Source organism: Salmo salar, chromosome 02 (assembly GCF_965601325.2).
Source record: "Salmo salar chromosome 02, fSalSal1, whole genome shotgun sequence".
Lineage (NCBI taxonomy): Eukaryota > Metazoa > Chordata > Actinopteri > Salmoniformes > Salmonidae > Salmo > Salmo salar.
The window spans coordinates 64171266-64279718 of NC_138292.1; the positions used below are offsets into that span (position 1 = coordinate 64171266).

The following is a 108453-nucleotide window of genomic DNA, read 5'->3' on the forward strand; positions in this document are numbered from 1 at the left end:
GGTCTCTAACATCCACCAGCTCCGTTATGTCGTCATGGAGGAGTGGAAGAGGACTCCAGTGGCAACCTATGAAGCTCTGGTGAACTCCATGCCCAAGAGGGTTAAGGCAGTGCTGGAAAATGATGGTGGCCACACAAAATATTATATATATATATTTCTTCAGTGTTGTCACATGAAAAGATATACTCAAATATTTACAAAAATGTGAGGGGTGTACTCACTTTTGTGAGATACTGTATATATTGAACTACTGTTGACATTGGTCTCGTCCAATAAAACCACAGGTTTTAGTTTCCGTTGCAGAACGTTTTGCTACGTTGTGCCCTACTGAACATAACTATGATTTATTTGTCACAGTTCCTGTTTGTGCTGGTAAACAGGGTGAAGTCCAATGAAAAATCTCTGAGCTACTTCAGCCTGATGTCACGTGACCTTTGCCGCGTGGGCATTTACGACGGCGTGTCAGACATGAAATGGCTCATGCCCGAGGGAGAGATCTCCACTCACTTATAAGAGGCGATCTCAAGGTTTGAGGTGAAAACAAACCTGAGTTCAAATAGTATTGGTTTTCTTTGAGGGTTGATTGAGCCTGCCTGGAGTGACAAACTCAATTAAGAGCAGCTAAAAAAGTATTTCAAAGAAACAAATTCTATTTGAACACATGTCTATGGAGCAGTATACGTTTAAGTGGCTTTGATAATATATAGAAAGCAGCAGTAAATTATACTGAGTTGCCTCTTTATAATGTCTCTATATTGCTTCTCAAATATTTTTTTCTTAATTTTAGGAGGTGAAGCAGGCAGTACTACCTGATCCTAAAACTGAGTTGTAAAACAAACAAATAAATGAATGTAAATAATAATTGTGTCTGTTTTGGAGTCAGTATTGATTTCTACCTGAATCGTATGTAGGCTATGTGTGTGCTCTGGTGGGCATGGTGTGTCTATATGTGAGGTCAAGTCTGCCATCGCGAGTTGACAACAGCTCAGTGGCTACTCACCACTGAAATTTTGGATCTGATGGTTACAATCACAACTGACTGACCTCAGTAGACTAATAGGGCCTGGAGGGTCTAACAGAAAGAAGAATTGGAATCTGTCTTCAGAAAAAAATAACAGTTGAGGATTTCAAATATAATCACAAAGAAACAACAAATACAATAGAATATGATGCAGTATATTACAATACAATACATATTTGTGTATTTTCATGCAAATGCTACATTTAAGCGCAGACCTGTGTTCAAAAACATTTGTATTTCAGGATCTTGTAATACACAGCCCCCCCCCCCAAAAAAAACAACGTATTTTTGTATTTGAATGCTTATTTGTAAAAACCAAATAGTCGGACAAATTGTATTATTTGACAGTATTTTCAAATACTTTGCAGTGGAGTGTATTTGAGTGTGTGAATTTGAGTTTTTCAAACACTTTCCAAGTGTATTTCCAAATACATAAAAGCATTTAACTACTTATCTTTTCAAATAAAAGATCAGAATACTTACTTTGAATGTATGTGAAATTAATTGAAATATTTTAAATAGTATTTGAACCCAGGTCTGATTTAAGTGACATACATTTGTGTTCCAGTTACAGTAGGCCAGCCTATAGCAGTGGAAGAGGGGAGTGAGTGCAGATTTCTAGACATTAAGGGCTGTATAATAAAGTAAAGAAGGATTGGAGCACTTGGGGTGAATATAAAAGAACAGATTGTCTGCCTGCTGTGCTTAAACAAACAGGAGAAGAAAAGGAGATGGGAATTTTCAAGGCACAGACTTGGAATCAAGTATAATTATCAGGGATGGAGTGCAAAGTGGAAACATCAGTCGGAATAGGGAAAACACTATTTGGCAGATTTAAGGGGGCTGGAGATATATGCATAGCTATCTAAACAGTTGCATTCCAGTTTATGTGTTTGTGGATGTGTACTACAATCAAAGTTGAGACAACATTGGAAAAAAATGCTTCCACAAAGGAGGGTAGACGGTCAGAGGATGATGAGATGGGTTGTTGTTTTGTGTTTTATTTCATCCACATGAGGGAGACATTTTATGGAGATAGTGGGCTGATCACTATTGTCAAGTCGGTGACAATTGTTGGTCACCGCCTTTCAAAGTGTGTTGCGTTCTGGGAATAAAACATTTCCGACGTGAGTATATATGTGGACTGCATGAACTTTACAAAAATCTCTGCTCTTCACCAACTTCATCCTGCAGCCGTCACCTGTCACGTGGAGGCTCCGTCGTGTGGTGGCTAATTTCTGCATTACTAAATGAGGAGAGTTACAAACTTCACACACCAGTCAGAGTTATACTTAAAACTACATCTTTAATAATTAAGATGCTTTTGCAAAAGCACTTGACTTTCAATGATGCGCTATCTCTAATGAACCATTGAAAAGTGACTACACAGAAGTACAAAGATCTTTCATAGCCAAGATACAGCCCTCTCAACGTACATGACGAACCACAGATACATAGAATGGGTCACAAGGTTAAGTTTTGTATGAAAGATATCTATAAAACATAGCAGACAGCAACTGCTGTGTCAACAGTGTTCATTGTATAGACCATTGTCTGGTCCTCCTACCCCAAACTGGAACCATCTCTCCCTGGTACGATATAGAACAGAACCATTAGCTCATCCAATGGCATAAATCAATTGACAACTCTAGATACTCTCATCTCGAATAAACCCCCTCTTGACTCTACTCCTGGACAAGCTCACTGAGGGGAGTGAGCCTCTAGGTCATACACTATCCCAAGATAAGTGCAACATCAGAGAGGACATACAATGGTCCAGACACTGCCATACACCTTCCCCCAATGCCAAAGGAGGGAGTGACTTGCGCACAGACATTGTGGAGACAAGTAATTGGTTCCCCATTAATCACGCCATCCCTCCACATGGTTTAACAGATGCATTCACATATGACAAGTATCTCACATGAGCATATTATGCAAATAAAACATCTTAATTATCTATGTTACCCAACTAATTCTGATTCATCCGCCATTAGTGTTTTTGATTGACCCATGCAAACAAAAACATGACTGAAACAGGAACCAATTTGCTGCAGTTAATGTGTAGCCTACAGTGCATAAATGAATGATGTGATTGAGGCTCTCTCTCATTTATTGATTGTATAATGTACACACAAATTATTTCAGTTTGTGAGTGGGTGTTGGAGACATGTTTTTTTGACATTATAAAGGAAACCTTTTATAAACAATGGCAACACTGCCATGGTGATCTGAGCCTTGCTGTTGGAAAATAACATTAGTATCCGAATTTCGGGTTGTGGCAGATGCACCTCTCCTGACTTTACTTCTTGACTTTGGTCTACAGTCAGTTGCTTTAGCATTACCATTCAAATGAGCCCTACTATATGTTTGTGTCTGAAAAATTAAAGACTCAAATCATCAAAAGCATATGTGTGTGGTGTGTTTGCATAATGTGAGTGTTTAATTGGCGTCTGTCTGAATTCAGAATTTGTCCAAGATGATGCGCTATGTACACCTGAAACTTGTTAACCATCTACTCTTGCTATGCTGAATGAAACACACTGTTTAAAAGAAGGCATGTGTAAAATAATGGTGCCTAACTGCTCATTTAGCCTCTAAACTTCAAATGAACCAAGTGAATTTTGTACAAGCAATAATTTAAACCCGATCAATGAAGTGCCAAGACAAAATGTGTTTCCTACTTGAGAGCAGGGTTGTCAAACTCATTCCATGGAGGGCCTAGTGTCTGTAGGTTTTAGTTTTTTCCTTTCAATTAAGACCTAGACAACTACTGTAGGTGAGGGGAGTAATTAGTGGCTCTAATTCAGCAATCAAGTACAAGGAAGGAGCGAAAACCCACAGACACTCGGCCCTCCGTGTAATGAGTTTGAAGCGTGCTTTAGAGTAAGGGCTGTCACACCTGTCAGGAACTCAATTAGAGGATCAACCACACCTGAGTACATTTCTGAATTCCAAATCAACCCCTAGCCCCTACACCTACCACTTAGTCACTTATGGGCATTTGAAACGATCAGATAGGTTATAGCAATATGGTAATTGCTTCACTTTGCCTTCTGATAGGCTGGATGCAATTGTGGCCATATTGCTTATACCTATTCAATCATTTCTGATTCACAGGAGTGTTTAGGCCAGGGTGTAGGATTTAGGGGTCAATTTGGAATTAGGAATCAAATGTAGTTCATGGGTTTACAGCTGTCCTTAATTAGCCAATGACATTAGAAGGGTCTGGGGATTTGTTTAAAAGGAGCAACCAAAAGCCTGCCAGATACAGCAAAAGGGTTATTATGCTAGGGCTTATACTGACCATTAGTTCTGATTACTGGGGAGGTTTTGAAGTGCAAAAGTGGACATGATGATTGGAATCGCTTTCAGGTAGGTTTTTAAAAGTATTGATCTAGTTTGTTTCCCTTGTCCTTCAGGTGTTACAGGTAACTATGTTTATAACAGACTTTCTTTTTTTTTTAAAGAGTTTCTTGGCTTTGTTGCCTGCTAATTGGAGGGATAACCTGTTCTACATCAAGTGAGTTTCTACACATTAATTTCAAATAACAGTTGCGGTTCCAGTAACTTCAAAGGCTGGCATTATACTTTACTTTTTCTAACCTAGGTGATGGGTATCCTGCACTAGGGTCTGATGCAGCATGGCTCTATGCAGGCTCACTTGGGTCTAAAGGATATGGTAATTACAGCTCTCCAACAGCTCAAATGCAAGCGCAGCTGACCGAAGGGCAACAGAAACATCCGGCTGCCATCCTGCAAAAACAACTGGTCCCCATGCCCCAGGCACCTCAGAAAACGTGGTATCCAGCTCAAATGCCCCAGAAGCAACCAGCTACTGAACTTCAGCATCAGAAGGAACAGGCCTCCATACCCCAGCTACCTCAGCAAGTGTGGTATCCAGTTCAAATTCCCCAGCAGCAAAAGCAACCAGCTACTGGTCCTCAGCAGCAGAAGGAACTGACCACCATGCCCCAGAAGCAACTGGCTCCAATGCCTATACCGCAGAAACAACCAACAGCTATGCCACAGCAAGCATGGTATCCAGCCCCAATGCCGCAGAAGCAACCGGCCGCCATGCCCCAGCAAGTGTGGCATCCAGCTCAAATGCTGCTGAAGCAACTGACTGCCATGCCCCAGCAAGTGTGGTATCCAGCTCAAATGCCCCAGAAGCAATCGACCGCCTTGGCCCAGGAAGTGTGGACTCCAGCTCAATGTACCCAGCAGCAGAAGCAACCGGCTGCTGAAACTCGGCAGAAAATTGAACCGACTGCCATGCCCCAGCCACCTCAGCAAGTGATGCATCCAGCTAAATTTCCCCAGGAGCAGAAGCAACCAGCCCCAATGCCTTTACCGCAGAAGGAACTGACCGCCATACCCCAGCAACCTCAGCAAGTGTGGCATCTGGCGCAGAAGCAACCGGCCCCTATGCCCCAGCAGCCTCACGACGTGTGGTATCCAGCTAAAATGGTCCAGAAGCAACAAGTCGCTGCACTGACCGCCATGCCGCAGGCACATCAGCAAGTGTGGCATCCAGCTCAATTTCCCCAGCAGCAAAAGCAACCAGCTACTGAACTTCAGCAGCAGAAGGAACCGGCCGCCGTAACTCAGCAAGTGTTGCATCCAGCTCAAATGCTGCTGAAGCAACTGACTGCCATGCCCCAGCAAGTGTGGTATCCAGCTCAAAAGCCCCAGAATCAACCAGTCCCTATGCGTCAACCGCAGAAGGAACTGACCGCCATTCCACCACAACTGTGGCAATCGGCTCAAATGCCCCAGCAGCATAAGCAACCGGCTGCCACGCTTCAGCAAGTGTGGCAAGCGGCCCCCATGCCCCAGCAGCCTCATGATGTGTGGTATCCAGCTAAAATGGTCCAGAAGCAACAAGCCTATGCAACTCGGCGGCAGAAGGAAATGACCGCCATGCCTCAGCAAGAGTGGCATCCAGCTCAAATGCCCCAGAAGCAATCACCCACTGAACCTCGGCAGCAGAAGCAATCGACCACCTTGGCCCAGGAAGTGTGGACTCCAGCTAAATTTCCCCAGAAGCAACCAGCCCCAATGCCTTTACCGCAGAAGGAACTGACCGCCATACCCCAGCAACCTCAGCAAGTGTGGTATTCAGCTCAAATGCCTCAGCAGCAACCGACGGCTGAGCCTCAGCAGCAACCGACGGCTGAGCCTCAGCAGCAACCGACGGCTGAGCCTCAGCAGCAACCGACGGCTGAGCCTCAGCAGCAACCGACGGCTGAGCCTCAGCAGCAACCGACGGCTGAGCCTCAGCAGCAACCGACGGCTGAGCCTCAGCAGCAACCGACGGCTGAGCCTCAGCAGCAACCGACGGCTGAGCCTCAGCAGCAACCGACGGCTGAGCCTCAGCAGCAGAAGCAACAGGCCACTATACCCCAGCAAGTTAGGTATCCAGCTCAAATGCCCCAGAAGCATCTGGCCTCCATGCCTCTGCCGCAGAAGCAACCGACCGCCGTGCCCCAGCAAGGGTGGCATCCAGCTCAAATGCTGCAGACACAACTGACCGCCATGCCCCTGCAAGCATGGTATCCAGCTCAAAAGCCCCAGCTGCAGAAGCAATTAGCCGCTGAACCTCAGCAGCAAATTGAACTGACCGCAATGCCCCAGCCACCTCAGCAAGTGTGGCATCCAGATCAATTTCCCCAGCAGCAAAAGCAACCAGCTACTGAACCTCAGCAGCAGAAGGAACCGGCCGCCGTAACTCAGCAAGTGTTGCATCCAGCTCAAATGCTGCTGAAGCAACTGACTGCCATGCCCCAGCAAGTGTGGTATCCAGCTCAAAAGCCCCAGAATCAACCAGTCCCTATGCGTCAACCGCAGAAGGAACTGACCGCCATTCCACCACAACTGTGGCAATCGGCTCAAATGCCCCAGCAGCATAAGCAACCGGCTGCCACGCTTCAGCAAGTGTGGCAAGCGGCCCCCATGCCCCAGCAGCCTCATGATGTGTGGTATCCAGCTAAAATGGTCCAGAAGCAACAAGCCTCTGCAACTCGGCGGCAGAAGGAAATGACCGCCATGCCTCAGCAAGAGTGGCATCCAGCTCAAATGCCCCAGAAGCAATCACCCACTGAACCTCGGCAGCAGAAGCAATCGACCACCTTGGCCCAGGAAGTGTGGACTCCAGCTAAATTTCCCCAGAAGCAACCAGCCCCAATGCCTTTACCGCAGAAGGAACTGACCGCCATACCCCAGCAACCTCAGCAAGTGTGGTATTCAGCTCAAATGCCTCAGCAGCAACCGACTGCTGAGCCTCAGCAGCAACCGACTGCTGAGCCTCAGCAGCAACCGACTGCTGAGCCTCAGCAGCAGAAGCAACAGGCCACTATACCCCAGCAAGTTAGGTATCCAGCTCAAATGCCCCAGAAGCATCTGGCCTCCATGCCTCTGCCGCAGAAGCAACCGACCGCCGTGCCCCAGCAAGGGTGGCATCCAGCTCAAATGCTGCAGACACAACTGACCTCCATGCCCGAGCTAACGTGGTATCGAGCTCAAATGCTCCAGCAGCAGAAACAACTGGCCACCATGCTGCAGAATCAACCAGCCCCAATGCATCTGCCGCAGAAGCAACCGGCCACCATGCCGCCGCAAGTGTTGCATCCAGCTCAAATGCTGCAGAAGCAACATACTGCCATGCCCCAGCAAGCATGGTATCCAGCTCAAAAGCCCCAGCTGCAGAAGCAATCGGCCGCTGAACCTCAGCAGCAAATTGAACTGACCGCAATGCCCCAGCCACCTCAGCAAGTGTGGCATCCAGATCAATTTCCCCCGGAGCAGAAGCAACCAGCCCCTATGCATCTACCGCAGAAGGAACTGACCGCCATACCCCAACTGTGGCAAACAACTCAAATTCCCCAGCAGCATAAGCAACCGGCTGCCATGCTTCAGCAAGTGTGGCATCTGGCGCAGAAGCAACCGGCCCCTATGCCCCAGCAGCCTCACGACGTGTGGTATCCAGCTAAAATGGTCCAGAAGCAACAAGTCGCTGCACTGACCGCCATGCCGCAGGCACATCAGAAAGTGTGGCATCCAGTTCAAATGCCTCAGCAGCAGAAGCAACCAGCTACTGAACCTCAGCAGCAAATTGAACTGACCGCCATGCTTCAGACACATCAGCAAGTGTGGCATCCAGCTCAATTTCCCCAGCAGCAGAAGCAACCGGCCTCCATGCCTCTTCCGCAGGAGAAACCGACCGCCATACCCAAGCAAGTGTGGTATCCAGCTCAAATGTCCCAGCAGCAACTGGCCTCCATGCCTCTACCGCAGAAGCAACTGACCCCCGTGCCTCAGCAATTATGGCATGTAGCTCAAATGCCCCAGAAGCAACTTGCCCCAATGTCTCAGCAGAAGCACTACGAAAGCACTGAAGATGGTGTCTCTGGTAGCTCTCAGGCCAGCATTGTTGAACAGTTGGGTGTCATCCCAATCTATTCCTACAGTTCCAAATCGCACTACGAGAAGGGCAGAACTGTCTTCTCCCAAACCCGCTACACTCCTAGGGAGGCTATGCCTGTTGACAGTGGAAATGCTCCCAAGGACAGTTATGTTGGCATTGGTGCACCAAGCATACATCCACCACTAGTGAAGGATTCTGCAAGGTAATGGTTAACTTTAACCTCTTAACTTTGCTCTGACTTTGAAGTTCTGTGTACTAACCATGTGTTTATCAACAGGGAAATGTAACGGAGTCATCCTCTAGAAGCTCTAATGGTGAGAATTGTTTTTGACATTGGTTACTTAACATTCTGTGTTGCTGACACTGTTTGCATTTCTTTCTGCTTTTGTTTCGACCAGGAAGCTGCTGGTGCTCAAGCGTGATGGACTCAATAAACAATTTTATTTTCAAAAATGTTTTGTCTCTTTGAAATAATGATTCTTGTGTCCATTGCTTGCTAAATGAGAAAAGGTGGTGTGCAGTCTGTAGTAAAAATGACTGCTGTTAAGTTAATTCTTTGCTTTTCTAATCTTTTCACCTTTGCTACTGGTTGTTCAAAATAATAGCTTGGGTCTACATAAGAACATTTGTCAAGGGGTGACTTTTCAGACATTCCTCATGTTCATACTTCAGCTGTAGGCATGCATTGGTGAGTAAGCTAATGTATAGGGAATTGTTTTTAGATGGCTCATTTGGCATTAGAATTGAGTGACCTTTTAGTTTTAAACTTGCATTTGGCCTTATACTATAGCCCATATGGCAAAGTCAAATCAGTTTAGGTGTCTGTCCCATATCTAGGTGATGGCTCAAATGTTATTTTGGACACTTCAACCCCAGACTACTTCATTTAATTTGACACAATCTCAATGTGTCTGCAGCCTTTATGCACAACACATTTCTACCGGACCACTGAGGTTGCACCTGCAACAGCCCCTGGCATTAAAAGGTGCACTTGATTTAAGCTCACCCAGTGCAGTGGATAGTTAGATTTCCCTCTATAAAACCATCGGATGGGTCCATGATGTGCAAACCCTCCAGCACACCAGCTGAATGAAGTATAGCGCACCTAATCTCAATTGGGCCAATGGAAGTGAAGTTCAGTGGCTGGCAGGGTCTAGGATTCCTTTATAAGGTGCAGCAACAAAGATGAGCAGCTACAATTAGGAAGATCTCCTTAATGCTTCTGGCTACCATTAGTTTTTCATATTGAGGTGTGGATTTGAAAAAGGGCTGTGACTTTTGAACTACTTGAGGTGAGTTGTATAGCTCTAGTTTGTTTCCCTTTTTGTTCCAGGTTTTACAGGTAGCTGTTAACTGACAAGGATACATTTTTATTATTCCTTGGATTTGTTGCCTGTTAATTGGAGGGATAACCTGCTATGCTCCAGCTAAAGGTGTTTGTGCTACACAAAGTAATTCAGTTAAAATAACACTTTGTATAGTGCCAATAACTTTAATAAATGATGGCATTTTACTATGCAGAAATGTCTTGGCTCCTAGGTAATTATTGATATAAAGACACCAGCTCCTATTCTAAAGCAACAAAAGGGACCAGCTCCTATGCCCCAGCAAGAAGGCCTCCCGAGTGGTGGAGGAACTGCATCGCAGCGCTAGAGGCGTCGCTACAGACCCGGGTTTGTTCAGTGCTGTATCACAAATGGCTGTGATCGGGAGTCCCATAGGGCAGCGCACAATTCGCCCAGCGTCGTCTGGGTTAGGGGAGGGTTTGGCCGGTGGACTTCACAAGTAGGCGGTCACTGTAAATAAGAATTTGTTTTTAACTGACTTGCCTAGCTAAACAAAATAAACTGTCTTGTGTCCCAGCAACAAAAGGAACCGTCTCCCATGCCGCCTCGGCAGAAGCAACCAGCGACAATGTCTCAGCAAGTGTGGCGGCTAGCGCAAATATCTTCGGTGAAGCAACCGGCTGCTGTGCCTCAGCAGCAGAAGCAACCAACTGCCATGCCACAGAATCCTTAGCAAGTGTGGCATCCAGCCCAAATTCACCCAGCAGCAGAAGCAACCGGCCCCCATTCCTCAGCAAGTGTGGCATCCCGCTCCAATGCCGCAGAAGCAACCGACTGCCATGCCTCGGCACCAGAAGCCTCAGCAAGTGTGGCATCCAGCTCTGATGCAAAAGCAGCCGGACGCTGATCCTAAGCAACCTCAACAAGTGTGGTATAAAGCTCCAATTTCCCCAGCAACTGTGGCATCTGGCTCAAATGCCGCAGCAGCAGAATCAACCGCCCCCCAATCCCCAACAAGTGTGGCATCCAGCTCCAGCAGCAGAAGCAACCGACTGCCGTGCCCCAACAAGTGTGACATCTGGTTTAAATGCCCCAGCAAAAAAAAGCAACCGGCCACTGAGCCTCGGCGGCAGACGCAACCGACCGCCATGCCTTAGCAAGTGTGGCGTCCAGCTTGAATGCAGCAGAAACAACCGACTGCCATGCCTCAGCAGCAGAAGCAAGTGTGGCATCCAGCCCAAATTCCCAAGCAGCAGAATCAACCGGCCCCTATGCCCCAGCAAGTGCGGCATCCAGCTCCGATGCAAAAGCAGCTGGACGCTGATCCTAAGCAGCCTCCGCTAGTGTGGTATCCAGCTCCAATGCCCCAGCAGCAGAAGCAACTGACTGCCATGCCTCAGCAAGTCTGCCATCCAGCCCAAATGCCCCAGAAGCAACTGGCCCCATGTCTCAGCAGAAACACTACGAAAGTACTAAAGATGGTGGTTCTGGTAGCTCTCAGGCCAGCATCGTTGAAAAGTCCCAATCCGTTCCTACAGTTCCTGTTGACTGATTATGCCTGTTGACAGTTGAAATGCTCCCAATGACAGTGATGTTGGCATATTTGAACCAAGCACATACCCGCCACTAGTAAAGGATCCTACAAGGTAACGTACAACTTTAATCTGATCTTAACTTTGCTTTCTGTATTTGAAGTCCTTTTTACTAACCATGTATGTGCCAACAGGAAAATCTAATGGTGGAGTCATCCTTTAGAAGCTGATGGTAAGACTTTTAATGTCAAATTGATTAAATAAGATTCTGTTGCTGACACTGTTTTAATTTCTTTCAGGTTTTAGTCATGCTTTTGTTTTGACCAGGAAGTTGCCGGTACTCTTGCATGATTGAATAAATACAAATGTGTCATTGAAATACTGAGGGTTCTCCTGTGCCCACTGTGCTTGCTGATTTCAAACATATGATGTGGGTTGCCAGTGCAGGTTGTAGTAAAAGGGAATGTGGCTCAGTTTTGAAATATCTGGTGTTTACATTTGCTACTGGTTGTTCAAATTCAAATATTGGTTCTACGTTAGTGTTAAGTGGCGAAATGTCAGACCTTCCTCATGGTCCTATTTTGTGTATGTTGACACCCCTTCAAATTACTGGATTCGGGCTATTTTGGCCTCATCAGCGTATAAAATTGAGCACATAGCCTTGCATGCAGCCTTACTGAAGAGCTCAGTGACTTTCAACGTGGCACAGTCACAGGATGACACTTTTCCAAGTCAGTTTGTCAAATGCTAACCCGGTCAAATAAGTCCTGTTGATGTGACAGGCCACACAAACTCTCAGAACAGTGCTGTAGCGCGTAATCGTCTGTCCTCGGTTACAACACTTGGTGTAAAGCTCGCTGCCATTGGACTCTAGCGCAATGGAAGTGAGTTCTCTGGAGAGACTGATCCCTCCCCCCATCGGGCAGGAAGAATCTGTGTTTTGCGGAAGCCAGGAGAACGCTAACTGCCCGACTGCATAGTGCCAACTAAAGTTTGTTGGAGGAATAATGGTCTGGGGCTGTTTTTGATGGTTTGGGCTAGACCGCTTAGTTCCAGTGAAGGGAAATCTCTAACATTCTAGACAATTCTGTGATTCCAACTGTGGCAACAGTTTGGGGGGAAGGCCCTTTGCTGTTTCAGCATGACAATGCCCCTGTGCACAACGCAAGGTCCATACAGAAACGGTTTGAGATTGGTGTGGAAGAATTTCACGGGCCTGCAAATTGCCTTGACCTCAACCCTATCGAACACCTTTGGGATGAATTGGAACGCCGACTGCGAGCCAGGCCTAATCAATCAACATCAGTTTCTGACCTCATTAATGCTGTTGCGGCTAAATGGAAGGAAGTTCCCGCAGCAATGTTCAAACATCTAGTGGAACGCCTTTCCAGAAGAGTGGAGGCTTTTATAGCTGAAATTGGGGGGAGCAAACTCTATATTAATGCCCATGATTTTGAAATGATATGTTCAACAAGCTGCTGTCCACAAAATTTTGGTCATGTAGTGCACTTTAGATGTCATTATGTAGGCATGCATTGTACACGGTGTTGACAATCCAGACGTATTCTTCAACCGCAGTCTGAGCCTTAGGGAGAGTACTAAGCTAACATAAGGAATTGTTTTAAACGTTCATACCATGATCAATTAGCTGTATACATTTTTGGGACACTTTAGGTATCAACATTTTATCACAATGTTTTGATAAAATATAGAATTTTGCCTTTGCTGCCCACAGAAACACATTGAATAACACCTTTCTATAAATGGCAAAGTTTTGAAGTCTGTCCAATATCTAGGTGATGGCACATATTTAACCCTTTATGTGTGTTGACACAACTACCTCCATACTTCCATTAGTTTGTATGGGTTACGTTCAGATGAGTCTGTGAAAGTTGTTGGGGTCGTAGAGCAAAACGGAACCATATTCGTGAGTCTCCCCTTTCCATAGTGGTCATAATAGTTTGTAGGCCAAACCGTTCAGATGCCACAGATGCTTTCGTGAGAAGATGGATTTCTGTTATGTCACATGGTCTGACAAACTCCGCTGTAGCTCAGGTGCACCAGATGCGGAAGGGCGACATGGGCAGGCGGATAAAGTGGATTAAGATGCAGCCCATGCAAAAACCTGATATGTTTAGCTTAAATTTATCGATTTCTTTGTTACCTATACTGATTCACATGAGCGTCAATAGATTTTTAACCTATAGCTCATTCCTCCTGCAAGTCCATTTATCGTACCACAGGGTCTTAAAAAATGGATTCAGCGTACTTGAACTTTACAATGCCTGGAACGGTTTAACCTATCAATTAACAAAGATATTCTTGAACAGACTAGAATGTCAACAAAGCCTCCTTCACTCATGCTGCCAAACATGCCCTCATAAAACTGACTATCCTACCGATCCTTGACTTCGGTGATGTCATTTACAAAATAGCCTCCAACACTCTACTCAGCAAATTGGATGCAGTCTATCACAGTGCCATCCGTTTTGTCACCAAAGCCCCATATACTACCCACCACTGTGACCTGTGTGCTCTCATTGGCTGGTCCTCGCTACATATTCGTCGCCAAACCCACTGGCTCCAGGTCATCTATAAGTCTTTGCTAGGTATAGCTCCGCCTTGTCTCAACTCACTGGTCACCATAGCAACACCCACCCTTAGCACGCGCTCCAGCAGGTATATTTCACTGGTCATCCCTAAAGCTAACACCTCCTTTGGCCACCTTTCCTTCCAGTTCTCTGCTGCCAATGACTGGAACGAATTGCAAAAATCACTGAAGTTGGAGACTTATATCTCCCTCACTAACTTTAAGCGTCAGCTGTCAGAGCAGCTTACCGATCGCTCCAGCTGTACACAGCCCATCTGTAAATAGCCCATCCAACCAACTACCTACCTCATCCCCATATTTGTTTTTGTTTTTCTGCTCTTTTGCACACAAGTATTTCTACTTGCACATTCTCAACTGCACATATATCACTCCAGTGTAAATTGCTAAATTGTAATTACTTTGCCACTATTGGCCTATTTATTGCCTTACCTCCTTACTTCATTTGCATACACTGTATACAGATTTTTCTATTGTTTTATTGACTGTACGTTTGTTTATCCCATATGTATCTCTGTGTGGTTGTTTTTGTCGCACTGCTTTGCTTTATCTTGGCCAGGTCGCAGTTGTAAATGAGAACTTGTTCTCAACTGGCCTAACTGGTTAAATAAAGGTGAAATTAAAAAAATAAGAACAAGTACATTTTTCTAAACCAAGTATTGTTGGTGAAATCATCTAACTACATAGTATGAGAACTCAGACCTTAAATGTATCCATTTAAGTTCCAATGATGAAGCCGGCAAGGCACTAGGAGGGAAGCTTAGCTAGGATACATGGAACTCATTCACAAACATTGACACAAATGAACACATGTGCCTGCTGTAGTCGACTGCCTGTTTGGCCAAATACTCATGACACGGGATGAAATTGTATACGCATTCAATGCTCTGCTTTTATGTAAAAAAATGTAATTCTGTGTTGTTGGACAATCTCTTGTCTACCATGCAGTAGCACTCAAATTTGGACACCCCTACTCATTCAAGAGTTTTCTTTATTTTTACTATTTTCTACATTGTAGAATAATGGTGAAGACATCAGAACTATGAAATAACACATATGTGACCCTATTCAGGGAACTAGGCGTATGTCGCAAGTCACGACTTCACAGGAGAGCCGTTTGAACGTAAAAATCTAAATGCGTTTTTTGGCAGAAATTCTTTCTTGAACATGTGAACTTTCATGTGCCTTAATAACAAACATGTATGCCATCTGTAAATACCAATACAATTGTTAAATTACGAGCCTTGCTGGTTAAGCCACAGTAAAAGTAAGCAAACTTCTCACTAGCCATGATTGTTTGAGATAATGAGTGGGCTGGACATGCCGAGAGAGGAGTTCGGATTGGTCTGCCATATTGAAGTCGTCTGTCTATTTGAGTTCGTCAGTCTGTGTTGGTAATCCTGTCGAACGCTGCTTTTTAAAAAATGTTTTGTATAGTGGAGCTGCATAAGTGTTTCTCTCCGTTTTCTGGAGGATCAAGATTTGAAATCAGTGTAATTAGAGTATGATAGCTAAAGAGATGGAGAAAACACCTGTCTCCGGATAACATCTTCAAACCGTGCAACCGTGGTATGGCATTCCTGACAGGGAGACCGTCCATGATGCATGTTTATAGTCTAGCATTAGCTAGCTACATTTTCAGATATGACACATTTCTAATTTTGACAAAGTGGTTTCATTTCAAGCTAAAGTGTACAGTTAGCTGGCTGGTTCCCTAGCTGACGTTATTATTTGTTTCCCAGAGCCATTTGCTTTTCTAGTTAGAGCCTAATGTTAGCTAGCTAACATTGGACCTGGTTGGTTAGCTCCCAGCACTGTGGCATTGTTACCACTTTGTTCATTGTTGTTTATCTAGCTAACGTTAGCTGGCTAGCTCGTTAGCTAACGTTACGTGACGTGTGTACAACACCCGTTGAATATGGCCGATGTCAGTAAACGTCTGCAAGAAAGCATCATGAAATTGTTTCCAGCAGAATTGGTTAGGCTGTTTTCATGTTATCCAGAGGTAAACAAATCATCGTGAACGATGCTGAATGGGTGTAGACAAAGAAGAGCTCTAAACTACATACCAAAACATTCAAAAGTGATTTTCTCAAAAGTGAGATTAAAAGTTCATCAACTGTCATGATATACACCATTTTGAAGCTCTGAGTCTCTACTTTTAGCAGATGTAAAAAAAAAACACAATTTCACATTTTACTACATAAGATCGAATCCAGGTGGTGAGTCACATATGGAATCATGTAGTAACCAAAACAAGTGTTAAAAAAATCAAAATATATTTTATATTTGAAATTCTTCAAAGTAGCCACCCTTTTCCTTGATGACAGCTTTGCACACTCTTGGCATTCTCTCAACCAGCTTCATGAGGTAGTCACATGGAATGCATTTCAATTAACAGGTGTGCCTTGTAAAAAGTTCATTTGTTGAATTTCTTTCCTTCTCAATGCGTCAGTTGTGTTGTGACAAGGTAGGGGTGGTATATAGAAGATAGCCCTATTTGGTAAAAGACCAAGTCCATATTATAGTGAGAACCATTCAAATAAGCAAAGGGAAACGACAGTCAGGAACATTTCAAGAACTGAAAGTTTCTTCAAGTGCATCAAGAGCTATGATGAAACTGGCTCTCATGAGGACCACCACAGGAAAGGAAGACCCAGAGTTACCTCTGCGGAAGAGGATAAGTTCATGAGAGTTACCAGACTCAAAAGTTGCAGCCCAAATAAGTGCTTCACAGAGGTCAAGTAACAGACAGATCTCAACATCAACTGTTCAGAGGAGACTGCGTGAATCAGGCCTTCATGGTCGAATTGCTGCAAAGAAACCACTACCCAAAGAAACCAATAAGAAGAGACTTGCTTGGGCCAAGAAACACGAGCAATGGACATTAGACCGGTGTAAATCTGTCCTATGGTGTGATGAGTCAAAATTTGAGATTTGTGGTTCCAACAGCCGTGTCTTTGTGAGACGCAGAGTAGGTGAACGGATGATCTCCGCATGTCTGGTAACCACCATGAAGCATGGAGGACGAGGTGTGATGGTGTGGGGCTGCTTTGCTGGTGACACGGTCTGTGATTTATTTAGAATTCAAGGCACGCTGGCTACCACAACATTCTGTAGCTATACGCCATCGCATCTGGTTTGCGCCTAGTGGGACAATCATTTGTTTTTCAATAGGACAATGACCCAACACACCTCCAGGCTGTGTAAGGTCTATTTGACCAAGAAGGAGCGTGATGGAGTGCTGCATCAGATGACCTGGCCTCCACAATCACCCGACCTCAACCCAATTGAGATGGTTTGGCATGAGTTGGACCATAGAGTGAAGGAAAAGCAGCCAACAAGTGCTCAGCAAATGTTGGAACTCCTTCAAGACTGTTGGAAAAGCATTCCAGGTGAAGCTGGTTGAGAGAATGCCAAGACTGTGCAAAGCTGTCATCAAGGCAAAGTGAGGCTACTTTGAAAAATCTAAAATATATTTTTGCATATCACACTTCTACCGGACCACTGAGGTTGCACCTGCAAAAGCCCCTGGCAGGATATTAATTAGCATGAAATAAAAGGTGCACTTGATTAAGCTCACCCAGTGCAATGGGTAGGTAGAGTTCACTCTTTAAAACCATTGGATTTGTCCATGATGCGCAAACCCTCCAGCACACCAGCTGAATGAAATCAAGCGCACCTAATCTCAATTGGGAAATTGGACCAATGGAAATGATGTTCAGTGGCTTGCAGATGTACCTAATTAACCAGCCAGATTAGAAGGGTCTAGGATTCCTTTGTAAGGCACAGCAAGAAAGACAATCAGATACAATATCAGGGATCTCCTGGTAAGGCTTCTGGCTACCATTAGTTCTGAATACTGAGGTTTTGATGAGAAAAATGGCTGTGAGTTTTGAAATGTCTTTGAGGTAAGTTGTATGGCTCTAGTTTGTTTCCCTTGTCTTCCATGTTTTACAGGTAGCTGTATTTAACTGACTAGGATGTTTTTCTTTTTCTTTAGAATTTCTTGGATTTGTTGCCTGCTAATTGGAGGGATAACCTGTTATCCTCCACCTAAAGGTGTGTTTTGTTCTACACATTTAATTCAGTAAAAATAACACTGTATAAATCCCAGAACTTCAAATGCTGGCATTTTACGATTTGTAACTTTCTTTTATTTCGTAGGTAACTATAGATATATTCCCCCAAATAAATTAAAAGGAACCACGACTGGCCCAAATACTTTAGGTGGAGCAACTGGATCCCGTACCTCAGCAGCAGCAGCAGCAGCAACCCGAAATGCCTCAGCAAGCGTCACAGCTGGGCCAAATACCTTAGGTGAAGCAACTGGCCACGGTTTCTCGGAAGCAACTGGCCACAGTGCCTCGGCAGCGGAAGCTACTGGCCACAGTGCCTCGCAAGCGGCCCCCCGTAATGCAGCGGAAGCGGCCACCCATAATGCCTCGGCAAGTGTGCTAACCGGCCCAAATACCTTAGGTGAAGCAACTGGCCACAATGCTTCATCAGGCGTCACGGCTGGCCCAAATACCTTGGGTGAAGCATCCGACTCTCGTGCCTCAACAGCAACCCGAAATGCCTCAGCAAGCGTCACGGCTGGGCCAAATACCTTAGGTGAAGCAACTGGCCACGGTTCCTCGGCAGCAGAAGCAACTGGCCACAGTGCCACCCACAATGCCTCGGCAAGTGTGGCAACTGGCCCAAATACCTTAGGTGAAGCACCTGGCCACAATGCTTCATCAGGTGTCACGGCTGGCCCAAATACCTTGGGTGAAGCAACTGGCCACGGAGCCTCGGCAGCAGAAGCAACTGGCCACAGTGCCACCCACAATGCCTCGGAAAGCGTGGCAACTGGCCCAAATACCTTAGGTGAAGCACCTGGCCACAATGCTTCATCAGGTGTCACTGCTGGCCCAAATACCTTGGGTGAAGCATCCGACTCCCGTGCCTCAGCAGAAGCAGCCACCCACAATGCCTCAGCAAGCGTCACGGCTGGCCCAAATACCTTATGTGAAGCAACCGGCCACAGTGCCTCAAGTGCGGAATCTGGTTCAAATGCCTCGGCAGAAGCGACAGGCGCCCTTGCCTCGGCAGAAGCGACAGGCGCCCTTGCCTCGGCAGAAGCGACAGGCGCCCTTGCCTCGGCAGAAGCGACAGGCGCCCTTGCCTCGGCAGAAGCGACAGGCGCCCTTGCCTCGGCAGAAGCGACAGGCGCCCTTGCCTCGGCAGAAGCGACAGGCGCCCTTGCCTCGGCAGAAGCGACAGGCGCCCTTGCCTCGGCAGAAGCGACAGGCGCCCTTGCCTCGGCAGAAGCGACAGGCGCCCTTGCCTCGGCAGAAGCGACAGGCGCCCTTGCCTCGGCAGAAGCACAGCCTTGAACAGGAGGGCCAACTCCTCAAGCAACATGGATTTTAGCAGCAGTGATGTTTCTCAGGATTTTGTGTCTGATGGTGACAATGAAGGCACCTAATGTGTCAGCTCCAGCAGCGTTCAAGGCAGCATCGTTGAACAGTCAGTTCTCATCCCAATATAGTTACAAATCGTTTATGAGAATGGCAGAACTGTCTACTCCCAATCCTGCCACACCACTGGGGAGGTTATACCTTTTTGATAGCGGAGAAGCATATCCCCACCTGCTAAAAACTCACAACCTGTTAAAGGAACCCCACCACAAGGGAACGGCTACTGGGATGCAATGTATAACTTTTACACATCTGAACTTTGCGTTCTGATTTTGAAATCCTTTGTACTAATCATCTATCAACAGAATTGTAAATGTAGATTCATCCTTTGGATGACAATTCTGAGTTGTTGCTGACACTTTCTTTAAGCTTCCACTGTATGCTTTTGCGACGGCCAGGGAGTTGCTGCTGCTCATGCTACCCTGCATTACTTGTAAAACAATAAAATATTATACCTTTAAAAGTGCCTCCTTGTGTTTTTGAAATATTGTGTGTTTAATGTCTACCTTTGGCTTGCTGGTTGAGAACAGTGTTGGTTGCCAGTGCAATTTGTAGTAAAAGGGAATGTGGTTCACAGTTCCTAATCTTTTGGATTTCAAATGTATAATTTCTTTGCTGCTGGTTGACAAATCCCAAGATTGGCTCTACATTAAAGCCACTGAACCACGTTTACATGGATACTGAAGTATTTATTTTGTGTTGACATGTAAAGATCAAATCCTGTTTTACAAAAACCTGAAAGCTTGTACCCTGGAGATGGGCTACTATGGCATGTAAACATCTTAATTCTGTGTTTTGTAGTATGCACAGGCTCCGTTTCGCATTTCATGGTTGTCTGACTCTGTCAAACAAATCAATTTAAAGTTGGCTACCTGCTCAGTTTGATCCACCATAACTGAGTTTAATGGCTACTTTCACCCCTAATTTGGACAAGTTTCTGCTTACTTACATTAGGTAGGCCATTTGTCAACTATAGTTTAATACATGCAACTTGTTGCCCCATAAGACTAAAGTAGTGCTCACAAATGTCTTACGTTGATAGACTGAATGCATTACTAATCTTAACAGGTAAAATGATTGAAGGCGCAGGTAGCATGCTAGAACACATTGGTCCTGTGCCAAATGTCATTTTGACAGATGAGGAAATGGAAAGCTGAGAATGCTAACTTCAGTCTTGGGTGTGTATTTTATGTGGTTGAAATGCTGTCTGTTAGCAAAAGTGTCAAAGATTACACATGCATTCACATTTACCCTGAGACGCTGATAGAAATATTTATCAACTCCTGTTCCCAAGACAATTTAAAGATACATTTTTATCATTTCACTGCAAATGAAGTTAAAATAAACTCCTCAAAAGAAACGTCCTCTCGCTGTCACCTGTTTTTATTTTCAGCAAACTTAACTTGTAAATATTTGTATGAACATGAGAACAGACATAAACTGAACAAGTTCCACAGACATGAACAGAAATGGAATTTTGTGTCCCTGAACAAAGGGGATTCAAAAGTAATAGTATCTGGTGTGGCCACCTGCTGCATTAAAACCTCTCTAGGGTAGGGGGCAGTATTTTCACGTCCGGATAAAAAAAAGTACCGATTTAAACTGGTTACAACTCTTTTCCAGAAATGAGAATATGCATATAATTGGTAGATTTGGATAGAAAACACTAAAGTTTATAAAACTGTTTGAATGGTGTCTGTGAGTATAACAGAACTCATATGGCAGGCCAAAACCTGAGAAGATTCCACACAGGAAGTGCCCTCTCTGACCATTTCTTGTGCTTCTGTGGCATCTCTGTCGAAAATACAGGATCTCTGCTGTAACGTGACAATTTCTAAGGCTCCCATAGGCTCTCTGAAGGTGCCAGAAAGTGGAATGAGATCTCTGCTGTCTCTGGGCTAGGTACAGGAGCACTGTTTGTGAGTGGTCAGGCTGGTGGCTCAGAGACAGGAGATGCGTGGCCCCGAGAAGTGGCCATGTTTTTCTTTCAGCCTTTGAACGAAAACAACGTCGCCCGGTTGGAATATTATAAACAGCGTTTGACATGCTTCGAAGAACGGTAATGGAATATTTTGACATTTTTTGTCACGACATGCATCCGCGCATCACCGTTCGGATAGGGACCTGAACGCACGGACAAAACGGAGGATATTTGAACATAACTATGGATTATTTTGAACCAAAACAACATTTGTGGTTGAAGTAGAAGTCCTGGGAGTGCATTCTGACGAAGAACAGCAAAGGTAATCCAATTTAGTGAACGCCAAACTTGGTGGGTGTCAAATTAGCTAGCCCGTGATGGCGAGCTATCTATTCAGAATATTGCAAAATGTGCTTTTGCCAAAAAGCTATTTTAAAATCTGACATAAAGGAGTTCTGTATCTATAATTCTTTAAATAATTGTTATGTATTTTGTAAACGATTATCAAGAGTAATTTTTTCGGTGTGTTTGCTAGTTCTGAACATCACATGCTAATGTAAAAAGCTGGTTTTTGATATAAATATGAACTTGATTGAACAAAACATGCATGTATTGTATAACATAATGTCCTAGGAGTGTCATCTGATGAAGATCATCAAAGGGTAGTGCTGCATTTAGCTGTGGTTTGGGTTTATGTGACATATATGCTTGCTTGAAAAATGGCTGTGTGATTATTTCTGGCTGGGTACTCTCCTAACATAATCTAATGTTTTGCTTTCATTGTAAAGCCTTTTTGAAATCGGACAATGTGGTTAGATTAACGAGAGTCTTGTCTTTTAAATGGTGTAAAATAGTCATATGTTTGAGAAATTGAAGTTATAGCATTTTTAAGGTTTTTCGTATTTCGCGCCACTCGATTCCACTGGCTGTTGACTAGGTGGGATTTCGTCCCACATACCCGAGAGAGGTTAAGTACTGCACTGCATCTCCTCCTCATGGACTGCACCAGATTTGCCAGTTCTTGCTGTGAGATGTTACCCCACTCTTCCACCAAGGCACCTGCAAGTTCCCGGACACTTCTAGGGGGAATGACCCTAGCCCTCACCCTCGGATCCAACATGTGCCAGACGTGCTCAATGGGATTGAGATCCGGGCTCTTTGCCTGCCATGACAGAACACTGACATTCCTGTCTTGCAGGAAATCACGAACAGAACGAGCAGTATGGCTGGTGGCATTGTCATGCTGGAGGGTCATGTCAGGATGAGCCTTCAGGAAGGTTACCACATAAGGGAGGAGGATGTCTTCCCTGTAACACACAACGCTGAGATTGCCTGCAGTGACAAGCTCAGTCCGATGATGCTGTGACACACCGCCCCAGACCATGACGGACCCTCCACCTACAAATCGATCCCGCTCCAGAGTACAGGCCTCGGTGTAACACTCATTCCTTCAAGGATAAACGCAAATCCCACCATCACCCCTGGTGAGACAAAACCGCGACTCGTCAGTGAAGAGCACTTTTTGCCAGTCCTGTCTGGTCCAGCGAAGCTGGGATTGTGCCCATAGGCAACGTTGTTGCCGGTGATGTCTGGTGAGGACCTGCCTTACAACAGGCCTACAAGCCCTCAGTCCAGCCTCTCTCAGCCTATTGCGGACAGTCTGAGAACTGATGGAGGGATTGTGCGTTCCTGGTTTTAATTATCATTTTTTTATTTCACCTTTATTTAACCAGGTAAGCTAGTTGACAACAAGTTCTCATTTACAACTGCGACCTGGCCAAGATAAAGCAAAGCAGTGCGACACAAACAACAACACAGAGATACACATGGAATAAACAAGCATACAGTCAATAACACAATAGAACAAAAAGAAAGTCTATATACAGTGTGTGCAAATGGCGTGGTGAGGTAAGGCAATAAATAGTCCATAGTAGCGAAGTAATTACAGTTTAGCAAATTAACACTGGAGTGATAGATGAGCAGATGATGATGTGCAAGTAGAAATACTGTGTGCAAAAGACAGAAAAGTAAATAAAAACAATATGGGGATGCGGTAGGTAGATTGGGTGGCCTATTTACATATGGGCTATGTACACCTGCAGCGATCGGTTAGTTGCTCAGATAGCTGATGTTTAAAGTTAGTGAGGGAAATATAGGTCTCCAGCTTCAGTGATTTTTGCAATTCGTTCCAGTCATTGGCAGCAGATAACTGGAAGGAAAGGCGGACAAAGGAGGTGTTGGCTTTGGGGACGACCAGTGAGATATACCTGCTGGAGCATGTGCTACGGGTGGGTGTTGTTATCGTGACCATTGAGCTGAGATAAGGCGGTGCTTTACCTAGCATAGACTTATAGATGACCTGGAACCAGTGGGTCGGGCGACGAATATGTAGCGAGGGCCAGCCGACTAGAGCATACAGGTCGCAGTGGTGGGTGGTATAAGGGGCTTTGGTGACAAAACGGATGGCACTGTGATAGACTGCATCCTGTTTGCTGAGTAGAGTATTGGAAGCTATTTTGTAAATGGCATCGCCGAAGTCGAGGATCGGCATGATAGTCAGTTTTATGAGGGTATGTTTGGCGGCGTGAGTGAAGGAGGCTTTGTTGCGAAATAGGAAGCCGATTCTAGATTTAATTTTGGATTGGAGATGTTTAATATGAGTCTGTGTCAGGACTTCTGCCGAAGTCGGTTCCTCTCCTTGTTCGGGTGGCGTTCGGTGGTCGACCTCACCGGTCTTCTAGCCATCGTCGATCTATTTTTCATGTTCCATTTGTTTTGTCTGGTTGTCGCACTCACCTGCTTTCAATTCCCTAATTACATGTTGTATATGTCCCCTCTGTTTCCCCCTCTGTTCCCCCCCCCTCTGTTTTCCTTGTCGGGAAATGTTTATTGTAAGTACGTGTGCTTTATGTGACTGGTGCAATACGGGTTTTGTGCCCATGTGTTTTGTTATTTTTGTATGCCGGTAGTTATGTACATTAAACGGCTCCGGCTATTTACCAAGTTCTGCTCTCCTGCGTTTGACTTCCATGCCACCAGTTACGCACCCCTGACAGAATTCCCGACCCCAATGGTCGACGAGATTTTCAGGGACCTGCACAGGCAGGGTGTAGTGGTGTATATCGATGACATTCTGGTATACTCCGCTACTCGCGCCGAGCATGTGTGTTTGGTGCGCAAGGTACTTGGACGACTGTTGGAGTATGACCTGTACGCCAAGGCTGAGAAATGCCTGTTCTTTCAGCAAGCCATCACCTTCCTAGGGTACCAGCCTTGTTAAAACTATACCGTGGCATCACATCTTTGTATTATTAGCCTTTCATGTTCAGTCATATAACCAGACTATACCTACAGACAGTTAATGTACTGTCACATGCCTATTTTGATATCTATTTCCCATACCTTTCTTTCTCTTTGTCGTTCGTTCGCTCTCTCTCATTTCCTTTTTCTCCTTTCTCTCTCTCTCTCACACAGCAGTGGGTCTGTACCAGTCAGAGGTGAAGGGGCACATCCTGCTCTTCATCAACAGGGGGAGTGGTGACTATGAAGTGCTCAAGGACCGGCTAGTTCAGGAGCTCTGGCCCCAGAATTCGTTGAAAAGGTGAGAGCAGGAGAGCAGCTACTGGACCTGAAAAGAGCGACTCACCAAAACCTATATATATATATATATATATATATATATATATATATATATATATATATATATACAGTATCTCACAAAAGTGAGTACACCCCTCACATTTTTGTAAATATTTGAGTATATCTTTTCATGTGACAACACTGAAGAAATGACACTTTGCTACAATGTAAAGTAGTGAGTGTACAGCTTGTATAACAGTGTAAATTTGCTGCCCCCTCAAAATAACTCAACACACTGCCATTACTGTCTAAACCGCTGGCAACAAAAGTGAGTACACCCCTAAGTGAACATTTCCAAATTGGGCCCAATTAGCCATTTTCCCTCCCCGGCTTCATGTGACTCGTTAGTGTTACAAGGTCTCAGGTGTGAATGGGGAGTAGGTGTGTTAAATTTGGTGTCATCGCTCTCACACTCCCTCATACTGACTGGTCACTGGAAGTTCAACGTGGCAGCTCATGGCAAAGAACTCTCTGACGATCTGAAAAAAAGAATTGTTGCTGTACATAAAGAAGAAGATTGCCAAGACCCTGAAACTGAGCTGCAGCACGGTGGCCAAGACCATACAGCGGTTTAACAGGACAGGTTCCACTCAGAACAGGCCTCGCCATGGTCGACCAAAGAAGTTGAGTGGACGTGCTCAGCGTCATATCCAGAGGTTGTCTTTGGGAAATAGATGTATGAGTGCTGCCAGCATTGCTGCAGAGGTTGCAGGGGAGGGGGGGGTCAGCCTGTCAGTGCTCAGACCATACGCCGCACACTGCATCAAATTGGTCTGCATGGCTGTCGTTCCAGAAGGAAGCCTCTTCTAAAGATGATGCACAAGAAAGCCCGCAAACAGTTTGCTGAAGGCAAGCAGACTAAGGACATGGATTACTGGAACCATGTCCTGTGGTCTGATGAGACCAAGATAAACTTATTTGGTGCAGATGGTGTCAAGCGTGTGTGGCGGCAACCAGGTGAGGAGTACAAAGACAAGTGTGTCTTGCCTACAGTCAAGCATGGTGGTGGGAGTGTCGTGGTCTGGGGCTGCATGAGTGCTGCCAGCACTGGGGAGCTACAGTTCATTGAGGGAACCATGAATGTCAACATGTACTGTGACATACTGAAGCAGAGCATGATCCCCTCCCTTCGGAGACTGGGCCACGGGGCAGTATTCCAACATGATAACGACCCCAAACACACCTCCAAGACGACCACTGCCTTGCTAAGGAAGCTGAGGGTAAAGGTTATGGACTGGCCAAGCATGTCTCCAGATCTAAACCCTATTGAGCATCTGTGGGGCATCCTCAAACGGAAGGTGGAGAAGTGCAAGGTCTCTAACATCCACCAGCTCCGTTATGTCGTCATGGAGGAGTGGAAGAGGACTCCAGTGGCAACCTATGAAGCTCTGGTGAACTCCATGCCCAAGAGGGTCAAGGCAGTGCTGGAAAATGATGGTGGCCACACAAAATATTATATATATATATTTCTTCAGTGTTGTCACATGAAAAGATATACTCAAATATTTACAAAAATGTGAGGGGTGTACTCACTTTTGTGAGATACTGTATATATTGAACTACTGTTGACATTGGTCTCGTCCAATAAAACCACAGGTTTTAGTTTCCGTTGCAGAACGTTTTGCTACGTTGTGCCCTACTGAACATAACTATGATTTATTTGTCACAGTTCCTGTTTGTGCTGGTAAACAGGGTGAAGTCCAATGAAAAATCTCTGAGCTACTTCAGCCTGATGTCACGTGACCTTTGCCGCGTGGGCATTTACGACGGCGTGTCAGACATGAAATGGCTCATGCCCGAGGGAGAGATCTCCACTCACTTATAAGAGGCGATCTCAAGGTTTGAGGTGAAAACAAACCTGAGTTCAAATAGTATTGGTTTTCTTTGAGGGTTGATTGAGCCTGCCTGGAGTGACAAACTCAATTAAGAGCAGCTAAAAAAGTATTTCAAAGAAACAAATTCTATTTGAACACATGTCTATGGAGCAGTATACGTTTAAGTGGCTTTGATAATATATAGAAAGCAGCAGTAAATTATACTGAGTTGCCTCTTTATAATGTCTCTATATTGCTTCTCAAATATTTTTTTCTTAATTTTAGGAGGTGAAGCAGGCAGTACTACCTGATCCTAAAACTGAGTTGTAAAACAAACAAATAAATGAATGTAAATAATAATTGTCTGTTTTGGAGTCAGTATTGATTTCTACCTGAATCGTATGTAGGCTATGTGTGTGCTCTGGTGGGCATGGTGTGTCTATATGTGAGGTCAAGTCTGCCATCGCGAGTTGACAACAGCTCAGTGGCTACTCACCACTGAAATTTTGGATCTGATGGTTACAATCACAACTGACTGACCTCAGTAGACTAATAGGGCCTGGAGGGTCTAACAGAAAGAAGAATTGGAATCTGTCTTCAGAAAAAAATAACAGTTGAGGATTTCAAATATAATCACAAAGAAACAACAAATACAATAGAATATGATGCAGTATATTACAATACAATACATATTTGTGTATTTTCATGCAAATGCTACATTTAAGCGCAGACCTGTGTTCAAAAACATTTGTATTTCAGGATCTTGTAATACACAGCCCCCCCCCCCAAAAAAAACAACGTATTTTTGTATTTGAATGCTTATTTGTAAAAACCAAATAGTCGGACAAATTGTATTATTTGACAGTATTTTCAAATACTTTGCAGTGGAGTGTATTTGAGTGTGTGAATTTGAGTTTTTCAAACACTTTCCAAGTGTATTTCCAAATACATAAAAGCATTTAACTACTTATCTTTTCAAATAAAAGATCAGAATACTTACTTTGAATGTATGTGAAATTAATTGAAATATTTTAAATAGTATTTGAACCCAGGTCTGATTTAAGTGACATACATTTGTGTTCCAGTTACAGTAGGCCAGCCTATAGCAGTGGAAGAGGGGAGTGAGTGCAGATTTCTAGACATTAAGGGCTGTATAATAAAGTAAAGAAGGATTGGAGCACTTGGGGTGAATATAAAAGAACAGATTGTCTGCCTGCTGTGCTTAAACAAACAGGAGAAGAAAAGGAGATGGGAATTTTCAAGGCACAGACTTGGAATCAAGTATAATTATCAGGGATGGAGTGCAAAGTGGAAACATCAGTCGGAATAGGGAAAACACTATTTGGCAGATTTAAGGGGGCTGGAGATATATGCATAGCTATCTAAACAGTTGCATTCCAGTTTATGTGTTTGTGGATGTGTACTACAATCAAAGTTGAGACAACATTGGAAAAAAATGCTTCCACAAAGGAGGGTAGACGGTCAGAGGATGATGAGATGGGTTGTTGTCTTGTGTTTTATTTCATCCACATGAGGGAGACATTTTATGGAGATAGTGGGCTGATCACTATTGTCAAGTCGGCCCCCATGCCCCAGTAGCCTCATGATGTGTGGTATCCAGCTAAAATGGTCCAGAAGCAACAAGCCTCTGCAACTCGGCGGCAGAAGGAAATGACCGCCATGCCTCAGCAAGAGTGGCATCCAGCTCAAATGCCCCAGAAGCAATCACCCACTGAACCTCGGCAGCAGAAGCAATCGACCACCTTGGCCCAGGAAGTGTGGACTCCAGCTAAATTTCCCCAGAAGCAACCAGCCCCAATGCCTTTACCGCAGAAGGAACTGACCGCCATACCCCAGCAACCTCAGCAAGTGTGGTATTCAGCTCAAATGCCTCAGCAGCAACCGACTGCTGAACCTCAGCAGCAGAAGCATCCGGCCACCATAACGCCGCAAGTGTTGCATCCAGTGCACATGCCCCAGCAGCAACAGGAACTGGCCACCATACCCCAGCAAGTTAGGTATCCAGCTCAAATGCCCCAGAATCATCTGGCCTCCATGCCTCTGCCGCAGAAGCAACCGACCACCGTGCCCCAGAAAGGGTGGCATCCAGCTCAAATGCTGCAGACACAACTGACCGCCATGCCCCAGCTAACGTGGTATCGAGCTCAAATGCTCCAGCAGCAGAAACAACTGGCCACCATGCTGCAGAATCAACCAGCCCCAATGCATCTGCCGCAGAAGCAACCGGCCACCATGCCGCCGCAAGTGTTGCATCCAGCTCAAATGCTGCAGAAGCAACATACTACCATGCCCCAGCAAGCATGGTATCCAGCTCAAAAGCCCCAGCTGCAGAAGCAATCGGCCGCTGAACCTCAGCAGCAAATTGAACTGACCGCAATGCCCCAGCCATCTCAGCAAGTGTGGCATCCAGATCAATTTCCCCCGCAGCAGAAGCAACCGGCCTCCATGCCTCTTCCGCAGGAGAAACTGACCGCCATACCCAAGCAAGTGTGGTATCCAGCTCAAATGTCCCAGCAGCAACTGGCCTCCATGCCTCTACCGCAGAAGCAACTGACCCCCGTGCCTCAGCAATTATGGCATGTAGCTCAAATGCCCCAGAAGCAACTTGCCCCAATGTCTCAGCAGAAGCACTATGAAAGCACTGAAGATGGTGTCTCTGGTAGCTCTCAGGCCAGCATTGTTGAACAGTTGGGTGTCATCCCAATCTATTCCTACAGTTCCAAATCGCACTACGAGAAGGGCAGAACTGTCTTCTCCCAAACCCGCTACACTCCTAGGGAGGCTATGCCTGTTGACAGTGGAAATGCTCCCAAGGACAGTTATGTTGGCATTGGTGCACCAAGCATACATCCATCACTAGTGAAGGATTCTGCAAGGTAATGGTTAACTTTAACTTCTCTTAACTTTGCTCTCTGACTTTGAAGTTCTGTGTACTAACCATGTGTTTATCAACAGGGAAATGTAACGGAGTCATCCTCTAGAAGCTCTAATGGTGAGAATTGTTTTTGACATTGGTTACTTAACATTCTGTGTTGCTGACACTGTTTGCATTTCTTTCTGCTTTTGTTTCGACCAGGAAGTTGCTGGTGCTCTAGCGTGATGGAATCAATAAACAATTTTATTTTCAAAAATGTTTTGTCTCTTTGAAATAATGATTCTTGTGTCCATTGCTTGCTAATTGAGAACAGGTGGTGTGCAGTCTGTAGTAAAAATGACTGCTGTTAAGTTAATTCTTTGCTTTTCTAATCTTTTCACCTTTGCTACTGGTTGTTCAAAATAATAGCTTGGGTCTACATGAGAACATTTGTCAAGGAGTGACTTGTCAGACATTCCTCATGTTCATACTTCAGTTGTAGGCATGCATTGGTGAGTAAGCTAATGTATAGGGAATTGTTTTTAGATGGCTCATTTGGCATTAGAATTGAGTGACCTTTTAGTTTTAAACTTGCATTTGGCCTTATACTATAGCCCATATGGCAAAGTCAAATCAGTTTAGGTGTCTGTCCCATATCTAGGTGATGGCTCAAATGTTATTTTGGACACTTCAACCCCAGACTACTTCATTTAATTTGACACAATCTCAATGTGTCTGCAGCCTTTATGCACAACACATTTCTACCGGACCACTGAGGTTGCACCTGCAACAGCCCCTGGCATTAAAAGGTGCACTTGATTTAAGCTCACCCAGTGCAGTGGATAGTTAGATTTCCCTCTATAAAACCATCGGATGGGTCCATGATGTGCAAACCCTCCAGCACACCAGCTGAATGAAGTATACCGCACCTAATCTCAATTGGGCCAATGGAAGTGAAGTTCAGTGGCTGGCAGGGATTCCTTTATATGGTGCAGCAACAAAGATGAGCAGCTACAATTAGGAATATCTCCTTAATGCTTCTGGCTACCATTAGTTTTTCATATTGAGGTGTGGATTTGAAAAAGGGCTGTGACTTTTGAACTACTTGAGGTGAGTTGTATAGCTCTAGTTAGTTTCCCTTTTTGTTCCAGGTTTTACAGGTAGCTGTTAACTGACAAGGATACATTTTTATTATTCCTTGGATTTGTTGCCTGTTAATTGGAGGGATAACCTGCTATGCTCCAGCTAAAGGTGTTTGTGCTACACAAAGTAATTCAGTTAAAATAACACTTTGTATAGTGCCAATAACTTTAATAAATGATGGCATTTTACTATGCAGAAATGTCTTGGCTCCTAGGTAATTATTGATATAAAGACACCAGCTCCTATTCTAAAGCAACAAAAGGGACCAGCTCCTATGCCCCAGCAAGAAGGCCTCCCGAGTGGTGCAGGAACTGCATCGCAGCGCTAGAGGCGTCGCTACAGACCCGGGTTTGTTCAGTGCTGTATCACAAATGGCTGTGATCGGGAATCCCATAGGGCAGCGCACAATTCGCCCAGCGTCGTCTGGGTTAGGGGAGGGTTTGGCCGGTGGACTTCACAAGTAGGCGGTCACTGTAAATAAGAATTTGTTTTTAACTGACTTGCCTAGCTAAACAAAATAAACTGTCTTGTGTCCCAGCAACAAAAGGAACCGGCTCCCATGCCGCCTCGGCAGAAGCAACCAGCGACAATGTCTCAGCAAGTGTGGCGGCTAGCGCAAATATCTTCGGTGAAGCAACCGGCTGCTGTGCCTCAGCAGCAGAAGCAACCGACTGCCATGCCACAGAATCCTTAGCAAGTGTGGCATCCGGCCCAAATTCACCCAGCAGCAGAAGCAACCGGCCCCCATTCCTCAGCAAGTGTGGCATCCCGCTCCAATGCCGCAGAAGCAACCGACTGCCATGCCTCGGCACCAGAAGCAACCAGCTGCCATGCCACAGAAGCCTCAGCAAGTGTGGCATCTAGCTCTGATGCAAAAGCAGCCGGACGCTGATCCTAAGCAACCTCAGCAAGTGTGGTATAAAGCTCCAATTTCCCCAGCAACTGTGGCATCTGGCTCAAATGCCGCAGCAGCAGAGTCAACCGCCCCCCAATCCCCAACAAGTGTGGCATCCAGCTCCAGCAGCAGAAGCAACCGACTGCCGTGCCCCAACAAGTGTGACATCTGGTTTAAATGCCCCAGCAAAAAAAAAGCAACCGGCCACTGAGCCTCGGCGGCAGACGCAACCGACCGCCATGCCTTAGCAAGTGTGGCGTCCAGCTTGAATGCAGCAGAAACAACCGACTGCCATGCCTCAGCAGCAGAAGCAAGTGTGGCATCCAGCCCAAATTCCCAAGCAGCAGAATCAACCGGCCCCTATGCCCCAGCAAGTGCGGCATCCAGCTCCGATGCAAAAGCAGCTGGACGCTGATCCTAAGCAGCCTCCGCTAGTGTTGTATCCAGCTCCAATGCCCCAGCATCAGAAGCAACTGACTGCCATGCCTCAGCAAGTCTGCCATCCAGCCCAAATACCCCAGAAGCAACTGGCCCCATGTCTCAGCAGAAGCACTACGAAAGTACTAAAGAAGGTGGTTCTGGTAGCTCTCAGGCCAGCATCGTTGAACAGTCAGTTCTCATCCCAATCCATTCCTACAGTTCCTGTTGACTGATTATGCCTGTTGACAGTTGAAATGCTCCCAATGACAGTGATGTTGGCATATTTGAACCAAGCACATATCCGCCACTAGTAAAGCATCCTACAAGGTAACATACAACTTTAATCTGATCTTAACTTTCCTTTCTGTATTTGAAGTCCTTTTTACTAAACATGTATGTGCCAACAGGAAAATCTAATGGTGGAGTCATCCTTTAGAAGCTGATGGTAAGACTTTTAATGTCAAATTGATTAAAACAGATTCTGTTGCTGACACTGTTTTCATTTCTTTCAGGTTTTAGTCATGCTTTTGTTTTGACCAGGAAGTTGCCGGTACTCTTGCATGATTGAATAAATAAAAATGTGTCATTGAAATACTGAGGGTTCTCCTGTGCCTACTGTGCTTGCTGATTTCAAACATATGATGTGGGTTGCCAGTGCAGGTTGTAGTAAAAGGGAATGTGGCTCAGTTTTGAAATATCTGGTGTTTACATTTGCTACTGGTTGTTCAAATTCAAATATTGGTTCTACGTTAGTGTTGTCAAGTGGCGAAATGTCAGACCTTCCTCATGGTCCTATTTTGTGTATGTTGACACCCCTTCAAATGACTGGATTCGGGCTATTTTGGCCTCATCAGCGTATAAAATCGAGCACATAGCCTTGCATGCAGCCTTACTGAAGAGCTCAGTGACTTTCAACGTGGCACAGTCACAGGATGACACTTTTCCAAGTCAGTTTGTCAAATGCTAACCCGGTCAAATAAGTCCTGTTGATGTGACAGGCCACACAAACTCTCAGAACAGTGCTGTAGCGCGTAATCGTCTGTCCTCGGTTACAACACTTGGTGTAAAGCTCGCTGCCATTGGACTCTAGCGCAATGGAAGTGAGTTCTCTGGAGAGACTGATCCCTCCCCCCATCGGGCAGGAAGAATCTGTGTTTTGCGGAAGCCAGGAGAACGCTACGTGCCCGACTGCATAGTGCCAACTAAAGTTTGTTGGAGGAATAATGGTCTGGGGCTGTTTTTGATGGTTTGGGCTAGACCGCTTAGTTCCAGTGAAGGGAAATCTCTAACATTCTAGACAATTCTGTGGTTCCAACTGTGGCAACAGTTTGGGGGGAAGGCCCTTTGCTGTTTCAGCATGACAATGCCCCTGTGCACAACGCAAGGTCCATACAGAAATGGTTTGAGATTGGTGTGGAAGAATTTCACGGGCCTGCAAATTGCCTTGACCTCAACCCTATCGAACACCTTTGGGATGAATTGGAACGCCGACTGCGAGCCAGGCCTAATCAATCAACATCAGTTTCTGACCTCATTAATGCTGTTGCGGCTAAATGGAAGGAAGTTCCCGCAGCAATGTTCAAACATCTAGTGGAACACCTTCCCAGAAGAGTGGAGGCTTTTATAGCTGCAATTGGGGGGAGCAAACTCTATATTAATGCCCATGATTTTGAAATGAGATGTTCAACAAGCTGCTGTCCACAAAATTTTGGTCATGTAGTGCACTTTAGATGTCATTATGTAGGCATGCATTGTACACGGTGTTGACAATACAGACGTATTCTTCAACCGCAGTCTGAGCCTTAGGGAGAGTACTAAGCTAACATAAGGAATTGTTTTAAACGTTCATACCATGATCAATTAGCTGTATACATTTTTGGGACACTTTAGATATCAACATTTTATCACAATGTTTTGATAAAATATAGAATTTAGCCTTTGCTGCCCACAGAAACACATTGAATAACACCTTTCTATAAATGGCAAAGTTTTGAAGTCTGTCCAATATCTAGGTGATGGCACATATTTAACCCTTTATGTGTGTTGACACAACTACCTCCATACTTCCATTAGTTTGTATGGGTTACGTTCAGATGAGTCCGTGAAACTTGTTGGGGTCGTAGAGCAAAACGGAACCATATTCGTGAGTCTCCCCTTTCCATAGTCTCCCCTTTCCTTTCCTACAGACCTATATCCATCCTACCCTGCCTTTCTAAGGTCTTCGAAAGCCTAGTCAACAAACAGATTACCGACCATTTCGAATCCCACCGCACGCTCTCCGCTATGCAATCTGGTTTCAGAGCTGGTCATGGGTGCACCTCAGCCACGCTCAAGGTCCTAAACGACATCGTAACCGCCATCGATAAGAAACAATACTGTGCTGCCGTATTCATTGACCTGGCCAAAGCTTTTGACTCTGTTAATCACCACATCCTCATCGGCAGACTCAGTAGCCTTGGTTTCCCAAACGATTGCGTCGCCTGGTTCACCAACTACTTCTCTGATAGAGTTCAGTGTGTCAAATCGGAGGGCCTGCTGTCCGGACCTCTGGCAGTCTCTATGGGGGTACCACAGGGTTCAATTCTTGGGCCAACTCTTTTCTCTGTATACATCAATGATGTCGCTCTTGCTGCTGGTGAATCTCTGATCCACCTCTACGCAGACGACACCATTCTGTATACTTCTGGCCCTTCTTTGGACACTGTGTTAACAACCCTCCAGACGAGCTTCAATGCCATACAACTCTCCTTCCGTGGTCTCCAACTGCTCCTAAATACAAGTAAAATTAAATGCATGCTTTTCAACCGATCGCTGCCTGCACCTGCCCGCCTGCCCAGCATCACTTCTCTGGACGGTTCTGACTTAGAATTTATGGACAACTACAAATACCTAGGTGTCTGGTTAGACTGTAAACTCTCCTTCCAGACTCACATCAATCATCTCCAATCCAAAGTTAAATCTAGAATTGGCTTCCTATTTCGCAACAAAGCATCCTTCACTCATGCTGCCAAACATACCCTCGTAAAACTGACCATCCTACCAATCCTCGACTTCGGCGATGTCATTTACAAAATAGCCTCCAATACCCTACTCAACAAGCTGGATGCAGTCTATCAGTGCCATCCGTTTTGTCACCAATGCCCCATATACTACCCACCACTGCGACCTGTACGCTCTCGTTGGCTGGCCTTCGCTTCATAATCGTCGCCAAACACATTGCTCCAGGTCATCTACAAGACCCTGCTAGGTAAAGTCCCCCCTTATCTCCACTCACTGGTCACCATAGCAGCACCCACCTGTAGCACGCGCTCCAGCAGGTATATCTCTCTGGTCACCCCTAAAGCCAACTCCTCCTTTGGTCGTCTCTCCTTCCAGTTCTCTGCTGCCAATGACTGGAACGAACTACAAAAATCTCTGAAACTGGAAACACTTATCTCCCTCACTAGCTTTAAGCACCAGCTATCAGAGCTCCCAGATCACTGCACCTGTACATAGCCCATCTATAATTTAGCCCAAACTACTACCTCTTCCCCTACTGTATTTATTTATTTTATTTATTATTTTGCTCCTTTGTACCATATTATTTATATTTTAACTTTGAACTTTCTTCAAATTATAAATCTACCATTCCAATGTTTTACTTGCTATACTTTATTTACTTTGCCACCATGGCCTTTTTTGCCTTTACCTCCCTTATCTCACATCATTTGCTCACATTGTACATAGTCTTATTTTTTGTCTACTGTATCATTGATTGTATGTTGTTTTACTCAATGTGTAACTCTGTTTTTGTATGTTGTCGAACTGCTTTGCTTTATCTTGGCCAGGTCGCAGTTGTAAATGAGAACTTGTTCTCAACTGGCCTAACTGGTTAAATAAAGGTGAAATTAAAAAAATAAGAACAAGTACATTTTTCTAAACCAAGTATTGTTGGTGAAATCATCTAACTACATAGTATGAGAACTCAGACCTTAAATGGATCCATTTAAGTTCCAATGATGAAGCCGGCAAGGCACTAGGAGGGAAGCTTAGCTAGGATACATGGAACTCATTCACAAACATTGACACAAATGAACACATGTGCCTGCTGTAGTCGACTGCCTGTTTGGCCAAAGACTCATGACACGGGATGAAATTGTATACGCATTCAATGCTCTGCTTTTATGTAAAAAAATGTAATTCTGTGTTGTCGGACAATCTCTTGTCTACCATGCAGTAGCACTCAAATTTGGACACCCCTACTCATTCAAGAGTTTTCTTTATTTTTACTATTTTCTACATTGTAGAATAATGGTGAAGACATCAGAACTATGAAATAACACATATGTGACCCGATTCAGGGAACTAGGCGTATGTCGCAAGTCACGACTTCACAGGAGAGCCGTTTGAACGTAAAAATCTAAATGCGTTTTTTGGCAGAAATTCCTTCTCGAACATGTGAACTTTCATGTGCCTTAATAACAAGCATGTATGCCATCTGTAAATACCAATACAATTGTTAAATTACGAGCCTTGCTGGTTAAGCCACAGTAAAAGTAAGCAAACTTCTCACTAGCCATGATTGTTTGAGATAATGAGTGGGCTGGACATGCCGAGAGAGGAGTTCGGATTGGTCTGCCATATTGAAGTCGTCTGTCTATTTGAGTTCGTCAGTCTGTGTTGGTAATCCTGTCGAACGCTGCTTTTTAAAAAATGTTTTGTATAGTGGAGCTGCATAAGTGTTTCTCTCCGTTTTCTGGAGGATCAAGATTTGAAATCAGTGTAATTAGAGTATGATAGCTAAAGAGATGGAGAAAACACCTGTCTCCGGATAACATCTTCAAACCGTGCAACCGTGGTATGGCATTCCTGACAGGGAGACCGTCCATGATGCATGTTTATAGTTTAGCATTAGCTAGCTACATTTTCAGATATGACACATTTCTAATTTTGACAAAGTGGTTTCATTTCAAGCTGGCTGGTTCCCTAGCTGACGTTATTATTTGTTTCCCAGAGCCATTTGCTTTTCTAGTTAGAGCCTAATGTTAGCTAGCTAACATTGGACCTGGTTGGTTAGCTCCCAGCACTGTGGCATTGTTGCCACTTTGTTCATTGTTGTTTATCTAGCTAACGTTAGCTGGCTAGCTCGTTAGCTAACGTTACGTGACGTGTGTACAACACCCGTTGAATATGGCCGATGTCAGTAAACGTCTGCAAGAAAGCATCATGAAATTGTTTCCAGCAGAATTGGTTAGGCTGTTTTCATGTTATCCAGAGGTAAACAAATCATCGTGAACGATGCTGAATGGGTGTAGACAAAGAAGAGCTCTAAACTACATACCAAAACATTCAAAAGTGATTTTCTCAAAAGTGAGATTAAAAGTTGATCAACTGTCATGATATACACCATTTTGAAGCTCTGAGTCTCTACTTTTAGCAGATGTAAAAAAAAAACACAATTTCACATTTTACTACATAAGATCGAATCCAGGTGGTGAGTCACATATGGAATCATGTAGTAACCAAAACAAGTGTTAAAAAAATCAAAATATATTTTATATTTGAAATTCTTCAAAGTAGCCACCCTTTTCCTTGATGACAGCTTTGCACACTCTTGGCATTCTCTCAACCAGCTTCATGAGGTAGTCACTTGGAATGCATTTCAATTAACAGGTGTGCCTTGTAAAAAGTTCATTTGTGGAATTTCTTTCCTTCTCAATGCGTCAGTTGTGTTGTGACAAGGTAAGGGTGGTATATAGAAGATAGCCCTATTTGGTAAAAGACCAAGTCCATATTATAGTGAGAACCATTCAAATAAGCAAAGGGAAACGACAGTCAGGAACATTTCAAGAACTGAAAGTTTCTTCAAGTGCATCAAGAGCTATGATGAAACTGGCTCTCATGAGGACCACCACAGGAAAGGAAGACCCAGAGTTACCTCTGCGGAAGAGGATAAGTTCATGAGAGTTACCAGACTCAAAAATTGCAGCCCAAATAAGTGCTTCACAGAGGTCAAGTAACCGACAGATCTCAACATCAACTGTTCAGAGGAGACTGCGTGAATCAGGCCTTCATGGTCGAATTGCTGCAAAGAAACCACTACCCAAAGAAACCAATAAGAAGAGACTTGCTTGGGCCAAGAAACACGAGCAATGGACATTAGACCGGTGTAAATCTGTCCTATGGTCTGATGAGTCAAAATTTGAGATTTGTGGTTCCAACCGCCGTGTCTTTGTGAGACGCAGAGTAGGTGAACGGATGATCTCTGCATGTCTGGTAACCACCATGAAGCATGGAGGACGAGGTGTGATGGTGTGGGGCTGCTTTGCTGGTCACACGGTCTGTGATTTATTTAGAATTCAAGGCACGCTGGCTACCACAACATTCTGTAGCTATACGCCATCGCATCTGGTTTGCGCCTAGTGGGACAATCATTTGTTTTTCAATAGGACAATGACCCAACACACCTCCAGGCTGTGTAAGGTCTATTTGACCAAGAAGGAGAGTGATGGAGTGCTGCATCAGATGACCTGGCCTCCACAATCACCCGACCTCAACCCAATTGAGATGGTTTGGCATGAGTTGGACCATAGAGTGAAGGAAAAGCAGCCAACAAGTGCTCAGCAAATGTTGGAACTCCTTCAAGACTGTTGGAAAAGCATTCCAGGTGAAGCTGGTTGAGAGAATGCGAAGAGTGTGCAAAGCTGTCATCAAGGCAAAGTGAGGCTACTTTGAAAAATCTAAAATATATTTTTGCATATCACACTTCTACCGGACCACTGAGGTTGCACATGCAAAAGCCCCTGGCAGGATATTAATTAGCATGAAATAAAAGGTGCACTTGATTAAGCTCACCCAGTGCAATGGGTAGGTAGAGTTCACTCTTTAAAACCATTGGATTTGTCCATGATGCGCAAACCCTCCAGCACACCAGCTGAATGAAATCAAGCGCACCTAATCTCAATTGGGAAATTGGACCAATGGAAATGATGTTCAGTGGCTTGCAGATGTACCTAATTAACCAGCCAGATTAGAAGGGTCTAGGATTCCTTTGTAAGGCACAGCAAGAAAGACAATCAGATACAATATCAGGGATCTCCTGGTAAGGCTTCTGGCTACCATTAGTTCTGAATACTGAGGTTTTGATGAGAAAAATGGCTGTGAGTTTTGAAATGTCTTTGAGGTAAGTTGTATGGCTCTAGTTTGTTTCCCTTGTCTTCCATGTTTTACAGGTAGCTGTATTTAACTGACTAGGATGTTTTTCTTTTTCTTTAGAATTTCTTGGATTTGTTGCCTGCTAATTGGAGGGATAACCTGTTATCCTCCACCTAAAGGTGTGTTTTGTTCTACACATTTAATTCAGTAAAAATAACACTGTATAAATCCCAGAACTTCAAATGCTGGCATTTTACGATTTGTAACTTTCTTTTATTTCGTAGGTAACTATAGATATATTCCCCCAAATAAATTAAAAGGAACCACGACTGGCCCAAATACTTTAGGTGGAGCAACTGGATCCCGTACCTCAGCAGCAGAAACAGCCACCCACAATGCCTCAGCAAGTGCCACGACTGGCCCAACTACTTTAGGTGAAGCAACTGGCCACAGTGCCTCGGCACCGGCCCCCCCCCGTAATGCCTCGGCAAGTGTGGTAACTGGCCCAAATACCTTAGGTGAATCACCTGGCCACAATGCTTCATCAGGTTTCACGGCTGGCCCAAATACCTTGGGTGACGCATCCGACTCCCGTGCCTCAGCAGAAGCAGCCGCCCACAATGCCTCAGCAAGCGTCACGGCTGGCCCAAATACCTTATGTGAAGCAACCGGCCACTTTGCCTCGGCAGTGGAAGCAACCGGCCACAGTGCCTCATCAAGTGCGGAATCTGGTTCAAATGCCTCGGCAGAAGCGACAGGCGCCCTTGCCTCGGCAGAAGCGACAGGCGCCCTTGCCTCGGCAGAAGCGACAGGCGCCCTTGCCTCGGCAGAAGCGACAGGCGCCCTTGCCTCGGCAGAAGCGACAGGCGCCCTTGCCTCGGCAGAAGCGACAGGCGCCCTTGCCTCGGCAGAAGCACAGCCTTGAACAGGAGGGCCAACTCCTCAAGCAACATGGATTTTAGCAGCAGTGATGTTTCTCAGGATTTTGTGTCTGATGGTGACAATGAAGGCACCTAATGTGTCAGCTCCAGCAGCGTTCAAGGCAGCATCGTTGAACAGTCAGTTCTCATCCCAATATAGTTACAAATCGTTTATGAGAATGGCAGAACTGTCTACTCCCAATCCTGCCACACCACTGGGGAGGTTATACCTTTTTGATAGCGGAGAAGCATATCCCCACCTGCTAAAAACTCACAACCTGTTAAAGGAACCCCACCACAAGGGAACGGCTACTGGGATGCAATGTATAACTTTTACACATCTGAACTTTGCGTTCTGATTTTGAAATCCTTTGTACTAATCATCTATCAACAGAATTGTAAATGTAGATTCATCCTTTGGATGACAATTCTGAGTTGTTGCTGACACTTTCTTTAAGCTTCCACTGTATGCTTTTGCGACGGCCAGGGAGTTGCTGCTGCTCATGCTACCCTGCATTACTTGTAAAACAATAAAATATTATACCTTTAAAAGTGCCTCCTTGTGTTTTTGAAATATTGTGTGTTTAATGTCTACCTTTGGCTTGCTGGTTGAGAACAGTGTTGGTTGCCAGTGCAATTTGTAGTAAAAGGGAATGTGGTTCACAGTTCCTAATCTTTTGGATTTTAAATGTATAATTTATATTTGCTGCTGGTTGACAAATCCCAAGATTGGCTCTACATTAAAGCCACTGAACCACGTTTACATGGATACTGAAGTATTTATTTTGTGTTGACATGTAAAGATCAAATCCTGTTTTACAAAAACCTGAAAGCTTGTACCCTGGAGATGGGCTACTATGGCATGTAAACATCTTAATTCTGTTTTGTAGTATGCACAGGCTCCGTTTCATGGTTGTCTGACTGTCAAACAAATCAATTTAAAGTTGGCTACCTGCTCAGTTTGATGCACCATAACTGAGTTTAATGGCTACTTTCACCCCTAATTTAGACAAGTTTCTGCTTACTTACATTAGGTAGGCCATTTGTCAACTATAGTTTAATACATGCAGCTTCTTCTGTCACAACTTGTTGCCCCATAAGACTAAAGTAGTGCTCACAAATGTCTTACGTTGATAGACTGAATGCATTACTAATCTTAACAGGTAAAATGATTGAAGGCGCAGGTAGCATGCTAGAACACATTGGTCCTGTGCCAAATGTCATTTTGACAGATGAGGAAATGGAAAGCTGAGAATGGTAACTTCAGTCTTGGGTGTGTATTTTATGTGGTTGAAATGCTGTCTGTTAGCAAAAGTGTCAAAGATGACACATTACACATGCATTCGCATTTACCCTGAGACGCTGATAGAAATATTTATCAACTGTTCCCAAGACAATTTAAAGATACATTTTTATCATTTCACTGCAAATGAAGTTAAAATAAACTCAAAAGAAACGTCCTCTCGCTGTCACCTGTTTTTATTTTCAGCAAACTTAACTTGTAAATATTTGTATGAACATAAGAAGAGACAAACTGAACAAGTTCCACAGACATGACTAACAGAAATGGAATTATGTGTCCCTGAACAAAGGGGGATTCAAAAGTAATAGTATCTGGTGTGGCCACCTGCTGCATTAAAACCTCTCTAGGGTAGGGGGCAGTATTTTCACGTCCGGATAAAAAACATACCGATTTAAACTGGTTACAACTCTTTTCCAGAAATGAGAATATGCATATAATTGGTAGATTTGGATAGAAAACACTAAAGTTTATAAAACTGTTTGAATGGTGTCTGTGAGTATAACAGAACTCATATATCCTCATAATCCTGGACTATCGGACCCCCATTCTATTACGTTTGCAATTGCAACAAATAATCTGCTCAGACCCCAACCAAGGAGCATTAAAAGTCGTGCTATAAATTCTCAGACAACCCAAAGATTCCTTGATGCCCTTCCAGACTGCCTCTGCCTACCCAAGGACGTCAGAGGACAAAAATCAGTTAACCACCTAACCGAGGAACTCAATTTAACCTTGCGCAATACCCTAGATGCAGTTGCACCCCTAAAAACTAAAAACATCTGTCATAAGAAACTAGCTCCCTGGTATACAGAAAATACACGAGCTCTGAAGCAAGCTTCCAGAAAATTGGAACGGAAATGGCGCCACACCAAACTGGAAGTCTTCCGACTAGCTTGGAAAGACAGTACCGTGCAGTATCGAAGAGCCCTCGCTGCTGCTCGATCATCCTATTTTTCCAACTTAATTGAGGAAAATAAGAACAATCCGAAATTTCTTTTTGATACTGTCGCAAAGCTAACTAAAAAGCAGCCTTCGCAAATGGAGGATGGCTTTCACTTCAGCAGTAATACATTTATGAACTTCTTTGAGGAAAAGATCATGATCATTAGAAAGCAAATTACAGACTCCTCTTTAAATCTGGGTATTCCTCCAAAGCTCCATTGTCATGAGTCTACACAACTCTGCCAGGACCTAGGATCAAGGGAGATACTAAAGTGTTTTAGTACTATATCTCTTGACACAATGATGAAAATAATCATGGCCTCCAAAACCTCAAGCTGTATACTGGACCCTATTCCAACTAAACTACTGAAAGAGCTGCTTCCTGTGCTTGGCCCTCCTATGTTGAACATAATAAACGGCTCTCTATCCACCGGATGTGTACCAAGCTCACTAAAAGTGGCAGTAATAAAGCCTCTCTTGAAAAAGCCGAATCTTGATCCAGAAATTATAAAAAAACTATCGGCCTATATCGAATCTTCCATTCCTCTCAAAAAATTTTGAAAAAGCTGTTGCACAGCAACTCACTGCCTTCCTGAAGACAAACAATGTATACGAAACGCTTCAGTCTGGTTTTAGACCCCATCATAGCACTGAGACTGCACTTGTGAAGGTGGTAAATGACCTTTTAATGACGTCAGACCGAGGCTCTGCATCTGTCCTCGTGCTCCTGGATCTTAGTGCCGCTTTTGATACCATCGATCACCACATTCTTTTGGAGAGATTGGAAACCCAAATTGGTCTACATGGACAAGTTCTGGCCTGGTTTAGATCTTATCTGTCGGAAAGATATCAGTTTGTCTCTGTGAATGGTTTGTCCTCTGACAAATCAATTGTAAATTTCGGTGTTCCTCAAGGTTCCGTTTTAGGACCACTATTGTTTTCACTATATATTTTACCTCATGGGGATGTCATTCGAAAACATAATGTTAAATTTCACTGCTATGCGGACGACACACAGCTGTACATTTCAATGAAACATGGTGAAGCCCCAAAATTGCCCTCGCTAGAAGCCTGTGTTTTTTTGACATAAAGAAGTGGATGGCTGCAATCTTTCTACTTTTAAACTCGGACAAAACAGAGATGCTTGTTCTAGGTCCCAAGAAACAAAGAGATCTTCTGTTGAATCTGACAATTAATCTGGATGGTTGTACAGTCGTCTCAAATAAAACTGTGAAGGACCTCAGCGTTACTCTGGACCCTGATCTCTCTTTTGAAGAACATATCAAGACTGTTTCAAGGACAGCTTTTTTCCATCTACGTAACATTGCAAAAATCAGAAACTTTCTGTCCAAAAATGACGCAGAAAAATGAATCCATGCTTTTGTTACTTCTAGGCTGGACTACTGCAATGCTCTACTTTCCGGCTACCCGGATAAAGCACTAAATAAACTTCAGTTAGTGCTAAATACGGCTGCTAGAATCCTGACTAGAACCCAAAAATGTGATCATATTACTCCAGTGCTAGCCTCCCTACACTGGCTTCCTGTTAAGGCAAGGGCTGATTTCAAGGTTTTACTGCTAACCTACAAAGCATTACATGGGCTTGCTCCTACCTATCTTTCCGATTTGGTCCTGCCGTACATACCTACACGTACGCTACGGTCACAAGACGCAGGCCTCCTAATTGTCCCTAGAATTTCTAAGCAAACGGCTGGAGGTAGGGCTTTCTCCTATAGAGCTCCATTTTTATGGAATGGTCTGCCTACCAATGTGAGAGACGCAGACTCAGTCTCAACCTTTAAGTCTTTACTGAAGACTTATCTCTTCAGTAGGTCCTATGATTAAGTATAGTCTGGCCCAGGAGTGTGAAGGTGAACGGAAAGGCTGGAGCAACGAACCGCCCTTGCTGTCTCTGCCTTGCCAGTTCCCCTCTTTCCACTGGGATTCTCTGCCTCTAACCCTTTTACAGGGGCTGAGTCACTGGCTTACTGGTGTTCTTCCATGCCGTCCATGGGAGGGGTGCGTCACTTGAGTGGGTTGAGTCACTGACGTGGTCTTCCTGTCTGGGTTGGCGCCCCCCCCCTTGGGTTGTGCCATGGCGGAGATCGTTGTGGGCTATACTCGGCCTCGTCTTAGGACGGTAAGTTGGTGGTTGGAGACATCCCTCTAGTGGTGTGGGGGCTGTGCTTTGGCAAAGTGGGTGGGGTTATATTCTGCCTGTTTGGCCCTGTCCGGGGGTATCATCGGATGGGGCCACAGTGTCTTCTGATCCCTCCTGTCTCAGCCTCCAGTATTTATGCTGCAGTAGTTTGTGTCGGGGGGCTAGGGTCAGTCTGTTACATCTGGAGTATTTCTCTTGTCTTATCCGGTGTCCTGTGTGAATTTAAATATGCTCTCTCTAATTCTCTCTTTCTCTCTTTCTGTCTTTCTCTCGGAGGACCTGAGCCCTAGGACCATGCCTCAGGACTACCTGGTATGATGACTCCTTCCTGTCCCCAGTCCACCTGGCAGTGCTGCTGCTCCAGTTTCAACTGTTCTGCCTGCGGCTATGGAACCCTGACCTGTTCACCGGACGTGCTTGTTGCACCCTCGACAACTACTATGATTATTATTATTTGACCATGCTGGTCATTTATGAACATTTTAACATTTTAACATCTTGACCATGTTCTGTTATAATATCCACCCTGCACAGCCAGAAGAGGACTGGCCACCCCTCATAGCCTGGTTCCTCTCTAGGTTTCTTCCTAGGTTTTTGGCCTTTCTAGGGAGTTTTTCCTAGGGAGTTTTTCCTAGCCACCGTGCTTCTTTCACATGCTTTGCTTGCTGTTTGGGGTTTTAGGCTGGGTTTCTGTACAGCACTTTGAGATATCAGCTGATGTACGAAGGGCTATATAAAAATAAATTTGATTTGATTGATTGATATGGCAGGCCAAAACCTGAGAAGATTCCACACAGGAAGTGCCCTCTCTGACCATTTCTTGTGCTTCTGTGGCATCTCTGTCGAAAATACAGGATCTCTGCTGTAACGTGACAATTTCTAAGGCTCCCATAGGCTCTCTGAAGGTGCCAGAAAGTGGAATGAGATCTCTGCTGTCTCTGGGCTAGGTACAGGAGCACTGTTTGTGAGTGGTCAGGCTGGTGGCTCAGAGACAGGAGATGCGTGGCCCCGAGAAGTGGCCATGTTTTTCTTTCAGCCTTTGAACGAAAACAACGTCGCCCGGTTGGAATATTATCGCTATTTTACGAGAAAAATAGCATAAAAATTGATTTTAAACAGCGTTTGACATGCTTCGAAGAACGGTAATGGAATATTTTGAAATTTTTTGTCACGACATGCATCCGCGCATCACCGTTCGGATAGGGACCTGAACGCATGGACAAAACGGAGGATATTTGAACATAACTATGGATTATTTTGAACCAAAACAACATTTGTGGTTGAAGTAGAAGTCCTGGGAGTGCATTCTGACGAAGAACAGCAAAGGTAATCCAATTTAGTGAACGCCAAACTTGGTGGGTGTCAAATTAGCTAGCCCGTGATGGCGAGCTATCTATTCAGAATATTGCAAAATGTGCTTTTGCCAAAAAGCTATTTTAAAATCTGACATAAAGGAGTTCTGTATCTATAATTCTTTAAATAATTGTTATGTATTTTGTAAACGATTATCAAGAGTAATTTTTTCGGTGTGTTTGCTAGTTCTGAACATCACATGCTAATGTAAAAAGCTGGTTTTTGATATAAATATGAACTTGATTGAACAAAACATGCATGTATTGTATAACATAATGTCCTAGGAGTGTCATCTGATGAAGATCATCAAAGGGTAATGCTGCATTTAGCTGTGGTTTGGGTTTATGTGACATATATGCTTGCTTGAAAAATGGCTGTGATTATTTCTGGCTGGGTACTCTCCTAACATAATCTAATGTTTTGCTTTCTATGTAAAGCCTTTTTGAAATCGGACAATGTGGTTAGATTAACCTGTTAGGGCTAGGGGGCAGTATTGACACGGCTGGATAAAAAACGTACCCTATTTAATCTGGTTACTACTCCTGCCCAGTATCTAGAATATGCATATAATTATTGGCTTTGGATAGAAAACACTCCAAAGTTTCTAAAACTGTTTGAATGGTGTCTGTGAGTATAACAGAACTCAAATGGCAGGTCAAAACCTGAGAGATTCCTTTACAGGAAGTGGCCTGTCTGACCATTTATTGTCTTTCTTTGACATCTCATTCCATTACAAAGGATCTCTGCGGTAACGTGACACTTCCCACGGCTCCAATAGGCTCTCAGAGCCTGGGAAAAACCTGAATGTCGTCATTCCAGCCCCAGGCTGAAACACATTATCGCCTTTCTCAAGTGGCCGATCAAGGGACTGTGGGCTTAGGCGCGTGCACTGGCTGCCCCCGTCTTTGTGTTTTTTCCTCTGTTTTCCGAAAAGGAGATTCCCGGTCGGAATATTATCGCTTTTTTACGAGATAAATTGCATAAAAATTGATTTTAAACAGCGGTTGACATGCTTCGAAGTACGGTAATGGAATATTTAGAATTTTATTGTCACGAATTGCGCCATGCGCACGACCCTGATTTACCATTTCGGATAGTGTCTGGGACGCACGAACAAAACGCCGCTATTCGGATATTAAGATGGATTATTTTGGACCAAACCAACATTTGTTATTGAAGTAGCAGTCCTGGGAGTGCATTCTGACGAAGACAACAAAAGGTAATCAAACTTTTATAATAGTAAATCTGATTTTGGTGAAGGCTAAACTTGCCGGGTGTCTAAATAGCTAGCCCGTGATGGCTGGGCTATGTACTTAGAATATTGCAAAATGTGCTTTCACCAAAAAGCTATTTTAAAATCGGACATATCGAGTGCATAGAGGAGTTCTGTATCTATAATTCTTTAAATAATTGTTATGCTTTTTGTGAACGTTTATCGTGAGTAATTTAGTAAATTGTTAGTAAATTCCCCGGAAGTTTGCGGGGGGTATGCTAGTTCTGAACGTCACATGCTAATGTAAAAAGCTGTTTTTTGATATAAATATCAACTTGATTGAACAAAACATGCATGTATTGTATAACATAATGTCCTAGGGTTGTCATCTGATGAAGATCATCAAAGGTTAGTGCTGCATTTAGCTGTCTTCTGGGTTTTTGTGACATTTATATGCTAGCTTGAAAAAGGGGTGTCTGATTATTTCTGGCTGGGTACTCTGCTGACATAATCTAATGTTTTGCTTTCGTTGTAAAGCCTTTTTGAAATCGGACAGTGTGGTTAGATTAACGAGAGTCTTGTCTTTAAATAGCTGTAAAATAGTCATATGTTTGAGAAATTGAAGTAATAGGATTTTTAAGGTATTTGAAAATCGCGCCACTGGATTACACTGGCTGTTACGTAGGTGGGACGATTACGTCCCGCCTAGCCCATAGAGGTTAACGAGAGTCTTGTCTTTAAAATGGTGTATAATAGTCATATGTTTGAGAAATTGAAGTTATAGCATTTTTAAGGTTTTTCGTATTTCGCGCCACTCGATTCCACTGGCAGTTGACTAGGTGGGATTTCGTCCCACATACCCGAGAGAGGTTAAGTACTGCAGTGCATCTCCTCCTCATGGACTGCACCAGATTTGCCAGTTCTTGCTGTGAGATGTTACCCCACTCTTCCACCAAGGCACCTGCAAGTTCCCGGACACTTCTAGGGGGAATGACCCTAGCCCTCACCCTCAGATCCAACATGTGCCAGACGTGCTCAATGGGATTGAGATCCGGGCTCTTTGCCTGCCATGACAGAACACTGACATTCCTGTCTTGCAGGAAATCACGCACAGAACGAGCAGTATGGCTGGTGGCATTGTCATGCTGGAGGGTCATGTCAAGATGAGCCTTCAGGAAGGTTACCACATAAGGGAGGAGGATGTCTTCCCTGTAACACACAGCGCTGAGATTGCCTGCAGTGACAAGCTCAGTCCGATGATGCTGTGACACACCGCCCCCAGACCATGACGGACCCTCCACCTCCAAATCGATCCCGCTCCAGAGTACAGGCCTTGGTGTAACACTCATTCCTTCAAGGATAAACGCAAATCCCACCATCACCCCTGGTGAGACAAAACCGCGACTCGTCAGTGAAGAGCACTTTTTGCTAGTCCTGTCTGGTCCAGCGAAGCTGGGATTGTGCCCATAGGCAACGTTGTTGCCGGTGATGTCTGGTGAGGACCTGCCTTACAACAGGCCTACAAGCCCTCAGTCCAGCCTCTCTCAGCCTATTGCGGACAGTCTGAGCACTGATGGAGGGATTGTGCGTTCCTGGTTTTAATTATCATTTTTTTATTTCACCTTTATTTAACCAGGTAAGCTAGTTGAGAACAAGTTCTCATTTACAACTGCAACCTGGCCAAGATAAAGCAAAGCAGTGCGACACAAACAACAACACAGAGATACACATGGAATAAACAAGCATACAGTCAATAACTCAATAGAACAAAAAGAAAGTCTATATACAGTGTGTGCAAATGGCGTGGGGAGGTAAGGCAATAAATAGTCCATAGTAGCGAAGTAATTACAGTTTAGCAAATTAACACTGGAGTGATAGATGAGCAGATGATGATGTGCAAGTAGAAATACTGTGTGCAAAAGAGCAGAAAAGTAAATAAAAACAATATGGGGATGCGGTAGGTAGATTGGGTGGGCTATTTACATATGGGCTATGTACACCTGCAGCGATCGGTTAGTTGCTCAGATAGCTGATGTTTAAAGTTAGTGAGGGAGATATAGGTCTCCAGCTTCATTGATTTTTGCAATTCGTTCCAGTCATTGGCAGCAGAGAACTGGAAGGAAAGGCGGACAAAGGAGGTGTTGGCTTTGGGGACGACCAGTGAGATATACCTGCTGGAGCATGTGCTACGGGTGGGTGTTGTTATAGTGACCATTGATCTGAGATAAGGCGGCGCTTTACCTAGCATAGACTTATAGATGACCTGGAACCAGTGGGTCTGGCGACGAATATGTAGCGAGGGCCAGCCGACTAGAGCATACAGGTCGCAGTGGTGGGTGGTATAAGGGGCTTTGGTGACAAAACGGATGGCACTGTGATAGACTGTATCCTGTTTGCTGAGTAGAGTATTGGAAGCTATTTTGTAAATGGCATCGCCGAAGTCGAGGATCGGCAGGATAGTCAGTTTTATGAAGGTATGTTTGGCGGCGTGAGTGAAGGAGGCTTTGTTGCAAAATAGGAAGCCGATTCTAGATTTAATTTTGGATTGGAGATGTTTAATATGAGTCTGTGTCAGGACTTCTGCCGAAGTCGGTTCCTCTCCTTGTTCGGGTGGCGTTCGGTGGTCGACCTCACCGGTCTTCTAGCCATCGTCGATCTATTTTTCATGTTTCATTTGTTTTGTCTGGTTGTCACACTCACCTGGTTTCAATTCCATAATTACATGTTGTATATGTTCCCTCTGTTTCCCCCATGTCCTTGTCGGGAAATGTTTATTGTAAGTACGTGTGCTTTATGTGACTGGTGCAATACGGGTTTTGTGCCCATGTGTTTTGTTATTTTTGTATGCCGGTAGTTATGTACATTAAACGGCTCCGGCTATTTACCAAGTTCTGCTCTCCTGCGTTTGACTTCCATGCCACCAGTTACGCACCCCTGACAGAATTCCCGACCCCAATAGTCGACGAGATTTTCAGGGACCTGCACAGGCAGGGTGTAGTGGTGTATATCGATGACATTCTGGTATACTCCGCTACTCGCGCCGAGAATGTGTGTTTGGTGCGCAAGGTACTTGGACGACTGTTGGAGTATGACCTGTACGTCAAGGCTGAGAAATGCCTGTTCTTTCAGCAAGCCATCACCTTCCTAGGGTACCAGCATGGTTAAAAATATACCGTGGCATCACATCTTTGTATTATTAGCCTTTCATGTTCAGTCATATAACCAGACTATACCTACAGACAGTTAATGTACTGTCACATGCCTATTTTGATATCTATTTCCCATACCTCTTTCTTTCTCTTTGTCGTTCGCTCTCTCTCATTTTGTTTTTCTCCTTTCTCTCTCTCACACAGCACTGGGACTGTACCAGTCAGAGGTGAAGGGGCACATCCTGCTCTTCATCAACAGGGGGAGTGGTGACTATGAAGTGCTCAAGGACCGGCTAGTTCAGGAGCTCTGGCCCCAGAATTTGTTGAAAAGGTGAGAGCAGGAGAGCAGCTACTGGACCTGAAAAGAGCGACTCACCAACACCTCAATTATATTGGCTATTTGATTCACATCTTAAGATAATGTCCATAAACCACTATTTGGAACAAGTTGTTTTGAATCAACTCTTTAATTGCAGCTTGAATTGAATTTGTAAATTGATTCATTTGAGTCAGATGTTTTAAACTGCTCTGTGAACTGAGAAAACCCTTACCAAATGCAGGAGATAAGGAACTGCCCATAATCAAAATTCATATATATATATACAGTATCTCACAAAAGTGAGTACACCCCTCACATTTTTGTAAATATTTGAGTATATCTTTTCATGTGACAACACTGAAGAAATGACACTTTGCTACAATGTAAAGTAGTGAGTGTACAGCTTGTATAACAGTGTAAATTTGCTGCCCCCTCAAAATAACTCAACACACAGCCATTACTGTCTAAACCGCTGGCAACAAAAGTGAGTACACCCCTAAGTGAACATTTCCAAATTGGGCCCAATTAGCCATTTTCCCTCCCCGGCTTCATGTGACTCGTTAGTGTTACAAGGTCTCAGGTGTGAATGGGGAGTAGGTGTGTTAAATTTGGTGTCATCGCTCTCACACTCCCTCATACTGACTGGTCACTGGAAGTTCAACGTGGCAGCTCATGGCAAAGAACTCTCTGACGATCTGAAAAAAAGAATTGTTGCTGTACATAAAGAAGATTGCCAAGACCCTGAAACTGAGCTGCAGCACAGTGGCCAAGACCATACAGCGGTTTAACAGGACAGGTTCCACTCAGAACAGGCCTCGCCATGGTCGACCAAAGAAGTTGAGTGGACGTGCTCAGCGTCATATCCAGAGGTTGTCTTTGGGAAATAGATGTATGAGTGCTGCCAGCATTGCTGCAGAGGTTGCAGGGGAGGGGGGGGTCAGCCTGTCAGTGCTCAGACCATACGCCGCACACTGCATCAAATTGGTCTGCATGGCTGTCGTTCCAGAAGGAAGCCTCTTCTAAAGATGATGCACAAGAAAGCCCGCAAACAGTTTGCTGAAGGCAAGCAGACTAAGGACATGGATTACTGGAACCATGTCCTGTGGTCTGATGAGACCAAGATAAACTTATTTGGTGCAGATGGTGTCAAGCGTGTGTGGCGGCAACCAGGTGAGGAGTACAAAGACAAGTGTGTCTTGCCTACAGTCAAGCATGGTGGTGGGAGTGTCATGGTCTGGGGCTGCATGAGTGCTGCCAGCACTGGGGAGCTACAGTTCATTGAGGGAACCATGAATGTCAACATGTACTGTGACATACTGAAGCAGAGCATGATCCCCTCCCTTCGGAGACTGGGCCACAGGGCAGTATTCCAACATGATAACGACCCCAAACACACCTCCAAGACGACCACTGCCTTGCTAAGGAAGCTGAGGGTAAAGGTTATGGACTGGCCAAGCATGTCTCCAGACCTAAACCCTATTGAGCATCTGTGGGGCATCCTCAAACGGAAGGTGGAGAAGTGCAAGGTCTCTAACATCCACCAGCTCCGTTATGTCGTCATGGAGGAGTGGAAGAGGACTCCAGTGGCAACCTATGAAGCTCTGGTGAACTCCATGCCCAAGAGGGTTAAGGCAGTGCTGGAAAATGATGGTGGCCACACAAAATATTATATATATATATTTCTTCAGTGTTGTCACATGAAAAGATATACTCAAATATTTACAAAAATGTGAGGGGTGTACTCACTTTTGTGAGATACTGTATATATTGAACTACTGTTGACATTGGTCTCGTCCAATAAAACCACAGGTTTTAGTTTCCGTTGCAGAACGTTTTGCTACGTTGTGCCCTACTGAACATAACTATGATTTATTTGTCACAGTTCCTGTTTGTGCTGGTAAACAGGGTGAAGTCCAATGAAAAATCTCTGAGCTACTTCAGCCTGATGTCACGTGACCTTTGCCGCGTGGGCATTTACGACGGCGTGTCAGACATGAAATGGCTCATGCCCGAGGGAGAGATCTCCACTCACTTATAAGAGGCGATCTCAAGGTTTGAGGTGAAAACAAACCTGAGTTCAAATAGTATTGGTTTTCTTTGAGGGTTGATTGAGCCTGCCTGGAGTGACAAACTCAATTAAGAGCAGCTAAAAAAGTATTTCAAAGAAACAAATTCTATTTGAACACATGTCTATGGAGCAGTATACATTTAAGTGGCTTTGATAATATATAGAAAGCAGCAGTAAATTATACTGAGTTGCCTCTTTATAATGTCTCTATATTGCTTCTCAAATATTTTTTTCTTAATTTTAGGAGGTGAAGCAGGCAGTAGTACCTGATCCTAAAACTGAGTTGTAAAACAAACAAATAAATGAATGTAAATAATAATTGTGTCTATTTTGGAGTCAGTATTGATTTCTACCTGAATCGTATGTAGGCTATGTGTGTGCTCTGGTGGGCATGGTGTGTCTTTATGTGAGGTCAAGTCTGCCATCTGCGAGTTGACAACAGCTCAGTGGCTACTCACCACTGAAATTTTGGATCTGATGGTTACAATCACAACTGACTGACCTCAGTAGACTAATAGGGCCTGGAGGGTCTAACAGAAAGAAGAATTGGAATCTGTCTTCAGAAAAAATAACAGTTGATGATTTCAAATATAATCACAAAGAAACAACAAATACAATAGAATATGATGCAGTATATTACAATACAATACATATTTGTGTATTTTCATGCAAATGCTACATTTAAGCGCAGACCTGTGTTCAAAAACATTTGTATTTCAGGATCTTGTAATACACAGCCCCCCCCCCCCCCCCCAAAAAAAACGTATTTTTGTATTTGAATGCTTATTTGTAAAAACCAAATAGTCGGACAAATTGTATTATTTGACAGTATTTTCAAATACTTTGCAGTGGAGTGTATTTGAGTGTGTGAATTTGAGTTTTTCAAACACTTTCCAAGTGTATTTCCAAATACATAAAAGCATTTAACTACTTATCTTTTCAAATAAAAGATCAGAATACTTACTTTGAATGTATGTGAAATTAATTGAAATATTTTAAATAGTATTTGAACCCAGGTCTGATTTAAGTGACATACATTTGTGTTCCAGTTACAGTAGGCCAGCCTATAGCAGTGGAAGAGGGGAGTGAGTGCAGATTTCTAGACATTAAGGGCTGTATAATAAAGTAAAGAAGGATTGGAGCACTTGGGGTGAATATAAAAGAACAGATTGTCTGCCTGCTGTGCTTAAACAAACAGGAGAAGAAAAGGAGATGGGAATTTTCAAGGCACAGACTTGGAATCAAGTATAATTATCAGGGATGGAGTGCAAAGTGGAAACATCAGTCGGAATAGGGAAAACACTATTTGGCAGATTTAAGGGGGCTGGAGATATATGCATAGCTATCTAAACAGTTGCATTCCAGTTTATGTGTTTGTGGATGTGTACTACAATCAAAGTTGAGACAACATTGGAAAAAAATGCTTCCACAAAGGAGGGTAGACGGTCAGAGGATGATGAGATGGGTTGTTGTTTTGTGTTTTATTTCATCCACATGAGGGAGACATTTTATGGAGATAGTGGGCTGATCACTATTGTCAAGTCGGTGACAATTGTTGGTCACCGCCTTTCAAAGTGTGTTGCGTTCTGGGAATAAAACATTTCCGACGTGAGTATATATGTGGACTGCATGAACTTTACAAAAATCTCTGCTCTTCACCAACTTCATCCTGCAGCCGTCACCTGTCACGTGGAGGCTCCGTCGTGTGGTGGCTAATTTCTGCATTACTAAATGAGGAGAGTTACAAACTTCACACACCAGTCAGAGTTATACTTAAAACTACATCTTTAATAATTAAGATGCTTTTGCAAAAGCACTTGACTTTCAATGATGCGCTATCTCTAATGAACCATTGAAAAGTGACTACACAGAAGTACAAAGATCTTTCATAGCCAAGATACAGCCCTCTCAACGTACATGACGAACCACAGATACATAGAATGGGTCACAAGGTTAAGTTTTGTGTGAAAGATATCTATAAAACATAGCAGACAGCAACTGCTGTGTCAACAGTGTTCATTGTATAGACCATTGTCTGGTCCTCCTACCCCAAACTGGAACCATCTCTCCCTGGTACGATATAGAACAGAACCATTAGCTCATCCAATGGCATAAATCAATTGACAACTCTAGATACTCTCATCTCGAGTAAACCCCCTCTTGACTCTACTCCTGGACAAGCTCACTGAGGGGAGTGAGCCTCTAGGTCATACACTATCCCAAGATAAGTGCAACATCAGAGAGGACATACAATGGTCCAGACACTGCCATACACCTTCCCCCAATGCCAAAGGAGGGAGTGACTTGCGCACAGACATTGTGGAGACAAGTAATTGGTTCCCCATTAATCACGCCATCCCTCCACATGGTTTAACAGATGCATTCACATATGACAAGTATCTCACATGAGCATATTATGCAAATAAAACATCTTAATTATCTATGTTACCCAACTAATTCTGATTCATCCGCCATTAGTGTTTTTGATTGACCCATGCAAACAAAAACCTGACTGAAACAGGAACCAATTTGCTGCAGTTAATGTGTAGCCTACAGTGCATAAATGAATGATGTGATTGAGGCTCTCTCTCATTTATTGATTGTATAATGTACACACAAATTATTTCAGTTTGTGAGTGGGTGTTGGAGACATGTTTTTTTTACATTATTAAGGAAACCTTTTATAAACAATGGCAACACTGCCATGGTGATCTGAGCCTTGCTGTTGGAAAATAACATTAGTATCCGAATTTCGGGTTGTGGCAGATGCACCTCTCCTGACTTTACTTCTTGACTTTGGTCTACAGTCAGTTCCTTTAGCATTACCATTCAAATGAGCCCTACTATATGTTTGCGTCTGAAAAATTAAAGACTCAAATCATCAAAAGCATATGTGTGTGGTGTGTTTGCATAATGTGAGTGTTTAATTGGCGTCTGTCTGAATTCAGAATTTGTCCAAGATGATGCGCTATGTACACCTGAAACTTGTTAACCATCTACTCTTGCTATGCTGAATGAAACACACTGTTTAAAAGAAGGCATGTGTAAAATAATGGTGCCTAACTGCTCATTTAGCCTCTAAACTTCAAATGAATCAAGTGAATTTTGTACAAGCAATAATTTAAACCCGATCAATGAAGTGCCAAGACAAAATGTGTTTCCTACTTGAGAGCAGGGGTGTCAAACTCATTCCATGGAGGGCCTAGTGTCTGTAAGTTTTTGTTTTTTCCTTTCAATTAAGACCTAGACAACTACTGTAGGTGAGGGGAGTAATTAGTGGCCCTAATTCAGCAATCAAGTACAAGGAAGGAGCGAAAACCCACAGACACTCGGCCCTCCGTGTAATGAGTTTGAACCGTGCTTTAGAGTAAGGGCTGTCAAACCTGTCAGGAACTCAATTAGAGAATCAACCACACCTGAGTAAATTTCTGAATTCCAAATCAACCCCTAGCCCCTACACCTACCGCTTAGTCACTTTTGGGCATTTGAAACGATCAGATAGGTTATAGCAATATGGTAATTGCTTCACCTTGCCTTCTGATAGGCTGGATGCAATTGTGGCCATATTGCTTATACCTATTCAATCATTTCTGATTCACAGGAGTGTTTAGGCCAGGGTGTAGGATTTAGGGGTCAATTTGGAATTAGGAATCAAATGTAGTTCATGGGTTTACAGCTGTCCTTAATTAGCCAATGACATTAGAAGGGTCTGGGGATTTGTTTAAAAGGAGCAACCAAAAGCCTGCCAGATACAGCAAAAGGGTTATTATGCTAGGGCTTATACTGACCATTAGTTCTGATTACTGGGGCGGTTTTGAAGTGCAAAAGTGGACATGATGATTGGAATCGCTTTCAGGTAGGTTTTTAAAAGTATTGATCTAGTTTGTTTCCCTTGTCCTTCAGGTGTTACAGGTAGCTATGTTTATAACAGACTTTCTTTTTTTTTAAAGAGTTTCTTGGCTTTGTTGCCTGCTAATTGGAGGGATAACCTGTTCTACATCAAGTGAGTTTCTACACATTAATTTCAAATAACAGTTGCGGTTCCAGTAACTTCAAAGGCTGGCATTATACTTTACTTTTTCTAACCTAGGTGATGGGTATCCTGCACTAGGGTCTGATGCAGCATGGCTCTATGCAGGCTCACTTGGGTCTAAAGTATATGGTAATTACAGCTCTCCAAAAGCTCAAATGCAAGCGCAGCTGACCGAAGGGCAACAGAAACATCCGGCTGCCATCCTGCAAAAACAACTGGTCCCCATGCCCCAGGCACCTCAGAAAACGTGGTATCCAGCTCAAATGCCCCAGAAGCAACCAGCTACTGAACTTCAGCATCAGAAGGAACAGGCCTCCATACCCCAGCTACCTCAGCAAGTGTGGTATCCAGTTCAAATTCCCCAGCAGCAAAAGCAACCAGCTACTGGTCCTCAGCAGCAGAAGGAACTGACCACCATGCCCCAGAAGCAACTGGCTCCAATGCCTATACCGCAGAAACAACCAACAGCTATGCCACAGCAAGCATGGTATCCAGCCCCAATGCCGCAGAAGCAACCGGCCGCCATGCCCCAGCAAGTGTGGTATCCAGCTCAAATGCCCCAGAAGCAATCGACCGCCTTGGCCCAGGAAGTGTGGACTCCAGCTCAATGTACCCAGCAGCAGAAGCAACCGGCTGCTGAAACTCGGCAGAAAATTGAACCGACTGCCATGCCCCAGCCACCTCAGCAAGTGATGCATCCAGCTAAATTTCCCCAGGAGCAGAAGCAACCAGCCCCAATGCCTTTACCGCAGAAGGAACTGACCGCCATACCCCAGCAACCTCAGCAAGTGTGGTATTCAGCTCAAATGCCTCAGCAGCAACCGACTGCTGAGCCTCAGCAGCAACCGACTGCTGAGCCTCAGCAGCAACCGACTGCTGAGCCTCAGCAGCAACCGACTGCTGAGCCTCAGCAGCAACCGACTGCTGAGCCTCAGCAGCAACCGACTGCTGAGCCTCAGCAGCAGAAGCAACTGGCCACCATAACGCCGCAAGTGCTGCATCCAGTGCACATGCCCCAGCAGCAGAAGCAACTGGCCACCATAACGCCGCAAGTGCTGCATCCAGTGCACATGCCCCAGCAGCAGAAGCAACTGGCCACCATAACGCCGCAAGTGCTGCATCCAGTGCACATGCCCCAGCAGCAACAGGAACCGGCCACCATACCCCAGCAAGCTAGGTATCCAGCTCAAATGCCCCAGAAGCATCTGGCCTCCATGCCTCTGCCGCAGAAGCAACCGACCGCCGTGCCCCAGCAAGGGTGGCATCCAGCTCAAATGCTGCAGACACAACTGACCGCCATGCCCCTGCAAGCATGGTATCCAGCTCAAAAGCCCCAGCTGCAGAAGCAATCAGCCGCTGAACCTCAGCAGCAAATTGAACTGACCGCAATGCCCCAGCCACCTCAGCAAGTGTGGCATCCAGATCAATTTCCCCCGGAGCAGAAGCAACCAGCCCCTATGCATCTACCGCAGAAGGAACTGACCGCCATACCCCAACTGTGGCAAACAACTCAAATTCCCCAGCAGCATAAGCAACCGGCTGCCATGCTTCAGCAAGTGTGGCATCTGGCGCAGAAGCAACCGGCCCCTATGCCCCAGCAGCCTCACGACGTGTGGTATCCAGCTAAAATGGTCCAGAAGCAACAAGTCGCTGCACTAACCGCCATGCCGCAGGCACATCAGCAAGTGTGGCATCCAGCTCAATTTCCCCAGCAGCAAAAGCAACCAGCTACTGAACCTCAGCAGCAGAAGGAACCGGCCGCCGTAACTCAGCAAGTGTTGCATCCAGCTCAAATGCTGCTGAAGCAACTGACTGCCATGCCCCAGCAAGTGTGGTATCCAGCTCAAAAGCCCCAGAATCAACCAGTCCCTATGCGTCAACTGCAGAAGGAACTGACCGCCATTCCACCACAACTGTGGCAATCGGCTCAAATGCCCCAGCAGCATAAGCAACCGGCTGCCACGCTTCAGCAAGTGTGGCAAGCGGCCCCCATGCCCCAGCAGCCTCATGATGTGTGGTATCCAGCTAAAATGGTCCAGAAGCAACAAGCCTCTGCAACTCGGCGGCAGAAGGAAATGACCGCCATGCCTCAGCAAGAGTGGCATCCAGCTCAAATGCCCCAGAAGCAATCACCCACTGAACCTCGGCAGCAGAAGCAATCGACCACCTTGGCCCAGGAAGTGTTGACTCCAGCTAAATTTCCCCAGAAGCAACCAGCCCCAATGCCTTTACCGCAGAAGGAACTGACCGCCATACCTCAGCAAGTGTGGCATCTGGCGCAGAAGCAACCGGCCCTTATGCCCCAGCAGCCTCACGACGTGTGGTATCCAGCTCAAATGCCTCAGCAGCAACCGACTGCTGAGCCTCAGCAGCAACCGACTGCTGAGCCTCAGCAGCAACCGACTGCTGAGCCTCAGCAGCAACCGACTGCTGAGCCTCAGCAGCAGAAGCATCCGGCCACCATAACGCCGCAAGTGTTGCATCCAGTGCACATGCCCCAGCAGCAACAGGAACTGGCCACCATACCCCAGCAAGTTAGGTATCCAGCTCAAATGCCCCAGAATCATCTGGCCTCCATGCCTCTGCCGCAGAAGCAACTGACCGCCGTGCCCCAGCAAGGGTGGCATCCAGCTCAAATGCTGCAGAAACAACTGACCGCCGTGCCCCAGCTAACGTGGTATCGAGCTCAAATGCTCCAGCAGCAGAAACAACTGGCCACCATGCTGCAGAATCAACCAGCCCCAATGCATCTGCCGCAGAAGCAACCGGCCACCATGCCGCCGCAAGTGTTGCATCCAGCTCAAATGCTGCAGAAGCAACATACTGCCATGCCCCAGCAAGCATGGTATCCAGCTCAAAAGCCCCAGCTGCAGAAGCAATCGGCCGCTGAACCTCAGCAGCAAATTGAACTGACCGCAATGCCCCAGCCACCTCAGCAAGTGTGGCATCCAGATCAATTTCCCCCGGAGCAGAAGCAACCAGCCCCTATGCATCTACCGCAGAAGGAACTGACCGCCATACCCCAACTGTGGCAAACAACTCAAATTCCCCAGCAGCATAAGCAACCGGCTGCCATGCTTCAGCAAGTATGGCATCTGGCGCAGAAGCAACCGGCCCCTATGCCCCAGCAGCCTCACGACGTGTGGTATCCAGCTAAAATGGTCCAGAAGCAACAAGTCGCTGCACTGACCGCCATGCCGCAGGGACATCAGAGTGTGGCATCCAGTTCAAATGCCTCAGCAGCAGAAGCAACTGAACCTCAGCAGCAAATTGAACTGACCGCCATGCCTCAGACACATCAGCAAGTGTGGCATCCAGCTCAATTTCCCCAGCAGCAGAAGCAACCGGCCTCCATGCCTCTTCTGCAGGAGAAACCAACCGCCATACCCAAGCAAGTGTGGTATCCAGCTCAAATGTCCCAGCAGCAACTGGCCTCCATGCCTCTACCGCAGAAGCAACTGACCCCCGTGCCTCAGCAATTATGGCATGTAGCTCAAATGCCCCAGAAGCAACTTGCCCCAATGTCTCAGCAGAAGCACTACGAAAGCACTGAAGATGGTGTCTCTGGTAGCTCTCAGGCCAGCATTGTTGAACAGTTGGGTGTCATCCCAATCTATTCCTACAGTTCCAAATCGCACTACGAGAAGGGCAGAACTGTCTTCTCCCAAACCCGCTACACTCCTAGGGAGGCTATGCCTGTTGACAGTGGAAATGCTCCCAAGGATAGTTATGTTGGCATTGGTGCACCAAGCATACATCCACCACTAGTGAAGGATTCTGCAAGGTAATGGTTAACTTTAACCTTCTCTTAACTTTGCTCTCTGACTTTGAAGTTCTGTGTACTAACCATGTGTTTATCAACAGGGAAATGTAACGGAGTCATCCTCTAGAAGCTCTAATGGTGAGAATTGTTTTTGACATTGGTTACTTAACATTCTGTGTTGCTGACACTGTTTGCATTTCTTTCTGCTTTTGTTTCGACCAGGAAGTTGCTGGTGCTCAAGCGTGATGGAATCAATAAACAATTTTATTTTCAAAAATGTTTTGTCTCTTTGAAATGATGATTCTTGTGTCCATTGCTTGCTAATTGAGAACAGGTGGTCTGTAGTAAAAATGACTGCTGTTAAGTTAATTCTTTGCTTTTCTAATCTTTTCACATTTGCTACTGGTTGTTCAATATAATAGCTTGGGTCTACATAAGAACATCTGTCAAGGGGTGACTTGTCAGACATTCCTCATGTTCATACTTCAGCTGTAGGCATGCATTGGTGAGTAAGCTAATGTATAGGGAATTGTTTTTAGATGGCTCATTTGGCATTAGAATTGAGTGACCTTTTAGTTTTAAACTTGCATTTGGCCTTATACTATAGCCCATATGGCAAAGTCAAATCAGTTTAGGTGTCTGTCCCATATCTAGGTGATGGCTCAAATGTTATTTTGGACACTTCAACCCCAGACTACTTCATTTAATTTGACACAATCTCAATGTGTCTGCAGCCTTTATGCACAACACATTTCTACCGGACCACTGAGGTTGCACCTGCAACAGCCCCTGGCATTAAAAGGTGCACTTGATTTAAGCTCACCCAGTGCAGTGGATAGTTAGATTTCCCTCTATAAAACCATCGGATGGGTCCATGATGTGCAAACCCTCCAGCACACCAGCTGAATGAAGTATAGCGCACCTAATCTCAATTGGGCCAATGGAAGTGAAGTTCAGTGGCTGGCAGGGTCTAGGATTCCTTTATAAGGTGCAGCAACAAAGATGAGCAGCTACAATTAGGAAGATCTCCTTAATGCTTCTGGCTACCATTAGTTTTTCATATTGAGGTGTGGATTTGAAAAAGGGCTGTGACTTTTGAACTACTTGAGGTGAGTTGTATAGCTCTAGTTTGTTTCCCTTTTTGTTCCAGGTTTTACAGGTAGCTGTTAACTGACAAGGATACATTTTTAATATTCCTTGGATTTGTTGCTCCAGCTAAAGGTGTTTGTGCTACACAAAGTAATTCAGTTAAAATAACACTTTGTATAGTGCCAATAATTTTAATAAATGATGGCATTTTACTATGCAGAAATGTCTTGGCTCCTAGGTAATTATTGATATAAAGACACCAGCTCCTATTCTAAAGCAACAAAAGGGACCAGCTCCTATGCCCCAGCAAGAAGGCCTCCCGAGTGGTGCAGGAACTGGCTGGCTCAAATGTCGCAGAATCAACCGGCCCCCAATCCCCAACAAGTGTGGCATCCAGCTCCAGCAGCAGAAGCAACCGACTGCCGTGCCACAACAAGTGTGACATCTGGTTTAAATGCCCCAGCAAAAAAAAGCAACCGGCCACTGAGCCTCGGCGGCAGACGCAACCGACCGCCATGCCTTAGCAAGTGTGGCGTCCAGCTTGAATGCAGCAGAAACAACCGACTGCCATGCCTCAGCAGCAGAAGCAAGTGTGGCATCCAGCCCAAATTCCCAAGCAACAGAATCAACCGGCCCCTATGCCCCAGCAAGTGCGGCATCCAGCTCCGATGCAAAAGCAGCTGGACGCTGATCCTAAGCAGCCTCGGCTAGTGTGGTATCCAGCTCCAATGCCCCAGCAGCAGAAGCAACTGACTGCCATGCCTCAGCAAGTCTGCCATCCAGCCCAAATGCCCCAGAAGCAACTGGCCCCATGTCTCAGCAGAAACACTACGAAAGTACTAAAGATGGTGGTTCTGGTAGCTCTCAGGCCAGCATCGTTGAACAGTCCCAATCCGTTCCTACAGTTCCTGTTGACTGATTATGCCTGTTGACAGTTGAAATGCTCCCAATGACAGTGATGTTGGCATATTTGAACCAAGCACATACCTGCCACTAGTAAAGGATCCTACAAGGTAACGTACAACTTTAATCTGATCTTATCTTAACTTTGCTTTCTGTATTTGAAGTCCTTTTTACTAACCATGTATGGGCCAACAGGAAAATCTAATGGTGGAGTCATCCTTTAGAAGCTGATGGTAAGACTTTTAATGTCAAATTGATTAAATAAGATTCTGTTGCTGACACTGTTTTAATTTCTTTCAGGTTTTAGTCATGCTTTTGTTTTGACCAGGAAGTTGCCGGTACTCTTGCATGATTGAATAAATAAAAATGTGTCATTGAAATACATACTGAGGGTTCTCCTGTGCCCACTGTGCTTGCTGATTTCAAACATATGATGTGGGTTGCCAGTGCAGGTTGTAGTAAAAGGGAATGTGGCTCAGTTTTCAAATATCTGGTGTTTACATTTGCTACTGGTTGTTCAAATTCAAATATTGGCTCTACGTTAGTGTTGTCAAGTGGCGAAATGTCAGACCTTCCTCATGGTCCTATTTTGTGTATGTTGACACCCCTTCAAATTACTGGATTCGGCTATTTTGGCCTCATCAGCGTATAAAATCGAGCACACAGCCTTGCATGCAGCCTTACTGAAGAGCTCAGTCTCAATAACATTCTAGACAATTCTGTGGTTCCAACTGTGGCAACAGTTTGGGGGGAAGGCCCTTTGCTGTTTCAGCATGACAATGCCCCTGTGCACAACGCAAGGTCCATACAGAAACGGTTTGAGATTGGTGTGGAAGAATTTCACGGGCCTGCAAATAGCCTTGACCTCAACCCTATCGAACACCTTTGGGATGAATTGGAACGCCGACTGCGAGCCAGGCCTAATCAATCAACATCAGTTTCTGACCTCATTAATGCTGTTGCGGCTAAATGGAAGGAAGTTCCCGCAGCAATGTTCAAACATCTAGTGGAACGCCTTCCCAGAAGAGTGGAGGCTTTTATAGCTGCAATTGGGGGGGAGCAAACTCTATATTAATGCCCATGATTTTGAAATGAGATGTTCAACAAGCTGCTGTCCACAAAATGTTGGTCATGTAGTGCACTTTAGATGTAGTTATGTAGGCATGCATTGTACACGGTGTTGACAATCCAGACGTATTCTTCAACCGCAGTCTGAGCCTTAGGGAGAGTACTAAGCTAACATAAGGAATTGTTTTAAACGTTCATACCATGATCAATTAGCTGTATACATTTTTGGGACACTTTAGGTATCAACATTTTATCACAATGTTTTGATAAAATATAGAATTTAGCCTTTGCTGCCCACAGAAACACATTGAATAACACCTTTCTATAAATGGCAAAGTTTTGAAGTCTGTCCAATATCTAGGTGATGGCACATATTTAACCCTTTATGTGTGTTGACACAACTACCTCCATACTTCCATTAGTTTGTATGGGTTACGTTCAGATGAGTCCGTGAAACTTGTTGGGGTCGTAGAGCAAAACGGAACCATATTCGTGAGTCTCCCCTTTCCATAGTGGTCATAATAGTTTGTAGGCCAAACCGTTCCGATGCCACAGATGCTTTCGTGAGAAGATGGATTTCTGTTATGTCACATGGTCTGACAAACTCCGCTGTAGCTCAGGTGCACCAGATGCGGAAGGGCGACATGGGCAGGCGGATAAAGTGGATTAAGATGCAGCCCATGCAAAAACCTGATATGTTTAGCTTAAATTTATCGATTTCTTTGTTACCTATACTGATTCACATGAGCGTCAATAGATTTTTAACCTATAGCTCATTCCTCCTGCAAGTCCATATATCGTACCACAGGGTCTTAAAAAATGGATTCAGCGTACTTGAACTTTACAATGCCTGGAACGGTTTAACCTATCAATTAACAAAGATATTCTTGAACAGACTATAGAATGTCAACAAAGCCTCCTTCACTCATGCTGCCAAACATGCCCTCATAAAACTGACTATCCTACCGATCCTTGACTTCGGTGATGTCATTTACAAAATAGCCTCCAACACTCTACTCAGCAAATTGGATGCAGTCTATCACAGTGCCATCCGTTTTGTCACCAAAGCCCCATATACTACCCACCACTGTGACCTGTGTGCTCTCATTGGCTGGTCCTCGCTACATATTCGTCGCCAAACCCACTGGCTCCAGGTCATCTATAAGTCTTTGCTAGGTATAGCTCCGCCTTGTCTCAACTCACTGGTCACCATAGCAACACCCACCCTTAGCACGCGCTCCAGCAGGTATATTTCACTGGTCATCCCTAAAGCTAACACCTCCTTTGGCCACCTTTCCTTCCAGTTCTCTGCTGCCAATGACTGGAACGAATTGCAAAAATCACTGAAGTTGGAGACTTATATCTCCCTCACTAACTTTAAGCGTCAGCTGTCAGAGCAGCTTACCGATCGCTCCAGCTGTACACAGCCCATCTGTAAATAGCCCATCCAACCAACTACCTACCTCATCCCCATATTTGTTTTTGTTTTTCTGCTCTTTTGCACACAAGTATTTCTACTTGCACATTCTCAACTGCACATATATCACTCCAGTGTAAATTGCTAAATTGTAATTACTTTGCCACTATTGGCCTATTTATTGCCTTACCTCCTTACTTCATTTGCATACACTGTATACAGATTTTTCTATTGTTTTATTGACTGTACGTTTGTTTATCCCATATGTATCTCTGTGTGGTTGTTTTTGTCGCACTGCTTTGCTTTATCTTGGCCAGGTCGCAGTTGTAAATGAGAACTTGTTCTCAACTGGCCTAACTGGTTAAATAAAGGTGAAATTAAAAAAATAAGAACAAGTACATTTTTCTAAACCAAGTATTGTTGGTGAAATCATCTAACTACATAGTATGAGAACTCAGACCTTAAATGGATCCATTTAAGTTCCAATGATGAAGCCGGCAAGGCACTAGGAGGGAAGCTTAGCTAGGATACATGGAACTCATTCACAAACATTGACACAAATGAACACATGTGCCTGCTGTAGTCGACTGCCTGTTTGGCCAAAGACTCATGACACGGGATGAAATTGTATACGCATTCAATGCTCTGCTTTTATGTAAAAAAATGTAATTCTGTGTTGTCGGACAATCTCTTGTCTACCATGCAGTAGCACTCAAATTTGGACACCCCTACTCATTCAAGAGTTTTCTTTATTTTTACTATTTTCTACATTGTAGAATAATGGTGAAGACATCAGAACTATGAAATAACACATATGTGACCCGATTCAGGGAACTAGGCGTATGTCGCAAGTCACGACTTCACAGGAGAGCCGTTTGAACGTAAAAATCTAAATGCGTTTTTTGGCAGAAATTCCTTCTCGAACGTGAACTTTCATGTGCCTTAATAACAAACATGTATGCCATCTGTAAATACCAATACAATTGTTAAATTACGAGCCTTGTTGGTTAAGCCACAGTAAAAGTAAGCAAACTTCTCACTAGCCATGATTGTTTGAGATAATGAGTGGGCTGGACATGCCGAGAGAGGAGTTCGGATTGGTCTATCATATTGAAGTCGTCTGTCTATTTGAGTTCGTCAGTCTGTGTTGGTAATCCTGTCGAACACTGCTTTTTAAAAAATGTTTTGTATTGTGGAGCTGCATAAGTGTTTCTCTCCGTTTTCTGGAGGATCAAGATTTGAAATCAGTGTAATTAGAGTATGATAGCTAAAGAGATGGAGAAAACACCTGACTCTGGATAACATCTTCAAACCGTGCAACCGTGGTATGGCATTCCTGTCCATGATGCATGTTTATAGTCTAGCATTAGCTAGCTACATTTTCAGATATGACACATTTCTAATTTTGACAAAGTGGTTTCATTTCAAGCTAAAGTGTACAGTTAGCTGGCTGGTTCCCTAGCTGACGTTATTATTTGTTTCCCAGAGCCATTTGCTTTTCTAGTTAGAGCCTAATGTTAGCTAGCTAACATTGGACCTGGTTGGTTAGCTCCCAGCACTGTGGCATTGTTACCACTTTGTTCATTGCTGTTTATCTAGCTAACGTTAGCTGGCTAGCTCGTTAGCTAACGTTACGTGACGTGTGTACAACACCCGTTGAATATGGCCGATGTCAGTAAACGTCTGCAAGAAAGCATCATGAAATTGTTTCCAGCAGAATTGGTTAGGCTGTTTTCATGTTATCCAGAGGTAAACAAATCATCGTGAACGATGCTGAATGGGTGTAGACAAAGAAGAGCTCTAAACTACATACCAAAACATTCAAAAGTGATTTTCTCAAAAGTGAGATTAAAAGTTCATCAACTGTCATGATATACACCATTTTGAAGCTCTGAGTCTCTACTTTTAGCAGATGTAAAAAAAAAAATTAAAAAAATAACACAATTTCACATTTTACTACATAAGATCGAATCCAGGTGGTGAGTCACATATGGAATCATGTAGTAACCAAAACAAGTGTTAAAAAAATCAAAATATATTTTATATTTGAAATTCTTCAAAGTAGCCACCCTTTGCACTGGGTGAGCTTAATAATCAAGTGCACCTTTTATTTCACGCTAATTAATATCCTGCCAGGGGCTTTTGCAGGTGCAACCTCAGTGGTCCGGTAGAAGTGTGATATGCAAAAATATATTTTAGATTTTTCAAAGTAGCCACCCTTTTCCTTGATGACAGCTTTGCACACTCTTGGCATTCTCTCAACCAGCTTCATGACGTAGTCACTTGGAATGCATTTCAATTAACAGGTGTGCCTTGTAAAAAGTTTATTTGTGGAATTTCTTTCCTTCTCAATGCGTCAGTTGTGTTGTGACAAGGTAGGGGTGGTATATAGAAGATAGCCCTATTTGGTAAAAGACCAAGTCCATATTATAGTGAGAACCATTCAAATAAGCAAAGGGAAACGACAGTCAGGAACATTTCAAGAACTGAAAGTTTCTTCAAGTGCATCAAGAGCTATGATGAAACTGGCTCTCATGAGGACCACCACAGGAAAGGAAGACCCAGAGTTACCTCTGCGGAAGAGGATAAGTTCATGAGAGTTACCAGACTCAAAAATTGCAGCCCAAATAAGTGCTTCACAGAGGTCAAGTAACAGACAGATCTCAACATCAACTGTTCAGAGGAGACTGCGTGAATCAGGCCTTCATGGTCGAATTGCTGCAAAGAAACCACTACCCAAAGAAACCAATAAGAAGAGACTTGCTTGGGCCAAGAAACACGAGCAATGGACATTAGACCGGTGCAAATCTGTCCTATGGTCTGATGAGTAAAAATGTGAGATTTGTGGTTCCAACCGCCGTGTCTTTGTGAGACGCAGAGTAGGTGAACGGATGATCTCCGCATGTCTGGTAACCACCATGAAGCATGGAGGACGAGGTGTGATGGTGTGGGGCTGCTTTGCTGGTCACACGGTCTGTGATTTATTTAGAATTCAAGGCACGCTGGCTACCACAACATTCTGTAGCTATACGCCATCGCATCTGGTTTGCGCCTAGTGGGACAATCATTTGTTTTTCAATAGGACAATGACCCAACACACCTCCAGGCTGTGTAAGGTCTATTTGACCAAGAAGGAGAGTGATGGAGTGCTGCATCAGATGACCTGGCCTCCACAATCACCCGACCTCAACCCAATTGAGATGGTTTGGCATGAGTTGGACCATAGAGTGAAGGAAAAGCAGCCAACAAGTGCTCAGCAAATGTTGGAACTCCTTCAAGACTGTTGGAAAAGCATTCCAGGTGAAGCTGGTTGAGAGAATGCGAAGAGTGTGCAAAGCTGTCATCAAGGCAAAGTGAGGCTACTTTGAAAAATCTAAAATATATTTTTGCATATCACACTTCTACCGGACCACTGAGGTTGCACATGCAAAAGCCCCTGGCAGGATATTAATTAGCATGAAATAAAAGGTGCACTTGATTAAGCTCACCCAGTGCAATGGGTAGGTAGAGTTCACTCTTTAAAACCATTGGATTTGTCCATGATGCGCAAACCCTCCAGCACACCAGCTGAATGAAATCAAGCGCACCTAATCTCAATTGGGAAATTGGACCAATGGAAATGATGTTCAGTGGCTTGCAGATGTACCTAATTAACCAGCCAGATTAGAAGGGTCTAGGATTCCTTTGTAAGGCACAGCAAGAAAGACAATCAGATACAATATCAGGGATCTCCTGGTAAGGCTTCTGGCTACCATTAGTTCTGAATACTGAGGTTTTGATGAGAAAAATGGCTGTGAGTTTTGAAATGTCTTTGAGGTAAGTTGTATGGCTCTAGTTTGTTTCCCTTGTCTTCCATGTTTTACAGGTAGCTGTATTTAACTGACTAGGATGTTTTTCTTTTTCTTTAGAATTTCTTGGATTTGTTGCCTGTTAATTGGAGGGATAACCTGTTATCCTCCACCTAAAGGTGTGTTTTGTTCTACACATTTAATTCAGTAAAAATAACACTGTATAAATCCCAGAACTTCAAATGCTGGCATTTTACGATTTGTAACTTTCTTTTATTTCGTAGGTAACTATAGATATATTCCCCCAAATAAATTAAAAGGAACCACGACTGGCCCAAATACTTTAGGTGGAGCAACTGGATCCCGTACCTCAGCAGCAGAAGCAGCCACCCACAATGCCTCAGCAAGTGCCACGACTGGCCCAAATACTTTAGGTGAAGCAACTGGATCCCGTACCGCAGAAGCAGCCACCCACAATGCCTCAGCAAGCGCCACGACTGGCCCAAATACTTTAGGTGAAGCAACTGGCCACAGTGCCTCGGCAGCGGCCCCCCGTAATGCCTCGGCAGCGGAAGCGGCCACCCATAATGCCTCGGCAAGTGTGGTAACTCGCCCAAATACCTTAGGTGAATCACCTGGCCACAATGCTTCATCAGGTGTCACGGCGTGCCCAAATACCATGGGTGAAGCATCTGACTCCCGTGCCTCAGCAGCAGCAGCAACCCGAAATGCCTCAGCAAGCGTCACAGCTGGGCCAAATACCTTAGGTGAAGCAACTGGCCACGGTTTCTCGGAAACAACTGGCCACAGTGCCTCGGCAGCGGAAGCTACTGGCCACAGTGCCTCGCAAGCGGCCCCCCGTAATGCAGCGGAAGCGGCCACCCATAATGCCTCGGCAAGTGTGCTAACTGGCCCAAATACCTTAGGTGACGCAACTGGCCACAAGGCTTCATCAGGCGTCACGGCTGGCCCAAATACCTTGGGTGAAGCATCCGACTCTCGTGCCTCAACAGCAACCCGAAATGCCTCAGCAAGCGTCACGGCTGGGCCAAATACCTTATGTGAAGCAACCGGCCACAGTGCCTCGGCAGCAGAAGCAACTGGCCACAGTGCCACCCACAATGCCTCGGCAAGTGTGGCAACTGGCCCAAATACTTTAGGTGAAGCACCTGGCCACAATGCTTCATCAGGTGTCACGGCTGGCCCAAATACCTTGGGTGAAGCAACTGGCCACGGAGCCTCGGCAGCAGAAGCAACTGGCCACAGTGCCACCCACAATGCCTCGGAAAGCGTGGCAACTGGCCCAAATACCTTAGGTGAAGCACCTGGCCACAATGCTTCATCAGGTGTCACGGCTGGCCCAAATACCTTGGGTGAAGCATCCGACTCCCGTGCCTCAGCAGAAGCAGCCACCCACAATGCCTCAGCAAGCGTCACGGCTGGCCCAAATACCTTATGTGAAGCAACCGGCCACAGTGCCTCAAGTGCGGAATCTGGTTCAAATGCCTCGGCAGAAGCGACAGGCGCCCTTGCCTCGGCAGAAGCGACAGGCGCCCTTGCCTCGGCAGAAGCGACAGGCGCCCTTGCCTCGGCAGAAGCGACAGGCGCCCTTGCCTCGGCAGAAGCGACAGGCGCCCTTGCCTCGGCAGAAGCGCAGCCTTGAACAGGAATGCCAACTCCTCAAGCAACATGGATTTTAGCAGCAGTGATGTTTCTCAGGATTTTGTGTCTGATGGTGACAATGAAGGCACCTAATGTGTCAGCTCCAGCAGCGTTCAAGGCAGCATCGTTGAACAGTCAGTTCTCATCCCAATATAGTTACAAATCGTTTATGAGAATGGCAGAACTGTCTACTCCCAATCCTGCCACACCACTGGGGAGGTTATACCTTTTTGATAGCGGAGAAGCATATCCCCACCTGCTAAAAACTCACAACCTGTTAAAGGAACCCCACCACAAGGGAACGGCTACTGGGATGCAATGTATAACTTTTACACATCTGAACTTTGCGTTCTGATTTTGAAATCCTTTGTACTAATCATCTATCAACAGAATTGTAAATGTAGATTCATCCTTTGGATGACAATTCTGAGTTGTTGCTGACACTTTCTTTAAGCTTCCACTGTATGCTTTTGCGACGGCCAGGGAGTTGCTGCTGCTCATGCTACCCTGCATTACTTGTAAAACAATAAAATATTATACCTTTAAAAGTGCCTCCTTGTGTTTTTGAAATATTGTGTGTTTAATGTCTACCTTTGGCTTGCTGGTTGAGAACAGTGTTGGTTGCCAGTGCAATTTGTAGTAAAAGGGAATGTGGTTCACAGTTCCTAATCTTTTGGATTTCAAATGTATAATTTCTTTGCTGCTGGTTGACAAATCCCAAGATTGGCTCTACATTAAAGCCACTGAACCACGTTTACATGGATACTGAAGTATTTATTTTGTGTTGACATGTAAAGATCAAATCCTGTTTTACAAAAACCTGAAAGCTTGTACCCTGGAGATGGGCTACTATGGCATGTAAACATCTTAATTCTGTGTTTTGTAGTATGCACAGGCTCCGTTTCGCATTTCATGGTTGTCTGACTCTGTCAAACAAATCAATTTAAAGTTGGCTACCTGCTCAGTTTGATCCACCATAACTGAGTTTAATGGCTACTTTCACCCCTAATTTGGACAAGTTTCTGCTTACTTACATTAGGTAGGCCATTTGTCAACTATAGTTTAATACATGCAACTTGTTGCCCCATAAGACTAAAGTAGTGCTCACAAATGTCTTACGTTGATAGACTGAATGCATTACTAATCTTAACAGGTAAAATGATTGAAGGCGCAGGTAGCATGCTAGAACACATTGGTCCTGTGCCAAATGTCATTTTGACAGATGAGGAAATGGAAAGCTGAGAATGGTAACTTCAGTTAGTCTTGGGTGTGTATTTTATGTGGTTGAAATGCTGTCTGTTAGCAAAAGTGTCAAAGATTACACATGCATTCGCATTTACCCTGAGACGCTGATAGAAATATTTATCAACTCCTGTTCCCAAGACAATTTAAAGATACATTTTTATCATTTCACTGCAAATGAAGTTAAAATAAACTCCTCAAAAGAAACGTCCTCTCGCTGTCACCTGTTTTTATTTTCAGCAAACTTAACTTGTAAATATTTGTATGAACATGAGAACAGACATAAACTGAACAAGTTCCACAGACATGACGAACAGAAATGGAATTTTGTGTCCCTGAACAAAGGGGATTCAAAAGTAATAGTATCTGGTGTGGCCACCTGCTGCATTAAAACCTCTCTAGGGTAGGGGGCAGTATTTTCACGTCCGGATAAAAAACGTACCGATTTAAACTGGTTACAACTCTTTTCCAGAAATGAGAATATGCATATAATTGGTAGATTTGGATAGAAAACACTCTAAAGTTTATAAAACTGTTTGAATGGTGTCTGTGAGTATAACAGAACTCATATGGCAGGCCAAAACCTGAGAAGATTCCACACAGGAAGTGCCCTCTCTGACCATTTCTTGTGCTTCTGTGGCATCTCTGTCGAAAATACAGGATCTCTGCTGTAACGTGACAATTTCTAAGGCTCCCATAGGCTCTCTGAAGGTGCCAGAAAGTGGAATGAGATCTCTGCTGTCTCTGGGCTAGGTACAGGAGCACTGTTTGTGAGTGGTCAGGCTGGTGGCTCAGAGACAGGAGATGCGTGGCCCCGAGAAGTGGCCATGTTTTTCTTTCAGCCTTTGAACGAAAACAACGTCGCCCGGTTGGAATATTATCGCTATTTTACGAGAAAAATAGCATAAAAATTGATTTTAAACAGCGTTTGACATGCTTCGAAGAACGGTAATGGAATATTTTGACATTTTTTGTCACGACATGCATCCGCGCATCACCGTTCGGATAGGGACCTGAACGCACGGACAAAACGGAGGATATTTGAACATAACTATGGATTATTTTGAACCAAAACAACATTTGTGGTTGAAGTAGAAGTCCTGGGAGTGCATTCTGACGAAGAACAGCAAAGGTAATCCAATTTAGTGAACGCCAAACTTGGTGGGTGTCAAATTAGCTAGCCCGTGATGGCGAGCTATCTATTCAGAATATTGCAAAATGTGCTTTTGCCAAAAAGCTATTTTAAAATCTGACATAAAGGAGTTCTGTATCTATAATTCTTTAAATAATTGTTATGTATTTTGTAAACGATTATCAAGAGTAATTTTTTCGGTGTGTTTGCTAGTTCTGAACATCACATGCTAATGTAAAAAGCTGGTTTTTGATATAAATATGAACTTGATTGAACAAAACATGCATGTATTGTATAACATAATGTCCTAGGAGTGTCATCTGATGAAGATCATCAAAGGGTAGTGCTGCATTTAGCTGTGGTTTGGGTTTATGTGACATATATGCTTGCTTGAAAAATGGCTGTGTGATTATTTCTGGCTGGGTACTCTCCTAACATAATCTAATGTTTTGCTTTCGTTGTAAAGCCTTTTTGAAATCGGACAATGTGGTTAGATTAACGAGAGTCTTGTCTTTTAAATGGTGTAAAATAGTCATATGTTTGAGAAATTGAAGTTATAGCATTTTTAAGGTTTTTCGTATTTCGCGCCACTCGATTCCACTGGCTGTTGACTAGGTGGGATTTCGTCCCACATACCCGAGAGAGGTTAAGTACTGCACTGCATCTCCTCCTCATGGACTGCACCAGATTTGCCAGTTCTTGCTGTGAGATGTTACCCCACTCTTCCACCAAGGCACCTGCAAGTTCCCGGACACTTCTAGGGGGAATGACCCTAGCCCTCACCCTCGGATCCAACATGTGCCAGACGTGCTCAATGGGATTGAGATCCGGGCTCTTTGCCTGCCATGACAGAACACTGACATTCCTGTCTTGCAGGAAATCACGAACAGAACGAGCAGTATGGCTGGTGGCATTGTCATGCTGGAGGGTCATGTCAGGATGAGCCTTCAGGAAGGTTACCACATAAGGGAGGAGGATGTCTTCCCTGTAACACACAGCGCTGAGATTGCCTGCAGTGACAAGCTCAGTCCGATGATGCTGTGACACACCGCCCCAGACCATGACGGACCCTCCACCTACAAATCGATCCCGCTCCAGAGTACAGGCCTCGGTGTAACACTCATTCCTTCAAGGATAAACGCAAATCCCAATCATCACCCCTGGTGAGACAAAACCGCGACTCGTCAGTGAAGAGCACTTTTTGCCAGTCCTGTCTGGTCCAGCGAAGCTGGGATTGTGCCCATAGGCAACGTTGTTGCCGGTGATGTCTGGTGAGGACCTGCCTTACAACAGGCCTACAAGCCCTCAGTCCAGCCTCTCTCAGCCTATTGCGGACAGTCTGAGCACTGATGGAGGGATTGTGCATTCCTGGTTTTAATTATCATTTTTTTATTTCACATTTATTTAACCAGGTAAGCTAGTTGACAACAAGTTCTCATTTACAACTGCGACCTGGCCAAGATAAAGCAAAGCAGTGCGACACAAACAACAACACAGAGATACACATGGAATAAACAAGCATACAGTCAATAACACAATAGAACAAAAAGAAAGTCTATATACAGTGTGTGCAAATGGCGTGGTGAGGTAAGGCAATAAATAGTCCATAGTAGCGAAGTAATTACAGTTTAGCAAATTAACACTGGAGTGATAGATGAGCAGATGATGATGTGCAAGTAGAAATACTGTGTGCAAAAGACAGAAAAGTAAATAAAAACAATATGGGGTTGCGGTAGGTAGATTGGGTGGGCTATTTACATATGGGCTATGTACACCTGCAGCGATCGGTTAGTTGCTCAGATAGCTGATGTTTAAAGTTAGTGAGGGAAATATAGGTCTCCAGCTTCAGTGATTTTTGCAATTCGTTCCAGTCATTGGCAGCAGAGAACTGGAAGGAAAGGCGGACAAAGGAGGTGTTGGCTTTGGGGACGACCAGTGAGATATACCTGCTGGAGCATGTGCTACGGGTGGGTGTTGTTATCGTGACCATTGAGCTGAGATAAGGCGGCGCTTTACCTAGCATAGACTTATAGATGACCTGGAACCAGTGGGTCGGGCGACGAATATGTAGCGAGGGCCAGCCGACTAGAGCATACAGGTCGCAGTGGTGGGTGGTATAAGGGGCTTTGGTGACAAAACGGATGGCACTGTGATAGACTGCATCCTGTTTGCTGAGTAGAGTATTGGAAGCTATTTTGTAAATGGCATCGCCGAAGTCGAGGATCGGCATGATAGTCAGTTTTATGAAGGTATGTTTGGCGGCGTGAGTGAAGGAGTCTTTGTTGCGAAATAGGAAGCCGATTCTAGATTTAATTTTGGATTGGAGATGTTTAATATGAGTCTGTGTCAGGACTTCTGCCGAAGTCGGTTCCTCTCCTTGTTCGGGTGGCGTTCGGTGGTCGACCTCACCGGTCTTCTAGCCATCGTCGATCTATTTTTCATGTTCCATTTGTTTTGTCTGGTTGTCGCACTCACCTGCTTTCAATTCCCTAATTACATGTTGTATATGTCCCCTCTGTTTCCCCCTCTGTTTCCCCCCCCCCTGTTTTCCTTGTCGGGAAATGTTTATTGTAAGTACGTGTGCTTTATGTGACTGGTGCGATACGGGTTTTTGTGCCCATGTGTTTTGTTATTTTTGTATGCCGGTAGTTATGTACATTAAACGGCTCCGGCTATTTACCAAGTTCTGCTCTCCTGCGTTTGACTTCCATGCCACCAGTTACGCACCCCTGACAGAATTCCCGACCCCAATGGTCGACGAGATTTTCAGGGACCTGCACAGGCAGGGTGTAGTGGTGTATATCAATGACATTCTGGTATACTCCGCTACTCGCGCCGAGCATGTGTGTTTGGTGCGCAAGGTACTTGGACGACTGTTGGAGTATGACCTGTACGCCAAGGCTGAGAAATGCCTGTTCTTTCAGCAAGCCATCACCTTCCTAGGGTACCAGCCTTGTTAAAACTATACCGTGGCATCACATCTTTGTATTATTAGCCTTTCATGTTCAGTCATATAACCAGACTATACCTACAGACAGTTAATGTACTGTCACATGCCTATTTTGATATCTATTTCCCATACCTCTTTCTTTCTCTTTGTCGTTCGCTCTCTCTCATTTCCTTTTTCTCCTTTCTCTCTCTCTCTCACACAGCAGTGGGTCTGTACCAGTCAGAGGTGAAGGGGCACATCCTGCTCTTCATCAACAGACGGAGTGGTGACTATGAAGTGCTCAAGGACCGGCTAGTTCAGGAGCTCTGGCCCCAGAATTCGTTGAAAAGGTGAGAGCAGGAGAGCAGCTACTGGACCTGAAAAGAGCGACTCACCAAAACCTCTATTATATTGGCTATTTGATTCACATCTTAAGATAATGTCCATAAACCACTATTTGGAACAAGTTATTTTGAATCAACTCTTTATTTGCAGCTTGAATTGAATTTGTAAATTGATTCATTTGAGTCAGATGTTTTAAACTGCTCTGTGAACTGAGAAAACCCTTACCAAATGCAGGAGATAAGGAACTGCCCATAATCAAAATTCATATATATATATACAGTATCTCACAAAAGTGAGTACACCCCTCACATTTTTGTAAATATTTGAGTATATCTATTCATGTGACAACACTGAAGAAATGACACTTTGCTACAATGTAAAGTAGTGAGTGTACAGCTTGTATAACAGTGTAAATTTGCTGCCCCCTCAAAATAACTCAACACACAGCCATTACTGTCTAAACCGCTGGCAACCAAAAGTGAGTACACCCCTAAGTGAACATTTCCAAATTGGGCCCAATTAGCCATTTTCCCTCCCCGGCTTCATGTGACTCGTTAGTGTTACAAGGTCTCAGGTGTGAATGGGGAGTAGGTGTGTTAAATTTGGTGTCATCGCTCTCACACTCCCTCATACTGACTGGTCACTGGAAGTTCAACGTGGCAGCTCATGGCAAAGAACTCTCTGACGATCTGAAAAAAAGAATTGTTGCTCTACATAAAGAAGAAGATTGCCAAGACCCTGAAACTGAGCTGCAGCACGGTGGCCAAGACCATACAGCGGTTTAACAGGACAGGTTCCACTCAGAACAGGCCTCGCCATGGTCGACCAAAGAAGTTGAGTGGACGTGCTCAGCGTCATATCCAGAGGTTGTCTTTGGGAAATAGATGTATGAGTGCTGCCAGCATTGCTGCAGAGGTTGCAGGGGAGGGGGGGTCAGCCTGTCAGTGCTCAGACCATACGCCGCACACTGCATCAAATTGGTCTGCATGGCTGTCGTCCCAGAAGGAAGCCTCTTCTAAAGATGATGCACAAGAAAGCCCGCAAACAGTTTGCTGAAGGCAAGCAGACTAAGGACATGGATTACTGGAACCATGTCCTGTGGTCTGATGAGACCAAGATAAACTTATTTGGTGCAGATGGTGTCAAGCGTGTGTGGCGGCAACCAGGTGAGGAGTACAAAGACAAGTGTGTCTTGCCTACAGTCAAGCATGGTGGTGGGAGTGTCATGGTCTGGGGCTGCATGAGTGCTGCCAGCACTGGGGAGCTACAGTTCATTGAGGGAACCATGAATGTCAACATGTACTGTGACATACTGAAGCAGAGCATGATCCCCTACCTTCGGAGACTGGACCACAGGGCAGTATTCCAACATGATAACGACCCCAAACACACCTCCAAGACGACCACTGCCTTGCTAAAGAAGCTGAGGGTAAAGGTTATGGACTGGCCAAGCATGTCTCCAGACCTAAACCCTATTGAGCATCTGTGGGGCATCCTCAAACGGAAGGTGGAGAAGTGCAAGGTCTCTAACATCCACCAGCTCCGTGATGTCGTCATGGAGGAGTGGAAGAGGACTCCAGTGGCAACCTATGAAGCTCTGGTGAACTCCATGCCCAAGAGGGTTAAGGCAGTGCTGGAAAATGATGGTGGCCACACAAAATATTATATATATATATTTCTTCAGTGTTGTCACATGAAAAGATATACTCAAATATTTACAAAAATGTGAGGGGTGTACTCACTTTTGTGAGATACTGTATATATTGAACTACTGTTGACATTGGTCTCGTCCAATAAAACCACAGGTTTTAGTTTCCGTTGCAGAACGTTTTGCTACGTTGTGCCCTACTGAACATAACTATGATTTATTTGTCACAGTTCCTGTTTGTGCTGGTAAACAGGGTGAAGTCCAATGAAAAATCTCTGAGCTACTTCAGCCTGATGTCACGTGACCTTTGCCGCGTGGGCATTTACGACGGCGTGTCAGACATGAAATGGCTCATGCCCGAGGGAGAGATCTCCACTCACTTATAAGAGGCGATCTCAAGGTTTGAGGTGAAAACAAACCTGAGTTCAAATAGTATTGGTTTTCTTTGAGGGTTGATTGAGCCTGCCTGGAGTGACAAACTCAATTAAGAGCAGCTAAAAAAGTATTTCAAAGAAACAAATTCTATTTGAACACATGTCTATGGAGCAGTATACGTTTAAGTGGCTTTGATAATATATAGAAAGCAGCAGTAAATTATACTGAGTTGCCTCTTTATAATGTCTCTATATTGCTTCTCAAATATTTTTTTCTTAATTTTAGGAGGTGAAGCAGGCAGTAGTACCTGATCCTAAAACTGAGTTGTAAAACAAACAAATAAATGAATGTAAATAATAATTGTGTCTGTTTTGGAGTCAGTATTGATTTCTACCTGAATCGTATGTAGGCTATGTGTGTGCTCTGGTGGGCATGGTGTGTCTTTATGTGAGGTCAAGTCTGCCATCTGCGAGTTGACAACAGCTCAGTGGCTACTCACCACTGAAATTTTGGATCTGATGGTTACAATCACAACTGACTGACCTCAGTAGACTAATAGGGCCTGGAGGGTCTAACAGAAAGAAGAATTGGAATCTGTCTTCAGAAAAAAATAACAGTTGAGGATTTCAAATATAATCACAAAGAAACAACAAATACAATAGAATATGATGCAGTATATTACAATACAATACATATTTGTGTATTTTCATGCAAATGCTACATTTAAGCGCAGACCTGTGTTAAAAAACATGTGTATTTCAGGATCTTGTAATACACAGCCCCCCCCCAAAAAAAACGTATTTTTGTATTTGAATGCTTATTGTGTGAATGTGTGTGAATTTGTGTGAATTTGAGTTTTTCAAACACTTTCCAAGTGTATTTCCAAATACATAAAAGCATTTAACTACTTATCTTTTCAAATAAAAGATCAGAATACTTACTTTGAATGTATGTGAAATTAATTGAAATATTTTAAATAGTATTTGAACCCAGGTCTGATTTAAGTGACATACATTTGTGTTCCAGTTACAGTAGGCCAGCCTATAGCAGTGGAAGAGGGGAGTGAGTGCAGATTTCTAGACATTAAGGGCTGTATAATAAAGTAAAGAAGGATTGGAGCACTTGGGGTGAATATAAAAGAACAGATTGTCTGCCTGCTGTGCTTAAACAAACAGGAGAAGAAAAGGAGATGGGAATTTTCAAGGCACAGACTTGGAATCAAGTATAATTATCAGGGATGGAGTGCAAAGTGGAAACATCAGTCGGAATAGGGAAAACACTATTTGGCAGATTTAAGGGGGCTGGAGATATATGCATAGCTATCTAAACAGTTGCATTCCAGTTTATGTGTTTGTGGATGTGTACTACAATCAAAGTTGAGACAACATTGGAAAAAAATGCTTCCACAAAGGAGGGTAGACGGTCAGAGGATGATGAGATGGGTTGTTGTCTTGTGTTTTATTTCATCCACATGAGGGAGACATTTTATGGAGATAGTGGGCTGATCACTATTGTCAAGTCGGCCCCCATGCCCCAGTAGCCTCATGATGTGTGGTATCCAGCTAAAATGGTCCAGAAGCAACAAGCCTCTGCAACTCGGCGGCAGAAGGAAATGACCGCCATGCCTCAGCAAGAGTGGCATCCAGCTCAAATGCCCCAGAAGCAATCACCCACTGAACCTCGGCAGCAGAAGCAATCGACTGTGGACTCCAGCTAAATTTCCCCAGAAGCAACCAGCCCCAATGCCTTTACCGCAGAAGGAACTGACCGCCATACCCCAGCAACCTCAGCAAGTGTGGTATTCAGCTCAAATGCCTCAGCAGCAACCGACTGCTGAGCCTCAGCAGCAACCGACTGCTGAACCTCAGCAGCAGAAGCATCCGGCCACCATAACGCCGCAAGTGTTGCATCCAGTGCACATGCCCCAGCAGCAACAGGAACTGGCCACCATACCCCAGCAAGTTAGGTATCCAGCTCAAATGCCCCAGAATCATCTGGCCTCCATGCCTCTGCCGCAGAAGCAACCGACCACCGTGCCCCAGAAAGGGTGGCATCCAGCTCAAATGCTGCAGACACAACTGACCGCCATGCCCCAGCTAACGTGGTATCGAGCTCAAATGCTCCAGCAGCAGAAACAACTGGCCACCATGCTGCAGAATCAACCAGCCCCAATGCATCTGCCGCAGAAGCAACCGGCCACCATGCCGCCGCAAGTGTTGCATCCAGCTCAAATGCTGCAGAAGCAACATACTACCATGCCCCAGCAAGCATGGTATCCAGCTCAAAAGCCCCAGCTGCAGAAGCAATCGGCCGCTGAACCTCAGCAGCAAATTGAACTGACCGCAATGCCCCAGCCATCTCAGCAAGTGTGGCATCCAGATCAATTTCCCCCGCAGCAGAAGCAACCGGCCTCCATGCCTCTTCCGCAGGAGAAACTGACCGCCATACCCAAGCAAGTGTGGTATCCAGCTCAAATGTCCCAGCAGCAACTGGCCTCCATGCCTCTACCGCAGAAGCAACTGACCCCCGTGCCTCAGCAATTATGGCATGTAGCTCAAATGCCCCAGAAGCAACTTGCCCCAATGTCTCAGCAGAAGCACTATGAAAGCACTGAAGATGGTGTCTCTGGTAGCTCTCAGGCCAGCATTGTTGAACAGTTGGGTGTCATCCCAATCTATTCCTACAGTTCCAAATCGCACTACGAGAAGGGCAGAACTGTCTTCTCCCAAACCCGCTACACTCCTAGGGAGGCTATGCCTGTTGACAGTGGAAATGCTCCCAAGGACAGTTATGTTGGCATTGGTGCACCAAGCATACATCCATCACTAGTGAAGGATTCTGCAAGGTAAAGGTTAACTTTAACTTCTCTTAACTTTGCTCTCTGACTTTGAAGTTCTGTGTACTAACCATGTGTTTATCAACAGGGAAATGTAACGGAGTCATCCTCTAGAAGCTCTAATGGTGAGAATTGTTTTTGACATTGGTTACTTAACATTCTGTGTTGCTGACACTGTTTGCATTTCTTTCTGCTTTTGTTTCGACCAGGAAGTTGCTGGTGCTCTAGCGTGATGGAATCAATAAACAATTTTATTTTCAAAAATGTTTTGTCTCTTTGAAATAATGATTCTTGTGTCCATTGCTTGCTAATTGAGAACAGGTGGTGTGCAGTCTGTAGTAAAAATGACTGCTGTTAAGTTAATTCTTTGCTTTTCTAATCTTTTCACCTTTGCTACTGGTATTCAAAATAATAGCTTGGGTCTACATAAGAACATTTGTCAAGGAGTGACTTGTCAGACATTCCTCATGTTCATACTTCAGTTGTAGGCATGCATTGGTGAGTAAGCTAATGTATAGGGAATTGTTTTTAGATGGCTCATTTGGCATTAGAATTGAGTGACCTTTTAGTTTTAAACTTGCATTTGGCCTTATACTATAGCCCATATGGCAAAGTCAAATCAGTTTAGGTGTCTGTCCCATATCTAGGTGATGGCTCAAATGTTATTTTGGACACTTCAACCCCAGACTACTTCATTTAATTTGACACAATCTCAATGTGTCTGCAGCCTTTATGCACAACACATTTCTACCGGACCACTGAGGTTGCACCTGCAACAGCCCCTGGCATTAAAAGGTGCACTTGATTTAAGCTCACCCAGTGCAGTGGATAGTTAGATTTCCCTCTATAAAACCATCGGATGGGTCCATGATGTGCAAACCCTCCAGCACACCAGCTGAATGAAGTATACCGCACCTAATCTCAATTGGGCCAATGGAAGTGAAGTTCAGTGGCTGGCAGGGTCTAGGATTCCTTTATACGGTGCAGCAACAAAGATGAGCAGCTACAATTAGGAATATCTCCTTAATGCTTCTGGCTACCATTAGTTTTTCATATTGAGGTGTGGATTTGAAAAAGGGCTGTGACTTTTGAACTACTTGAGGTGAGTTGTATAGCTCTAGTTTGTTTCCCTTTTTGTTCCAGGTTTTACAGGTAGCTGTTAACTGACAAGGATACATTTTTATTATTCCTTGGATTTGTTGCCTGTTAATTGGAGGGATAACCTGCTATGCTCCAGCTAAAGGTGTTTGTGCTACACAAAGTAATTCAGTTAAAATAACACTTTGTATAGTGCCAATAACTTTAATAAATGATGGCATTTTACTATGCAGAAATGTCTTGGCTCCTAGGTAATTATTGATATAAAGACACCAGCTCCTATTCTAAAGCAACAAAAGGGACCAGCTCCTATGCCCCAGAAAGAAGGCCTCCCGAGTGGTGCAGGAACTGCATCGCAGCGCTAGAGGCGTCGCTACAGACCCGGGTTTGTTCAGTGCTGTATCACAAATGGCTATGATCGGGAATCCCATAGGGCAGCGCACAATTCGCCCAGCGTCGTCTGGGTTAGGGGAGGGTTTGGCCGGTGGACTTCACAAGTAGGCGGTCACTGTAAATAAGAATTTGTTTTTAACTGACTTGCCTAGCTAAACAAAATAAACTGTCTTGTGTCCCAGCAACAAAAGGAACCGGCTCCCATGCCGCCTCGGCAGAAGCAACCAGCGACAATGTCTCAGCAAGTGTGGCGGCTAGCGCAAATATCTTCGGTGAAGCAACCGGCTGCTGTGCCTCAGCAGCAGAAGCAACCGACTGCCATGCCACAGAATCCTTAGCAAGTGTGGCATCCAGCCCAAATTCACCCAGCAGCAGAAGCAACCGGCCCCCATTCCTCAGCAAGTGTGGCATCCCGCTCCAATGCCGCAGAAGCAACCGACTGCCATGCCTCGGCACCAGAAGCAACCAGCTGCCATGCCACAGAAGCCTCAGCAAGTGTGGCATCTAGCTCTGATGCAAAAGCAGCCGGACGCTGATCCTAAGCAACCTCAGCAAGTGTGGTATAAAGCTCCAATTTCCCCAGCAACTGTGGCATCTGGCTCAAATGCCGCAGCAGCAGAGTCAACCGCCCTCCAATCCCCAACAAGTGTGGCATCCAGCTCCAGCAGCAGAAGCAACCGACTGCCGTGCCCCAACAAGTGTGACATCTGGTTTAAATGCCCCAGCAAAAAAAAAGCAACCGGCCACTGAGCCTTGGCGGCAGACGCAACCGACCGCCATGCCTTAGCAAGTGTGGCGTCCAGCTTGAATGCAGCAGAAACAACCGACTGCCATGCCTCAGCAGCAGAAGCAAGTGTGGCATCCAGCCCAAATTCCCAAGCAACAGAATCAACCGGCCCCTATGCCCCAGCAAGTGCGGCATCCAGCTCCGATGCAAAAGCAGCTGGACGCTGATCCTAAGCAGCCTCCGCTAGTGTGGTATCCAGCTCCAATGCCCCAGCAGCAGAAGCAACTGACTGCCATGCCTCAGCAAGTCTGCCATCCAGCCCAAATGCCCCAGAAGCAACTGGCCCCATGTCTCAGCAGAAACACTACGAAAGTACTAAAGATGGTGGTTCTGGTAGCTCTCAGGCCAGCATCGTTGAACAGTCCCAATCCGTTCCTACAGTTCCTGTTGACTGATTATGCCTGTTGACAGTTGAAATGCTCCCAATGACAGTGATGTTGGCATATTTGAACCAAGCACATACCCGCCACTAGTAAAGGATCCTACAAGGTAACGTACAACTTTAATCTGATCTTATCTTAACTTTGCTTTCTGTATTTGAAGTCCTTTTTACTAACCATGTATGGGCCAACAGGAAAATCTAATGGTGGAGTCATCCTTTAGAAGCTGATGGTAAGACTTTTAATGTCAAATTGATTAAATAAGATTCTGTTGCTGACACTGTTTTAATTTCTTTCAGGTTTTAGTCATGCTTTTGTTTTGACCAGGAAGTTGCCGGTACTCTTGCATGATTGAATAAATAAAAATGTGTCATTGAAATACATACTGAGGGTTCTCCTGTGCCCACTGTGCTTGCTGATTTCAAACATATGATGTGGGTTGCCAGTGCAGGTTGTAGTAAAAGGGAATGTGGCTCAGTTTTCAAATATCTGGTGTTTACATTTGCTACTGGTTGTTCAAATTCAAATATTGGCTCTACGTTAGTGTTGTCAAGTGGCGAAATGTCAGACCTTCCTCATGGTCCTATTTTGTGTATGTTGACACCCCTTCAAATTACTGGATTCGGCTATTTTGGCCTCATCAGCGTATAAAATCGAGCACACAGCCTTGCATGCAGCCTTACTGAAGAGCTCAGTCTCAATAACATTCTAGACAATTCTGTGGTTCCAACTGTGGCAACAGTTTGGGGGGAAGGCCCTTTGCTGTTTCAGCATGACAATGCCCCTGTGCACAACGCAAGGTCCATACAGAAACGGTTTGAGATTGGTGTGGAAGAATTTCACGGGCCTGCAAATAGCCTTGACCTCAACCCTATCGAACACCTTTGGGATGAATTGGAACGCCGACTGCGAGCCAGGCCTAATCAATCAACATCAGTTTCTGACCTCATTAATGCTGTTGCGGCTAAATGGAAGGAAGTTCCCGCAGCAATGTTCAAACATCTAGTGGAACGCCTTCCCAGAAGAGTGGAGGCTTTTATAGCTGCAATTGGGGGGGAGCAAACTCTATATTAATGCCCATGATTTTGAAATGAGATGTTCAACAAGCTGCTGTCCACAAAATGTTGGTCATGTAGTGCACTTTAGATGTAGTTATGTAGGCATGCATTGTACACGGTGATGACAATCCAGACGTATTCTTCAACCGCAGTCTGAGCCTTAGGGAGAGTACTAAGCTAACATAAGGAATTGTTTTAAACGTTCATACCATGATCAATTAGCTGTATACATTTTTGGGACACTTTAGGTATCAACATTTTATCACAATGTTTTGATAAAATATAGAATTTAGCCTTTGCTGCCCACAGAAACACATTGAATAACACCTTTCTATAAATGGCAAAGTTTTGAAGTCTGTCCAATATCTAGGTGATGGCACATATTTAACCCTTTATGTGTGTTGACACAACTACCTCCATACTTCCATTAGTTTGTATGGGTTACGTTCAGATGAGTCCGTGAAACTTGTTGGGGTCGTAGAGCAAAACGGAACCATATTCGTGAGTCTCCCCTTTCCATAGTGGTCATAATAGTTTGTAGGCCAAACCGTTCCGATGCCACAGATGCTTTCGTGAGAAGATGGATTTCTGTTATGTCACATGGTCTGACAAACTCCGCTGTAGCTCAGGTGCACCAGATGCGGAAGGGCGACATGGGCAGGCGGATAAAGTGGATTAAGATGCAGCCCATGCAAAAACCTGATATGTTTAGCTTAAATTTATCGATTTCTTTGTTACCTATACTGATTCACATGAGCGTCAATAGATTTTTAACCTATAGCTCATTCCTCCTGCAAGTCCATATATCGTACCACAGGGTCTTAAAAAATGGATTCAGCGTACTTGAACTTTACAATGCCTGGAACGGTTTAACCTATCAATTAACAAAGATATTCTTGAACAGACTATAGAATGTCAACAAAGCCTCCTTCACTCATGCTGCCAAACATGCCCTCATAAAACTGACTATCCTACCGATCCTTGACTTCGGTGATGTCATTTACAAAATAGCCTCCAACACTCTACTCAGCAAATTGGATGCAGTCTATCACAGTGCCATCCGTTTTGTCACCAAAGCCCCATATACTACCCACCACTGTGACCTGTGTGCTCTCATTGGCTGGTCCTCGCTACATATTCGTCGCCAAACCCACTGGCTCCAGGTCATCTATAAGTCTTTGCTAGGTATAGCTCCGCCTTGTCTCAACTCACTGGTCTCCATAGCAACACCCACCCTTAGCACGCGCTCCAGCAGGTATATTTCACTGGTCATCCCTAAAGCTAACACCTCCTTTGGCCACCTTTCCTTCCAGTTCTCTGCTGCCAATGACTGGAACGAATTGCAAAAATCACTGAAGTTGGAGACTTATATCTTCCTCACTAACTTTAAGCGTCAGCTGTCAGAGCAGCTTACCGATCGCTCCAGCTGTACACAGCCCATCTGTAAATAGCCCATCCAACCAACTACCTACCTCATCCCCATATTTGTTTTTGTTTTTCTGCTCTTTTGCACACAAGTATTTCTACTTGCACATTCTCAACTGCACATATATCACTCCAGTGTAAATTGCTAAATTGTAATTACTTTGCCACTATTGGCCTATTTATTGCCTTACCTCCTTACTTCATTTGCATACACTGTATACAGATTTTTCTATTGTTTTATTGACTGTACGTTTGTTTATCCCATATGTATCTCTGTGTGGTTGTTTTTGTCGCACTGCTTTGCTTTATCTTGGCCAGGTCGCAGTTGTAAATGAGAACTTGTTCTCAACTGGCCTAACTGGTTAAATAAAGGTGAAATTAAAAAAATAAGAACAAGTACATTTTTCTAAACCAAGTATTGTTGGTGAAATCATCTAACTACATAGTATGAGAACTCAGACCTTAAATGGATCCATTTAAGTTCCAATGATGAAGCCGGCAAGGCACTAGGAGGGAAGCTTAGCTAGGATACATGGAACTCATTCACAAACATTGACACAAATGAACACATGTGCCTGCTGTAGTCGACTGCCTGTTTGGCCAAAGACTCATGACACGGGATGAAATTGTATACGCATTCAATGCTCTGCTTTTATGTAAAAAAATGTAATTCTGTGTTGTCGGACAATCTCTTGTCTACCATGCAGTAGCACTCAAATTTGGACACCCCTACTCATTCAAGAGTTTTCTTTATTTTTACTATTTTCTACATTGTAGAATAATGGTGAAGACATCAGAACTATGAAATAACACATATGTGACCCGATTCAGGGAACTAGGCGTATGTCGCAAGTCACGACTTCACAGGAGAGCCGTTTGAACGTAAAAATCTAAATGCGTTTTTTGGCAGAAATTCCTTCTCGAACGTGAACTTTCATGTGCCTTAATAACAAACATGTATGCCATCTGTAAATACCAATACAATTGTTAAATTACGAGCCTTGTTGGTTAAGCCACAGTAAAAGTAAGCAAACTTCTCACTAGCCATGATTGTTTGAGATAATGAGTGGGCTGGACATGCCGAGAGAGGAGTTCGGATTGGTCTATCATATTGAAGTCGTCTGTCTATTTGAGTTCGTCAGTCTGTGTTGGTAATCCTGTCGAACACTGCTTTTTAAAAAATGTTTTGTATTGTGGAGCTGCATAAGTGTTTCTCTCCGTTTTCTGGAGGATCAAGATTTGAAATCAGTGTAATTAGAGTATGATAGCTAAAGAGATGGAGAAAACACCTGACTCTGGATAACATCTTCAAACCGTGCAACCGTGGTATGGCATTCCTGTCCATGATGCATGTTTATAGTCTAGCATTAGCTAGCTACATTTTCAGATATGACACATTTCTAATTTTGACAAAGTGGTTTCATTTCAAGCTAAAGTGTACAGTTAGCTGGCTGGTTCCCTAGCTGACGTTATTATTTGTTTCCCAGAGCCATTTGCTTTTCTAGTTAGAGCCTAATGTTAGCTAGCTAACATTGGACCTGGTTGGTTAGCTCCCAGCACTGTGGCATTGTTACCACTTTGTTCATTGCTGTTTATCTAGCTAACGTTAGCTGGCTAGCTCGTTAGCTAACGTTACGTGACGTGTGTACAACACCCGTTGAATATGGCCGATGTCAGTAAACGTCTGCAAGAAAGCATCATGAAATTGTTTCCAGCAGAATTGGTTAGGCTGTTTTCATGTTATCCAGAGGTAAACAAATCATCGTGAACGATGCTGAATGGGTGTAGACAAAGAAGAGCTCTAAACTACATACCAAAACATTCAAAAGTGATTTTCTCAAAAGTGAGATTAAAAGTTAATCAACTGTCATGATATACACCATTTTGAAGCTCTGAGTCTCTACTTTTAGCAGATGTAAAAAAAAATAAAAAAAAAATAACACAATTTCACATTTTACTACATAAGATCGAATCCAGGTGGTGAGTCACATATGGAATCATGTAGTAACCAAAACAAGTGTTAAAAAAATCAAAATATATTTTATATTTGAAATTCTTCAAAGTAGCCACCCTTTGCACTGGGTGAGCTTAATAATCAAGTGCACCTTTTATTTCACGCTAATTAATATCCTGCCAGGGGCTTTTGCAGGTGCAACCTCAGTGGTCCGGTAGAAGTGTGATATGCAAAAATATATTTTAGATTTTTCAAAGTAGCCACCCTTTTCCTTGATGACAGCTTTGCACACTCTTGGCATTCTCTCAACCAGCTTCATGACGTAGTCACTTGGAATGCATTTCAATTAACAGGTGTGCCTTGTAAAAAGTTTATTTGTGGAATTTCTTTCCTTCTCAATGCGTCAGTTGTGTTGTGACAAGGTAGGGGTGGTATATAGAAGATAGCCCTATTTGGTAAAAGACCAAGTCCATATTATAGTGAGAACCATTCAAATAAGCAAAGGGAAACGACAGTCAGGAACATTTCAAGAACTGAAAGTTTCTTCAAGTGCATCAAGAGCTATGATGAAACTGGCTCTCATGAGGACCACCACAGGAAAGGAAGACCCAGAGTTACCTCTGCGGAAGAGGATAAGTTCATGAGAGTTACCAGACTCAAAAATTGCAGCCCAAATAAGTGCTTCACAGAGGTCAAGTAACAGACAGATCTCAACATCAACTGTTCAGAGGAGACTGCGTGAATCAGGCCTTCATGGTCGAATTGCTGCAAAGAAACCACTACCCAAAGAAACCAATAAGAAGAGACTTGCTTGGGCCAAGAAACACGAGCAATGGACATTAGACCGGTGCAAATCTGTCCTATGGTCTGATGAGTAAAAATGTGAGATTTGTGGTTCCAACCGCCGTGTCTTTGTGAGACGCAGAGTAGGTGAACGGATGATCTCCGCATGTCTGGTAACCACCATGAAGCATGGAGGACGAGGTGTGATGGTGTGGGGCTGCTTTGCTGGTCACACGGTCTGTGATTTATTTAGAATTCAAGGCACGCTGGCTACCACAACATTCTGTAGCTATACGCCATCGCATCTGGTTTGCGCCTAGTGGGACAATCATTTGTTTTTCAATAGGACAATGACCCAACACACCTCCAGGCTGTGTAAGGTCTATTTGACCAAGAAGGAGAGTGATGGAGTGCTGCATCAGATGACCTGGCCTCCACAATCACCCGACCTCAACCCAATTGAGATGGTTTGGCATGAGTTGGACCATAGAGTGAAGGAAAAGCAGCCAACAAGTGCTCAGCAAATGTTGGAACTCCTTCAAGACTGTTGGAAAAGCATTCCAGGTGAAGCTGGTTGAGAGAATGCGAAGAGTGTGCAAAGCTGTCATCAAGGCAAAGTGAGGCTACTTTGAAAAATCTAAAATATATTTTTGCATATCACACTTCTACCGGACCACTGAGGTTGCACATGCAAAAGCCCCTGGCAGGATATTAATTAGCATGAAATAAAAGGTGCACTTGATTAAGCTCACCCAGTGCAATGGGTAGGTAGAGTTCACTCTTTAAAACCATTGGATTTGTCCATGATGCGCAAACCCTCCAGCACACCAGCTGAATGAAATCAAGCGCACCTAATCTCAATTGGGAAATTGGACCAATGGAAATGATGTTCAGTGGCTTGCAGATGTACCTAATTAACCAGCCAGATTAGAAGGGTCTAGGATTCCTTTGTAAGGCACAGCAAGAAAGACAATCAGATACAATATCAGGGATCTCCTGGTAAGGCTTCTGGCTACCATTAGTTCTGAATACTGAGGTTTTGATGAGAAAAATGGCTGTGAGTTTTGAAATGTCTTTGAGGTAAGTTGTATGGCTCTAGTTTGTTTCCCTTGTCTTCCATGTTTTACAGGTAGCTGTATTTAACTGACTAGGATGTTTTTCTTTTTCTTTAGAATTTCTTGGATTTGTTGCCTGTTAATTGGAGGGATAACCTGTTATCCTCCACCTAAAGGTGTGTTTTGTTCTACACATTTAATTCAGTAAAAATAACACTGTATAAATCCCAGAACTTCAAATGCTGGCATTTTACGATTTGTAACTTTCTTTTATTTCGTAGGTAACTATAGATATATTCCCCCAAATAAATTAAAAGGAACCACGACTGGCCCAAATACTTTAGGTGGAGCAACTGGATCCCGTACCTCAGCAGCAGAAGCAGCCACCCACAATGCCTCAGCAAGTGCCACGACTGGCCCAAATACTTTAGGTGAAGCAACTGGATCCCGTACCGCAGAAGCAGCCACCCACAATGCCTCAGCAAGCGCCACGACTGGCCCAAATACTTTAGGTGAAGCAACTGGCCACAGTGCCTCGGCAGCGGCCCCCCGTAATGCCTCGGCAGCGGAAGCGGCCACCCATAATGCCTCGGCAAGTGTGGTAACTGGCCCAAATACCTTAGGTGAATCACCTGGCCACAATGCTTCATCAGGTGTCACGGCGTGCCCAAATACCATGGGTGAAGCATCTGACTCCCGTGCCTCAGCAGCAGCAGCAACCCGAAATGCCTCAGCAAGCGTCACAGCTGGGCCAAATACCTTAGGTGAAGCAACTGGCCACGGTTTCTCGGAAACAACTGGCCACAGTGCCTCGGCAGCGGAAGCTACTGGCCACAGTGCCTCGCAAGCGGCCCCCCGTAATGCAGCGGAAGCGGCCACCCATAATGCCTCGGCAAGTGTGCTAACCGGCCCAAATACCTTAGGTGAAGCAACTGGCCACAATGCTTCATCAGGCGTCACGGCTGGCCCAAATACCTTGGGTGAAGCATCCGACTCTCGTGCCTCAACAGCAACCCGAAATGCCTCAGCAAGCGTCACGGCTGGGCCAAATACCTTATGTGAAGCAACCGGCCACAGTGCCTCGGCAGCAGAAGCAACTGGCCACAGTGCCACCCACAATGCCTCGGCAAGTGTGGCAACTGGCCCAAATACTTTAGGTGAAGCACCTGGCCACAATGCTTCATCAGGTGTCACGGCTGGCCCAAATACCTTGGGTGAAGCAACTGGCCACGGAGCCTCGGCAGCAGAAGCAACTGGCCACAGTGCCACCCACAATGCCTCGGAAAGCGTGGCAACTGGCCCAAATACCTTAGGTGAAGCACCTGGCCACAATGCTTCATCAGGTGTCACGGCTGGCCCAAATACCTTGGGTGAAGCATCCGACTCCCGTGCCTCAGCAGAAGCAGCCACCCACAATGCCTCAGCAAGCGTCACGGCTGGCCCAAATACCTTATGTGAAGCAACCGGCCACAGTGCCTCAAGTGCGGAATCTGGTTCAAATGCCTCGGCAGAAGCGACAGGCGCCCTTGCCTCGGCAGAAGCGACAGGCGCCCTTGCCTCGGCAGAAGCGACAGGCGCCCTTGCCTCGGCAGAAGCGACAGGCGCCCTTGCCTCGGCAGAAGCGACAGGCGCCCTTGCCTCGGCAGAAGCGACAGGCGCCCTTGCCTCGGCAGAAGCGACAGGCGCCCTTGCCTCGGCAGAAGCGACAGGCGCCCTTGCCTCGGCAGAAGCGACAGGCGCCCTTGCCTCGGCAGAAGCGACAGGCGCCCTTGCCTCGGCAGAAGCGACAGGCGCCCTTGCCTCGGCAGAAGCGACAGGCGCCCTTGCCTCGGCAGAAGCGACAGGCGCCCTTGCCTCGGCAGAAGCGACAGGCGCCCTTGCCTCGGCAGAAGCGACAGGCGCCCTTGCCTCGGCAGAAGCACAGCCTTGAACAGGAGGGCCAACTCCTCAAGCAACATGGATTTTAGCAGCAGTGATGTTTCTCAGGATTTTGTGTCTGATGGTGACAATGAAAGCACCTAATGTGTCAGCTCCAGCAGTGTTCAAGGCAGCATCGTTGAACAGTCAGTTCTCATCCCAATATAGTTACAAATCGTTTATGAGAATGGCAGAACTGTCTACTCCCAATCCTGCCACACCACTGGGGAGGTTATACCTTTTTGATAGCGGAGAAGCATATCCCCACCTGCTAAAAACTCACAACCTGTTAAAGGAACCCCACCACAAGGGAACGGCTACTGGGATGCAATGTATAACTTTTACACATCTGAACTTTGCGTTCTGATTTTGAAATCCTTTGTACTAATCATCTATCAACAGAATTGTAAATGTAGATTCATCCTTTGGATGACAATTCTGAGTTGTTGCTGACACTTTCTTTAAGCTTCCACTGTATGCTTTTGCGACGGCCAGGGAGTTGCTGCTGCTCATGCTACCCTGCATTACTTGTAAAACAATAAAATATTGTACCTTTAAAAGTGCCTCCTTGTGTTTTTGAAATATTGTGTGTTTAATGTCTACCTTTGGCTTGCTGGTTGAGAACAGTGTTGGTTGCCAGTGCAATTTGTAGTAAAAGGGAATGTGGTTCACAGTTCCTAATCTTTTGGATTTCAAATGTATAATTTCTTTGCTGCTGGTTGACAAATCCCAAGATTGGCTCTACATTAAAGCCACTGAACCACGTTTACATGGATACTGAAGTATTTATTTTGTGTTGACATGTAAAGATCAAATCCTGTTTTACAAAAACCTGAAAGCTTGTACCCTGGAGATGGGCTACTATGGCATGTAAACATCTTAATTCTGTGTTTTGTAGTATGCACAGGCTCCGTTTCGCATTTCATGGTTGTCTGACTCTGTCAAACAAATCAATTTAAAGTTGGCTACCTGCTCAGTTTGATCCACCATAACTGAGTTTAATGGCTACTTTCACCCCTAATTTGGACAAGTTTCTGCTTACTTACATTAGGTAGGCCATTTGTCAACTATAGTTTAATACATGCAACTTGTTGCCCCATAAGACTAAAGTAGTGCTCACAAATGTCTTACGTTGATAGACTGAATGCATTACTAATCTTAACAGGTAAAATGATTGAAGGCGCAGGTAGCATGCTAGAACACATTGGTCCTGTGCCAAATGTCATTTTGACAGATGAGGAAATGGAAAGCTGAGAATGGTAACTTCAGTTAGTCTTGGGTGTGTATTTTATGTGGTTGAAATGCTGTCTGTTAGCAAAAGTGTCAAAGATTACACATGCATTCGCATTTACCCTGAGACGCTGATAGAAATATTTATCAACTCCTGTTCCCAAGACAATTTAAAGATACATTTTTATCATTTCACTGCAAATGAAGTTAAAATAAACTCCTCAAAAGAAACGTCCTCTCGCTGTCACCTGTTTTTATTTTCAGCAAACTTAACTTGTAAATATTTGTATGAACATGAGAACAGACATAAACTGAACAAGTTCCACAGACATGACGAACAGAAATGGAATTTTGTGTCCCTGAACAAAGGGGATTCAAAAGTAATAGTATCTGGTGTGGCCACCTGCTGCATTAAAACCTCTCTAGGGTAGGGGGCAGTATTTTCACGTCCGGATAAAAAACGTACCGATTTAAACTGGTTACAACTCTTTTCCAGAAATGAGAATATGCATATAATTGGTAGATTTGGATAGAAAACACTCTAAAGTTTATAAAACTGTTTGAATGGTGTCTGTGAGTATAACAGAACTCATATGGCAGGCCAAAACCTGAGAAGATTCCACACAGGAAGTGCCCTCTCTGACCATTTCTTGTGCTTCTGTGGCATCTCTGTCGAAAATACAGGATCTCTGCTGTAACGTGACAATTTCTAAGGCTCCCATAGGCTCTCTGAAGGTGCCAGAAAGTGGAATGAGATCTCTGCTGTCTCTGGGCTAGGTACAGGAGCACTGTTTGTGAGTGGTCAGGCTGGTGGCTCAGAGACAGGAGATGCGTGGCCCCGAGAAGTGCCCATGTTTTTCTTTCAGCCTTTGAACGAAAACAACGTCGCCCGGTTGGAATATTATCGCTATTTTACGAGAAAAATAGCATAAAAATTGATTTTAAACAGCGTTTGACATGCTTCGAAGAACGGTAATGGAATATTTTGACATTTTTTGTCACGACATGCATCCGCGCATCACCGTTCGGATAGGGACCTGAACGCATGGACAAAACGGAGGATATTTGAACATAACTATGGATTATTTTGAACCAAAACAACATTTGTGGTTGAAGTAGAAGTCCTGGGAGTGCATTCTGACGAAGAACAGCAAAGGTAATCCAATTTAGTGAACGCCAAACTTGGTGGGTGTCAAATTAGCTAGCCCGTGATGGCGAGCTATCTATTCAGAATATTGCAAAATGTGCTTTTGCCAAAAAGCTATTTTAAAATCTGACATAAAGGAGTTCTGTATCTATAATTCTTTAAATAATTGTTATGTATTTTGTAAACGATTATCAAGAGTAATTTTTTCGGTGTGTTTGCTAGTTCTGAACATCACATGCTAATGTAAAAAGCTGGTTTTTGGTATAAATATGAACTTGATTGAACAAAACATGCATGTATTGTATAACATAATGTCCTAGGAGTGTCATCTGATGAAGATCATCAAAGGGTAGTGCTGCATTTAGCTGTGGTTTGGGTTTATGTGACATATATGCTTGCTTGAAAAATGGCTGTGTGATTATTTCTGGCTGGGTACTCTCCTAACATAATCTAATGTTTTGCTTTCGTTGTAAAGCCTTTTTGAAATCGGACAATGTGGTTAGATTAACGAGAGTCTTGTCTTTTAAATGGTGTAAAATAGTCATATGTTTGAGAAATTGAAGTTATAGCATTTTTAAGGTTTTTCGTATTTCGCGCCACTCGATTCCACTGGCTGTTGACTAGGTGGGATTTCGTCCCACATACCCGAGAGAGGTTAAGTACTGCAGTGCATCTCCTCCTCATGGACTGCACCAGATTTGCCAGTTCTTGCTGTGAGATGTTACCCCACTCTTCCACCAAGGCACCTGCAAGTTCCCGGACACTTCTAGGGGGAATGACCCTAGCCCTCACCCTCAGATCCAACATGTGCCAGACGTGCTCAATGGGATTGAGATCCGGGCTCTTTGCCTGCCATGACAGAACACTGACATTCCTGTCTTGCAGGAAATCACGCACAGAACGAGCAGTATGGCTGGTGGCATTGTCATGCTGGAGGGTCATGTCAAGATGAGCCTTCAGGAAGGTTACCACATAAGGGAGGAGGATGTCTTCCCTGTAACACACAGCGCTGAGATTGCCTGCAGTGACAAGCTCAGTCCGATGATGCTGTGACACACCGCCCCCAGACCATGACGGACCCTCCACCTCCAAATCGATCCCGCTCCAGAGTACAGGCCTTGGTGTAACACTCATTCCTTCAAGGATAAACGGAAATCCCACTTACAACAGGCCTACAAGCCCTCAGTCCAGCCTCTCTCAGCCTATTGCGGACAGTCTGAGCACTGATGGAGGGATTGTGCGTTCCTGGTTTTAATTATAATTTTTTTATTTCACCTTTATTTAACCAGGTAAGCTAGTTGAGAACAAGTTCTCATTTACAACTGCAACCTGGCCAAGATAAAGCAAAGCAGTGCGACACAAACAACAACACAGAGATACACATGGAATAAACAAGCATACAGTCAATAACTCAATAGAACAAAAAGAAAGTCTATATACAGTGTGTGCAAATGGCGTGGGGAGGTAAGGCAATAAATAGTCCATAGTAGCGAAGTAATTACAGTTTAGCAAATTAACACTGGAGTGATAGATGAGCAGATGATGATGTGCAAGTAGAAATACTGTGTGCAAAAGAGCAGAAAAGTAAATAAAAACAATATGGGGATGCGGTAGGTAGATTGGGTGGGCTATTTACATATGGGCTATGTACACCTGCAGCGATCGGTTAGTTGCTCAGATAGCTGATGTTTAAAGTTAGTGAGGGAGATATAGGTCTCCAGCTTCATTGATTTTTGCAATTCGTTCCAGTCATTGGCAGCAGAGAACTGGAAGGAAAGGCGGACAAAGGAGGTGTTGGCTTTGGGGACGACCAGTGAGATATACCTGCTGGAGCATGTGCTACGGGTGGGTGTTGTTATCGTGACCATTGATCTGAGATAAGGCGGCGCTTTACCTAGCATAGACTTATAGATGACCTGGAACCAGTGGGTCGGGCGACGAATATGTAGCGAGGGCCAGCGGACTAGAGCATACAGGTCGCAGTGGTGGGTGGTATAAGGGGCTCTGGTGACAAAACGGATGGCACTGTGATAGACTGTATCCTGTTTGCTGAGTAGAGTATTGGAAGCTATTTTGTAAATGGCATCGCCGAAGTCGAGGATCGGCAGGATAGTCAGTTTTATGAAGGTATGTTTGGCGGCGTGAGTGAAGGAGGCTTTGTTGCAAAATAGGAAGCCGATTCTAGATTTAATTTTGGATTGGAGATGTTTAATATGAGTCTGTGTCAGGACTTCTGCCGAAGTCGGTTCCTCTCCTTGTTCGGGTGGCGTTCGGTGGTCGACCTCACCGGTCTTCTAGCCATCGTCGATCTATTTTTCATGTTTCATTTGTTTTGTCTGGTTGTCACACTCACCTGGTTTCAATTCCATAATTACATGTTGTATATGTTCCCTCTGTTTCCCCCATGTCCTTGTCGGGAAATGTTTATTGTAAGTACGTGTGCTTTATGTGACTGGTGCAATACGGGTTTTGTGCCCATGTGTTTTGTTATTTTTGTATGCCGGTAGTTATGTACATTAAACGGCTCCGGCTATTTACCAAGTTCTGCTCTCCTGCGTTTGACTTCCATGCCACCAGTTACGCACCCCTGACAGAATTCCCGACCCCAATAGTCGACGAGATTTTCAGGGACCTGCACAGGCAGGGTGTAGTGGTGTATATCGATGACATTCTGGTATACTCCGCTACTCGCGCCGAGAATGTGTGTTTGGTGCGCAAGGTACTTGGACGACTGTTGGAGTATGACCTGTACGTCAAGGCTGAGAAATGCCTGTTCTTTCAGCAAGCCATCACCTTCCTAGGGTACCAGCATGGTTAAAAATATACCGTGGCATCACATCTTTGTATTATTAGCCTTTCATGTTCAGTCATATAACCAGACTATACCTACAGACAGTTAATGTACTGTCACATGCCTATTTTGATATCTATTTCCCATACCTCTTTCTTTCTCTTTGTCGTTCGCTCTCTCTCATTTTGTTTTTCTCCTTTCTCTCTCTCACACAGCACTGGGACTGTACCAGTCAGAGGTGAAGGGGCACATCCTGCTCTTCATCAACAGGGGGAGTGGTGACTATGAAGTGCTCAAGGACCGGCTAGTTCAGGAGCTCTGGCCCCAGAATTTGTTGAAAAGGTGAGAGCAGGAGAGCAGCTACTGGACCTGAAAAGAGCGACTCACCAACACCTCAATTATATTGGCTATTTGATTCACATCTTAAGATAATGTCCATAAACCACTATTTGGAACAAGTTGTTTTGAATCAACTCTTTAATTGCAGCTTGAATTGAATTTGTAAATTGATTCATTTGAGTCAGATGTTTTAAACTGCTCTGTGAACTGAGAAAACCCTTACCAAATGCAGGAGATAAGGAACTGCCCATAATCAAAATTCATATATATATATATATATATATATATACAGTATCTCACAAAAGTGAGTACACCCCTCACATTTTTGTAAATATTTGAGTATATCTATTCATGTGACAACACTGAAGAAATGACACTTTGCTACAATGTAAAGTAGTGAGTGTACAGCTTGTATAACAGTGTAAATTTGCTGCCCCCTCAAAATAACTCAACACACAGCCATTACTGTCTAAACCGCTGGCAACAAAAGTGAGTACACCCCTAAGTGAACATTTCCAAATTGGGCCCAATTAGCCATTTTCCCTCCCCGGCTTCATGTGACTCGTTAGTGTTACAAGGTCTCAGGTGTGAATGGGGAGTAGGTGTGTTAAATTTGGTGTCATCGCTCTCACACTCCCTCATACTGACTGGTCACTGGAAGTTCAACGTGGCAGCTCATGGCAAAGAACTCTCTGACGATCTGAAAAAAAGAATTGTTGCTCTACATAAAGATGGCCTGGGCTATAAGAAGATTGCCAAGACCCTGAAACTGAGCTGCAGCACGGTGGCCAAGACCATACAGCGGTTTAACAGGACAGGTTCCACTCAGAACAGGCCTCGCCATGGTCGACCAAAGAAGTTGAGTGGACGTGCTCAGCGTCATATCCAGAGGTTGTCTTTGGGAAATAGATGTATGAGTGCTGCCAGCATTGCTGCAGAGGTTGCAGGGGAGGGGGGGTCAGCCTGTCAGTGCTCAGACCATACGCCGCACACTGCATCAAATTGGTCTGCATGGCTGTCGTCCCAGAAGGAAGCCTCTTCTAAAGATGATGCACAAGAAAGCCCGCAAACAGTTTGCTGAAGGCAAGCAGACTAAGGACATGGATTACTGGAACCATGTCCTGTGGTCTGATGAGACCAAGATAAACTTATTTGGTGCAGATGGTGTCAAGCGTGTGTGGCGGCAACCAGGTGAGGAGTACAAAGACAAGTGTGTCTTGCCTACAGTCAAGCATGGTGGTGGGAGTGTCATGGTCTGGGGCTGCATGAGTGCTGCCAGCACTGGGGAGCTACAGTTCATTGAGGGAACCATGAATGCCAACATGTACTGTGACATACTGAAGCAGAGCATGATCCCCTCCCTTCGGAGACTGGACCACAGGGCAGTATTCCAACATGATAACGACCCCAAACACACCTCCAAGACGACCACTGCCTTGCTAAAGAAGCTGAGGGTAAAGGTTATGGACTGGCCAAGCATGTCTCCAGACCTAAACCCTATTGAGCATCTGTGGGGCATCCTCAAACGGAAGGTGGAGAAGTGCAAGGTCTCTAACATCCACCAGCTCCGTGATGTCGTCATGGAGGAGTGGAAGAGGACTCCAGTGGCAACCTATGAAGCTCTGGTGAACTCCATGCCCAAGAGGGTTAAGGCAGTGCTGGAAAATGATGGTGGCCACACAAAATATTATATATATATATATTTCTTCAGTGTTGTCACATGAAAAGATATACTCAAATATTTACAAAAATGTGAGGGGTGTACTCACTTTTGTGAGATACTGTATATATTGAACTACTGTTGACATTGGTCTCGTCCAATAAAACCACAGGTTTTAGTTTCCGTTGCAGAACGTTTTGCTACGTTGTGCCCTACTGAACATAACTATGATTTATTTGTCACAGTTCCTGTTTGTGCTGGTAAACAGGGTGAAGTCCAATGAAAAATCTCTGAGCTACTTCAGCCTGATGTCACGTGACCTTTGCCGCGTGGGCATTTACGACGGCGTGTCAGACATGAAATGGCTCATGCCCGAGGGAGAGATCTCCACTCACGTATAAGAGGCGATCTCAAGGTTTGAGGTGAAAACAAACCTGAGTTCAAATAGTATTGGTTTTCTTTGAGGGTTGATTGAGCCTGCCTGGAGTGACAAACTCAATTAAGAGCAGCTAAAAAAGTATTTCAAAGAAACAAATTCTATTTGAACACATGTCTATGGAGCAGTATACGTTTAAGTGGCTTTGATAATATATAGAAAGCAGCAGTAAATTATACTGAGTTGCCTCTTTATAATGTCTCTATATTGCTTCTCAAATATTTTTTTCTTAATTTTAGGAGGTGAAGCAGGCAGTAGTACCTGATCCTAAAACTGAGTTGTAAAACAAACAAATAAATGAATGTAAATAATAATTGTGTCTGTTTTGGAGTCAGTATTGATTTCTACCTGAATCGTATGTAGGCTATGTGTGTGCTCTGGTGGGCATGGTGTGTCTATATGTGAGGTCAAGTCTGCCATCGCGAGTTGACAACAGCTCAGTGGCTACTCACCACTGAAATTTTGGATCTGATGGTTACAATCACAACTGACTGACCTCAGTAGACTAATAGGGCCTGGAGGGTCTAACAGAAAGAAGAATTGGAATCTGTCTTCAGAAAAAAATAACAGTTGAGGATTTCAAATATAATCACAAAGAAACAACAAATACAATAGAATATGATGCAGTATATTACAATACAATACATATTTGTGTATTTTCATGCAAATGCTACATTTAAGCGCAGACCTGTGTTCAAAAACATTTGTATTTCAGGATCTTGTAATACACAGCCCCCCCCCCCAAAAAAAACGTATTTTTGTATTTGAATGCTTATTTGTAAAAACCAAATAGTCGGACAAATTGTATTATTTGACAGTATTTTCAAATACTTTGCAGTGGAGTGTATTTGAGTGTGTGAATTTGAGTTTTTCAAACACTTTCCAAGTGTATTTCCAAATACATAAGTAGTTAAATGCTTTTATCTTTTCAAATAAAAGATCAGAATACTTACTTTGAATGTATGTGAAATTAATTGAAATATTTTAAATAGTATTTGAACCCAGGTCTGATTTAAGTGACATACATTTGTGTTACAGTAGGCCAGCCTATAGCAGTGGAAGAGGGGAGTGAGTGCAGATTTCTAGACATTAAGGGCTGTATAATAAAGTAAAGAAGGATTGGAGCACTTGGGGTGAATATAAAAGAACAGATTGTCTGCCTGCTGTGCTTAAACAAACAGGAGAAGAAAAGGAGATGGGAATTTTCAAGGCACAGACTTGGAATCAAGTATAATTATCAGGGATGGAGTGCAAAGTGGAAACATCAGTCGGAATAGGGAAAACACAATTTGGCATATTTAAGGGGGCTGGAGATATATGCATAGCTATCTAAACAGTTGCATTCCAGTTTATGTGTTTGTGGATGTGTACTACAATCAAAGTTGAGACAACATTGGAAAAAAATGCTTCCACAAAGGAGGGTAGACGGTCAGAGGATGATGAGATGGGTTGTTGTCTTGTGTTTTATTTCATCCACATGAGGGAGACATTTTATGGAGATAGTGGGCACCTTCGAGCCGATCACTATTGTCAAGTCGGTGACAATTGTTGGTCACTGCCTTTCAAAGTGTGTTGCGTTCTGGGAATAAAACATTTCTGACGTGAGTATATATGTGGACTGCATGAACTTTACAAAAATCTCTGCTCTTCACCAACTTCATCCTACAGCCGTCACCTGTCACGTGGAGGCTCCGTCGTGTGGTGGCTAATTTCTGCATTACTAAATGAGGAGAGTTACAAACTTCACACACCAGTCAGAGTTATACTTAAAACTACATCTTTAATAATTAAGATGCTTTTGCAAAAGCACTTGACTTTCAATGATGCGCTATCTCTAATGAACCATTGAAAAGTGACCACAGAAGTACAAAGATCTTTCATAGCCAAGATACAGCCCTCTCAACGTACATGACGAACCACAGATACATAGAATGGGTCACAAGGTTAAGTTTTGTGTGAAAGATATCTATAAAACATAGCAGACAGCAACTGCTGTGTCAACAGTGTTCATTGTATAGACCATTGTCTGGTCCTCCTACCCCAAACTGGAACCATCTCTCCCTGGTACGATATAGAACAGAACCATTAGCTCATCCAATGGCATAAATCAATTGACAACTCTAGATACTCTCATCTCGAGTAAACCCCCTCTTGACTCTACTCCTGGACAAGCTCACTGAGGGGAGTGAGCCTCTAGGTCATACACTATCCCAAGATAAGTGCAACATCAGAGAGGACATACAATGGTCCAGACACTGCCATACACCTTCCCCCAATGCCAAAGGAGGGAGTGACTTGCGCACAGACATTGTGGAGACAAGTAATTGGTTCCCCATTAATCACGCCATCCCTCCACATGGTTTAACAGATGCATTCACATATGACAAGTATCTCACATGAGCATATTATGCAAATAAAACATCTTAATTATCTATGTTACCCAACTAATTCTGATTCATCCGCCATTAGTGTTTTTGATTGACCCATGCAAACAAAAACATGACTGAAACAGGAACCAATTTGCTGCAGTTAATGTGTAGCCTACAGTGCATAAATGAATGACGTGATTGAGGCTCTCTCTCATTTATTGATTGTATAATGTACACACAAATTATTTCAGTTTGTGAGTGGGTGTTGGAGACATGTTTTTTTGACATTATAAAGGAAACCTTTTATAAACAATGACAACACTGCCATGGTGATCTGAGCCTTGCTGTTGGAAAATAACATTAGTATCCGAATTTTGGGTTGTGGCAGATGCACCTTTCCTGACTTTACTTCTTGACTTTGGTCTACAGTCAGTTGCTTTAGCATTACCATTCAAATGAGCCCTACTATATGTTTGTGTCTGAAAAATTAAAGACTCAAATCATCAAAAGCATATGTGTGTGGTGTGTTTGCATAATGTGAGTGTTTAATTGGCGTCTGTCTGAATTCAGAATTTGTCCAAGATGATGCGCTATGTACACCTGAAACTTGTTAACCATCTACTCTTCCTATGCTGAATGAAACACACTGTTTAAAAGAAGGCATGTGTAAAAAAAATTGTGCCTAACTGCTCATTTAGCCTCTAAACTTCAAATGAACCAAGTGAATTTTGTACAAGCAATAATTTAAACCCGATCAATGAAGTGCCAAGACAAAATGTGTTTCCTACTTGAGAGCAGGGTTGTCAAACTCATTCCATGGAGGGCCTAGTGTCTGTAGGTTTTAGTTTTTTCCTTTCAATTAAGACCTAGACAACTACTGTAGGTGAGGGGAGTAATTAGTGGCTCTAATTCAGCAATCAAGTACAAGGAAGGAGCGAAAACCCACAGACACTCGGCCCTCCGTGTAATGAGTTTGAAGCGTGCTTTAGAGTAAGGGCTGTCACACCTGTCAGGAACTCAATTAGAGGATCAACCACACCTGAGTACATTTCTGAATTCCAAATCAACCCCTAGCCCCTACACCTACCACTTAGTCACTTATGGGCATTTGAAACGATCAGATAGGTTATAGCAATATGGTAATTGCTTCACTTTGCCTTCTGATAGGCTGGATGCAATTGTGGCCATATTGCTTATACCTATTCAATCATTTCTGATTCACAGGAGTGTTTAGGCCAGGGTGTAGGATTTAGGGGTCAATTTGGAATTAGGAATCAAATGTAGTTCATGGGTTTACAGCTGTCCTTAATTAGCCAATGACATTAGAAGGGTCTGGGGATTTGTTTAAAAGGAGCAACCAAAAGCCTGCCAGATACAGCAAAAGGGTTATTATGCTAGGGCTTATACTGACCATTAGTTCTGATTACTGGGGAGGTTTTGAAGTGCAAAAGTGGACATGATGATTGGAATCGCTTTCAGGTAGGTTTTTAAAAGTATTGATCTAGTTTGTTTCCCTTGTCCTTCAGGTGTTACAGGTAACTATGTTTATAACAGACTTTCTTTTTTTTTTAAAGAGTTTCTTGGCTTTGTTGCCTGCTAATTGGAGGGATAACCTGTTCTACATCAAGTGAGTTTCTACACATTAATTTCAAATAACAGTTGCGGTTCCAGTAACTTCAAAGGCTGGCATTATACTTTACTTTTTCTAACCTAGGTGATGGGTATCCTGCACTAGGGTCTGATGCAGCATGGCTCTATGCAGGCTCACTTGGGTCTAAAGGATATGGTAATTACAGCTCTCCAACAGCTCAAATGCAAGCGCAGCTGACCGAAGGGCAACAGAAACATCCGGCTGCCATCCTGCAAAAACAACTGGTCCCCATGCCCCAGGCACCTCAGAAAACGTGGTATCCAGCTCAAATGCCCCAGAAGCAACCAGCTACTGAACTTCAGCATCAGAAGGAACAGGCCTCCATACCCCAGCTACCTCAGCAAGTGTGGTATCCAGTTCAAATTCCCCAGCAGCAAAAGCAACCAGCTACTGGTCCTCAGCAGCAGAAGGAACTGACCACCATGCCCCAGAAGCAACTGGCTCCAATGCCTATACCGCAGAAACAACCAACAGCTATGCCACAGCAAGCATGGTATCCAGCCCCAATGCCGCAGAAGCAACCGGCCGCCATGCCCCAGCAAGTGTGGCATCCAGCTCAAATGCTGCTGAAGCAACTGACTGCCATGCCCCAGCAAGTGTGGTATCCAGCTCAAATGCCCCAGAAGCAATCGACCGCCTTGGCCCAGGAAGTGTGGACTCCAGCTCAATGTACCCAGCAGCAGAAGCAACCGGCTGCTGAAACTCGGCAGAAAATTGAACCGACTGCCATGCCCCAGCCACCTCAGCAAGTGATGCATCCAGCTAAATTTCCCCAGGAGCAGAAGCAACCAGCCCCAATGCCTTTACCGCAGAAGGAACTGACCGCCATACCCCAGCAACCTCAGCAAGTGTGGCATCTGGCGCAGAAGCAACCGGCCCCTATGCCCCAGCAGCCTCACGACGTGTGGTATCCAGCTAAAATGGTCCAGAAGCAACAAGTCGCTGCACTGACCGCCATGCCGCAGGCACATCAGCAAGTGTGGCATCCAGCTCAATTTCCCCAGCAGCAAAAGCAACCAGCTACTGAACTTCAGCAGCAGAAGGAACCGGCCGCCGTAACTCAGCAAGTGTTGCATCCAGCTCAAATGCTGCTGAAGCAACTGACTGCCATGCCCCAGCAAGTGTGGTATCCAGCTCAAAAGCCCCAGAATCAACCAGTCCCTATGCGTCAACCGCAGAAGGAACTGACCGCCATTCCACCACAACTGTGGCAATCGGCTCAAATGCCCCAGCAGCATAAGCAACCGGCTGCCACGCTTCAGCAAGTGTGGCAAGCGGCCCCCATGCCCCAGCAGCCTCATGATGTGTGGTATCCAGCTAAAATGGTCCAGAAGCAACAAGCCTATGCAACTCGGCGGCAGAAGGAAATGACCGCCATGCCTCAGCAAGAGTGGCATCCAGCTCAAATGCCCCAGAAGCAATCACCCACTGAACCTCGGCAGCAGAAGCAATCGACCACCTTGGCCCAGGAAGTGTGGACTCCAGCTAAATTTCCCCAGAAGCAACCAGCCCCAATGCCTTTACCGCAGAAGGAACTGACCGCCATACCCCAGCAACCTCAGCAAGTGTGGTATTCAGCTCAAATGCCTCAGCAGCAACCGACGGCTGAGCCTCAGCAGCAACCGACGGCTGAGCCTCAGCAGCAACCGACGGCTGAGCCTCAGCAGCAACCGACGGCTGAGCCTCAGCAGCAACCGACGGCTGAGCCTCAGCAGCAACCGACGGCTGAGCCTCAGCAGCAACCGACGGCTGAGCCTCAGCAGCAACCGACGGCTGAGCCTCAGCAGCAACCGACGGCTGAGCCTCAGCAGCAACCGACGGCTGAGCCTCAGCAGCAACCGACGGCTGAGCCTCAGCAGCAACCGACGGCTGAGCCTCAGCAGCAACCGACGGCTGAGCCTCAGCAGCAACCGACGGCTGAGCCTCAGCAGCAGAAGCAACAGGCCACTATACCCCAGCAAGTTAGGTATCCAGCTCAAATGCCCCAGAAGCATCTGGCCTCCATGCCTCTGCCGCAGAAGCAACCGACCGCCGTGCCCCAGCAAGGGTGGCATCCAGCTCAAATGCTGCAGACACAACTGACCGCCATGCCCCTGCAAGCATGGTATCCAGCTCAAAAGCCCCAGCTGCAGAAGCAATTAGCCGCTGAACCTCAGCAGCAAATTGAACTGACCGCAATGCCCCAGCCACCTCAGCAAGTGTGGCATCCAGATCAATTTCCCCAGCAGCAAAAGCAACCAGCTACTGAACCTCAGCAGCAGAAGGAACCGGCCGCCGTAACTCAGCAAGTGTTGCATCCAGCTCAAATGCTGCTGAAGCAACTGACTGCCATGCACCAGTATGTGTGGTATCCAGCTCAAAAGCCCCAGAATCAACCAGTCCCTATGCGTCAACCGCAGAAGGAACTGACCGCCATTCCACCACAACTGTGGCAATCGGCTCAAATGCCCCAGCAGCATAAGCAACCGGCTGCCACGCTTCAGCAAGTGTGGCAAGCGGCCCCCATGCCCCAGCAGCCTCATGATGTGTGGTATCCAGCTAAAATGGTCCAGAAGCAACAAGCCTCTGCAACTCGGCGGCAGAAGGAAATGACCGCCATGCCTCAGCAAGAGTGGCATCCAGCTCAAATGCCCCAGAAGCAATCACCCACTGAACCTCGGCAGCAGAAGCAATCGACCACCTTGGCCCAGGAAGTGTGGACTCCAGCTAAATTTCCCCAGAAGCAACCAGCCCCAATGCCTTTACCGCAGAAGGAACTGACCGCCATACCCCAGCAACCTCAGCAAGTGTGGTATTCAGCTCAAATGCCTCAGCAGCAACCGACTGCTGAGCCTCAGCAGCAACCGACTGCTGAGCCTCAGCAGCAACCGACTGCTGAGCCTCAGCAGCAACCGACTGCTGAGCCTCAGCAGCAGAAGCAACAGGCCACTATACCCCAGCAAGTTAGGTATCCAGCTCAAATGCCCCAGAAGCATCTGGCCTCCATGCCTCTGCCGCAGAAGCAACCGACCGCCGTGCCCCAGCAAGGGTGGCATCCAGCTCAAATGCTGCAGACACAACTGACCTCCATGCCCGAGCTAACGTGGTATCGAGCTCAAATGCTCCAGCAGCAGAAACAACTGGCCACCATGCTGCAGAATCAACCAGCCCCAATGCATCTGCCGCAGAAGCAACCGGCCACCATGCCGCCGCAAGTGTTGCATCCAGCTCAAATGCTGCAGAAGCAACATACTGCCATGCCCCAGCAAGCATGGTATCCAGCTCAAAAGCCCCAGCTGCAGAAGCAATCGGCCGCTGAACCTCAGCAGCAAATTGAACTGACCGCAATGCCCCAGCCACCTCAGCAAGTGTGGCATCCAGATCAATTTCCCCCGGAGCAGAAGCAACCAGCCCCTATGCATCTACCGCAGAAGGAACTGACCGCCATACCCCAACTGTGGCAAACAACTCAAATTCCCCAGCAGCATAAGCAACCGGCTGCCATGCTTCAGCAAGTATGGCATCTGGCGCAGAAGCAACCGGCCCCTATGCCCCAGCAGCCTCACGACGTGTGGTATCCAGCTAAAATGGTCCAGAAGCAACAAGTCGCTGCACTGACCGCCATGCCGCAGGGACATCAGAGTGTGGCATCCAGTTCAAATGCCTCAGCAGCAGAAGCAACTGAACCTCAGCAGCAAATTGAACTGACCGCCATGCCTCAGACACATCAGCAAGTGTGGCATCCAGCTCAATTTCCCCAGCAGCAGAAGCAACCGGCCTCCATGCCTCTTCTGCAGGAGAAACCAACCGCCATACCCAAGCAAGTGTGGTATCCAGCTCAAATGTCCCAGCAGCAACTGGCCTCCATGCCTCTACCGCAGAAGCAACTGACCCCCGTGCCTCAGCAATTATGGCATGTAGCTCAAATGCCCCAGAAGCAACTTGCCCCAATGTCTCAGCAGAAGCACTACGAAAGCACTGAAGATGGTGTCTCTGGTAGCTCTCAGGCCAGCATTGTTGAACAGTTGGGTGTCATCCCAATCTATTCCTACAGTTCCAAATCGCACTACGAGAAGGGCAGAACTGTCTTCTCCCAAACCCGCTACACTCCTAGGGAGGCTATGCCTGTTGACAGTGGAAATGCTCCCAAGGACAGTTATGTTGGCATTGGTGCACCAAGCATGCATCCACCACTAGTGAAGGATTCTGCAAGGTAATGGTTAACTTTAACCTTCTCTTAACTTTGCTCTCTGACTTTGAAGTTCTGTGTACTAACCATGTGTTTATCAACAGGGAAATGTAACGGAGTCATCCTCTAGAAGCTCTACTGGTGAGAATTGTTTTTGACATTGGTTACTTAACATTCTGTGTTGCTGACACTGTTTGCATTTCTTTCTGCTTTTGTTTCGACCAGGAAGTTGCTGGTGCTCAAGCGTGATGGAATCAATAAACAATTTTATTTTCAAAAATGTTTTGTCTCTTTGAAATAATGATTCTTGTGTCCATTGCTTGCTAATTGAGAACAGGTGGTCTGTAGTAAAAATGACTGCTGTTAAGTTAATTCTTTGCTTTTCTAATCTTTTCACATTTGCTACTGGTTGTTCAATATAATAGCTTGGGTCTACATAAGAACATCTGTCAAGGGGTGACTTGTCAGACATTCCTCATGTTCATACTTCAGCTGTAGGCATGCATTGGTGAGTAAGCTAATGTATAGGGAATTGTTTTTAGATGGCTCATTTGGCATTAGAATTGAGTGACCTTTTAGTTTTAAACTTGCATTTGGCCTTATACTATAGCCCATATGGCAAAGTCAAATCAGTTTAGGTGTCTGTCCCATATCTAGGTGATGGCTCAAATGTTATTTTGGACACTTCAACCCCAGACTACTTCATTTAATTTGACACAATCTCAATGTGTCTGCAGCCTTTATGCACAACACATTTCTACCGGACCACTGAGGTTGCACCTGCAACAGCCCCTGGCATTAAAAGGTGCACTTGATTTAAGCTCACCCAGTGCAGTGGATAGTTAGATTTCCCTCTATAAAACCATCGGATGGGTCCATGATGTGCAAACCCTCCAGCACACCAGCTGAATGAAGTATAGCGCACCTAATCTCAATTGGGCCAATGGAAGTGAAGTTCAGTGGCTGGCAGGGTCTAGG

General features: G+C 44.7%; 6 protein-coding genes and 1 long non-coding RNA gene across 8 annotated transcripts; all 7 read left to right on the forward strand.

Moving 5' to 3' along the window:
- Positions 1 to 4296: 4296 nt before the first annotated feature.
- LOC145862311 (uncharacterized) lies at positions 4297 to 8869 on the forward strand. Its single transcript, XM_082965855.1, has 5 exons — positions 4297 to 4396; positions 4492 to 4544; positions 4632 to 8649; positions 8725 to 8761; positions 8846 to 8869. The coding sequence occupies exons 1-4, from the start codon at positions 4374 to 4376 to the stop codon at positions 8732 to 8734; spliced, it is 4104 nt and encodes a 1367-aa protein (XP_082821981.1). The 5' UTR covers positions 4297 to 4373; the 3' UTR covers positions 8735 to 8761; positions 8846 to 8869.
- An 8663-nt stretch (positions 8870 to 17532) lies between these two features.
- On the forward strand, positions 17533 to 19251 carry LOC123737608 (uncharacterized). The gene is made up of 3 exons (XM_045713264.2): positions 17533 to 17784; positions 17877 to 17935; positions 18041 to 19251. Exons 1-3 carry the CDS (start codon positions 17747 to 17749, stop codon positions 19249 to 19251), a joined length of 1308 nt encoding a protein of 435 aa, XP_045569220.2. The 5' UTR covers positions 17533 to 17746.
- A 19799-nt stretch (positions 19252 to 39050) lies between these two features.
- LOC106590952 (uncharacterized) lies at positions 39051 to 40632 on the forward strand. Its single transcript, XR_014381655.1, has 3 exons — positions 39051 to 39204; positions 39297 to 39355; positions 39461 to 40632. It is a non-coding gene; the product is annotated as an uncharacterized LOC106590952 (long non-coding RNA).
- A 15739-nt stretch (positions 40633 to 56371) lies between these two features.
- On the forward strand, positions 56372 to 60645 carry LOC123739065 (uncharacterized). The gene is made up of 5 exons (XM_082965857.1): positions 56372 to 56460; positions 56555 to 56607; positions 56695 to 60421; positions 60502 to 60538; positions 60623 to 60645. Exons 1-4 carry the CDS (start codon positions 56438 to 56440, stop codon positions 60509 to 60511), a joined length of 3813 nt encoding a protein of 1270 aa, XP_082821983.1. The 5' UTR covers positions 56372 to 56437; the 3' UTR covers positions 60512 to 60538; positions 60623 to 60645.
- Positions 60646 to 65992: 5347 nt separating this feature from the next.
- On the forward strand, positions 65993 to 70859 carry LOC145862313 (uncharacterized). 2 transcript variants are annotated; one of them, XM_082965861.1, is made up of 3 exons: positions 65993 to 66202; positions 68786 to 68844; positions 68950 to 70859. In XM_082965861.1, exon 3 carries the CDS (start codon positions 69345 to 69347, stop codon positions 70326 to 70328), a length of 984 nt encoding a protein of 327 aa, XP_082821987.1. In that variant the 5' UTR covers positions 65993 to 66202; positions 68786 to 68844; positions 68950 to 69344; the 3' UTR covers positions 70329 to 70859. The 2 variants fall into 2 exon arrangements, with proteins under 2 accessions (XP_082821987.1, XP_082821985.1); XM_082965859.1 differs by lacking the exon at positions 65993 to 66202 and adding an exon at positions 68434 to 68693.
- A 16240-nt stretch (positions 70860 to 87099) lies between these two features.
- Positions 87100 to 91697, forward strand: LOC145864205 (uncharacterized). Its single transcript, XM_082969342.1, has 3 exons — positions 87100 to 87301; positions 89885 to 89943; positions 90049 to 91697. The coding sequence occupies exon 3, from the start codon at positions 90444 to 90446 to the stop codon at positions 91695 to 91697; it is 1254 nt and encodes a 417-aa protein (XP_082825468.1). The 5' UTR covers positions 87100 to 87301; positions 89885 to 89943; positions 90049 to 90443.
- An 11338-nt stretch (positions 91698 to 103035) lies between these two features.
- Positions 103036 to 107604, forward strand: LOC106599202 (uncharacterized). Its single transcript, XM_014190319.3, has 4 exons — positions 103036 to 103135; positions 103231 to 103283; positions 103371 to 107499; positions 107580 to 107604. Exons 1-4 carry the CDS (start codon positions 103113 to 103115, stop codon positions 107587 to 107589), a joined length of 4215 nt encoding a protein of 1404 aa, XP_014045794.3. The 5' UTR covers positions 103036 to 103112; the 3' UTR covers positions 107590 to 107604.
- Positions 107605 to 108453: the final 849 nt, after the last annotated feature.

Excerpts from the sequence above, each read along its gene's own strand:
- LOC145862311 (XM_082965855.1), top strand. The coding sequence starts at position 4,374 with ATGATGATTGGAATCGCTTTCAG. Across the intron at positions 4,397-4,491 it reads ATGATTGGAATCGCTTTCAG|AGTTTCTTGGCTTTGTTGCC; the intron begins GTAGGTTTTTAA and ends TTTTTTTTAAAG. Across the intron at positions 4,545-4,631 it reads GATAACCTGTTCTACATCAA|GTGATGGGTATCCTGCACTA; the intron begins GTGAGTTTCTAC and ends TTTCTAACCTAG.
- LOC123737608 (XM_045713264.2), top strand. The coding sequence starts at position 17,747 with ATGAGAAAAATGGCTGTGAGTTTTGAAATGTCTTTGAG. Across the intron at positions 17,785-17,876 it reads AGTTTTGAAATGTCTTTGAG|AATTTCTTGGATTTGTTGCC; the intron begins GTAAGTTGTATG and ends CTTTTTCTTTAG. Across the intron at positions 17,936-18,040 it reads CTGTTATCCTCCACCTAAAG|GTAACTATAGATATATTCCC; the intron begins GTGTGTTTTGTT and ends TTTATTTCGTAG.
- LOC123739065 (XM_082965857.1), top strand. The coding sequence starts at position 56,438 with ATGATGATTGGAATCGCTTTCAG. Across the intron at positions 56,461-56,554 it reads ATGATTGGAATCGCTTTCAG|AGTTTCTTGGCTTTGTTGCC; the intron begins GTAGGTTTTTAA and ends TTTTTTTTAAAG. Across the intron at positions 56,608-56,694 it reads GATAACCTGTTCTACATCAA|GTGATGGGTATCCTGCACTA; the intron begins GTGAGTTTCTAC and ends TTTCTAACCTAG.
- LOC145862313 (XM_082965859.1), top strand. The coding sequence starts at position 68,656 with ATGAGAAAAATGGCTGTGAGTTTTGAAATGTCTTTGAG. Across the intron at positions 68,694-68,785 it reads AGTTTTGAAATGTCTTTGAG|AATTTCTTGGATTTGTTGCC; the intron begins GTAAGTTGTATG and ends CTTTTTCTTTAG. Across the intron at positions 68,845-68,949 it reads CTGTTATCCTCCACCTAAAG|GTAACTATAGATATATTCCC; the intron begins GTGTGTTTTGTT and ends TTTATTTCGTAG.
- LOC145864205 (XM_082969342.1), top strand. The coding sequence starts at position 90,444 with ATGGGTGAAGCATCTGACTCCCGTGCCTCAGCAGCAGCAGCAACCCGA.
- LOC106599202 (XM_014190319.3), top strand. The coding sequence starts at position 103,113 with ATGATGATTGGAATCGCTTTCAG. Across the intron at positions 103,136-103,230 it reads ATGATTGGAATCGCTTTCAG|AGTTTCTTGGCTTTGTTGCC; the intron begins GTAGGTTTTTAA and ends TTTTTTTTAAAG. Across the intron at positions 103,284-103,370 it reads GATAACCTGTTCTACATCAA|GTGATGGGTATCCTGCACTA; the intron begins GTGAGTTTCTAC and ends TTTCTAACCTAG.